General features: G+C 37.6%; 2 protein-coding genes and 1 non-coding gene across 3 annotated transcripts; 2 read left to right on the top strand and 1 right to left on the bottom strand.

Moving 5' to 3' along the window:
* Window positions 1-4623: 4623 nt before the first annotated feature.
* fhl3a (four and a half LIM domains 3a) lies at window positions 4624-93113 on the bottom strand. The gene is made up of 6 exons (XM_039739984.1): window positions 93037-93113; window positions 21315-21482; window positions 12423-12597; window positions 11946-12115; window positions 11636-11822; window positions 4624-5464 (listed from the first exon to the last, which is right to left on the bottom strand). The coding sequence occupies exons 2-6, from the start codon at window positions 21468-21470 to the stop codon at window positions 5313-5315; spliced, it is 840 nt and encodes a 279-aa protein (XP_039595918.1). The 5' UTR covers window positions 21471-21482; window positions 93037-93113; the 3' UTR covers window positions 4624-5312.
* Window positions 93114-111169: 18056 nt separating this feature from the next.
* utp11 (UTP11 small subunit processome component) lies at window positions 111170-122367 on the top strand. Its single transcript, XM_039740193.1, has 8 exons — window positions 111170-111352; window positions 111448-111509; window positions 116070-116172; window positions 118287-118400; window positions 118583-118676; window positions 118777-118907; window positions 120045-120155; window positions 121967-122367. Exons 1-8 carry the CDS (start codon window positions 111293-111295, stop codon window positions 122048-122050), a joined length of 759 nt encoding a protein of 252 aa, XP_039596127.1. The 5' UTR covers window positions 111170-111292; the 3' UTR covers window positions 122051-122367.
* Window positions 121557-121669, top strand: LOC120518235. The gene has a single exon (XR_005631202.1). It is a non-coding gene; the product is annotated as a U5 spliceosomal RNA (small nuclear RNA).
* Window positions 122368-144179: the final 21812 nt, after the last annotated feature.

A 144179-nucleotide genomic window follows, 5' to 3' on the forward strand; every position in this document is an offset into this window, starting at 1 on the left:
TTCATGGTAGCACCATCGATTAATGCTTTCTTTCATTCACTTTACTTCAACGATTAGGCGGGCATCATCATTTTAACACCTGATCAGGTACTGCTCAAAACTGGATTTTTTTGTGCTTGGTTTACAATATTTTCCTGTGTATTGTGTATGTTTATTTGGTGAGGAAAAAGGGAGTGAAATTTAAGTATATATAAATATTTGGTTATTTTTTTTATTTATTAATTCACTTTTTTTGGGACACTTTTTATATTCACCTTTATATTTTTTGATGTTCTACCTTAGAACTACTGATTTGGGGAAATGAGATTGGGAAAGTTGTTGCAAATGGAGTGTTGACCTAATCCAAAATTTTTCCAGGCCCCAAGCCTCAAAGTGTAGCAGCCAAACAAAGCATTTTGAACCAGCCGTTACAATTTATTCAGTAAACAGGAGTCTCCCTCATCAGCTTTGGAAACAGAGCAGGTACCCCTCTAAGCAGTCATCAAAACCATTTAGGGTTTTATGTTTGATCTTAAACAGCTAAGGAGTTCAGTCCCCAAGGCAAACACTGGCACTGAGGCAGTAGCTTCATTTTGAGAGTGACCTCCAAACATCTCATCCTTTCACTGTAATTACTATTTATATTGTCTGTCTCTTCAGAGGGATGCAGGATCCACAGTTGATGGGATGCCATTCATCCTGTGCCAGTTTAGAGTTGCCTATTTTCATATCCATCCCATTTTGGGTTGATGAAGAAAAATGACTGAAATAGCTAAAAAAGCAGACTTTTAAGATCCTCACAACTCATTTTTACAGCCACTCTAGTGCACTCGGCCACACTCAAGACAATTAAGAGAAGCCAATTAATTTGACAAATGCAAGCTTTAAGATGTGAGAAGAAAACCAGACCAAAAAAAAACTCACATGAAAATGGGGAGAATTGTGTTGATCACAAACAACTGTGGAAGAGAACAAAAACTGAAGACATCCCAGAAAACATCTGCTTGGCTTGAAACAAAAGCAGCAGCTGGAATCAAAACTGATGAAGGTTTTGTTACCATAATGCCTTGTAAAAGTACACAAAGACTTGGAATGGTTTCAGATTTTCTGAATTAAAAATGTATTCTCATATTTTTGTATAGTTTTAGTTAAAACAAACAATCCCAGAATGATTTTTTACAAGCAAAATGGACTTGTACTTCAGGGAAAAATAAATTAAATGAAGAATGGCGCCTGTGTAAGTATTACGACACCATCGATACTCGGCAATCATTTCTGGACTAAAATTACAGCTTTTTGTGTTAGCATATGCACACGGTTTAGAGACGAATGTCAACAAACGTCTTGGTAGATTGCTCCATCCCTCTCAACCTGGTTATTTCCTTTAGGCTGTGTCACAGATTCTCGAAAATTGTGAGGTCAATATTAGATTGTAAACTTTGAAACAATCTTTTTTATTTACTCTTTCCTTTAATTAAAGATTGGAGAAACATTGCTGTTTTGACTGAGTTTTCAATGGATTAACAAACTGAATATGATTGGACCATTTTGGAAATGATGGTGAAAAGTGTTTCTGGGTCACATGGAACATGAAGAATGAATCCACCTGTTCAGATCGGTTTTGGTGATTATATGGCAGTGTACAGCCATTAAAACTCTGCTGATCTTGATTGAACAGTCAGTTCACTAAATTTGACAGCATATTGAATGCCATGTCTGCTGATCATTACTCAAAGGAATCTAAATGTCCCTTCAAAACAATTTCTCACATACAATTTACAGAAAAATATAGTATGCACATATTTGTTTGAAACAATTTTTCCGACCATCTCTGATTAGGCATAATTTTACATTTATCTTGAAGAGCAGTTTTGCTGTCAATAGCACTGCTGTTTTGCTTTTAGGAAAACAAGATTGAAATGAAAGAGAAAAAGAAGTGTTAATAGTTTACATGCAAACTCACTAACCTCTTAAGTACTTTAAAATGAATTTTATCTGGTCATGGCGAATTTAGATATTTTGACCTATTTAATCTACAGTATGCCACACTTCTCACTCTACAATTTTCAAATCACCACGTACAATCTTGGTTCCTCCTGCTACTGCTGGGAGGTTAATGACATTTCACACACGTAAACTTAAGAAAAGTGCAATTTCTGAGCATTTTCTGTTTCACTATAAGTATAATTTAGTATATCCTTACAGTTCCTATTGCACTTCAACTCCACCCTGACTGTTCTTTTCCTAATAAAATTTTGAACACGCAGGAGGGATAATATAAATAAAAAGTTGTATAAAATAATACTAGTGAGTAGGAGTGACAGATGCATTCAACGTGGAGGTGGGATTACATCGGGGTTCGGCTCTGAGCTCATTCGTATTTGCAATGGTGATGGACAGGTTGACAGACGAGATTAGACAGGAGTCCCCGTGGACTATGATGTTTGCTAATGACATTGTGATGTGTAGCGATAGTAGGGAGCAGGATGAGGAGACCATGGAGAGGTGGAGATATGCTCTAGAGAGGAGAGGAATGAAGGTCAGTAGGAACAAGACAGAATACAGAATGTGTGTAAATGAGAGGGAGGTCAGTGGAATGGCGAGGATGCAATGGAGTAGAGTTGGTGAAAGTGGATGAGTTTAAATACTTGGGATCAACAGTACAGAGTAATGGGGACTGTGGAAGAGAAGTGAAAAAGAGAGTGCAGACAGGGTGGAATGGGTGGAGAAGAGTGTCAGGAGTGATTTGTGAAAGACCGATATCAGTAAGAGTGAAAGGGAAGGTCTACAGGACGGTAGTGAGACCAGCTATGTTATATGATGTTGAAGACGATGGCAGTGACTAAAAGCAGGAGACAGAGCTGGAGGTGGCAGAGTTAAAGATGTTAAGATTTGTATTGGGTGTGACGAGGATGGAGAGTATCAGAAATGAGTACGTTAGAGGGTCAGCTCAAGTTGGACGGTTGGGAGACAAAGTCAGAGAGGCGAGATTGTGTTGGTTTGGACATGTGCAGAGAAGAGATGCTGAGTATATTGGGAGAAGGATGCTAAGGATAGAGCTGCCAGGGAAGAGGAAGAGAGGAAGACATAAGAGAAGGTTTATAGATGTGGTGAGAGAGGACATGCAGGTGATGGATGTAACAGAACAAGATGCAGAGGACAGAAAGATATGGAAGAAGATGATCTGCTGTGGTGACCCCTAACAGGAGCAGCTGAAAGAGGAAGAAGTGGTATAAAATAAATTATTGCATAATGAATTTCAACAATGGTATAAATGTTTAGGTTCAGGAACAACAAAAATCAACAAGAAAACTTTTACATGAAGAGGAAATCAACCTTAATTTGAAAAAACAAACTATGGATCAATTTACACAGTTTCTTGAATTTATAAGCTGTTGAAAACTTTGACAGTTATTATTGTATATGGAGTAAAATAGGAGATGTGACGGAGGAAAACATAAGCCAAAAATAAAAAATATAAAACAGCCACCACCATAACATATAGCATTTCACTTTTAATTTATCCAAAGGCTTTGGAAACTTCTTTCTTAAATCACATTACTACAATACACATCATTTTTTTTTACAATTTAACATGTCTTCATGCTTACAAAATTACAGTTTCAAAACTGTTAAGCATTATAAGGCATTCCATAGAACACTCTGACTTGCCTGCATCAAAGCTTTTTTTAAACTGTTTTTTCTTTAAGATTCTGAAATAATATGAATTTATAAAGGTATCTAACGATCACACACACACATACAAACGCACACACTCACACACTTACATAATTCCTCAATCGAAAACAAATCCAACATGCATAGCTCTCTTTATCGCATCAATAAAACAATGTTATTTTTTGGGGCTAGCCCAGTGTTTAAGGTCACAAGAAGACAGAAAGTAAAATACTACAACTAATAATAATCAGAGACAATACAAAATTATGAAAATACAAAAGAATGCATTGTAAGGATGATCTTAATATAATCATAGTATGGCTTATTGTATGTCACAGAAAATACTAGTATTTAGATAAGAAAAATACAATACAATGGTAGAGTCATTTTTTTGGTTGTTACATAAAAAAAGAGAAAAATGACTGTATAAATTTGTATTATTACAAACTGGCATTTAGTGTTTGGTCTAAAGCTGAATTTCAGTTTTAAAAAAAAAACAAAAAAGAAAAAAAAACCTAACCAAAAAACAGTTAAATATTATTAAAGTGGGTGAAAGATGAAACGCATCTTGTTAAATGCAACAATAAAAAATGTCTAAGACACACAATTCTACATTTATTATGGCTCACTGTGAGAACCATTGACTGTGTTGTGAGTTTTATTCACTATGGCATATTTTAATGAAAACCCTACATAGTCATCCGTCTCTACTGCTTAGTGAAATTCAGAAATTTACATAAATGACACAAATGCATTTTTAAAGAATAAATAAGTCAAATTTAGAAAAGATCTCTAAATTTTTATGTGTAAGCTTGCATAAAAGAAGCAAAAAAATGTTACTAGAACACATAAATGCCCCTCCTTCCCTGCAGAGGGTTTGTGGAAATGGAGAAACAAAAACATTTTAAGGTTATTGCTAACTGCCTATATATATATATATATATATATATATATATATATATATATATATATATATATATATATACACACACACACAAATAAAATTATAAGAATGACTTAAGTTTGATTGGACACAGTTCTATTATTTGGATAAGAACATGGGTGAGTACAATACATAGAATAAAGGTGTGCATAATGTAATATAAATACACACATATGGTTACAATAAATGATTGTCTTAAATGAATATCTTGAAATGCACCTTCAGTAGTTTACTTTGCATTGCTAAAGGCCGTTTTATTTATTTATTTTGCAGTGTATTTATAAATATTAGATAGTGCTTTGTTCAAACTGAAGACCATTAAATCTGCATTAACATTTAGTTTCTCTGTGATTAATCAAAAACAAACAAACTCAATGAATAAATGTGAAGATAAAAAGTAAACCCTTGGTATAAAAGCAGAATAGTTTTGAGAATAATTGAATAATATGATACAGACTTATGTAACAGAGTACGTAATCCAACTGAAATAATCAATGTACATAATCAATGGCAAAAACCACATAACTATCAAACAAAAAAAATCAAAATTTAAAATGTTTGGTAACAAGCAAACTGAACATTATCACAGCATTTGAACATCATGGAGGTCCACTTATGACCCCGGGACTCAACACACAATGAGACATGCTTCTGTGTCTCATAGGGAGTCAACTGAGATACTGTTTGGTCTTTACAAAATGGTGTCAGCAGCTTATAGATCACTGTTGCAGTCACGACAAAGAATCTCATCTCTCTCTGGGAAAAAGCCTTTTCCAACTAGTGAGGCTGAGCAACGGGTGCAGATGAAACAGGCCTGGTGCCACTGGCGGTCTTCAAAAGAAATATACTTCCCTCCTCCAAAACCTGCACAAACAAAAGACACTATGAGAAAAAAAATCCCAAATGATAGAAAATATAACAGTTTATGAATTTTTAATATTTTCTTTCAAGAGATAATTTCCTGCAACCTACCATCCCACCACTTCTTCTCTAGGAGACTATTTTGCATCTTAGATTAAATTATAGTAAGTGGAAACTTTTTCGTCTTCTTGAACTGCTACCTGCCATTCACCAAAACCTTTTTTTGACCAACAGTAGCCACCACCCAACTCTCTCATTGTTAGATTCTCTTTATATGCTCATCCCCCTTGTTCCACATTGCCTTCTGCCATCACCGAGTGTGTTTACATGAGCTGTAATAACCTGGTTATTCATAGAAACCCAGTTTCAAAAATTCCATGTACAGTATGTCCTTATACCCGTTAGAGAAACTGGGATATTGATCACTGAGAAACTGGGATTTTTCTGCAAATAACTCAAAATGACACCTTTTATTGGCTAACTAAAAAGATAACAATATACATGCTTTGTAATCTTTTTATTTAGCCAATAAAAGGTGTCATTTTGCTTGACTTCTCACTGAATTCAGAATTCTTTAAATTTATGTTAATGAGCTGAACATCAAGTTCTAAGTTCAGGAACAAAATCTCTGGTGCAGTCTTGGGACTAACACATTAAAAGTACTGCCATAGCCATAGTGGTATCCTTCAATAAGGGCGCGTAAATAAAGGCGAGCTTCAAAAAGGGTGACCTCAATTGGGCGCAGCGAATAAAGGCAAACGCAACAAAATTTATTAGATAAAGGCAATGATTGAACGTATAAAATTATCTACGAACGCCTTTATTCGCCGCGCTCAATTGAGGTCGCCCTTTTGAAGCTCGCCTTTTTGTGCACGCCCTTATTGAATAGAGCCCTGCATAGTCTGATTACTTTTTACAGTAACAAGTAACCTAATGCAATACTTATTTTACAGAAGTAAAAACACTTGTACTGTTATTATCCCAGCAGCACTGGGTATAAGTCAAGAAGCAAATGTACCGAGATGTCATTCCTTTGCAGGGCTCAATTGTACATCCAAGCAGAAAAGACTGTGCTACATGCAAAACAGTAACAGAAACATTAATAAAGTTGTGTTTAATAAATTAGTAAGTATATGTTTAGGTTTCTTCCAGCTATTTGGTATGGACAATTTGAAACTTTGTGAGTTTGTGGCACAGTTGCCTGTGTTCATACTGTGAATCCTGGGGGCTTGGGCTGAGGCTGGAAAAAGAGGATAGATGTTTTTCATTTTGCAGATCATGAAGGACTAAATACATTTATAAAACATGAGAAAATTGTTTTTGACGGTGTTTCTGGTCAGTTTCATGAAGGTTCATATGTGGACTTAATAACAAATACTAAAGAAGATAAAGAAAATCGGGAGTGGTCTCCCCTAGACTTTCTTGTATACTCAGATATGGGGATGGATATTTGAAGAGTAAACTGCAAGACAATGCTTATATTTTTATATTATATACAGTGATCCCTCGCTATATCACACTTCGACTTTCGCGGCTTCACTCTTTCGTGATTTTTTCTCATACACACTTATGTCACTACGCATGCGCTTTCTGAGAACTTTTATCTAAGCCCCACGATGGCTCCTAAATGTGCTGCTTTTTCTAAGCCTTCTGACAATAAAACTAAGAGCCGGAGGAAGATGCTTACTATCCAGGAGAAGGTGAAACTCTTGGAGATGATCAAAGATGGCAATACCCTACAAAAGCCTCCTCGCGCATATGAAAATGACAGCGCCAGCAACTGCCTATCAAGATGTTCTTCAGCCGCGCACCCAGACACCCACTGCCTACTCCTAGTACTCCTTCAGCGGAAGAAGACAACGACACACCTGCTTTAGATACTGCACCACCTGAAGACTCTCCTACTGAGGTCGTGCCTTCATAGGTTAGTGGTTGTGTGTAAGAACTGTGTGTGTGTGTGTAATTAAATATACAGTACAATAATCTACTATATAAAAGCGGTCGGGATTGTCCTTCCGTCCCGTGAGTGCAAAGCGTAGCGGTATTCCGCTTATCACAGACTTACTACTTGTGGCTTGTGGTACGAAGCGACGAGATGTGAGCAGAGTTCTGGTGCTCCCATCATTCCCTTGCTTTTGTGCACGATTCGCTGGAAAAATAGACAAAATTATGTCTCTGGAAATAAATAATGATGATGGAGTACAAATGCCTCACCATGTAGTAAATATCAAGGGAGATGGTGCTTGCTTATTCTCATCTATAGCTTATTTAGTGCATGAAACTCCGTCTTTAGAGGTACAGATTCAGGCTGACACTGTACGACTTTGGACAGGAACTCGAGGGGATAAAAAAACATAACATCGGGAGATGTTATGAATGGGCACTTTGATATTCTCATTCCCTACACTTACATGCCTGATGTACACATGGAGCGCATACAAATTAAGGATAAAAGTCAGTTGCCTTAAAAGGTGGGTGAGCCTAGTAATAATATGATATTTGTAATGTCTAATATGTCTTATTTTCTCTTATTTTGTCTAATATATTGGGTAATACGAGTGTAATGGTGACTAAAGGGTGGTATTTCACGTCTAGAGGGCTCTAATAATGTTAAAAAAACGTATTTAGAAAGTCGTAAACAGGTTTTCTATATTCTAACTGCAAAAATATTCGATTTATAAATAAAGAATCCGACTTCGCGAAAATTCATTTATCATGGTAGAGTCTGGAACGGATTAATCGCAATAAACGAGGGTTCACTGTACATTAAAAAACCATTAACAACATATCAAATCAAATTAATAAAATATTGAACAATTATTATAAAAGTAAAGTTGAATAAATCTCTGCTGCATGAATAAAATGTAAAGTGCCACTTCTGGTTAACGGAAATAATGTTTTGTACCTAATACTTGTATGCAAAATTTGGCTGATCTAAGTGAAAGCGTACTGAAGTTAACGTGTTTACACACAAACACACGCAACCACACACACACACACCCACATATAATTCCAAAAACAGTATTTTCAAACTCAGGGAGGTCTAAAATGTTGAGATTCATCAAAATCTCGAAATGAAATTTTTGGAGGATTCCAATACTTTCCCTATACCTTGTATACGTGAAAGTCAGGGAGGTCTAAAACATTGAGATTCATCAAAATCTTGACATCGAATCTTTGGACGATTACAATACCTTCCCTATACTTTGTATATGAGAAAGTAAAAGTAACTAAACATAAGTAATGAGAATCGAACTAAAGTTACTCAATAGATGCAGGCTCCATGTTTGTTTTCAGACTGACGGTGAATGTTGATGATCTTTTTTATCTTATTTTTTTGACAATGGAGCATTTTTTCAAGGGAGAATTCCATAATTGGACTTCTGCATGTAAATGGAGATTTATAAAAAACAAGGTTTTTGCTTTAACTGGGTTACTCATCTTATCCTGGTTTTGTGTGTGCCTGTAAATGCACTCAGTAAGTGTGATGTTTAATTAGATTACTTATTGTTGCTATGTCACTTTACCTCCTGGAATTTCAGCGTAACTTCCAACAATCCAACAATACAGTCTACTAGAATGTCACACTGTAAACTGCTACAAGAACAAAACATCTATTGGACGTTTCTATACATATTTTACATTAGCAGTTTGCTTATTTGATAGAAATTATCTTCTTTGTTCATCTTAGAATAATGTTCTTTATGATACTGAAGTAAGTGGAACATTGCTATGAAAGCCCTTTGTATGGCTATGTCATGTTTTGATGGCTAGTAGAATTGAAGGAGATGATGCTGAAATGAAAAGCTAGACTTCAAGGTAAAGGCAGGAAACACTATAGAGATGGCTGGAGGCAAAGGGTTAGAAGGTCTAGAAGAGGTGTATGGCTGGGCTGTAGAGGTGTTGAGAGAAACTCAATCTCATGCATGTTTATCAGATATGGGTGAATACAAGTTGCACTGGTGTGAAGGGTAGTCTGCAGGTGGTGACTGTAACCTTTGTAGGAAGTGTATGAGAGGAGTGCAGAATACTGATGTAGTAAGTAAATTTAGATATTCACAATAAAGTTATTTTGGAGAAAATAGGGAAGTTCTTCTACATACTGTAAGTGACATGTAACAGGCAGGGTAAGAGGTACATAGAATGTTGGATGGTTCCCAGACTTTCTTCTGACTTGTAAAGAAGTCTCTCTGCCACTGAAAAATGTATGAAAGCTGTGTGAAGTAGTATGCTATATGGGAGTGAGAAATGACTGATGAAGGTTGAACATGGAACAAAGCTAGACAGAACAGAGATGAGAATGATCAGAAGGATGTGTGAAGTGTCATGGAATGACAGGAAGACAAATGCTGAGTTAAGATAAATACTTAGCGTAGAGGCGACAGGCATCAAGGATGAGGTCCAGAGGGAGGCCAAAGACAACGTGGTTTGAAATGGTGTCAGATTATATGAAAAAAATCGATTGAGTCTCACCCCCTACAACCATGTAGAGTTGAGCAGCAGCCAGACAACCTGTTTAATTTTACAAAATGGACATTAAATTGATGATGACTGCTATTTTAGGTTTACAGTGACTTGTGAGCGAACTCCGAGCTTGGTTCAGAACAGATTAGATTTTTTCCCGTATGAAACAATTACAGCAGTCTTTTCAGTATTCCAACTCGTCTTCTAAAAACATTTCTAGGATTCTGGGTACAAGATGACATTATTACTCATGTTCAATCTTTTGTTCACCTCCGATCCACCTGACCTTACTCCCCTTCCATTTAGTTTCTTTTAAGCAAAATATATCAACTTTCTTTCTCTCCATCATATCAGCTAACACTCTCCCCTTACTAGTCATATTGCCAACATTAAAAATTCCTACCCTCAGTTCCACTCTCTTTACCTTTCTCCTCTCCTCCTGCCTCCGGACATGTCTCCCCCTTCTTCTTCTCCTTCTTTGGCCAACAGTAGCCCAGTTTCTGCCAGCACCCTGATGGCGAACAGTACTAGTGGCGGTTGTTGTTAGCCGGGACTCGACCGATCCGGTATGGAAATGTGTATTGTTATCCGGATATTGATTTGACAAAATTTTACACCGGATGTCCTTAATGACATAACCCTCCCCATTTATTTGGGCTTAGGACCGGCACGAAGAAACACTGGTTTTTGAATCCCCTGTGGCTGAGTTTCTGTAGACTATTAACATGAAGCCTTTAATTTTATTACTGAGAGTCATGTACTGTGGTGAAAAGGAATTTCATGGATTTTCAGCTGTCCAACAAGCTTTAATTTAGAATTATATACTTCAAAAAGTGTGCCCTCCAATGATTCCAATCTTGTGATGGACACTATAAAGATATTTACTGGCTCCCAAAGATCTTGAATTGGATTAATTAGTTTGGAGTATGAATGAATTGACAGGCAGAAAAATGTTAATTTGCCATGATAAACAAGTCACGTGGCAGCATGAAACAGTATCTCATGTTATTGCTTTATTAAAAAATATGGATACTGTTCATAATATTTTGTCATTGTCTATACTGCCTTTCTGAGTATATCCATCCATCCATTTCCTAACTCGCTGAATCCGAATACAGGGTCACGGGGGTCTGCTGGAGCCAATCCCAGCCAACACAGGGCACAAGGCAGGAACCAATCCTGGGCAGGGTGCCAACCCACCGCAGGACACACACAAACACACCCACAAACCAAGCACACACTAGGGCCAATTTAGAATCGCCAATCCACCTAACCGGCATGTCTTTGGATTGTGGAAGGAAACCGGAGCGCCCGGAGGAAACCCACACAGACACGGGGAGAACATGCAAACTCCATGCAGGGAGGACCCGGGAAGCGAACCCGGGTCTCCTAACTGCGAGGCAGCAGCGCTACCACTGCTTTCTGAGTATACATATATCCAAATAAATTGTTCTTTTTAAGTTACTTTTTATTTCACAATGTTAAGGCATTCTGAGTTCCTCTTAAGCTAATTAAAAACAAAATCAAAACCTGGTTAAACCACTGGAAAAACTACAATATTTTTGTAGCTCATGGGAATTTTGTTTTGTTCATAATTATGACTTTTAAATTATTTATAAACTAATTAAGTTGGTCAAACTACAAACTGCATAAACAAAGTCAATATTTGCTTTCTTTTATGCTTTAAGAGTCCATGAACACTGGGCATACCTGTGATGGGTTTGCTGCAGGCATCGCACTTCTTTGCATACAAGTTACCAAAACACTTGAGGCAGTAGGGGTTCTCATCACGAGAAGTGAAATGCTGCCCAGCAAGCTGCGCTTTACAGCCGGTGCAGACAAAACATTCCTTGTGCCATGGCTCATCCCGATAAGTCACTCCACCCTTAGCAAGCACCTGCATTTGGAAGAAGGACATTAGATTTAAAATGATCAAATTGTTGTCATTGAGGGAGCCCAAGATCACAAAGCAACCTGAAATCACCACCCCAGCCTCTTCAGGAAATTAGCCAAACCTCACCTGTTTACAGCGTGTGCAGCGCGGTGCAAACTTGCTTTCATAGCATGGCACACAATAATAATCATCTTTGTCAGGAATGAAGGCCTTTGATCCTATTGGTTGTTTGCAGCTGTTACAAATGAAACATGTTTCATGCCAGGTGCTACCTCCATATTCCAGCTTCCGTGTACCTGGAAGAAAATCAAGGATTAAGACTTTTGCTCTTTGTCCAAACAGTTTTCAACATTAATTACTTTTTAAAAATTAAGTCAAGGACTACAGGTAAATCTAGGTCTACACAGAACAACAGACAATTGGAGCACTTTTTAAAATATTTTTAATAAACTAAACAACTAGGCAAAAATAACCTACATGAAATGTCAAATTGCAGGAAACCAAGAGATACAAAGGATTAACTCAGGAAAACAGCTGGAGAATAATTAACCCTTACGATCACAATAATTAAACCAGTGGGATAAAAGACTTTACTCTGTATACCTGGCATGACTATTTCATCACAGGCAACACATTTTGAAGAGAACTCATTGCAGTAACAGTCATTGCAGAGCAGTTCCTCCTCCTGGCTAGTAAATGGTTCATCTGCCAGAGAGCGATCACAACGGAAGCATCGGAAGCAATGCTCATGGTAGTGACGATCTTCATAGAACAGCTCCTGTTACAAATAAAAGACCAAAAAGATGGTTTAAGTCGATGTTATCATCTACACACAATTTTAACTCTGTGGATATCTTATGAAAGTGTAACCAATACTTCACCCACAAAAATTTGATGATCAGAATTTCATTGTCCCGAAATGGGACACAACTTACTAATCGAGTAAGTGCAATAGAGGATGATTATGATTAGTAGTAGTAGTAGATATTAACTCAAAGAGCCATCCCCTTTGGAGTTTCATGCATGTTGCAAAAATTTATAAGCAATTGAAGAGCAGAAGGAAAGGGCCCTCCCTTGCAATTTTGACTAATTTAAAACAGGATATTTCCTTTAATTCCAGGAAGCAATGCATAAAACTGGGACTCTGTCGGAAGAAAATGGGATGTCTGGTCACCCAACCCAAAAATGTATTTTTCTTATATGTTACTTAGCCCATGTTGTTTTAAGTGATGGCCAAGAAAAACATTTAAACAGAGATAACAAAAACTTATGATAGAACAGTCGTCCATGGAGACCAAAACTGGAGAGCAGCAAACAGTATCAAAAACATTCATTAAAAAAAAAAATATATATATATCATATTATTCATGTCTCATAATAAATATGTCAGTTATCTACCAAAATAATTGCATACCCACAAAAGATCTTTAATTCAAAAGCTCAATTCCATGTAAACACATTTCCTCAAGTATTTAACAATATTTTAGCAAAACATACTTGTGTTTTGCACATTGTGAGCACAGGACTGGATAAATCAAATGTGGATTATGTAACATGAGAATTTTATTTTTCTTTATGGATGTTTTTTGATATCGTTTCCTGTTGTTCACTGTTCGTTGCCATATTCTATCATAATTTTTTTATCTTTGTTCTTCATGAAAATATTACATTATAATTTATTTTGGCCATCACTATGAAACATATGGGAAAGTAACATATAAAAAAAATCTCAAGGGGGTGGGGGAATTCCTTTAATTAGAGTTGTCAGTGGTTGTCATTTGAACTAACATATTAAACAAAGAGTTGTATTCTTTGATAAGCTATCTTTACACTCTAAAAACCACTTGCCCTGTGTCATTCTGGCTAGTATCATACTAAATAACACATCCCATAGGATGGCAGAGTGTTTTTGGGGTTGCCAACACTATTGTTTAATGATTGACCAGAGAGGCCTCTGCTCTATCTGACTAAGTTACAAGCCTCAGATGCCATCTGTTAGGCCAACAATTTGTAAGCAGTTGTAAGGCAAGACACTCCTGAAATGTGCAATTCTGAGTATTGCAGCACTTCAATAATGTGCTCTATCAATAGTATGATATACAGCTTTACTTTTCATCTTTGTATATATTCAATCCTTCCTTCCCCTTTACCCAAAATAATGATATTAGGAAGAAACAATCAAAAAGAAAAAGCATAAAATCTGGGCTTGATCAGAGAACTTAAAAAATAAGAGCTATATCCAAGAAAGGTTGTCACATTTTGTTGAATAGCTGGAAAGATCCCCTGAGTAAACTTTTCCCCCCATTTTTGAATACCACAACAGGTCAGATCATCATTCTTCAATAATTATTCTAATGTTCTGGCCTTTGTCACATTGTTTGCTCGCTGACTAATCTCACTGAAATGGAAGAACCACTTAGTCACTGTGAAGTCGAGTGGCTCCAAAAAAAACAGTTTACAGCTGTCTGTGCTGCTTAAGCTATACAAACTTGAGAAAAGCCTGCTGCTTTTTATGCCCTGTGTCTAGCTATGGAGCTTTTCCAGTCTTACACATTTTAATAAATACAAAACAGCATCTCTAAATATAAAACCATTAGGTTAAAACTTTTAAAACAACACATACATTTCTCTGTTTTTCCTCATTTTTGCTTTTGTGATCTGCTGACATATTCATGTTAGAGAGTTGTTCCTACATATTGTTATGTAGAATCAATGCCTTTGCTAGATTCATTTTGTGGAGTCTTGTGCAATGGAGTTTTGTGCCTGGATGGCTGTAGGTAGCAATGAAGTTCAATCAATACTGAACATACATGCATTCAAAAGACTTTACATCCATATACAAAACCTACTTATTCATTTCTACTTTTTATTTTTATGCTTGTGTTTCAATTTATTAAGTCTTGTGTGTTTTTCACTATTGTGCTGTATCAGTCTGTGAGAAATGCCAAGAACTCTCTTTGTTTCAAGTGATTTCCAGCCAAATTCCTAATTACACAATGATAAGTTTCTCCTACCAAAACTTTATTATCTTAAAAGTTATCAAAAGCATGACCACACCCTGGCACTTGAAAACCTCATCACTGCTGGACCTTGAACATGCTGGAGCAGTACCAATGTTGACTAGGTTAACTCTGGGACATTGAAATAGTGGCCCTCCATAACCTTTCACCCTCCCAGCATCAAAGCACTTGGAGAAGATGACAGCAGGAACACAAAAAAGGAGAGAGACAGAGAGTGTCCATGCCACTACTGTACAAGTACATTCAATCTGGTGCATTCCAATGGTGTTTTCCTGGCAGATCCTAACATGGATTATAGGACTGATTGTTCACTGCAAGCTAATTGTAGTTATTTTAGTACCATTATGACTTTGAGATACTGTGATACTCATATTGTGATACTATAATCAGAACTACCTTTCCATGGTGTATTCCCCAACATTGAACTTAGTCCATTTCTTGGATTTCCCAATACTGAACCCAATCCATTTACGTAGCCAACTGCTCCCTGCCGAACACAGTTACTCTGAAAAGTTCCATTAAATATAAACACAAATGAGGTTCTGTTAAATATTTTATATCATGTTTTAAGTGAGTAAAGATGGATTTTTGGCTTCATATATTAGTTAGACACTAATAACATAGTCATTTCTCACAGCTTAAAGCCACTTCATTCAAGCTCTCAAGGCCAAATGACCAAAGTGGTTCAAACGATGGTTGCACTGTCCTTTCTTCAGGTGGAGTTAATGATAAGAACCATCCTAGATTTCACACAGTTTAGAAATAACTGGACTTTGTAATACAAAAAAAAAAAAAGAATACATAAATAAATGCTCATCTAATTTTATTTTGCATTCATTCTTCATGTTGAAAGGGCATAATAGTAATGGGTCAAGTTGGTGATTTTTTTAATCCATATAAATGGTATCTGGCCCTTCCAAAGGGATTTCTAGATGCTGGCAGATATATAGCAGTCCCTCCACCATGTTCTAGTTCGCAGATCAGTGGACTGTACTCAGTACACTTCAAATGAGAGGAGCCCAGAAGGTAATTCTCATGAGGTATCCAAACTATTTGAACTAGAACACATTAAGCCATCAGACCTCTAATCCAAAGTCATTCTTGGTTGTCTAGTTCCTTAACTGGTCATTTCAGTAAGCTCAGTCACCATGTGATGACACCTTTCTTTAGCTGCTATTCAAAGCAGAAGAACATGGGAGTGGATTGGGACATAGTTTGCATGGTAAACTGAAAGATTTTCTAGAGCCTTCTAGGTCTCATTTCGCAATCACTATCCAGTTAATCCACTGCCCTCAATTACAGTTGCTTTGACATAAATGTCTCCAGTTAGGGCAGCGGCTCCCTCTTCATTTGCAAACAATAATCTTCAACTCAGACTTGAAGACTGAGGTTCTTATCCTTCACTTAACATTTGCCTATAAACTAGTCCAGAGCACCATGGAGATTACAATCAGATAAAACCAAAAGGATACCAGGATCCCCAAAACAAGGAGATGCAACATTTGCGTTTCCACAGTCAAACTAAAATTCTTCTGGTTTCAGCTGCACCATAATAACCACTTCACTTAAATCATGAACAGAACAGGAGATGAGATGCACCCTTAACTGAGTCTTACACATGAAAGCAGTCAGCTATGTTGCTCTGCAAGCATAAGGATCAAATGACACTCATCTGTGGCTCTAAAACTCCATACACCTGCATTATCCTCCCCCAGATATCACAATGTCTGATAAAGCAAGACTGACATTCTATAAGCTACCAGTTATCTGTATTAGGACAAAAAGCTGCTTCATTGTTCTACAGCATGCCAGATCCAGGGTAGGCGAGTCACTGTTCCTTGGGAAGTAATCAGGATCCAGAGCCAATTTTTTGTTTAAGTGCAAGTAAAACTACATTAAAATGATACTTATTAATCTCTCACACAAGTACAAAAATCAGCCTTTCACTACAGAAAGGGCTTTTCAACCAGAAAAGGTCTTTTTCCAATTGTCAGTCCATCTAAATCTGTCCATAAATACTTGTTATGGCTGACCACCACCCCTCTGCTTTTTAGGGTGGTTTGGGCTATTTTAATCACTAAGTCTTCAAACTCTTAAGAGCAAACACCTCCTCCAGAATGGGTCCTAGAGATGTTTAGTTATCTTTGCTTCACGTGAGGTTAGCCTAATTTTAACAAGTAATATCACTGGGTTGAAATTTTGAATTTTTGTCTAGCCAGTTTGCCAGGGGTAATTTTCAAAGAATACAAAGCATAGTTGTAAAAATCCCCGCATGCAAATCCCTTCACCATGCCAAAAATAATGGGAAACTAAATTATAACTGTTTTATTTTACTGTTCCATTGTCTATAATTCACACATTACTCTGCATAAACCAATGCCTACTTGAGTCTTAATATTATTGTGTACTTTTAACTTCTAGGCCAAAGTGCTTTATGACATAATGGATTTATTTTGTGATCAACATTAGAAGTTTTCCACTACTCAGTTCCTTTAGAAGAACTTTATTCCAGTTACACCATGTAAAATAAATAAATAAAAAATAAATAAATAAATATGAGAGCCAGGTGATGGGAAAAGTTGGGTTACGAGGTCACCCATGGGCAGATGGACAATGTTTAGTGGCACCGAGTGTACTGTCTCTAAGGAGTAATATAGATGGCACTGTACTGTCTAGATTGTAGTGCTTTATATATAAAGGAGGACCAGGCTGGAATATTATAAATACCACTGTTAGGGATGTCACCTATATGATTCTACGTAACTACTGCTTCATTAGGAGTAAGCATTTAAGATTCACCTTCCATTCAGAGACTGCACCCCTTGATTATAAGAAAGCCATTTTCCAAAGTAATTGTAAGGTAAACAGTTTGTTCCTTCAGGATCATGTGAAAACTCTGGATGGACTGCCTAAAATACCCAACAATAGGTAAAAGACGACAGTGTCCAAAAAGTAATAGGAACACATATCTGATAGCAGCATTCCTTTTCTGAATGGTATTATGGGCTTAGTTAATATATTTATTGACTCTCAAGTGATTTCCACTCTTTGGTTTTAATGTAATACCATACATACTCAGGCAGGTAATACAGTATGAGTAATAGAATTTCCATTTTCTGGTTAATTAGAGCAGAAACTTGTAATGCTCTGTTATTTAGCCAATTGTGCAAACACTGGATATAAATTTTGAGTTTTTGCAGGTGGGCTACAACTGTTGCCAGCTTTTTAAAACAACAAATGGTGATATTACTATTCTGAAAGGTATAACACATGATGAATACTACTTACAACTGTTTGGTGGGCCAATGAATGGATGCAGGGAGTGCACACAAATCTAAGTGTGGGGAATGTCACAATCCTGCATCTACTATAAATGACACCAGGCTGCAGTGATGGTACGTGCTTTTGTTTTTTGTTTGGTCTATTCAATTGTTTCTGTTGGTTGTCCTTTTACAGAATTGTGAACTGTCCATTGTGTAAAAGCAAACACCCACTGAAATTTGAATAGGGAAAGACACATGATTGACAGTTGGGACTTTCTGTTTCCAGTAAAAAGATTTTCAGATATAAATACATATATATATACGTATGCATATATCTTATATATAAACATCTACGTGTGGAAGTGTGTGTGTCTATTCAACCTGGAATTGAGAAGTGGAGTCGGGGGAAGTGCTTCACCTCTGAGAATAAGCAAGTGAGGCCGGCACATCGGCAAAACGAATCCTCCTAGGAGAGAGATGCTCAGAGTAGTTCCTTTTAATTACCTGACATCTCTACATTTCAATTTTTTCTGATGATTTCAATAGTTTCTAGGACCAGGCTTACACAGCTAGTGCACGCGGCTGGGGCTGGAGACGCCCAGAAGGACCGGAAGAGGGGCTATGCCTCCTCCAGACCACAAGAGGGCAGCCGCCCTGGATGGTATGGGGACCACGGGAACATAACTTGGAAGCTCAACCCTATAGGGGCCCGTGGTCACCGCCAGGGGGCGCCCGGATGCCTGTAGAGCCCTGGCCCTCAGAACTTCTGCCACACACGGAAGTGCTAGGGGGAAGAAAACCAGGGACACCCGGAGTACTTCCGGGTGCACAGCCGGTACTTCCGCCACACCAGGGAGTGCCGGCAGTCATTTATTGGGACGCACCTGGAGCCCGTCCGGGTGATTATAAAAGGGGCCGCCTCCCTCCATTCGATGGCTGGAGTTGGGAGGAAGAGAGACAGAGCTTGAGAGGAGGGGAGAGGAGAGGAGGCGGAACTGAGAAAGAGAGGCATTGGAAGGGCCTGGACTTTGGGGAAGTACTGGGGTTGTTTGTGCACACACATATACACACCACACACACACACATTATATATATAATATAAAATATGTATATGAGAGATTGGGGGCTTTAGACCTTAGATGTCTTTCTTAAAATCTTGATCTCTTTCTACAAACCCCTTCACCTTGATTTTACTTGCTAAGACAGTTTTTGATGAGTGATTTCCAGAATCCACCTCATCATAGTTCTAGACAATCACATTTTCTTTGGCTTCTACCTGGAAAATGCTTAACATTTCACATCTGCTGGGACTTAGAATGGTGAGATTGTTTTGTTTCTTTCTAGTCCATTTACTTTGGGATAGTGCCATCATTTCAGCCAGTCTTTTTGAATTCATTTTACTTCAAGGAATTAGGCTGGTTTCATCATTTTACACCATCTTCTGTTATAATTCCAGACCAGACTTTGTGTGTGTTTGGCTTAAGGAATTTTTTTTTGTATGTAATGTACATGATATTTATTTGGGAATATTTAAAATTTTAATTGTATTTAGTGTTTATTAGTTCAGAAAAAAAGGGAAAGAAATTTTCTGGTGTATATAAATATTAGGTTGTTTGTCTTATTTATTAATATTATTTGTCACTTTCTATTATCTCTGTTTAAATGTATTCATCTTTCTTTACAATATATTCACCATTCACTTTTATATTTTATGATTTTATGTCTTTGCCTCATCGGCTAGGGAAATGAGAGGAGGAAACTTGTAGTGAGAGGAATACAGTGTTGACTTGGCCTAGTCTGACTCTTTTTTAGGTCTTTGGCTTAGAAGCGAAGCAGCCAGCCAAGATGTTTCGAGACAGTCGTTACAAGTTGACCAAGCATCAGAGGTCTAAAAGCAGGCAAGTTTAACTATAAACAGGGGTAATGTTAAGGAGAAAGGTGGCATAGAAAACTGTGGTCGCTTGCTTTAGGCTAGCACAGCTTCCTACCACAGCAAGCCAAGGGACATTCTTCACTGAAGGCATGAGACGAGTCAGGTAGTTGGAGATTAGGGTGCAATACTACTGCTTAAAGTAGGTCCATGCCATTAGTCTCATTCTCTTTGACAGCTACTTTATGTTTTCTCCAGTCATAAGGAAGATCTTCACATCAATATCTATGCATAAATATTCTGTCTCCAGAAACAATGTTAAATCAGACATTGCAATATTAAACTGTAAAATAAATATTAAGCTACTCAAATATCCATTTTAACACAGAGGACTCCCACTTCATCTAATACACCAGTGCTACATATGCTCTCCTATACATTTTGTATACAATGCAACCTGTTTATACCACAGGAATACTTAATACTTGGTAATATATATCTTTGATCACTACTGGCACTTTCATATGCCTACTAGATTAGCTCAGTTCCTTTACTTCCTGCCACTGTGATAAGCGCATAATTTAAAAGTTCCCTTTGACATCTATCTACCTTTACTTAATTGTCTTCAGTTCACTATAGATTTGGAGGAAGACTGTCTCCTGCCTTCCATATCATTTTATACCTCAATCTACAGTATACTGAAACTTCACTTTTCCTGAAGAGTATGCAAGGCAAGATGTGTTAGGCAGACAAACTAACCAGGCGTCACCAGCTCTACCAGGGCTCAACTGGCAAGATGGCATTTCTTACTAGGCACAGACAAAATCAGTCAGGGTCAGGTTTTGCAATGTTGTTATTTGTACCAAGGGTAGCAAAAAAATCCAGTTAGAACTGGAACGTAAAGAATTTTAGCCAGGGGATTGTTTTGCAATAAAATGGAATTAGTGTGAAAGACAAAATAAATAGTTTATGAATAAGACTACAGAGACAGAATCACACAGAACACTGTCTTGTCTCCCGGAGTCCTCTGCTAGCAGACTTGAGGATCAGGAAGTACAAATTTAGCACAAACTGAAAACAACAGTAGCAGTTGTTGAACAACCAAGAGATAAAGAGATACTTTATTTATTCCAAGTGCTACACATAATATATTCAATGTGAAATAGTAAATATAACCATAATCTAATTCAAATTGATATATAAAATGGCAGTCTTTAGACTACCCTGTCAATTAATTTTAGCCAGCTTTTACAAGCAAATAACAGCAACACTGGATAAAGATGCTGAATGGAAAGCAAGACACCATGCTCTGACTTGGTGCTGAAAACTGGTTTCTGCTCACCCTGGCATCGTGTCCAATCAACTCTTTGCACTCTTCACAAGTGTTTGCAAATAGTGTGTCGTAGCATGGGATGCAGTAAGGGTTGTCCTCTGCTTGAATGTACTTCCTGCCATATAAGGACTCCTTGCAGTTGTCACAATCAAATCGTTCACTCATTTTGTTAAAAACCTGTGAGGAAAAAACAGATAAATATTAACTGCTGCTCCTTTAGATGCACAGTGATCTTTATTTGAGATGATAAATACATGAAATGCTCACCCATTTTTTAGCAAACATTGGACTTTTTTGAAGCACAACTTGGGACCAAAGTTTAACTCTATATAATAGATGGTGGATACTTTACCAAAGATAGTTTACAAGATGAGGATATAGTACAACTGTTAACAGGTATTCTGTACAACTGGAAGTACAATCAGGTAGAGGGACTTGATTGTGATCAGACAGAGAGGTTCTTAAATGGGAATTGAAACAGCAGACCCCATGGTTTTTCAGCTTTATAAATCATTTTGTAATAAAACAATATTGCAGACATAAAATATTTTCATTGTGAACTTTGATCTATTCAGTGATGTCTAAGTACTGATGCAGGCACTGACCCCACCAAATCTCAATGAATTTTTACTTTACATAGCTTTTTGCACTATCACAAGGCACACTACATTGCTATACCAGATTTAACAACTGAACAGCACAGCTATTAGAAATAAAAACAGAAATAGAAGTGTATCTGGAAATGGAAAGAAGGATCAAAAACAAGCTTGTGATCTAACCCAGCATCTTTGATAATTATTTTATTATAGCGTGCAAAATTATACCTAAAGAAAGACTAAACTGTTCTACAAAGATAAAAAAACACAGAGAAATTCAAATTAGTCTCACCAACACAGTGTAGCATAAATGCAAATAAGACTAAGTTGGAATTTTTTTTTTCCGAAAACATGTGCCAATGTAGATAATGACAGTAATTTCTTCTATGTTAGAGTAACATTGCTTCACATTAGCAGATGTGTCTCTCATCTTTGGTGTGTGTTTAGAATTAAGATCTGTTATTATCTTCTGGTGTAGGTGGAGGAAGAAGCATTTTCTATACAATTTAGCTAAACAGTCTCAGAAGTGTATTTCTCTGGATATTTGCAGTATTCAAAAATCAAATTAAATTTAATGTCTGCTGCATGCACTAGCTTGCATTACATAGCAGGGCCAAGGAAAGCAGAAAACTGCAGGAATGTTGATGCCATGATGTGTTCACTAAGGCTGTCAAGTAAGTTTTAATGGGCAAGGATTCTGTTACGAAATGGGAAGAGAAACCCAACTGAGCATCAAGTAAATGATTCACTTTTTTTTTTTATTGTGTATGTTAACTGACTGGCTTTGATGTATGAAAAGTATGTTATAACTGCCTAACCATGTCTGTGATAGTCTCAGTAGATGTTCAAAATTTTGTTTTGCTGAATAAAACATTTACATTTCCTTGAGCACATCTTTTAACCTTATCTGAGGCCAAGATCACAATCTAAACACACCAGTGAAGACAGCGAGAAGTAAAAAGTAACACTAAACTGCACTGCACACCACACAGAGAACTCTGGGACCCACTGACATGAAGCAGCAGAAGGAAAGTGCATCTGTAACTAACATGACAGACAGATGGGACTTTATATAAAATTGCATTTTTAATAATAGAACTGGCTTTGTAAAATCCTGGGTAAGACATAGGGTTTTTGTCCTGCGTATGACGTTAAACTGCATCTGGCCCCGCAAGCTCTGGCCCGCCCAACTTACAGGGAAATCTTGGGGATTGGTTGCAGGATTGTCACTTCAGCCACCATAAAAACTTAATGCAGCTCCAAAATGACTTACAGGACTACTTTCTGCTCTGCACAGGAGCAGCTCTGCAGCCTGCTCACATTACAAAGGGGAAGGTTGAAAGCCCTTGGGAGCCTCATCCCAGGAAGAGTCAAAACCGTTGAAGAGCCAATGGGGTCAGGACTGTGGGAGATCAGAACTGGTGTGGTGCTGAGGCATTGCCCGGCGCACGGTAAAAATTGGGTCCCAATTTGAGGTGGCCCATTCGGCTAAGTGAGTGGAACATCTCGTCTCTCTGGCAGCTCTGCAGTTTATTTTGTAAACTAGTGGCAGCACTCTCTGGGGTTTGGAGACCTGGGATAAACCAGATCTCTGTAGGTGGGTACACCTTTCATTAGTCTGGTCGCTCCGATTGCTGTCACACTCAGGAAGTAGCTGTTGCTGTGGCGGATTGGCTCTTTCTGATGGCATCTGATGTTGCTCCTTTCAAGAAGTGTATTATGAGACTCAGATTAAGGCACTCTCTAGGTATCTTGTCTGTTGTCTCAGTGTATGTATGCTCTGACCACGGTGAGTGATGTCTTGGTGAGGAAGACATTTTATTTTCAACTTTGCTCAGTGGTTGATGGGTGCCAGTGAGGCGACACTCCTTTGGTCATGGATGACTTCAGTGCAAACATCGGCACTGACAGGGCTGGCTACGAGAATTGTGTCAGCCCCCATGGATCTGGTGACTGTGGTGAAAATGGCTCCATGTTCCTTAACTTTGCAAACGGGACTGTGGATCATTGGATCCTGGTTCCAGTGCTCCCGAGTCGCATCGGTGGTACTCCAGTAATGCTGGTGCGGTAAAGGAAATTGATCACATCCTTGTGGGCAGATGCTGGAGGCTCCTAGAGAACAAGAGGGCCTGCCCATTTTGTATTTGCCCAGAGACTTCTTGTTACTCTGAAGATCCAGCATAGGTCCAGTAGGCTAACAACTACTAGGAGAATGAGGCTGGACCTGACCAAGCCCAAATATCAAGCAGTTTCTATTAAGTTTGCAAGCAATTTGTGTGAGGAACTTGCAGACTTGGGTGCAACTGCTGATCCTAATGTGATGTGGCAGACCTTCCATGACAAGACCCTGAAGGTTACTGAGAGTTGTGTTGGTGTTGGCAGTGTTCCCAGAAGAAGGTGTTTCATCTTGCTGGGCACCCTGGATATCATTGAGAGGAGTCACAGTGCACAGCTTGATGGCAACATCCGGGCTGTACTGGGAACTGAGAAGGACGGCTGCAAAGGCTCCGAGGATAGATAAGAAGGCATTTGTTATGAGCAAATGACACTCCATCTATGGTCTAGAGATTACAGAGGAAAGGCATTACACACATCCAAATCTGTTCCTCAGAGAATCGCAGTGTGGGTGGGTGATGGAACGGTCCTTACTGATGACGCTGCAGTTGTGACCTGCCCTGGCTGGTTACTTTGAGCAGCTGTTTAAAGCTGATCCTCCGGCTAGGATGTTGGACATCTCTGGGTCCATGATTCTTAAGGCTGATCCTCCAATTAGCTGTGAACCACCCAATCTCACTGAGAATGAACAGGTGGTTGAACCAGCTGAGGGTTGGGAAGGCTGCAGGGATCTGTGGTAACCGGGGTGAACATCTCCAGGTTGGTGGCAAGGCAGTCCTCCTTGCATTGCAAGCAATCTTTGCTTCCATTTGGGATATTGGCATCATCCCTACTGACTGGAAAACAGGACGTTTCGTCCCTATCTGGAAAGGGAAGGGTGGTCGCCTGGATTGTAGCAACTACAGAGGGATAAAACTGCTGTTGATGCCGGGTAAGATCCTTGCCAGGGTCATCATCATAGAATCTGTGATCACTTGCTCACATACAAGTGATTGGAACGATCTGGTTTTATGCCTAAGAAGTCTACAATCGACTGCATCCTAGCTCTGTGGGTTCTCATGGAGTGCAAACACGAATATCGTCAGAGTTTCTTTGTAGCTTTTGTTGATTTTCATAAACCATTCGACTCAGTTGATCAATTTGCCCTGTGGGACATTCTGAGACTTTGTGCCCCCCCCCACCCAAATTTGCTGGATATCATGGCCAGCCTGTACACTGGTACTGTGAGTGCTGTGCAGAGTGGAGACAGAACCTCTGTATTTATTCCATTTGATTCTGGGGTGTGTTCTTGCTCCTGCTTTGTTCAATGCTTGCATAGAGTGGGTGTTTGTCAAGGTTATGGGATCTAGTGGCTGTGGGGCATTTGTTGGTGAAAAAAGATTCACTGATCTTGACTTTGCTGATGATGCTGTGATCTTTGCTGAGTCAATGGAGACTCTGATTGGGGCTCTTGAGAGACTGAGCAAGCAGTCTGAGTATCTAGGCTCATGAGTATCCAGGATAAAAAGCAACATCTAGGCCTTTAATGACCTCTTGAGCACACTCATGGGCAGTGTGTCTGTCTGGGTAGAGAATGTCGACCTTGTCGGAAGGTTTACATTCACAATTTATCTCGGCAGCGACATTCATGTCTCTGGTGACTCTTCCAATGAAGTCAGTAGACGGACTGGGAGAGCATGGGTGGTCATGAGGTTGCTGGAAAGGGGTGTGGCCTTTCTGATATCTGTTCAGAAGGATGAAAGTCCAAATCTTTAGAGTGCTTCCTGTTTTGCTATATGGTTGCGAGACATGGACGCTATTCAGTGACCTGAGACAAAGACTGAACTATTTCAGTACTGTGTCTCTTCGGAGAATCCTTGGGTACCACTGGCTTGACTTTGTGTTAAATGAGCAGTTGTTCATGGAATTCCAAATGAGGCATATTACCTGCATTGTGTTGGAACATCAGTTACGGCACTACAACCATATGGCACCATTCCCCAAGGGTGATCTGGCTCACAAGATCCTCATTGTTGAGGACCCAAGCTGCTGGACTAGGCAAAGGGGACACCCATGTAACACCTTTCTGCAGCAGATAGATGGTCATTTTTGGGGGTTGGACTGGAAAGCGTGTCTACCTGGGGGTTTGCCAATCAAGATCCCGAGCTGTTTCATGATAGGGCAGATTCAGCAACGCACTTTACCAGTCAGTGAATGCTCCCCAACCTGAGCTGACCTGACTTTTCTAAAATCCAAAATCACATTTATTCCTTCCTTCTCCCGACACTATACCTGTAGAGGCTTAAGGTTCTTAAGGTGATCCTGGCAAAAAGTTTAATGTTGGAGAAATATGAACAGATTTCAAGATAGAAAGAGCAATATACCGCTACAATATCAATCACGTATATTGCATATCCATTTATCTGCCTTCTAAACGTACTTAATCCAACTTAAATTGGAGATAAGAGCCTTATAATAAAATATGACTGATCAATAATTTCTGAATGCAGTACTTGACAACATATAAATATCTGGTATCTTTTCTCTAATTAAGATTGTTTCAGTGTTTTCTTTTGGCATCTCACACTGCCAAAAAATAAACTGCAGTAACTTGAATCAGCAATTGACACTTTAAACATCTGAACTCTTGTGTTCAATAGCCCAGGTCACTCTGGATACATGGGGACAATAATAACAATAAGATTTATTTATTTAGTGTCTTTCTTTACCTAATGAAGTGGTACAGAAACATTCACAGTTTACACAAAAGTAAATAAAAGGTATATTTCAAGAGAACAGTGGAAATATAAAATTACTTTGATTGAAGACTCTATATTGTTTTTGATGTGGGCAATGCACTTGCAATTTCATAATCCTTAAATGAAAGCACTGCAGTATTTAATTGCAAGCTTTATGGATTTACGGCAGCGCTGGGTAATATTTTATAGGGAGCAAATGTAGGCTGCTAAAAGCTGTTAAAACCTGCTCCGATTTCTCTGATGGTCTTACTGGGCTCTTGTGGCTAAGTGTCACCAGATTTTGATTTGACAGTCCCACATCATCCATGCTACCTGATGAATCATGGACAAACCTTAAACTAGAAGGATCAGCTATTAAGTGGGATATTGGTAATGTTCAGTGCATTCAATCATTTATCCAACGTCTGTAAGACATATCAAAAGTTACACAGCTAATGTTTGACAGGGACACAATCCTTCAATGATATTTATGCTTGTCATGCATTTCTTGTCAATGCACTTTTCTATACAATTTAGAACCATGGACATTGAAATGGATAAAGTGAATAATTTACAGAAAATTCCTAGTTTGTCTGTATACTTTCCCTGTAAAACACATACAGTAGTTTGGAGTTTGTCCAAGTACACCACTTTTCTTGAGCATGAATGTGTACTGTAACCCGTTCCTGTTTTTTGCACTGTCCTGCCTGGGTAGGCTTCAGCCAACTGCAGCCTTGTCTTCAAATAAACTGGCTGGAAAGACTTACTGTATGTTAACAATCTAAGACCAATATAAAGTGTTTGGGCTACAGACAAAAGAGCTTGTAGCTGCCAATAAGCCCATAGTAAACTGATACAGTCAGCCCTCTGTATCCGCAGATTCAGCATCTGTGGATTCAACTAACCGTGATCAAAAATATTTAGAGAAAAAAAAAACCCAGAAAGTTCCTAAAAGCAGAACTCGAATTTGCTAAATTTTTTGCCTGAATCCAAACAAATTGAATGATGTTTAGACATAACTGCTGTAGTCTCTCTCCGGAACAAGCTGTCTGAAGCATTGTTTGCCTCGCATCTCGATCATTTGGTAAATGTGTTGAGAGCAGAGAGAGAATGAATATTTTCTCTAGTTATAATTATATTTTACATATGTACTTGTATATTAAACATTCTGTGTTTTATTCTAGGATTACTCTTTCAGATCATTAAATGACAAGAAATCTGTGTTGAAAGAAAGAAAATGTCATCATGTTGTCCCTGATGTGTATAATGTAGTTAGACTACATATGGTGGTTACGTCTATACTGAACATATAGAGAGTTTTATTTTTTCCTTGTCATTATTCCCTGAACAATACAGTATAAAAACTATTTACATGGCATTTGAATTGTATTAGGTATTATAAGTAATCTAGAGATGATTTAAAGTATAAGGGACTTCAGTATCTGCTGATTTTGGTATTCACAGTGGGTTTTGGAACCAATTTCCTGTGTATGTTGAGGGAGAACTATATTACCAATTCAGCAGAAGGATGTGTGGCAGTGGTGGGGAGTATACACATTTGGTGGGAGCACTGTTCTTCCATGATGCATCACCCTCCTTCAAGGTTATTTTTGCCGAAAGCTAATTCATTCCTAGCCTTTGGTTGTTGAACAAAATATTTCTGTACAGTATATATAGGAATTATAGTACAGCAAACAGAGACAGACTGACAAAAAAGAGAATACACTAGAACTTATTTTTTAAGACGGGTAATGAAAACACTAAAAATCTGAATGGGTCAAGGAGTAGCAGTCAAGCCAAGTCGTTTCATTTATGAACATCAGAGGACCTCTTCATTGTCAAATCTTTAATCCATTAGTAGAGTGGGAGTACCTGATCTGTGTTCCATGGCTGTTTTCTTAGTGTAAGACCGCCATCTTCCTTTTACTAGAACACACACCAATAGAAACAGGCCATTTACAAAAAACAAACCCTAATCACAATAAGGGGCCTGTGACTGAACACCCAAATAAAATACGACATAACACAACAGTTAGTCTTTACTTGACCTAATAAATTCTTTATTTTAATTATCACTAGGAAATATAGTGCATCGGTTTTACGTAAATCATAAAATATACAACACACTATAATAATGTATTAATCAAAACGGTCACTCAGAGAGCTAGCAGGCAGAAGAGAGTTGCTAGATGGCTTTGCAAAAATCATAGTTAAATTTATATTTGTACTTTCATAAATGTCTCATTATTATAAATATTGTAAAACTGTTAAAATCTCAAAGAGGAGTTGCTGGGAGCTACAAGATCAACTGAATAAACTAACAAAACTACTGATTCAGGCATTCCAGATAAAATTGCAAAGATAAGCTTGAGCGGATATGGATTTGACAGCCAACCCCGGTCACTGCGTGTGGAGTGGGCCCTTTTCCCCCCAGATATTCATAAGATTCTCTGTATGCACTCCAGTTTCCTTCCACAGCCAAAAGGTATGCATGTTAGATTTATTTATTGGTCTCTCTAAACTGGCTCATGCTGAGTGAGTGTGGGTGGGAATGAGCATGACCTGTGGTGGACTGGCTTCCTGCCCAGGGGTCGCTATGACCCTGAAATTAAAAATGTGGACACACAAAACTGAGAGATATCCTGGAAAAAGATGCACTTGTTTTGGTTGTTACCATTTCTTTAGCAGACAACTGTATCCACGCCACCCATTCATCCTTCTATTTTCAAATTTACTTTTCAATTTAGGGTCATAGTTAGCCACAGTCCACCCTGGCAACATTAGGCAAAGCTCTGGATGGAGACTGTAAATGCATTTGTCCAGGGTTTCTAAAATTTTGCAGCTTTATCTTCATTGGAAAATTTAGGCAATGTGTGTGTCATATAAGTAAATAATTCCACAGATCAAGTTTCTTAATTTGAAAAGTTAAAACAAAAAAAGCAAGGTTCTTGTCTATGATGTTTCTCTTCAAGGCTTACATATCTTGATAAGTTTCTTTAAGTTTCTGTTCATTGCCATATACATACATTATAACATGGTCAGAAAACTGTGCCGTTGTATCATTTTGTTTGCACACAAATCTAATACTTCATTGCATCTACCCAACTAACAAAATGACTCAGTAATGTTGTTACATTACAAATACAGGTGAGCATTAAGGATGTTCCATTACATGTTAGCTATAAATAAAAGAATCCTCCATTATCTATGTAGCAATGTGCAACTTTTATTCAATTCAAATTCAATAAGCACTGATGTAAATTTACTATTATTAACATTCACTTTCTAAGACTGACTCTTACAGAGACTGTTATACAAAGCAAATAAAACAAAAGAAAGTTTTGAAAGGAAGATCAAAGTTAAAACAATATAAAAGGAAAAATTCAAATACTGAAAAGAACCTTAGCATTGCTTTTGATACCAAAACTAGATGAAAATCAGCAGATATAACAGATAGTTAATTAAATTGGTAAAACTCCAGGAGGTGAGCATAAGGACAAAATGCTTTTTGAAGACACGTGTCTAAAATTTGGTTTTTTAAAGTTTTTAATCTGAGGACACAAACAAGAAAATTGATACCATACTGGGACTCAAGAAGAAGGTTATTACCATAATGCCAGCAGAGCTGTAACTAGAGAAATAACAATGGCCATGTAATAAGAAAAATAATAATAACAAAATGTTTTTATTTCGAGCACATGAATAGTTCAAAAAAAAAAAAAAAGAGGAAAGTAAATGAATATTTAATGAAACAATAATTATCATTCTAAACAGGTAATAGATTTCTGAAGTATATCGCTGACAGTGTAAATGTTTAGTGTAAACTTCAGTAAAAAAAACTGAGGGAAAGAAATTCTTGGGATGCAGATCTGATAATTTTTGAAAGGACAGTATGAATGGTAGCTTAACGTAGTCACTAAGTAGTGGCACCAGATAAAGAATAATAGTCAAAAAATAATTCATCAATGCAGTCTATTTACCTTGTCTTAAATAGCACATTTTTTCAAATAACATTTTTCAGAAGAACACCACCATTTCTAAATGAGTTCACAAATAATTCAGGTATCCTGGTTTTTATTGACCAATTCAATAAACGGAGTAGCTAAATTATTCCTAAAAAAATGGATGCAGTATCTGTATTTTATACAGGGGTTAGGAAAAATCTTGATGAATAATTCTGTGAATTGTCCCCTTATAAAAGTTTAATGCTGCGTAACGATATCGTACTGAATGTCTACACCTTGTCTTAACGTTTTGATATTTTCTTGTGTTCCTATGGTTATCAAAGGCCCATAGCAGCACTTGAAACTATGCAGAGGAGAGCAACCAAATGCATCCCAGGACTTAAGCACATGTCCTTATCTGACAGACTCAGAGAATTAAACCTGTTTAGTCTGAAATGGAGAAGACTATGTGGGGATCAAATTCAGGTATTTAAAATCCTCAAAGACATCGATAAAGTAGATCCAGCAACATTCTTTCATCTTAAGGATGAATCACATATGCAAGGGCATCAGTGAAATTTAAGGGGAAGTGCATTTAAAATTGAAGCCAGGAAGCACTTCTTTATGCAAAGGGATTCTGGAACAAACTACAGAGACCATGTAGTTGAAACGGAAACCTTGACAAGCCTTAAGAATTGTTTAGCTATCAGCTAAACAGGCTTGATGGACTGAGTGGTCTCCTCTCATTTGTCAAATTTCTTATGTTCTTTGTCTGATGATATTGTATTCTTGCTTACCGAGGCACATTAAACTTAATGCAGAATCTTCTTTGCACCTCTGTTATAGCTTTAGATTAATTGTATGTGCCAATGGTGACTACATGATCAACTACCAATGGTCGCTGATATTGCTTTTAGCACGCAACATTCATACCCTGATCTTATTCAATCGCCTTTCGTAATACTTTGAAAATTGTCACATTCTTGTACCGCATTTCAAATTAGTTGGGGTGGTTCCCTCACCTTACAAGCTCATCTGTCATTTGCTTCTCTCTCCTCTTTCTTATTCATATCTTTTGCTTATCAGTCATCTCAGTTTGATTGTTTCACGGGTTGTGACAGGGTAGGAGGAGGTGTCAAGGGGAGTGTTTTTTATATTTTCATGCCATAGAAACAAAACATCTACGTGAGGAGTTAAAGGTGTTGTTTTGCATGCTAAATAGGTGATGGCATATAATTAATGTTTGGATTAACTTGGCTAACTTTACTTCCCAGCCAAGTGACAACCCATCACAAACATGTCTATGACCCAATCTGGGTCGCAACTTATACTTTAAGAAGCACTGGTCTAGAAAAAGGTACCAGAAGTTAAGTAAATTGGGATTAGTTTGATTGGCCACAGCAAAGGAGTAAGAATAGAGAAATAGTGGGCCTTTTTACACTTCTACCAAGTTAAAATTCAGCTGACTGGACCAGAAGGAAATAAAATCATAATTTTTCATACAATTCATTTTATTCAAATACAGTTTTTATCTCGCATTTTATATTTATGCAGGAGAATACCTGCAGCTGACTTCAAAAAGCATGCCATAATTTATTTGAAACTCAATACACTAGTTCAGAAAATTCATATACACAGCTGACCCGGTGCCACGTGAGATCCCTAATTGCATCTTATTTTACAGCTCTGCTATGCCAATGAATTCTGAAACTCTCCTTCCTCCTCAACCTCTACTTAGAAAACATCTGTCAACAGCAATAAGAGAACCAGCTTTTTAGTGGGCTTATTGTTAACACCACTTTTATCAACAATTGTCAAGTTACCGAAAGTTTAAAAAATGAGAATTGCTCTCATTTATGATGAATGACCGTGTTATCAGTCACTATGACCTGTAACTGGAACTTGGTTAAAAGAGAAAATAAAACCAGTATTCCATATTATGTGTAAAAGCTGGAGACTTGTTGCAAGTAATGCAAGGTAAAAGTTACTAAAACTCCCTTGTATCCTCTGCTTTTCTGATAGAGAACATTATAAAGGCAATTTATTCATGAATATTACAATATGTTGTTCAGACATTTAGGCAAGACTTTCAATATATCCTGTACATGTGGAATTACTACTACTACTACTACATGAAGAGGATTCCATTAATTCATTGTAAGAAATTTCTTTTTCAAGTCTAGGGTCAACATTGGAGTAATAACAGAAAAATAATTGTTTTTGAATGATTACAACTTCAACCGGCCATATGAATTTGATGTAATCACAACTTTGTCTGGACTATCAAAAAGTATTTTAATAACAGAAATGAACATTAAATTTTCTATCCCACTTAAAGAAGTATAAAAACCACAGCCTCTAAGTATGGCTTTTAAGTATTCCTAATGAAGAATAATCAGTAAATAAAATAATAAATATATAAAATTAAATATTTTAAATTAATTTAACTTTAATTTAAAAAAATAAAATATTTATAGATCTAAATAGACACTGCAGACACTGAAGTGCTCCTGTGAGAAGGTGTCACCAGCAGTGTTTCCACAGTCATTTTTCTTACTGCTTCCGTGTGACAAACAGTACAGAGCTACCGACACTCACACCTGTACATTCGGTGACAGTTTCTATCCACTGGTTGCCAGTTTCTATTCATTCAGGTTGCTGAACAATCAACCATAAGAGAAAATATTGCAACATGAAAATATTTGCAAATATATATTCTACTATATTATTGCATATACATTAATGAGCCAAAACATTATTACAACTCCTGTATGAAGCAAGTGACATTGACTACCTTATAACAATGGCTCATGTCAAGGACAGGAATATATTAGATGGTAAGCTGACATTAGGTACTCTTAGTCAATGTGTTGAATTTTATCTTCATTATGCATTCTAAAATAACAGACATATGTAAATACAAATATACATCAGAAAAATATTTAAGTAGCAGGGGGTTCTCTACTCTACGCCCCCAAGACACACACAGCTTATGTCAGCCTTTGCAGTTTCTGTACTGTAATTCACATTTCAGTACAGTAACCCTGCAAACAAGCACCCCAGAATACGATGATAGTGCGACAAAGTTTAGAGGCAGAATACCCATATTACAAGTAATCATTACTCAAGTTAAATGCAAAACTTCCATTAAGACCTTTCCACAAATACATCAAAAGTTATGTGATTATATTCTTTTTATATTGAACCGATGCATGTGAAGTGTACTGAGATACAGTGTACTGAAATAATCTGGAATTGGTACAGTATAACTTTATAACTGCTATGGTCATAAGTCTGGCAAAGTACAATTAATAAGACCATTAAGCACAAGAACAGTTACAATTTGCCTAATGTAAAGCAACATCCATCAAAGGCAATAATCTGAAGACTATGTCAGTATTAGAAAGTATAACACTACTTGTGGAGTCAGTTAGGAAATGTTTCCTCACACAAGTCAATGTCTAGCAGGCTTATGCAAGTGAGGCATCCATGTGCCAAGGACTTCCCTCCTTGGCACAGGGATGCAAATACTTGAGGGGTTACGTAAAAGGATAAGACACATTCTTCCAAACATTTATAACTCAACAAGTTCAGTAAACATCCATATTTTAATAAATGCACATAAAACACTCTAGAAAATATGGACTCTGTTGCCTTTCCAGTGGTCCTTAAACGAAAACTACCCAGAGGTACTAAATAGAAGAAAAAAGAGAATAAATCAAATTCATCCTAGCACTGGGGGACTAACACTAGACAAGTAAGACTGGAATATAAATGCTCATAATCTGGAGCATATGTCTCTGAAGTTAGTACAAATCTGGATCAGTCTGATGCGGTAGCACTTGATCAGTCTCAGATGGCAATATAATCTGCCTTCAAATGCTCTTGGGATATTTTGGGAAATAACAGTTTCCTAGTGGAAAGATTCACAAGTGATGATGTTGCTGTTTGTGGCCTATATGAGATCCAACCTCCTATTATGAAATTGCACATTAACAGCCTTTCAAATGGCATATGGCAGGAGAACGAGTCTATTTTGATACTCGGTTTTGCTGTGATGTGATGTCATCCTAACCTAACACTTCATTTTGTTATACTGATTAAAAAAATAAAATAGTAGAATCTGCTCTTTCAACACTTATTTTGTATATGAAATGACGTCATAAACATATAATGCATTTCTCTTTTTTTTTTTAATTATACCATACGAAGAAATGATTGGAAATATTGAATTGCTTTTTATACGAATTGAATAATAAATTACTGCAATCTAAACTCTCCTTCAAAACTGTAAGGAAACATTAAGTGAAAAAACAAAAAAGGTAATAAACATGGCAACACTGTAGACACCCACAGCATATACTGTAACCATAGCATTAATGTTCAATCATATCATGTTCTAGCATGCTTCCCCAATTCTCCATGCTTGTCCTACCATTTATGCATTCACGGAACCTGCTTGATCCAATTTATTGCAGCAGTTTAGAGACCAGTTCCATTCTGAATGACCAAAAATATTGTAAATGTCTTGTGCATGTGAAGTTGAGAATTGGGTTACAATGTAAATGCCACTTTATTGGTTTAGAAGAATTTATTATGGGGGAGTTTGATATTAATCTAATAAAATACATGCAAAAGAAAACAATCTAAACACACTCCCATGTTGTTCATAAACATACAAATAAAAATTTGGGAAAAATACATACAGTATATAATTTCAACCCATTGAGAGCATGGTAACTGACAATTACTTGCTGATAGTCACACCAGATAGATGCTATTATCTGTAATGCTTTAATATACCATTTTAGCAATTTATTTCCTAATTAGTCACACTGTTCAGAATCCAAACATGTGTCAGACTTTTACAACAAAGTGAAAGTGGACAATAATCCATCAAGGAACATTGTGGAGATGAATCAGTGTATCAAACAGTACTCTCACCATACAAAGATCCAAATTAATTCTGCAATTTTAACTAATTAGTCACTCTTCCCTAGAACTGAGAAAGAATGCAATGAAGGAGGAGGGCAGGATGCTTTGGGGTTACACTTGGAACATACAGCTTTTTTTACATAAGCAAGTCTTTACTAGCTATTTCTGTCATAAAGTGACAGCATAATGATGCGTTTCCTGCATGGCTGGATTATGGGGGGGACAGTTTCTCAAATTAATTCGGCAGAAATAAAAACAACATATATTTAAGAGGCAGAATCTGCAAAACACATTCCTCTTTTTGTGTCGCCCATCTCCTATGAGGAAGAAAGCTGTATTTATTTAAGCCTTTCGTGGTGCTGTCTATTTACTTTACAGCTGTCAAAGAGGGTTACATGTCACTGTGGGACTATCAGAAGAGGCTGGCTACAATCCAGATGTTTCCTCTGGCTTCAGTGGTCGCCTAAATGACTTAACCTACCTTTAGCTTAGACTTAAAAAAAAGTGGAACATAACAATCAAGTGATCATTTCCTCAGTGGGCAAAATGCAATGACCAATTGTATAACCAATTACAGATTGGACAACATAGGTCTACTCTAATGACTGCTTCGACTGAGTTTCAGAGTATTCGGTGTATGCAGGTTAGTCTTGCATGTTTTCAATCAGTCTGTTAGTCAGTCATTTTCCAACCCGCTATGTCAGTGTGATTTTATATGCGATAGTGTGCTGGAATGGCATTGGTGTAGGTGATGCCAAAAGACTAATAAAGTAGATTAGAAAGTCTGGTTCATTATCTGGAGTCAACCTGGACAAGTCACTGGAGTTAGTAGTAGAACAGAGGTCAATCAGGAAGCTGCTAACTATCCTGGACAAGGACTATCCCCTCTGCAGGAGGCTTTGGCTAAACAGAGTCACCTTCAGTAACATACTGAGACAACTTCAAGAAGCACCATACCATATTAGGTCATTTCTACCTTCATATCCTCGGCAGAGTTGGCATTACTACCTGTGTGCTTAATGGGACCGAGCTAGTCTCGCGGACATCTTAAAAGACAATGTTGTAATCTGCAGTATAGTGTACTAATGACTGACATTTGGCACTGTGAAATTCTAATTGATAAATATGTTCAATTCTACTTAGTAAATACCTACACTTTGTTAATTTATTGACTACTATATGTGTATTTGTACCTTGTTAGTACACTTAAGATTGTTACAATTCTTTTTATATGTGTATATATGTGACATTTTGTCCGAAACTGTAACCCAGCAATTTCCTTTGGGAATAATAATGTTTCTGTCTATCAGCTGTCACACATGTGCGATTGGGACACCAGACCAGGGGGTGGTGAGCTACACTAACTCTCTCTCTGATTCCTCTGCAGACCATATACGGGAAATCCTGCTAGGTTCCGGCGCCATCGATGTCACTTCTAGTACTGGCGCCATTGAAGACATCAGTTCCAGTCCCGAAGACATCACTTCCTTCTGGTGCTATTGATGATGTCACGTCTGGTCCTGATGACAACACTTTCAGTTCCCGTCCCGATGACATCACTTCCTGTACTAAATTTTAAACCTCCCCATCTTGCCTCCATATAATCAGTTCTGTTCTGGACTCTAACCTGTGAACATCTCACAACAATTTACCCTTTTTTCAGCTCGGGCATATTATACGGGTGGCTGCCCCAAACCTTTTTGATATCTCTTGGTCGTTTTTGTGACACAGTCTATCTGTACAGTATGTAGAGCCTAGGCACACGGTCTGTGTGAATAGGACAAAGTTTGTATTTTAAGAGTAGCTTATGTGGATCAGCAACAAATCACTTTAGAGGTACAGAAATTTATATAATCTAGTGGTGCTCCTCTGTCTACAGCACAGACACAAACTACAAATAACATACATACTTTAATTAAGTCATTTCTTAACTTGCTTAGTCCTGGACAGAGTCACGGGAGGTGCTGGTGCCATTTTGTACAGGGCGCAAAGCAGGAACAAACCCTGGACAGGGTGCCAGTCTACTGCAGTTTGAACACACACACACCAAACCAAAAGGCCAATATGGGATTGGTAATTCACCTAACCTGCATGTATTTGGACTGTGGGAGGAAACTGGAGCACCTGGAGGAAACCCACATAGACTTGGGGAGAACATGCAAGGAAGACCCAGGATGCAAACCCCGGTGAAACAAACCATGCACTACTGTGCCTCTCTACTTTAATTAAGAGAGATCAATTTTTTAGCATAAGCAAAAAGGCCTGCTCAAGATCAAATGAGTCTTTAATTTAACTTTCAGCACCAGTCCACGGTATTCAAATATGCTGATTAACCATTTACAGTTTTTTCACTGCTTGTTCTTTACACAAGTGTTAATGCATCTTTTAAGTTATGTTGTTTTATAAAAGTGAGCTTTATGTGGCAAACAAGAAATTCCCCATCATGAGATTCCTTTTTTACCCTTTGTAGTATGCAAAACATGCCTCTTAGCTAAATGAGGTAAAGAAGATCTTTACAAGCCTACGTGACTATTCAGACATTAACACAATGAGTACTGACATTATCATCCTCTTTGTAATAGGCTCAACGTGAGCCTTATTTCACTCTATAAAGACCACAAACTCGTGAAACCAGAATCACTGTACCAATATAACACACTGTCACTTCCAGAATCAAGATAGGGTCCTCACCTTTCCTTGGCCCACTCAAGTTCAGCACAAGAAATGAGCTTCCAAGCCAGTCTGTCTAGAGGAAAACATCTCAACTCTAAGCTATGAGTTAGGGTTTTTGATTGCAAGTGTTGACAGTACTCGTATACTTTATAACACCCTGGACTCAAATTAAGGAATGCCAGCTTTGTCACACTCCACTTTCAGCTGCTGCCTTCTTGAATAACCTTTTGGACTCAGTGCTCAATTCCATTCTGAAGACTTTCATCTTCTCTATTCCATTCTTTCTAAGACCAAGATTCTTCTAGAAGCAAAATTTTCAACCAAATTACCTCAGATTACTGCTTCATCCCAAAAGATTTTGATTAGGCTAGCTGTTGCTTTGCTCTGGAGATGGGCAATTTGAACATTACATCAACACTAATGATACCTATTAGATACTTCTCACCCATTACCTTGCCCGACCCATACTGCAGCAAATCCACATAGGCTGAAAAGGTAGGCAATTTCTATAGTAGTGAACTTTCAGATAATGAACTGCTGGAAACATCTGTGATTTTACTGTTTTTTAATGGTTGGTTCATACGAGGAAGAAATGATGAAAAAATGCTAAAAAAAACAATCATTCCAAGGAAAATGTATAAAAATGTTATATTTGTCAATATTGTAATCCTATCCTTCTTTGCTCATGGATCAAAATTAATAATGGAGAGTCTTACGTCCACGTTGACAGTCTAGCCTCTTCGTCCAGGATTGGTTTTGCAGCTTGAGGTCAAAGCTGTTGGGATACGCTCTTAAACACCTGACACCCTGAAGTGGATCATCAATTTACAAAGTTTATGGATGAATGGATTATCTTGTGCACACGGCCCAATACTGTTAATCTGCAAAACCCTAAACTGCTGTGAGATTATCATATAATTTAGAAAATTTAGAATAACCCTACATCAATGTGACAGATAGCGATGCCTTCTCAAACCAGCTGGATCCCAGTTTGATTCCCAGCTGAATTCCTTCTGTGCTCATGAGAATTTCGTCTTCCAGTTGAATGACATGACTAATTGATCGACTAGTGGCAACAATAAACTGACCTGGAGTAAGTTTGGTTTTTATGAGGTAAACTCCATTCCCAAACTTTTCTCCGAAATGCAGAGGAAAGTGGTTGGGAAGGAAAAAGCACTGGAACTTTGGGCTAGCTTTTGGGTCGAGGCTGTCAGTGCTTGAATATGCTCAGGCACTACACACCTATGTATTGCTGCAGGCTTAAAATTAAAAAGTGGGTGTGATATAGCAGGCCAGTTTAATTTACGTGGTAGGCACAGTCTGTGTCAAATTTGCATGTTCTACAAGACTCTCTGCAGGCCCTCTATGGGTATTCCAGCTTCTCCCCATACCTTAATCACATGCCTCTTTGTTTAAATGGCAACTCTAGATTGGCCCCATATGAATGATTGTGTGCCTTGTGATGGAGTGCCACTTCATTTAAGGCTGATACAATGGGTGAATAGACTGGCTTCAGCTCCCTTCTACTGGAAAATGCCGTTTCAGAAAAAAAATATTATTACTACTATTATTATAAACTATATAATATATATATATATATATATATATATATATATATATAAAGCGCTATATAGCGCCTGACCCGGCACAGACCAAGCAGAGGCACGTGTACAAAAACACACAGGCTTTATTTTTTCTTCAGCTGTGTGACACGTCTTCCCCGTGCCACACAGCCCAAACACAGTCCCAAAGTACAAAACAAAGCACAAAAACAAAGCACAATTCTCCACCACTCCTCCCAGGCAAGCTTCGTCTCCTTCCTCCCAACTCTGGCTCCCCGAGTGGTGGTGGCTGGGCCCTTTTATAGCCCACCGGGCGTTCCAGGTGATTAACCACCTGGTCCCGATTGCACCTCCGGGTGGGGCTGAAAGCTCATCCAGCCGGGCTGTGGGGAGCAGGCAGCTCCCCTAGCGGCCACGCCGGGCCCCAACCAAGCTTTGGAGGACTCCATCTCTGAGTCACCATCGGCCAGGGAGGCTGCCACCAAGCGTCCTGGGAGAGGTATTGGACTGCCCATGGCAGCTCCCACAGGAACATAAGTAGCAGGGGCATCCCTGCCGGGCATGGGACCCGGCTGTCCTTCACAATATATATATATATATATATATATATATATATATATATATATATATATATATATATATATATATATTTATATAGGTGCTAGGTTTCTAATTTCTATATGAAATGCTTCATGATAGTAAATGAAGTTAAACATGCCATAAATAATGTAATATAAAATTTTCTAATTCACATCATCAAATTGAGGGCCAGAGCCTAAGCATTGTGTTCAGCTTTAGACAGCTTGCCAGTACAACACAGACTTTGGTTCAATTCATATATTAGCTGCTACTTCTGGCCATGTATCAGCAGTGACAGACATTGCCTCATATTTTACTACACTTACTGACTCCAATACATGTGCAGCAGGATATTATAGATAAAGTATGGCAGCTAGTAGGTTTTCAAAACTGTTATCTACTAATACTTATTTTTTCTTCAGGTACGCTTGTAACATTTGTTTTCTACTTCTCCATTGCCAAAGATTATGACTTTGCTGTTACCGTATGTTTAACTAGATGAGTGTGTTTATGTATGTCAATTTAATATGGTTATGTACTTTGACGGTTTGTGCTGTTTATTGGAAAGCCCTATGAAATCTGAAAGAAACAGACATGATCAGTCATTAAGGCATCTGTTTCTTCTTGTTTCTCACATATTTAACACGTTGCGCAGGCAAACTTTACTGCCACATTAGTGAGCTCACATTGCATGCTGGGTGCCTCTGGAAAGAAAGACTTCATGGTACCTGAGGTCTTGCATAGTGGCACACCCTGTTGGCAAAAACTATGGAATTTGGGCTCACATTTTTTAATCACTTCATGCTGTTCTGACTTCCACTGCTTTACAGCTGGCAAGATAAGCAAGAAGATACATTTTATAAAATATATGAAGAATATCAAGAACATGACGCCACACAAAAAAAAACCCCCCTTTATTACTTTGAATAGTTCAGCTGGCTGGGGCTAACTCTTTATAAAACACATTAAATTGAAAATTCTAACAGAAAAAGTTCAAATACGTTTGGGGAAAAAAAAAATATTCCAGCTCCATTTGGGAAAAGGTGGGAGGAGGGAGTTGTGCCATCCGGTTGATTGCTATGCTGTTCTTACTTTGATCTGGAAACACTCTAAATATTAACACAAAAACTTATCAAGTTCCCTTCGCATTTGAGCATGCAGATTAAGAGCTGAAAAATACAGAACTTTAATAGTGGAATTGAGAATTACATCATGAACAAAAGTATAAAGGAAAAAAATACTGTTCAGGAGGATAAGAAGCAAACTGACAGATGAGGATCTCCTTACAACTGAGATGTACATGTTTAAAGTAATAATTACACAGAAATGCAGGAAGTCTGCCATGCTTTCCTGATAAGCACCTTTCCCAGTCTAAAGGTCTCTTAGTGAAGCAACCAAAGAAGGTCTTGTCATCTTTATATTTTTAGTCTCTGCCTCTTTAAAGCCAGAAAAACTCCTGGTATCTGGTTTTACTACAAATGTGATCTGCCGTTTGTCAAGCAATTTGTAGGAAATTTGACAAAGCTAATTAGGAAGGCTCATCTGTGTGATGTGTATTGCTTTTACTATTTGATTGGCCCACTTTCCAGTATTAATTTCAGCTAAGGCAAGTATTGTTACCCTCATGACCCTGAGGATTATTTACATTCAAGAAATTCATAGATGGATGGATTTCTTTAAAAAAAAAAAAAAGAATGGAGAATTAGAGTGGCTTTAGTTTGGAGCAACATGGTAGCACTGTGGCTAGTAATGCTGCTTCATAATTTAAAGCATCTGGGTTTGATTCCTAGCCTGGTCACTCTTTGTGGAGAAACTCCAGTTTTCCTCCCACATTCCAAAGATGAATTCGGTAAATTACTGGCAACTCTGAACCCTGCGTGTGGGTGTGTGCCCTGTGATAGACTGGCGCCCTACTTACGACTATTTTGTGCCTTGTGCCTAGTGTTGCCAGGATACACTCCATCTCTGTATTATCCAGTAATGGAAAAAGTGGATTAGGAAAATGAATGGATTATCTAGTTGGAAAAGACGAAGAAAAAAAAAAAACAGTGGTATTTAACAATGCATGCAGGGAGACTTGACCATTGGCCTGGCACCTCATCCAGGAGTTCTTCCAGCTTGCTCCTGATGATTGTTGGGACAGGCTCCAGCTACCCTTGACTCTGATCTGGATAAGCAAGTTTAGAAAATCGATGGATGGATGAACTATACTGTTTTGTACTTTTGGTTTGTAAGGCGTCCTGCGGTGGGTTGGCACCCTGCCCAGGATTGGTTCCTGCCTTGTGCCCTGTGTTGGCTGGCATTGGCTCCAGCAGACCCCCGTGACCCTGTATTCGGATTCAGCGGGTTAGAAAATGGATGGATGGATGGTTTGTAAGGCCCGTAAATTATTATTAGTTTATCATATTTTCTACAAAGTAGATTTTTTTTGTCCCACCACCTCCCTAAATTACACACAAATGCAGTCAACATCTTAAATGCAAGAAAAACAAGACCTGCTTGTTTTGCTGACAATTTATCTTTCAGCTGACACAAGAGTCGGCAGATAAAAGGGACAAAGTTCATGGTGGAGCTCAGCCTTTCAAAAAAACTGACAAGTTAAAATCAACTAAAGCAAATCTGTAACATTCATATTCTAAAAATGTTATTTAGCAGATAATATAATGATATACATGAACAAATATAAACTTTTTAAATAAAATCAAGCATACATGTCTTTAAGAAACTAGAGGAAAAGAATGTAAAAGACAACCAAATTCTGAAAAATAAAAACATTTAAAAATGCAGCGATTTCACTGCATTCACAGTTCAGTTTAACAAGAGACACACTGGTATGCCCAACTGGAGGAGAAAAAAAAAATAAAATCGCTTGCTTTCCTACAGGCCACCATTGCAATTTCACATCTGCTTTTCATTTCGGGGGAAAACTATGTACTCAGCATTTGTAGGTCAGAGAAGGTTTACACTGTAGTTCTGTCACATAGAAAGCAGCACGAGATGGGTTTGGACTCTCATATTGCCAAGAACCTCTAAACAACAGGGGAGGATCCAGTATAGGCTTCTATATGCTGCCAGTGTTTTAAGTAATTAGGAGCTTTCATCCCTAGAGTTCCAACCCAGGCTGACTCTTGCAGTGTCACCAGTTACAAAGCTTCTTGCAAAAAATGGCAGAATTATTCTCTCATCAAGTTACCTCAGAAATGACAATCCTACTCTCAGAAATTGCAGAGATGGAAAATAGAAAAAAGAAAAAGTCAAAATGGGAATCACAAATGTGGATGTACCTCAAGAAAACTGTGCCATTGTAATCAGAATGAATCAGAAAACATTTGGCTGAAAGAATTTAAGTCTTCTTCCTTTTCATTCGGCTGCTACCATTAGGGGGCGCCACAGCAGATAATCTTGTTCTAGTGCTGGGCGGTATACCGGTTCATACCAAAAACGTTTTTTATTTTTGTTATGATATGATAGCCTAAACAACATTCGGAACGTGGCACAGCAGGAAACTGTTTAAGGGGGGGACCTTTTTCACTGTTGCATCGCTAAACGCGCATGCAATGGAGTACATGTGTTAGCGGAGGTAGTAAGTGGTGAAAATAGACAGAGAACATTCCGAAACTGAAGCTGTAGCAGATGATAAAGTTGAACATGATGATACAGAAGAACTTTTGCAGAGAAAAAGGAGCTGTGTCTGTTGCCTGGAGATACCTTGGTTTTAAAAGGTCGGATGTGGACCATTATGTTCAAATGTCAGAATACTGTTTCTATACTACGGGATAATACTGCAAGCCAAGTTGTACTTGTTTTATTTTTTTCAATTCTGTGTGATTTACCTGGGTACTGTGTAATAGTGTGACGACCTGTTGAATTTATTTTCAACATTTCCACTTTATTCTCGCCATTTATGTCGAGATTAAAGTCGACATGTTGACTTTATTCTCATAATTTGTCATTAACGTAGAACATCGTAAACCAAACTTCATCTTAAAATTAATATTTAATTTACTACATTTTTTCAAACCCCATCATAAGTTAATGTAGCACATTAAATGCTTTGTGTTAAGTGTTCCTCGACCCAGTTGTTAATCGCTACACGCTTCTTAAACTGACTTCCTCTGCCGCAGGCAGCGATCACCACACAGAATACATTAATTTCATGATATTCCTGCTCCCTGAACATTTAGAATTCTAAGATACTTGATATCATTTTCATGATGAAATACATTAAAGCATATATTAATCATGTGGGGGCACGGTGGCATGCAGGTTGCACTGCTGCCTCGCAGCAAAGGGGTCCCGGGTGTTCATGCCTTGAATTTGTATGTTTTTCTGGTGGGTTTACTTGGCATGCTTCAGTTTCCTTTTAACGTCATGTAGGATGTGGGGTTTTGTTATGCTATATTGACCCTGCTAGTGTATGTGTTGCTCGTATTCAACCTGGGATGTGTTGGCGTTCAAGATTTGCTCCTGCCTCGCACACAATGCTTGCTGGGATGGATGCAACCCTGAATAGATGGCACAATTAAACATGTATAACAAAGATTTTTTTTTTTTAAAGTTCTGAACACTCCATGGTCTAAATTTATAACTAGTTTTAATTTCACAAAGATGTTTATCGTGTGGTGATTGGTTATGTTGAGAAAGAAAAAGGAAGGATAGGAACTGGAGGTTTGGTATGTCAGACAGACAGCACGCGTGCAATAAAGAAAGCCCGCTCAGAAGAACATCCATTAAATTCTGTGTTCGTGTCTCCGACCACCAGATCACGAACCCAGCATTTACACAATAAGTTAAGCCTGTGCGATACCCATTCATACATCCAGTGTTTTGGAGCCTCGTCACACCTGCCATAAAAGTCTCTACACTGAACGTACACCTGGGGACCCCTTACTGCGAGGGAGCAGCACTACCGCAACACTACTGTGCATGTTTAATGCATTTCAATCATGAAAATGATAGCAAGTATTTATCTTAGCATTCTAAATGTTCAGAGAGCAGGAATATCATGAAGTGAATGTATTCTGTGCGGCGATCCCTGCCTGCGCCTCCTCTTAGTGCGGAGGAAGTCAGTTTAAGAAGCGTGTAGCGATTAACAACTGGGTTGGGGAACACTTAACTCAAAGCATTTAATGTGCTACATTAATTTGATGACGGGGTTTGATAAAATCTAGTAAATTAAACATTGATTTTAGGATGAAATTTAGTTTACGACATTCTACTTTTAATGACAAAATAAACTGTGAGAATAAAGTGGAAATGCCGACTTTATTCTCAACATAGTTGTTTTTTTTTTCTTCAGTGTCCGTATTTTTGTTTTCTTCACCGTGGCCCTAATAAGTTTCTGTAGGGCTATACCACAAATAGCAGTATAAATGCAAGTTGCAGTTTTATTATTTATGTATATAGCTTAGCTTGAAGCAAGGTCCATATTAATGCAGTTTGCCTTAATGATGGTTCAGTTGGTAAAGATGTCATCACCAAGTTGCACTTGTTTTATTTTATTTTTATTTGGTGAATACTGTGTAATGCACCTGGCCGTGAAGTCTTGAAGTAATAGTATTATTACTGGAAGCTGCACTATTATTTATTTTATTGTTATTACTTATTGGTTTAAATATTATTTAGTTTAATGATGGTAAAGTTGTTTAAAAAGTCACTTTAACGTGTCAGTGGACAGAGATTGTTAGCATTAACAGAAAGTGTAGTTGGTTTACAAAAAATATTTACTATTTATTCCTTTTCTAAGACATGTTCAGTGCAATACAACTTTTGACAAGCACCTCTGGATATTTTACTAAGTCTAAATGCCTCTTTGGATGAAAATATGTTGTCAACATTTTAGTTTAAGTTGCTAGCAAGATTTGTTCAATAAAAAGGCTCTAAATTTTGACTGCATCTGTCATGCAATGTGATTCCTTCGCTTCATTAGTGCCACCCCCTTGAAAACTATCACTTTATGGGGCCATGCAAACCTGTATTAATACTTGTGTGCACAATAAAATGTTTTTTAATGACAGTGGAATAGGTTATTCTTAACCAGTCTACTGCAGTAATTGCAGTGGAAAATGTGGTTAACATCCACTCATTCATGGGTAAAAAAATACAGCTGAATACCGTGAAACCGGTATAATTTTGAAAAATACCGTGATATAGAATTTTAGTCATACCGCCCAGCACTATCTTGTTCCATATCTTCCTGTCCCTCTACATCTTGTTCTGTTACACCCATCACCTGCATGTCCTCTCTCACCATATCCATAAACCTCCTCTTTGACCTTCCTCTTTTTCTCTTTACTGGCAGCTCTATCCTTAACATCCTTTTCCCAATATACCCCGAATCTCTCCTCTGCACATGAACAAACCAACGCAATCTCGCCTCTTTGACTCCAAACCGTCCAATCTAAGCCGACCCTCTAATGTCCTCATTTCTAATCCTGTCCATCCTCGCCACACCCAATGTAAATCTTAGCATCTTTAACTCTGCCACCTCCAGCTCTGTCTACTGCTTTTTGGTCAGTGCCACCGTCTCCAACCCATAAAACAAAGCTGGTCTCAGCTACCGTCCTGTAGACCTTCCCTTTCGCTCTTGCTGATACCCGTCTGTCACAAATTACTCCTGACACTCTTCTCCACCTATTCCACCCTGCCTGCACTCTCTTCTTCACTCCCTGTTATTCTGTACTGTTAATCTCAAATATTTAAACATTCTCAAATCTGCTGAATCCAATTTAGGTTCACAATGGTGTCAGTGGCATCAGGGAAAAGGCAGGTACCAATCCTGGAGAAGGTGCCCATCACTTGCTTGCACAACTTACGCACACACCCATTTTTAATTCATTTGTGACCAATATAGACGCTATCTAACTTCTTAACTTTCACTGGTGTCCCTGGATATATTTATTCATTATTTCACCAGAGGAGTTCTACTGGATTGCTCTTTAACATTGTGAAGGCCTGGAGAAGGTGCACGAATCACCTTCTCTGTTCATGACTACAAAGGTTTCAGATCATAGAAATGACTTTTAATAAAATTACTTGTCCAAGAACTAACAGCATAAACAGCACTGATTAAGTTCAACTTTACCAGTACCTCTTAATCCTCACAGGGTTGGGGACCTAATCCCACACAAATGAATGCAAGGCAGGGCTCAAGTCTCTACAGGACACCAATCCATCAGTAGTAACAGCCATGCTTAATGTTATGACACATTATGCAACTTTTTCAGTTATGTTCACTCACAGTTTTCATTTTCATAATCTTGTGACTCAGTGACTCAGAGGCGGTCCATGGTGCGCTCCTGTAAAGCTAGTCGCCTAATGTGACAAACCTATCAACTCGGTCCAACTAGTCCACGACTTACTATGACATTTAACTTTGTCTTTAGTTGTAGGGAAGGGCTTTGTGTGTATGACAGCTGACAACCAATGAATGCTCACCTGGAAGGACAATGCAAATAATGCAGCGACGAGGAATAAGAAGCAAAAATATTTTGGACTTCACAAACAGAAGAGAAGCTTGTCTGTCTGACACCTCATGTTTTAAGTACCACAATGGAATGGAAAAAAGATAAAAGGGATGAGATTGCAGCTGAACTTGCTATAGATGTTAACACTTCTTACAATGCCAGCTCTGTCCGGCAGAGTGCTATTGGCTGTCAGATAAAGAGAAAAGCAATGATATGCTAAATGGTTGGCACGCAATCACTAAATGGGACATTCCCAGCAATTTTCAGCCATGTAAACAGATGTGGTCCTGTGACAAAGCTCAGCAACAGCGGACGGTAAATCTTACATACCCCATGACTAGAAGCTTTGTAACATAACATCAGATTTACTTGCAGCAGATCAATTAACTTGCATATCTTTAGGATTGGGGAAGAAAGAAAAGTCCCTGAGGCCTGAACAGAATGTGCAAGTTCCACACAGGTTGAGACCCAGCTGAGATTTGAATTCATTGTCCTGTTGCTGCAAGACAGGAGCACGAGCAAGTCAAATGATTGCATCAAAGTAAACTACAGTAGAATAATGAGAGCCAGATGACAGTTCAATAAAATATATAACATGAACAAATCAAAGGATTACAGAAATGTAATAAATTGTCAAGTGTAAAGAATCACAAACAATGAAACATATCAGTGTTTCTCAGGCCTCTTATGAAAAAGAGCATCTAAGTCAACTGTTTAACCATCATGTGATGGAGACAGCTGTGCGGATTGGCTGCCCAACCCATGAGTCTTGTGGTTTTGGAGTGAGTCCAGAGCAAGCCATGGCTCCAAGGCCTGTACAGTTTGCATGCTGTTAATATGAGCCCTGCTGACAAAATGACTTGGGGCTTTGGCACATTTGAGGAGAGATGTGCCAAATTCTTGGCATCAAAATCAGAAAAAGGAATTCTATAAATTTTTAAATAGAAGCAAGCCTCCGGTACTTTCAGGATTTAGTTAGTTTTAAATCATGCTCAGGTGGAAACATGTTAAAAATACGCACCAAATTAATCCAGACGGCGTTTTATAAACACCACCAGCATGATCACCTTCAATAAAAAGTTCATGAACATAGCTAAAGTAAACAATATGATGTTAAAATAGGAAACATTTCTTATAAAGCTTGTGCAAAAATCAGATAGTTATGACTAGGCAGTTTATGATGAAATTAACATCTACTGTATAATATCATTTGTAAAAATCAATATTTTAAGACATATAACTGGACAAAATTCATTACTTTATATTGACAGATGATAACTCTATTTCTGATAATCTGCTTTGTTGAAATTTGGATGGAGAGGAGCCTGAACCTATCCTGAAAGTATCAGATGCAAGGCAGGAGCCAGTCTTAGATTGGCAGTTGACTCATAATAGTCCCCATGAATAATGTAGGGTCACCAATTAACCTAACACAGTACCTGTCTTTGGGACATGGGAGTAATGAGATACGAGGAAAGTGTGCAAATTCCACATAAACGATGACATGGCTAGAGCTCAATCTCAGGACTCCGAAATCACTGCACCACCATGCCTTCCAATATTGTATTACTTTAGGCAAAGCCGTCAGAGCCCAATTTGTTTGCTGGGCATTTTGCAAATGCTTATTTAAAAAAAATAAGAAAAGAGTGTGGTGCAGTGACTATAGCAGTAGACTTTTAAATTTCAGCCTCAGCCTTACTTTGTGTGCTGCCAAGCAACCCACTTTTTCAGGGTGTGATTAAAAATTGCAAAAACATGTATGGAAACATTTGGGTAAAGGTGTTGGCCAAAAACACACGATGGTAAGAAAAGCAAGTATAATGAGTAAATATCTTTCTTTATGCTGCCAAGGTATACTCTTCCTATATATGTTGCCTGTTTTAATCCTTCAATCTAGAAAATGGTAATATAATTTAACAATGATTTTGCCTTGTAATGCTACACTATTACAGGAAAGGTCTGAATACACAAAATAATACAATGCTAAGAGGTTAACTTTCCTTACAGGATACCATTAAAGCACAAATAATTAATATAACTCTTAAATGATGCTTCACAGTTTGAATATGGAGATAGAAACAAAATGCTGTAGGAGCAAGGATAGTGCAGCATGATCGTCAAGTTATTTTTTAGGACGAGGACCTGATTGAACTGCACAGATCCAGTTGCCATGTCACCTTACAGCTGAAAAACAAATGAGAAGCAAATGGAATCGGTTACACATGCCAGATTTCAACATACATGGCCAAAACATGATATTACCTCCTGGGCTCTGATCAACTGATTGTTACAGAGACCCCAGTGAGAAGATCCAAAAAGACAGAGCAGAGAGGAGAACTACCAACCGTATTTGTTCACAGGAAATAGGAAGTGTTTTATTAAATAGTATGTTTGCACTGCTTCTGTTAAAATAAGTAATCTTATATATTATATAAGTAATCTATATAATATTTATATAGCATTTAGGAAACGTCCTTCACATGGAACTTTAGTGGATAAGTTCTTTTTTATGATGTAACTATTTGCTTTCTAATCTAATCATTTATTGAACTTTTTTAACACAGTTTTAAAAGTTGTGGTGGCAGACTCAGCCAGAAGGCAGGGAGAACATGGCACCCATAAACACACACACACACATTCACTGAACAAATTTTGTCACAAATCAGCCTAACAGACAGGTCTTTGGTAGTACATGTAGACATGGGGAGAGCAGGTGAGTTCCACATAGACAGTGGCCAGTCTGGGATTGATAAAAGCTTTCAATAAATAAGAAATGGCATACTAGTTATACACTAGAATCAAGTTACTCTTACAGTTGATTAAAATGAACGAATATAATGGGTGTTTATTTTACTGCAATTAACAACAACATTTATTTATATAGTACATTTTCATACAAACAGTAGCTCAAAGTGCTTTACATAATAAAGAATAGAAAAATAAAAGACACAATAAGAAAACAAAATAAATCAACATTAATTAACATCAAATAAGAGTAAGGTCCAATGGCCAGGGGGGACAGAAACAACAAAAAAAAACTCCAGACGGCTGGAGAAAAGAGGAGACCACTGATGGTGCTGTGAAATCGTAACAGATTATAAATTTACTAGCCAACCTGCGGCGTAGTATACGCCGCATAATTATTTATTGATGGGTGAACACTTCCTGAAAGACACAGTTATCCAAATGGGGAAGGTTTGAGGATATGACTGTGAGTGAATATAAAGATGGAACTCTGGAGAGAGCAACATACAATTGTCCGTGACTGAAAACTGGTTTTGGCAGATACAGGCATATCTTTTTGAAAGTTTGGCCCTGTGCCTTATTAATTGTCATTGCAAAGGCCAATCTAACAGGAAATTGTCTGCGTGTAAAAGTAAAAGGCAAATTTAAATCTGATGGAGTCAGAGAAATCCGGGGAATAAGGACAGTTTGTGAGGTAGCAGCTGCGATAGTTTTACACTCCTGTACTTTGAGGTGAATGCTGGTAACACAAAGTCTAGTGCCATTACTGAGACGTTTTGCATGATGACTGAACCAATTTTAATTTTGAGTTTATGCGGAGGCATGCCAGTTGGAGTAAGACTGGTAAGAAATTCTTTGGGGAATGAAAGTTGATCTGCAGGATCGTCTGTGATGATGGAGTCAACGCTGGTAGAGCGAGGGTGGACGCGGGAGGAGGGTTAGAGTTGGCGGGCGGGGCTCTGTCGTGCTTTCCCCATGACGCGGGAAGAGGGTTAGAGTGGGTGGACGGGGCTCTGTTGTGTGTACCCCATGGTCGGGCGACTTGGTCGATTATATATATATAGAAAAGCCGCCGGAACTGAAAAGAACAATGAAAAGTCAACGTGGCTCAGAGGTGCATGTGGACTGTAGCAGAGACGAAAGTGACTGAGGCCGTGTTTGGTGAGGTGTTGCGTGCGGGCACATGAGCAGGCAGGCAGGGTGGGCGGGAGGAGGGTTAGAGTTGGCCTCAAGAGTGAGGGTGGCGTGGGAGGAGGGTTAGAGTTGGCGGGCGGGGCTCTGTCATGCGTATACTTTGACGTGGGAGGAGGGTTAGAGTTGGCGGGCGTGGCTCTGTCATGTGTACCCCATTGTTAGGGGATTTAGTCAATTATATATATATAGATTTGTTATATAAAAAACAATTTATAAACTCTCTTAATCAAGCTAATATTACTCTTGTGGAGTAGGAGGCACAACTACATAGCAACTAGCAATGCTGCCACATACCTCCAGGATGGCAGGAGCACCAACTCACTGAGTGCGTAGTTCGTTCTTAGGCTCCTTATTGTCATGTGTACAGAGTACAATTCATTTGTGCTCACCAACTCTCTGGCACCATGTTGTTAGTTCTCCTCAAAAGCTTTATCCTGAGAATTTGATTTCATCATATCACAAAGACATATATGTTAAACCATGATAAGCAAGGTGGCCAGAATAAGCGTGTGCGTGCGTGCGTTTGTGAAGTATTCTGTCCTGCAGTTGACTGGCATCCCCCTCCAGGCCTGTCTCCTGCTATGGGTACAAATGTGCTAGGTTAAGTCATACATCTTGCAGTTAAATAAAATAAATTTCAAATGTGAAGCATACAAAATATACTTCAAATGCTTCAAAAAGTATTTTGTTAGCAGTTTAATCAACTCCTCAAACTCTGCACAATATGCCAACACTCTACAGGTGTCATTGTTCATTATTGCATTTTCCTTACAATTGAATACAATATTTTTGTTTTTTCCTGCTTTGCACATTTGTCTGCTGATTGCCTGATAAAAACAGGACCTTGCTAACAGGGAAGAGGAAGTCCATTGCAAAATGCTGCTTAGAATGTCTGTTTTACTATTATGCAACTATCCAGAGCACAAAGCTTCCTGAATTAAGTGTACACCAGTTTTAAGCATACGGGACACATTGTTTCATATGAAGCACAAGTGACAGTTTCCTAAAAAGACTTTACAGTATATCATCGTAATCTTTTTTAACATTTAGGTCTTACTTCAGTTGGACGATGGTTCCATCAGGGCCAAATAAATACTGCCAAATTCTAAAGTAATTCAAAATAAAATACAAAAAAAGTCCTGTATGGATCAAAAACGTAAAGGAGCAGCACAAATACTTACATGATCTTTTAATGTTACTCATTAGGGTTACTGATACATATTTGAATAAATTTAACTAATTTGAATAATCACTGCTTTTAAATAGTCAGATTCGTACCCTAAGACTTTACTGACACTACTATACTTTTAATTCAAGTGATCTACATACATACTATCATTTGCACATTGTTTATAAAATGATCTCCGCCCATACTAAAATGATCAAAAACGCACATGGCGTGGACGTTCTCCCACACTGGGCATGCAGGCATCAGCAGAAACATGAAGAAGGGTCATCCTTGAGGGGATGATTATGGCATCGGCCTGGAATTTATCTCAAAACTGTAGTGATCGGTAATTTTTTTGCCTTTGCAAATGTATGCAGCATTCACACTGTACAAAAAACACAATGTAGACACATACACGTAAGCCACACAACAAATGCAATAGAAGGCAACTCCATTATGTCCGCTGTGTTGAAATATGGTTTTCTTTTGTGAAAGTTGACAATTCAGGGAATGTGCAGGATCCAGTCAGGGAAGGGCCACATAACACTGCGTTTTTTAAAAAAAAACTTCATTTTCATCCTTTATCGCTGCAATGCTGAGCTGGTGCATTCAGAAATATATGGCTGTGGAAAGCATTTTTAAAAGTCTCAATTTTTGGGGGTTTAAAACTTCAAAGGGTGGTGTGGACATAGGACAAAATGAAGACTAATGTCTGCGTTTTTAAATGAAAGCGCAGTAGTGTGGATTTAACCTGAGGTCCCTAAATCATCAGCATATTACTGAAGTATATGGTAACAGCACATGTTAGCTAGTAAAAGAAAAGTCATGGCAGCAGCAATCACTTGCCAAACGTAGTTGGGGGGCTTTGCTCCAGATGAGGTTATAACCTGTACTGGAGTGAAACCATGAAAGGATTGCTTAAACAGTAAGCTGTTTTCAGTGCTTCTCCACTATTGCCATGAGTTCCATCCATGCAGTACAGCTAAGCTTGGCAGATGCATGGTTACTGACTTCAACTCTTTTCTACTTCTAATTTCAAACTTCAAGCACAATCTGGCTAATCGGTTAATGAATGGTGACAAACTTGAAGCAGGCAAGTAAGCTGAATGTACTGAAAATTATTTTCTATTTGGAACTTTGTAAAATCTGGAGAGGAAAAGCATGCACAATGTTGGTCCTGAGCTCACTAAGCGGCAGGAAATTTCAGTTAGATCGCTTTCCTCTTGAGATCTCTTTGTGTAAGCTACAGAAGGTGATCATATCGGATGTGTGCCACGTGACAGTGTTAAATTTATTATACATCTTTCTTCTTAGGAAGAGGAAATGAGCAGTATTTTTTTTCTGGGTGACAAACAAACTGCCAAGGTTGTCACATATGCAATAAATCTTTTCTGTAAAAAGTTGGATAGAAGGTACAGTTCCTAGCACTTCTACCTCCTAGCTTTTGGCCAGTAGGTTATACATTCAGTCTAGTCACTGCATGCACAGATTTTCACATTTTCCTTGCCTCATTTTTTCTTCCATATTCAAGGATAGGTAGGTTACATTATCTACCGACTCCAAATTGGTCAAGTATAAAGCCAGTGTGATTGTTTTGACAAACAACAATTGTTTCCAGGAAAAGCACCAGTCCTCCCACAATCTGTCTGACTTAATCTACATAGTGGGATGCTGGACAATGGCACCCAGGGCCACTTCAAGGGGCACAAGGAGGGCCCATGCTCCCCTACTCCCTTTAACACATGCATAAAAATATAAATATATATGGTCCCTGTTTAAACATCTTAATAAAGTGATACCAAAACTGTTTTTGCTCAAGCGAAAATCAAAATTATTGGGAGAGCAGATGCAGTATTCAAAGCTGGAAGCACAGCCATCCCACATCAACTATGTCATAGATCATCAGTTGTATGCTAAAGTTATTGTGGAATGCAGCACTACTAAACTAGCTTGGAAAGAAAAAGTTTGCCGTTGGATAAATGGCAAGCACATGCACAGACAGGCTCAAATTAGTACTGTGGGTACAACAAAAGAAAAAAGAAGCAGACACATTGAGGATGTGCATGTGGTACATAAAGATTCTTCTTGAAAAGGTTTGCAGTAAAGGGCACAGGTGGTGATCTAGATGGCAGTGAGACACATGAAGGCACCAATAGAGAAGCTAGTCAGGTGGCTATTTCAAGAGATGCCTAAAGTCCATGTAGCCTTTATTTGCATAATCTTGGCAAGTCGAAAGCAGCCAACAGTACTCTCCAAGAAGCCAATTGTGTAATGTGCCATGCCCCATGACTCACCTTCAGCTAGTCTATAACTCGCTTTTAGAAAATCAAAACTGTCTGATTTTGTTCTTAGTCATAGGGGTGGGCTTATGTGCATGACAGCGGATAACAAATATATGCATCATATTTATGGATAAGCATTCAACGCAGCAACGATCAATATGGAACACGTGGGAGTTTTGGACCTCACAAACAGAAGTGAAACTCATCTGTCTGATGTCTCATGTTTTACATACCATGGCAGAATGGAAAAAAACAAAAATAAGAAAGGGAGACAGAACTCGCCATACCTTTTAACCCTACATACAACATGGACTCCTTCAGGTAGCATACTATTGGCTGTCAGACAAAGGGGCATCCAGCAATCTCTAAATGTGACATGGCCAGCTAACATGGTCTGGCAATGGGATCAGAAACTGCGGTTGAAAAATTGGACATATCCCACAACTAGAAGTCACGCAATGTGATACCGGCTTAAGCTACAAAACACCCCCCAGCAGTTAGCAAAAGTGTATGTAGAAAGGTGTGCAGGCCCTGCCATAATGTTACCAACTAACTAAAGTTTAAAATGTACAAATTTGACATGCAAGATTTGGGATCTGTTGTGAAAGGCAAAGCGGGAAAGCTTCTGAAGGTTAAATCAGAAGCTCACTTGTTTTGCTCTGCACACAGCGCTAACATTAGATGCCTGTGCATATTCCTTCTCCTTCATTATTAAACAGGGTAGTCTGCATGTAGGCCCTCCAACCTGCAGGGAAAAACATGGGGGTTGGTGGCAGAATTGGTACTCCAGCCACCATAAAAAAACCTCACACTGTTCCGAATCCATCTGAACTAGTGTGGTGGTGAGGTATCACCCATTGCATGGCTGCAATCGGGTCCTAATCTGGATCCTGAGTTGGTTTGTGGTGGGTGCGGCAAGGCACTGCATCAGTGCGTGCTCCTAACCTCTCCTCTCACCCTCCTCAATAGGGCTCGACCATTCTTATGCCCTCTGGCTTGTTTTACATTACAATATAATCTCATCAGTATTGTGCAGTGCATATCCACAAAGTTCATAACACAACACAGCATAGCAGATAGCAATTTCTACCATAATTGATAAAAGCACAACATATTTACTAAAGCTAACAATGTTAATATTGGGAAATCAGTAGGATTCCTTCTTTTAACAAACTGTTCATGAAAGTCTTCAGTTATTCTACATGGTGCAACACCAACCTTAACACAATACACAAATATGAAGATGAAAACAATATGAAAGTAGAACATTTTGTGCCAGTTCTGCTTTAATAATAATATATGCTAAAGACAGAGACTGTAGTGCTAACAAGTCTCTACACCACAAAATCCCAGGTACCCTTCCAGCTTAGTGAAAAATGAGGCCTTTTGGAAGTTGAAGAGGATTAAGAAGCATGACAGCACTGAGAAAATTAATGGGACTGAGTAATGTTAGCAGACAAAAATAAAGGTGGTGGGCTGAGGGTGTTCAGGCTGTGGGTAAAGCTTCCTTGGAATATCATGATTAAAGAGGAGCTAAAATAGTAACTGATCATTTTGGGCACGTTAACAAGAGAAAGAGAAACATGGCTAAGTAAAACAGATGACACAACTTCACAACACTTAAGGTAGTAATTATTTGCTAATTACTTGTGGTAGGGACGACACAGTGTCCTCTTAGATCAAGCACCCTGGGTTTAAATCCTGTCCCAGATAATTACCCATTTAAATTCTGTACATTTCTCATGTGCCAGTGTGGGTTTTGCTCTGGGTATCTCACTTTTCCTTACACATCCCCGAAAGCTATATGGGTTATGTTATGTGGCAGATCTAAGCTGGCCCTTGTCCTGGATGTGTCCATAATGTAGGGTGCCCTGTCTGGGGCTTTTTTCTGCCTAGTGCTAAAGACATAGGCTCTGGTCTCTTGCAACACTGAACTTGATGAAGCAGGTTTGAAAATGTGCTAGTTAATATTTACTCCATCGCCATCTCTTTCTGTGTAGTTGTTTGTGATTAAACTTGATTAGTTGTGTTACATTGAACAACTTATTTATCCTAAATGAAGAGCCTATCATATATGGTACGTTACATATAAGATATACGCACGCTACACGGTAGGTGTTTACACGTAAGAATTTTCAAATAAAGCATTTAAGTTGTACTTGAAAAAGACAAAGTTGTGATAAGTAAAATGTTAATATACAACAGAAAACTAAAATACTTATTTAAATGATATAAATGGTCAGTATTGCCGTGTACACAGTGCAGTGAAATTCTTGCTTTTATTAACATGTAAGACATTGCCACTCTCCACATATCTGGCTAGCATTTCCAACCTTTACGTTTGCAGCTTCTTTTGTTAATAGTACATATCATATATTCTGTGGCATCAAACACCTTTAAGCTGGTGTCACATCCGAGATCGGGATTTTGACAGTCAAACTGATGACTGCAGTTGCCGATCTCATTGCCTGAGAGTGTCAGGTGACAAGAAAGAGTAGGGAATGTCAAATTAAGCAGCTATATCACAACATTCTCTACAGTTGAGTTTCAAATTTCCAAAGTATCACTAGCTTGCCAATATTTCTGATAGCCAATAATGGACAGAGACAGAGCTTGTGAGAAATATTCATAGGTAGGGCAGGTATAGCCACAGTTCCTGTCCTTTTTCTTTTATTTCTTTTCCATCATTCTATTATGATAAAATATGCAACATCAGACATTAGACATTAGATGTTCTGGACCACACAAAGTGTGCCATTTAACGGACAGCCATTTGCGTGGCTGACCGATGATGATCAGACAGTGGAGCCTCTCTTCGGTTTGTCAGGTGCAAAACACCCATTTCGTCATTTCTTATAGTTGCATTATACATATTGTACATTTGACTGAGAGGTCACTGGCTGTCAGCTCTCGCATACACACAACCTTCCCCATAATTTAACACAAAGTCAGACCTGTTTGATTCTGCCAGGGCAAGCTACAGACTGGTAGAAATGACTGCGCTGGGTATGTCACACGACATGATTTGCGGTCGCAAGAGTGGACTGTGAGTGCCTCTGACTCACTAAGATTATATACATGAAGTCTATGACTGAAAATCCATAAAAAGTCATGTAATGTGATTACAGATATTAACCAGGCAGATCATTAAATCCACTAACAAAACATCCATCTAACCATCCCCAAAACTGCTTAATTCAGTTTAGTGGACTTGAGGTTTTCAGCACGAGTCTGTCCCAGCATTACCGAGAAAAAGGCAGAAACCAACCCACAAGGGGGTGCCAGTCCTTCACAAGGCACACAGATACACACACCCACAATATTTACTCATGTGGGCCTGTTTTAAGTTGGAGCTATAAACATGAAACAGTTTGGGGTTATTTTATGCAAATTGCTCATTAGAAGTGGACCATCAAGAAAGAGCTTAAAATCAACTAAAAATACTGTATGTTTACCTTAGGGTAATCTTAAATATTTGCACACTTAAATGTAGAAAACCATATTTAAAGGACTAGGTTTGCATCACTACATCACTTCACTTTGGGTGGCACAGCACTTGTTTAGTATTGCTGTGTCCACACCAAAGACCTGGATTCAATTCCTGGCACAGACACAGATGTGTGAAGCTTGCTCATGTGGGTTTTCTTGTGGTAGTACAGCTTCCTCGCACATCTCAAGCTCTTGCACAGTATGCTGATTGGCAATTCCAAATGGGCTTGGTGTGAGTGAGTATGGGCACATGCCTGAGCATTGTAGCACATCTATAGCTAGTGCTTGATGTTGCCACTATAAACACCAGCTCACAATGACCCTGTATAAGAAGAATGTTGAGAAAACTGAGGTGTTAAACTAATAGCACATTGTGCACCGCCAGAGGCCAACAGTCTGAATAAGTGCTAACATATTTCAAATGATATTTTGAAAAATATAACTGGAAGATCATTTCCTTAAAAATCCAAAGGTTATGGAAACCAAACCTAAATAAACATGAATTATACAGTATATCACCTAATTAACAGAAATATTGAACCATATATTAGTACTGTATCAAAGCATAAGCTTTGCTCATCTAAAATTCACAATTTTCTGCAAATATCACAATATCCATACAGAAAGGAAAAAAAACACCTAGCAGCTGTAATATTTCAGAAACAGCTGGAATTCTTTAACAGAAAACCCTGGAGTCACCTTTGTATGTGCTACTCACCAATTCTGGAAGAATTCCATTGTAGCAAACCACAGTTCCTAAGATTTACAATTTATTCTTTTTACTATTTTCAAAGAAAAACAAAAAAGCTATCTCTTGACTAAAGTAAATGTTAACATTTAATTTATTTAATATTAAATACTCTCACATTTATATTTAAAAAAAAATGTACTGAAAAACCTATGATTACATGAACCTTTATGCCAGCCGTCACATCACTGCATGCTCAGCCTCTCGTCGTCTCCTATGCACTCACAGTGAACTTGTCTTTGAAAAGAAGGCCATTTTTGAGTACGGAGGATTTGGGCTTCTTATCAGTGATGGACTTAAAAGAATGAAACTGGCAATCAGAGGATCGGGAAGACATGGTCAAAAATGTCAGCTGTCAACTTATATGAAAAAGACAGGGAGCAGGTGAAGACACAGGCAGTTATGCAGTCAAAGTTAAACCATCTAAACAGAAATTTAAGTGTTAGGCATTACCAATGAATAAAGTGAAGTATAACAAAAACACACACAAGACTTGCTTAAAGTATATAAGGGGCACTTTTAATTCTTCCTCCGAACCCAGTATAACGCCAGGCACACCAAAATACTACAAAAAAATGGGGTTTATTCCAAAAATACAGCACACAAGGAAAGAATAAACAGAGGAAGAAATCAAAAGTGCAGACCACAGATACAACTAACATATCTTGAATCTTTGTCTCGGGAGTAAATGCTAAACACATTTACAGTGCCCACTTCGGTACACAAAACACTTCCTTTTTTTACCTCCTGTGCCTTTGCGATTGTGAACTATGGCCTCCCCATCTCTCTCCTACAAGTTGCGTGCTTGTCAATAACTATCTTTCTAACACCACTGTCATGAGCCTTATGGCTGGAAGGGCTTTTTAAACCATAGCCCATTAGCAAACCGGAAGTTACTTGTGCTCCTATAGGAATTACTTCCTAGTCACTTATCAGAGTACGAAGTAGGGATACCAGGTTACACCTAGGCACTCCTGGTGTCCCTGCAACCCCAGATCCAATTTATAGCCTTGAGCACAGTCAGCCTGAACTCAGAAATTTTTTTTTTTTTTATTTATTAATTTTATTATAATCAATACATAGTAATCAAGTTTTACAAAAAAAAGAATTATGCTAAGAACAGATCGATCCCCACCCTTGAGAGAGAGAGCAAGCCAAATGGTGTAAAATTTAAGGCTTGTAAAAAATACCTAAATCAACAAATTCTCTGTGCTTTATAAACTCATTTCAAAATATTACTGATTAGATCCTGCCATGTTTTGAAAAAAGTCTGCACAGATCCTCTAACTGAGTATTTGATTTTTCCAATTTTAAATAATATAACACATCAGTTTCCCACTGACTTAAAGAGGAGAGTTTGGGTTCTTCCAGTTTATCAGAATAAGTCTGCGTGCCAACAGTGTAGTGAATGCAATCACAATTTGTTTGTCTTTCTCCACTTTAAGACCCTCTGGAAGAACCCCAAACACAGCTGTTAATGGGTTAGGAGGGATTGTGAGTCCAAGACTGTCTGAGAGGTAATTAAAATTTTTGTCCAGAATAATGTTAATTTGGTGCAGGCCCAGAACATGTGACCCAGTGAGGCTGGGGCTTGGTTGCAACGTTCGCAGGTTGGATCATGCCCTGGAAACATTTTGGAGAGTTTTAGTCGAGACAGATGTGCTCGATATATAATTTTGAGTTGTATAATTGTATGCTTTGCGCATATGGAGCTTGAGTGAATTCTCTGCATTGCTACTTTCCACTCCTTTTCTGATATATTAATTGAGAGGTCATTTTCCCAGTGTCCTCTTGGATCTTTGAAAGGAAGGGATTGTAAAAGGATTTTATATATTGTAGAGATGGAGTCTAACTCCTTGAAATTGAGCAATAATTTTTCCAGCGTGGATGAGGGTGCAAGATGAGGAAAATCTGGAAGGTTCTGTTTAACAAAGTTCCTGATTTGAAGATAGTGAAAGAAATTTGTAGCTGGAATGTTAAATTTGGAATGTAATTGTTCATAGGATGCAAAGGCGTTGTCTATATAAAGATCTCTAAGCAAGTTAATTCCAAATTTTTCCAGATATTAAAACTGCATATGTTTGTGAGGGTTGAAAGAGGTGGTTCTTTTGCAGGGTGCCACAGAAAGAAGCTTCTCCGTCTTAAAATGCTTTCTACATTGGTTCCAGATTCTAAGTGAGTGGAGCACAATTGGGTTATTAGTGTATTGCCGATAGCGTGTGTTTATTGGAGCACAGAGCAAGGAATACAAAGAAGTACTGCAGGATTTTACTTCTATTGCGGTCCATGCCTGTGTATGTTCTTCTATTTGTGTCCAGGTTCTTATCGACTGTATATTTGCCCAGTAATAAAACTGGAAGTTAGGTAGAGCCATGCCACCTTCTGCCTTTTGTCTTTGTAGGGTCGCTCTTTTGATGCGTGGATGTTTAGAATTCCAAATAAATGAGGTTATTGTTGAATCTAATTGCTTAAAGAACGATTTATTAATGTATATTGGTATGTTTTGAAATAAAAAGGAGCTTAGGAAGAATATTCATCTTAACAGTGTTAATTCTTCCAGCTAGTGTGAGATGAAGGGTTGACCATCTATGCAAGTCTTGTTTAATTTTTTCCATGCAGGCGACGAAATTTTGTTGATAAAGAGCTTTATGTTTACTTGTGATGTTACCCGAGGTATTTAAACTGTTCTGCAATGATAAAAGGAAGGGTGTCTAATCTAATATTATATGCTTGCGAATTCACGGAAAGAGTACACTTTTATTCAGATTAATTCTGAGACCAGAGAGCTTTTGAAATTCTGTGAGTGCTGCTAAGACTGCAGGCACAGAATTTTCTGGGTCCGATATATACAGTACCATGTCATCTGCATATAATGAGATTTTCTGTTCCAGTCCTTCTCTGCTAATCCCCTTTATCTGATCAGTATTTCGACAATGTATTGCCAGTGGTTCAATGGCAATTGCAAACAGCAGTGGTGACAAAGGGCATCCTTGTCTTGTGCCACGTTCTAGTTTAAAGTAGTCTGAGCAAATGTTATTGATGCAAACTGAAGCTTCTGGGTTAGTATACAGTAATTTAATCCATGCACAAATGTTGGGCCAAACCCAAACTTCTCCAAAATAGTAAAAGGTATTTCCATTCAATCATGTCGAATGCTTTTCTGCATCCAATGATAATAATATTTCTGGGGTGTTTGATTTAGTTGGTGAGTATATTACATTAAACAGGCGTCGAAGATTTGAAGATAAGTGTCGGCCCCTAATAAATCCAGTTTGGTCTTGTGATATTACGAGGGAGCACTTTCTCCATCCTTCTAGCTATGATTTTAGAGAGTATTTTAACGTCGTTATTCAGAAGTGAAATTGGTCTGTATGATGCACATTGTAATAAGTCCTTATTTTGTTTTGGAAAGACAGTGATTAGTGCTTGGCGAAAGGTTTGTGGAAGAGATTGGTTATCTCTGGCTTCTGTAAATGTTGCTAATAGGAGGGAGCTAGCTGAGGAGAATTTCTTGTAAAACTCTGCAGGGTAGCCGTCAGGGCCTGCTGCTTTTCCACCTTGGAGTGACTTTATAGCATCCAGTAATTCTGATAATGACAGAGGTTTATCGAGTTCCTCCACACTAAAAGCGTCAATTTGTGGTATCTGTAATTTATCCAGAAATGCATTAGATTGTATATTGTCTTCTTTAAACTCAGTAGTATATAGGGATTTATAGTAGTCTCTAAAAGTGTACATTATATTTTTGTGTTCGATGATTTTATCTCCGTTCGTGTTAGTAATTACGAGATTGCGTTATACATCTTGCTTGTGAATTTGTTGCTAAAAGCTTATTAGCTTTCTCTCCATGTTCATAATAATGATGTCTGGATTTGTAAATTAGTTGTTCGGTTTCTTTAGTTGTCAAGAGGTTTAATTCTGAATGTAGAGCCTGCCTCCTCTTATGTAGAGTCTCGCTTGGTAGTCTGGCATGTTCTTCATCTATTTTAGTAATTTACTTTTTATCTCTGCTACTTTCTTCGCTTCGGATTTATTTCTGTGGGAAAGATATGAGATAATCTGTCCTCTTAAGAAGGCCTTAAGAGTTTCCCAGAGTATTCCTGCAGAGATCTCAGGGGATGTATTTGTCTCTAGAAAGAATTCAATTTGTTTGGATATAAATTCAGTACAATTCTCGTCAGCTAATAGAAGCGGATTGAGCGCCATCTGCGGGTGAGTGTATGGGGCTTAGTAATTTCAGCTCCAAGATCATCGGGCATGGTCTGAAATAACAATAGCATCGTATTTACAAGATTTAATCTTAGGCAAGAAGTTATTATCTATAAAGAAGTAATCAATCCTTGAGTAGCAATGATGTACTGGTGAGTAGAAAGAATATGTTCTTGAATTTGGGTTTAAAAACCTCCAGGGATCTGATAAGTTGTGATCAGTTATAAACTTTGTAATTATCTTTGCGGTGTTAGTTGTTCCCCCTGTGGAGGAAGTCTTATCTAAAAGTGGATTTAGAACACAATTAAAGTCCCCAGCCATTATAAGTTTATGAGTGTTCAGATTGGGAATGGATGCAAATAAATTTTGTATAAATTCCTTATCATCAACATTAGGTGCATAAACATTTATCAAAATCATTTTACAGTTAGATAAGTCTCCCATGACCATCACATATCTCCCTTCAGGATCCAATACTACATCTGATGCTACAAATGGTACTGTTCTATGTATGAGAATTCCCACCCCTCTAGTTTTCTTTGTAAAACTAGAATGGAACATTTGGCCAGTCCAGTCTTTTGCAGCGGAACTGATCCTTACTTAGTAAGTGGGTTTCCTGTAAAAATACTATTTTAGCATTTAGACCTGTTAGGTGAGAAAGTACTTTCTTTCTCTTTAATTCGTGATTCAGGCCTTTAACATTCCAGCTTACGAGTTAACTGTCCCATCATGGAGACACTGATTCTGAGTTTTTGATGTCATTTATAGTCTTAACTGGAAGTGAAATAGTTTAGGTCTTAATTTCCTATTCCCCAAGAGTTGTTGCCATGCAGCTTATTATTACGTTGATAGTTATAATTATAAAGATTGAGATGATAGATTAGATATAGATCAAGCCTGCTCTCTCTCTTCCCCTTAACCCCCCCACCCCCCTTTAGTCCCAGTCCCCACCCAGAGACAGAGCTCCAAAGCACATCAAGCCCCCATGCAGTCCCAGTCCTCTGACATACCCAGAGACAGAGCACGTCCAAAGCACATCAAGCCCCCATGCAGTGGCGCTTTAAGGTTAAAAGATAGAGATATCTGTTACCAATATAGTCTTTAAAAGAGGAAAAAGAAAAAAAGAAAAAATTTTGCACTTAATATATATATATATATATATATATATATATATATATATATATATATATATATATATATATATATATATATATATATATATACAATCTTCAGCAATTTTAGTGCATTAAGATGATATCCCCAGATAATAAACCCAGGTGATGGTGTTAAAGATGTGTCCAAAACAAGCATAACAAGTCTTAATGCAGTAATAGCAATAACAGTAAACCAAGGGTATGATATTGAACAGTCTCATTTAGGGTACACATGAAATAATTAGAAAAGAAAAAAGAGGAGGAAAACGTAATTAAGCACAATAAAACATAAACATTTAGCGCCCTAGTAATACTAAGTAATAATAAGTAATAAGTAAGTAATAATAATAAGTAAGTAATAATAAGAATATGAGAATATATGCTGATAAAAAAACCCGTATTTTAAAACAAATAGATCAGACAGTAGATTATTAATCCTAGCTTTATCATTTACCGCCATGACTCACAATTATGTATCAGAATAGTCCCGGGATCAGCTTTCTTAATTCATTTTCTGCCTCCTCCTTGCTAGCGAAAACATAGAAATGACCCTGCCATTCCACTTTCAGTTTTGCCGGATACAGGAGGCCGTATTTGACATTGGCTTGCCGTAGCCACTGTTTAATATTATAGAAGGCTGCGCGTTTAATAGCTGTTGCTCAGAAAATTGAACAAAATTTAAAAAACCAAAAACATCCAGAACGTCATTGTAGCTCTTTAGCCATCTGCCTTTGAGGAACAGCACAACCCCACGTGCATACATTTAGGGTGACTTTGTGCCCCTCAGCATCTAGGAAAACATGGTTTCTCATTTGCAATGGTGTGCCAGATGCCTACAGTAATGACCCTGGCAGTATATCTATCAACACACCAACAGATAAGGAGTGGTACTGGGCGTTTTCCAGGGTATAACATGACGGTAATTAAAGTGATGTAATCAAGTGGGCTACAATGATTAGATTAATTTAAAAAGCTAATGCGTTATTTAAACCATTGTTTGGCTGTGCAATTGCCTTCATATTTTGTTTTCTAGTGTTTAGTTCAGATTAAAAGCTGCTGTCTTAAAACATTGATCGAGGTGTATCTACTACACCAATGTTATGTTTCTCTATTTGCCGTTCTAGCCAAAAGAATGCAGGGCCACAGCAGAGTGTATTATACAGACCTCATGCTGAAACAAATGAAATTTGAGAATTTAAATGGAAAACGGCACATAACGTAATAAGGATTGAAGTCCTGGCCTAAACTGTGGCCAGCCTGGAGGATGTCTGGGCTGAGTTTACTGCTTTTAGTGGAACTCCTCTAGATTGCAAGGTCTGATCATTGGCTCACTGCCCGAGGACATCACTAAAATATCCAACCAGAACTAGCACCAGGCAGTTTGTGAGTGCACAAATGGCAGGAGTTTCATTAAGGTAACTTTATTACCGAAATTTAACTTAGAATTCCTTGTTTGCTCAAAAAAAAAAAAAAAAAAAAAAGACACAGCTAAGGACATCGGTTTGCTTACTCTACTGTAACGGAGTATGGCTTTTCCCCTACAAATATTTGATCAGGGATTACTCAAGGACCAAACCAAAAAAAATAAAAATGCTGTTATAGATACCATACTATTCTTAAACCCATATAATCCAAGACAAAACGCCACTCCACAATTATAGTAGAAAAAATGAATATTGGTATGGCGGGAACATGGCAACTCTCACAAACAATGACTGGTTGCAGGACTGCAACCCAGCACAACGAATCCCAATACTGCCCCACTAATCCAATTTCATTCTCTGAAACCACTTTTCCTGGTGATGGTCGCTGTGGCAGCAGGTCAAGCAGGTCAGTCCAGGCTTGACTGTTCACAGCTAAAGATTCCAGCTCTTCCTCGGAAATTCCTAGGCATTTCCAAGTGTGCAGACAGATCTAATCTCTTCACTTCTACATGATCTCTGCCCAGTAGGACAGGCCTTGAGGGTATCCTTACAACATGCCTAAACAACCTCAACTGGTTCCTCTTGATCCAGAGGTGCAATGAGTTTACTCATCAGCTCTTCTCAGAAGCTTCTCACCCTATCACAGAATGTCAGTCCAGCCACACTCCAAAGAAACCTAATTTCTACTGCTTGTGCTTGCGATCTCATACTTTAAGTCATTGCCAACAGTTCATAACCATAAGTGAGGATAGAAATGAAGATCTACCAGCAAATCAAGAGTTTTGTCTTTAGACTCATTTCCCACTACACCACCATGGATCAGTACAGTGCCCAAACAACAGTTGCTGTCACTCCAATTGTCAACCTCATATTCCCTTTTTCTATCACCCAAATTATATGGCCTCCTCCTCCATTCTATCCTACTTATCAAAAATAAATATTTACACCCATACTTTTATGGCATGTGCTCAATTAAATTTTGAGGGCTTCTCCTTTCAGAAAGCTAAATAATGGAACATTAACAAATTTACAAATTCTACCCTGCAAAAAAGTTTACTGCTAAGGAGAAATTGTTCTTCAGGTGACAAGTAACTAAAGTCTGATTAACAAGTTCCAAGTACTGTACAGGCATAACCTTAAAATTTACTTGCCATGTTATTCCCGAGAGGGATCTTTAAAAAAAAAAAAAAAAAAAAGAATGATGAGGGACACAAAAGTGTGAGGAAACTTTTTACATGGGTTTAATGACACGGTATCGCTGAAAATGAATATACTTCTAACATTCGGAAAAGAGAAACTACAGTACATATGCTGCCCTGCAAGTGTACAACCTCTATTACTCTGTTTCGAATTTTCTACCCCATGACTTGCAATGGTACGAGGCGACACTAGTTTTACAACAAACCCTGCAAAGAAAGCATTCAACCAAAAATCTGCAGAGACAGGAAACTGGTTGCGCAAATTGCCGAGGGGCCTGCATGAGGTAAGTGTTCAAAGAACACCAAGATTATTGGCCGTCTTCAATAAGTTTCCACTGCAGATATTTTAATTTAACAGCCTAAAACCTAATAAGGTTACTTTCACATTCCTTTCTGAGATGTCACACCCCAAACTACATTCAGAGGCACGCAGCAGTACAAAGTATCTTAATTGACGTCTTTTAGACGTCTCTACTGACAACTCAAATGTGGACGTTCCTCACTCTGATGTAAGCTGTGGATCATTTCAACTCTGATTGGCTTACATTTAAAAGGAGGACTAAATGATAAATTTGTGGGATGAATGTATTTTAAATATTATCCAATATAAAAAATGCATAGAGCAAGCTGAAATTTCAATGAGGAAAATCCTTTGGTTGGAAATTAATGGGATCCATCTGCAAAGGAGATCCCTATCCGTCCTGCACGTTCAGGTGCTATTAATTAAGCTCAAGAGGAAACCCTAAATTGTTTCTAATGTCAAGCACAGATTTTACCTTCCATGTTTAGGCACATGCTGAAGCTCATTAAGGTAATCCATTGTATTAGTTTCACATGAATCCAGCTTTAAAAAGAACAGGCTGCTTTCAGATGGAAAAAGAAGCCACAAAACAAAATATTGTTATTTTATTGACATTAATATCTATATATCTATCTATCTATCTATATATATATATTTATCTCTCTCTCTCTCTCTCTCTCTCTCTCTCTCTCTCTCTCTCTCTCTCTCTCTCTCTCTATCTCTCTCTCTCTCTCTCTCTATATCTATCTCTCTCTAGATATATATATATATAGATTATATATATATATATATATAGATTATATATATATATATATATATATATATCTATCTATATATATATATATATATATAGATATATATATATATATATATATATATATATATATATATATATATATATATATATATATATATATATATATATATACACATCTATATCTCTATATCTCTCTCTATATATATATATATATATACACACACACACACACACTGTGAGTGGAAAAAAAACACACCCAAATGTTTTTCATCACATCTTCAACAATAGTCGGCCGATTTTGATAAAATTTGGAACATTGTATAAACTTGTGTCAAAGCCTGGTCAAAGCAGTATAAGATCTTACTTATTTATAAATTTGGTTGCCATGGATACATGCGAATGCAGACAATAAAGTTTGTAGACAAGTTTGACCCTTGCTAAATTTGCAGATAAAAATGGGTTTCAGTACAGAAGACCGAATTTTTATTAAGAATTTGGTTCTGCTAAAGGGTTACAGCAGTCGTCCACTGATAAAAGAGTTCCCACAGAAATTTGGAACAAAAACGGCCTTGATGTGCTGCTACGAAAGAGTCGGTCGACCGGCACTGTGGACCGGCAACCAGGCAGTGGTCGACCACGCTCGGTGCGTACACTTGAAAACAATGAAGCTGTTAACGAAGAAGATGCACCACAGACTCACAGAACAACTCGACAGATAGCTGCACGGGACACTGTTGAGCTGCTACGTCGTGAAACTCCAGGTTTAATTGGACCAGACCTTTGGCCAGCAAACTCACCAGACCTCAATCCCGTCGACTATCGAATCTGGGGTTTGATGCAAGACCGCGTCTACCAGACTCCAATACGAGACATCGAGGACCTGAAGCAGCGCCTCATCTCTGTCTGGGCTGAACTGAAACTGAGTGTTGTTGACAAGGCAATTGATCAGTGGAGACCAAGGCTGAGGGCTTGTGTTCGTGCCAAGGGAAAGCACTTCGAACAACTTCTTTAATAAATCATAAAACACTTATTAAAATTACTGTTCCACATCTTGTTGATAACTTTGAATGAAAAGGTAATCTCATTTTATTTATGTCAAAACACGAAGACTTAAGTTCAATAAGCTAGTGCAGCGATGTTGTTTGTTTGACGTGAGTAATTAATACAACTGTTGTTGGAAAACATATTACATACACTTTGTATCAAACATTAAGTAAACCAGTCGACTATTGTTGAAGATGTGATGAAAAACATTTTGGTGTGTTTTTTTTTCCCACTCACAGTGTATATATATATACAGTGTATATTTATATATGTACACTAGCAAAATACCCGCGCTTCGCAGCAGAGAAGTTGTGTGTTAAAGAAGTTATGAAAAAGAAAAGGATACATATTAAACATAATGTAACATGATTGTCAATGTAATTGTTTTGTGACTGTTATGAGTGTTGCTGTCATCAAGGATTTGATTATCATTATTTCTTTCAATCAGGTTCATATTTGGAGGATGTGAAGTTACATACCGTGTTTGTCAACCGTTGTAAAGATAACGGGTTTCATTCATCGAAGTGTTCACTACCCAAATCGGTACTCGTAAATCTAAGATGTTTAACAGGTATTCCTGGTATTAAGTTGTGGATTTGCTTGCGAATATTTAGAGGCTGCGTGTCTATGAACTTAATTTAAACTTAAGCTTGCTTTCCTATTGATATGTCTACAAAGGCTTGTTCAGCTTCAGAGGGTTGTCCCTTTCTTACTGCATCAATAAACCACTCGTCTTCCTCTTTATCAGAGACATCACACACTGCATGCACGGGTTTACCTTTCCCAGTCCTGCAAACTTTAGCGAAGTGGTTCGATTTACCACATTTTTACACTGTCTTCCTTTAGCTGGACATTGACTTTTTCCACCATGTGCTTTGTTTCCGCAGTAGCTGCACTTATGAATATGCTTGTATTTGTCACTCGCTTCATATTCTTTTGCTGCCTTCTCAATTGTGTAACGCGTTTTTTGTTCAGCGCTCTTTGGAGCTCTTGCTTGTTGTCTGCGTACTGCGTTCACAGTCAGTTCACGTGAGCGGCTCGGAGTACATGCATCGAAGGTTCTCAGTTGTGCTATCTTGTGTGATCTTGCGACGTCCACGGCTTTATTTAATGTTAGCTCAGACCCGGCACTTAAAAGTTTCTCTCGCACTTTTGCTGAGTTTGTGCCAAACACTATTCTATCCCTGACCATCTCATCTTCGTTTGCATAAGCACAGTCATTCACCAGCAATTTTAACTCCGTTACAAAGCGATCAAAAGTCTCATTTATACCCTGTGTCTTCTCATTTAACTTGTATCTTGCGAGGCAGCCAACTACGTGGGAGGCATGGGGATGGGGGAGGACGTAACGCCGCCTCACACGATGACCGAGCTGCAGGCTATGGCTGTATATATGTAAGTAAGTAGGATTCAGTTATGACCGTTACGCGTAGAATGTCAAAATGAAACCTGCTTAACTTTTGTAAGTAAGCTGTAAGGAATGAGCCTGCCAAATTTCAGCCTTCTACCTACATGGGAAATTGGAGAATTAGTGATGAGTGAGTCAGTGAGGGCTTTGCCTTTTATTAGAATAGATTCTATGACCAAAAAAAAAAGACAAAAAAATAAAAAAAATCACAGGAAATGTTGCATCATGTGGTGTGGCCTCATGCAGTCACTGTGAGTTCGACTCTTTTGGGAATTATTGGATAGCATTATAAAATAATTACTGCACCTGCACCTGCACATAGAATGCATGATTAACACTATAAAATTCAGATATACTGAAACTATTCCTGCTTCAAATTTGTATATTTTCCCAGCTATGGATATTAAGCAGGAACTAAGACTAGATGAGATGCCAGTAAATTGATGGACACTTCTCCCCCACATTCATTCATACTGGATTCATTTGGAGTTACAAATCAATGTAACCTACACCCCTTTATGTTGTGTGAGTAAAGCAGACAAACTGGAAATGTAGTGGTTAAAGTTTCCATCTAATCACATGCTTGAGACATTTGAATTTAATGAGGATCACACATGAAAAGATAACCGCTATCCACACGGACAGTGCCTTAGCGGGGAAATCAACTTGGGTCACTACAACTGTGAAATAGAAGGCCTGAATATTGTGCCACCTACTTACAAGCTACGCATTTAGTTATATTATGAATGCGCTTTAAGTTTTCCTTTACATGGTACGAGTGAACCATAAACTGTCCAAGCACTGTATGGGATGCCAGCTTGCCACAAAGAGACACACTAGTCCAAATCAGAACCACAAGCTAGATTAAAACTTGTGTTATTAAGGAATACTCATGGAAGCTCAGGAAAAATGTGTAAACTGTATGCTGGCAATAATTAGGTTAGGACTGGAACTTAATTTCCTTGCATTTTTAGGCAGTAATACCACCCTGCTCTACCAACCCCCAACCCTTTAATTGAAAAAGTATGTTGCATGTGTGGATTCTGAGAGTTTAAACTAGAGGAACTTTAAAAAAAAAAAAAAAATCTAACATGGGTATGGGAATAATGCCCAAACTACACAGAAAAAAGCATGCGAATCAGTGCTACCCGCTTACAAACCAGACATTCAAATTAACGGACGTTTACGCAAGTGACAATAACCTGCACTTTGCAAGTCTGACTCGTTTTAAAATTGTGTGGATTTGGATGACTCATGAGAAGCTTAGTTGTAACAGGTGTTATGGCTAGTCTCTTCCCAGACAGGCAGGCAGGGCAGGACCCATTTAACAGCCTACAAATCTTCAAACGATCAGGCAACGTCATAATTACCTGTCAGTCACCAACAGGAAAAAGAGCAAATCAAGCACAAAGATAACGTCAGAAAACTGTGGTGTGTGTGTGTGAAGATCTCTATGTACAACTGCAATAGGTACTCCAAAATTTTAATATTAAGTTTACACTTTTATCAGCTATCTAGTGACATGAGGGGAGCAAAGACAAATACCTTCCTTAAAATAAATCAACCTATGATATCATGCCTTGATCCTACTAAGCAGTAGATTACTGTAAATCTCCAAAAATAAATGCATGGAAAATGTGTGCACTTCCTTCTTGCACAAATCAATAAGATATTATCTGCATAAAAATAGAAAAGATAGTCAAAACGACAATAAACCTGAACTTGAAGTGCATAATAAAAACAGATAAAAATCAGACAATTATCTGCAAACCTGGAAGCCACTGGTCAAACAGAGTTAAAAAGAATTTTTAGTTGAGCTGCAGATTTTATTCTCATCAGAAATTCATTTGCAAAGCAGCTGGCTAAGTAAGGGCTAAAACAAAAAAACTTTTCACAGTATAAAAGACTGAATATAATAATTTTAGAAATTATTTTATAAAATATGTTTCCCATTTATCTTTTGAAGAGAATCATGATAATATGCTTTTAGTGAAGCGTACTGTAGCACATTTTCTTTTTTGTCTTTGTGTTTTTTAATAACTTACATCTAATTGGGAATAAATTCCACTGTGTATGCAGCATGCATGGCTTTCATGCTCATAAAGATGCCATACGAGTTCAGGCTCTTTGTAGAGAAAACAAAGCCAACAGCAAGCCCCAACTGCAGAGGTGCTCTCTGCTTGTCGACGACGCCTGGCATTTTATAAAGATCACTCAGATTCTGCGTAGACTATAAACCTCAGACCGTTTCCATTTTCTCAGTAACAAAGCATTTTTAAAATATGAGGTAATGCCCTGTTTGTCACTAGCTCCATCTTCTACTCCGCCAAAACTGAGCCTTTGAACTGAGAAAGGTTCTGGAGCCATGACAGGCAGATGTGGGCCATTTGCAGAAGGCTGTTTGAAGTCTTCCAAGCTCTATTTAGTATTTAGACAATAGGTGCAAATTTTAAAATGCAAACTTATCTATAATTCAAAAAAAAAAATGACAAGGGTCTTTTTTTTCTGTTTAAACAAAAATGTGAATCATATTCTTTACCCAAAATTGAGGACTTTAGTTGCTCTTCTTTGTGCGCATTATCTCCTTCTTAGTTGCTCTTCTTTGTGCGCATTATCTCCTTCTCACACAACAAATGATACACAAACTACTAGGCAGAGATCCGTCTGCTTGGTGGAAAATATGAAAATCTATTCCAGAGCTTTAATAAAATAAAGACATAAAGCCCATAAACCTCTCTTCATCATCTGAGGGCCTGCTTTTTCCAATTACAAAGTCAAAGACGGACTCGAACCGAGCCAGGATGAAATGTAAAAGGCCACAAAACTCCTTTTCATTCATTCACTCTGGGTACGTACGTTGTACACTTCAGCACTATAGAAGCTGCAACCTGTCCTGGCAACCTTCACAGCAAAACTGCCAGTGTTAACATTAACTCTTACATTGTTAAGATAACAGATAAGTGTCTATATGGAAACAGTGTTTGCATTAAGGGCTTGACTTGTTAATTTAACATTGGTCATTCTTTTGTGCAGGCTCAATGTATGCACCTACTCAGAAAGACGTACCAGCCTGTTTGAAGGTTCACTCGTGCACGCAAGCATCCTCACAACTAAAAGAATAATTTCAAGTGACCATTTAATCAAATATGCCTACCTTTGATATGTGAAATGAAGAACAGTATACCCCAAGACATGTGGGTAATGTGCAAACATCACAAACATGTTTCCAGACTAGGATGTGACCCCAGGATTGTGGACCTGTGAGGCAGCTTTTCGACTTTACAGTGCTAGCATTTTTAGAATGTTCCCCACATGTTTGCGTGAGCTTTCTCATACACATCAATTAGAGCTGCAGCTTACCTTTAACTGATTACTCCAGCTTGGCTTGTTGTGACTGAATAATGGCGAGTATAAGTGTGCCCCATTGGAACCAATGCAGCTCATAAGAATATGTCTCTTTAAGGTCAGAGTCAGAAATGCACTATATGCATAGAAGTTTAAAGTTTGCATGAAAATGGTCCTACATGCCATGCACAAACTTTAAAGCCCCATTTGGGATTGATCAATATATGCACTGGGCATAAATAAATACATTTCCACTTGAATAAATCTTCACTAAATGAAATGTTAGTTTTTACACATATCTGTAGGAAATAAAATATGATCTGACAAAAGAGAGCAGCATGGTGGGGCAGTGGTGACCCTGTTGGTTTGCAACAAGGGCACCAGGATTTAAGTCTCAGGTGCTGCCTCCTGTGTGGAGTTTGCATGTTCTCTTGTGTCCACAAAGGCTTCCTTTGGATGCTATGTAGGTTAGATGGACTGGTGATGCTAAAGTGACCTCTGTGTGTGTGTGTTCATTCGTGTGCAAGGGACTGGCAACACATCTAGGGAATGTTCCTGTCCTGCTATGATAAGCTCAAGTGTCCCCACAACCCAGCTCTAGATAAGCATATCTGGAACATGGATGGATGATGAAAGACGGATATTCTTTGATAAATTAAAATACTCACTTAAAAAAAAAAAAAAAGGGATGAGACAACCTACCACTCTTTTGTTCTTGAGATTTTAGCATCTTTATGTTTTTTTCTTTTAAGATAAAAAAAGGAAACCTAAATGAAGTGCAACTGTAAACACCAGAAATACTTACTGACTTGTTCCTAGAATTGGAGGTGCAAACAAAAATCAAGAGAGAGTTCCTAAACAGGATGGTAGCACTTCCCTGTTATAGGAAAATGTGTGGTCTAATAATGCTCATAAGACTGTATAATCAGAATCAGGAAAACTGTATTAATCCCAAAGGAAATTACTTAATAATAATAATTTAATATAATAGTATAATATAGAGTATAATTCATGAAGTATGTTTTACTTCTCTTTTGATGTTGTTACAATGATATGTTGATAGAAATACAGTAATTAGGCAATTACAATGTTTACTGTATTATACACATGACAAATTAAATGAGCAACAGCCATTTTGAGGCTTTCATCTAATCAACAATGGACAAAAAACTAGTGCAGTGTTAGCTTATATTTAATAGTATTTAATTTCAGTATGGCTATCATAACATTTTGACAGATTTCACATCAGATGTGCATGATACTGCCACGTTCACAAAAAATGGCGGAATTAATCAATAGGCTTCTACTATGGACACAAATCTATGTGTGTTTTTGAATAATCTGCTGGGCAGTTTTAAGAAGTGAAGCAAATCTCATGCAGTCATCATTCCATTTTTAAAATATCTCTAAATCATCATACAATAAAAAAAAGAAAAACATTTATCTGCACTTATCACAATTCATGTCCACCTGTCAGATGACTTGAAATGTCCAAGTTAAGCAGCACTTGTAAACCTGAATGTGCCAACCTGAGCTTCCCAAGCAAAGCTATGAGTGAGGTAGCCTTCCTCACCTCTTATCTTTTCAGCAGCTTGCAAACCACATTGTAAACCTAGGCAGGCCGTAGACTAAACTTATTGCTAAAAAGACCAGCTGCCCATTCTGCATTCTAGGACTCCCTGCTTACCGTCACATTATATACACAAAACATGTGCCACTTTTGACTACATGAGGCACTATTTTAAAATTCGATCTCCTTCGTTTTACTTTGCTCATGTCTGATAACCAAAGCATGTTGCACCAGAATTAAATAGGATAAGCCAATTTAGTGCAAAAAAGACAGCTTACTGTTTAAATCAGGAGAGTATTTTCTCCAATTCCAAAACACTATCATACTATACTATGGTAAGAACAATCACTGTGATAGAAAGGGGCACAGTTAAACAGTCCTAAATGCACCTAGAAAACATGAGAAGACAATTTTATTAAAAATATATAATACTACTACTACTAAATAATGTGTACAATGAATTTGTTATGAAGGATATAACAAAAGGAATACATACAGTACAGAAAGTGCCTCTTGGCATTTTTCAAAACACTTTAACAAAAATATGATTATTTCTCTCCTTCCTAACTTCTCAAACTTCCTCTTCCACAAATAAATGTCACCCTCTTCCTTCTTGCCAGGCAAGTTATTACCTCAACTACTCTCACGACTCAAACCTTTTCAAACTGAAGAGGTCAAGATCCTTAAAAGGCATGTAATGTGTCTTGAACTCCCACCACAGATTATCTGGTCAACTCAATAAGCCAAGCCCTTTTTTACATTTGGATGACACCACCCACTACCCTAGTTTGCCCCCACCCCCATCTCTCTCTCTCTCTCTTTCACACACACACACACACACACAACTCGAACAGATAGCTTTAGTTAAGGTGATATACAGATCATTATTTGTCCTTAGGGAGAAATTTCAATAATATTTACACAGCTAAACAAAACCTCTGCTGCAGCATACCCTCCCAAGCATACACACCCCTACCCCAAACTGTACAGCAATATGTACGCAATTAAGACAGTAGTCAATTAAGATGGATGTAATATGAATACTAAAACATGTACCAAAGAAAATTTGAACTGTCCCAAGTGAAATTTGTGAATCTAGAAAAAAGAGGAGAAAATCCAAATAATGGACATGAATTCTATGACTTTGCTTTCTTTAGCCTAGCCAGGATTGTTTTAATTCTGCTAACAAAAATGATGAAAGATGTGAATGCCAATTAGAATTTCTAGCTGAACTACTGTTGTTGTCAACTTGCCTCCATTCCAAGTATAAAAAGCTGGTTTAAAAGCTTATTTCTTGGACTGAATTAGAAACAAATGAAGTTCACTTAGTAATTGGGTTGAATAAATGGTTCTTAGAAAGAAAAGTAATCATAAAGATAAAGCCCAGCCTCTGAAAAGTTTTGGAGGGGCAATAAATGGCAAGCACTTTTATTCTGAACAGCGAGTGCAGAAATGTATTATTATTGCTTGAAGGAAAATTGCAGTTATTATCAAAGTTTCCTAAATTGCAGTACTCACATTTCACAATTGCTGATTAAAAAAAGTTATTTTATTGTGTGCCATAAATTTCTTCAATTTAATACACTTTCAAGTGAATCATTTAAACACTTGGATTTTCTATTTGAATACATCTGAAATATACTCCAATGCACACCACACAGTTTTGTTGTAGAACAGAATTTTCTATTTAAGCAAGCACTTAAATGCAGACGATACATACAATTAGGAAATGAAAGTCTATTTGATGAAGGCTTTAGTTAACAAGAAAAAAAAGAAAGGAATCTGAAATACTGTATATACATTCCCAGAAACTGTATTTGTGGGTTTGATTTGGACCACAGGAGGAGGAGGGAGTGTGAATGGAAAAGCATTAGTCTAGAAATAACAACACATTCCTCGTGTAATGCTACATTCTCATTCTATGAAAGCATTGGCCAGTTACTTGCTATCACGAAAAATGCAAGCACAGCACAGACTTTCCAGGAAACTCAAAAACATTTTTCAATGCTCAATGGTCTCATAAAAGGATAGAAAGTTTAAATAAACACAGGGCTAGGAACAAAACACTTCTTTTTTGCAATGCATCAAACACTGCTGAATACAGTAAAGACTGATTTATTATGACAGACTTACAAGACTTGGACAGAAAACATTAAATTAAAATATCAAAAAATAAAAAGCTTTTGAGTGATAAGTGTCTGCCTGAATTTTTCAGTTTGGATTGTGAATACAGCAAGGGAGCATACAGTTTAGGAAGCATCATACACCGTACAAAAATATCCATCTATCCTTTTTCAAACTACTTAATCCATTTTAGGGTTTTGGGGAACTGGAACTTACCCAGACAATATCCGGCACAATAAAGGAACCACTCCATAGTGTAAACTCTAATTCATCATAGCCATGAACAGAAAAATTTTGTCTTTCTAGGATGGGAGAGCGATATACCATCATACTTCAGCAGAGGTCATCCACCTGAAGCTGAGCATGTTCAGGCCTGGCCAGTACTTGGATGGGAAACCATCTAGGAAAGCTTGGGTTGCTGCTAGAAGAGGTGTTGCTGAAGCCAGCAGGGGGTGCTTATCTCTGGTCTGAATGTGGATCCCAATATCCCAGTGCAGTGATGGGGACACTGTGCTGTAGAAATGGTGCCTTCCTTCAGATGAGACATAAAATCGACGTACTGATTCTCTGTGGTCATAGAAAATCTCTGAGTAACCATCATAAAAAGGAAGGGTATAGCCCAATGTCCAAGCTAGGCTGTCCTCCATTACCTAGGAATTCTGGCCCTTTATTTATTCCACGTCTCTAAGTGACTGTCTCTCAACCCTTCAATAACTAACATGTGGTGAAGGTACTGGCACAGAATGGCTGCTGTTGCATCATCCAGGTGGATGTTGCATGTTGGTGGTGGTTGAAATGGTTCCGCACTCACTAGGAAAAGCACTCTGAGTAGTGAGAAAATTGCTATACAAATGTAAAGAATTATTAGTTATTATTATTAGACGATGGGAGAATGTGCAAGCTCTACACAGATAATAACCAAGCTGATTTTCAAAGCCAGGACTCATACACTCTAAGGCAGAAGTATTAACCATTGTTTCACTGTGCTATGACATACACAATTCTGCTCTCCCACACACAAATCGAAGATGAAAAAATACACAGCTGGCAAAATTTTAAAACAGCAATCCACATTAATAAAAGTGTAAGCATCTCTGTGTCTGTTTGCTCTGTCTCTGCCATTCCAATAGATGGTGTATCACAAACATTTTAGCAATAAAATGCATTGCATTTGTCATTCCAACAGATGGTGCAGCACAAACATTAACAAGGCTTTTATATCAAATGGCATATAACAAAGGAAGCCAGAGAACCTTTAAAATATACAAAGAAATAGTCATCTAAAGAAACTACTAGTCAGTTCAGGAGGGAGGACACTGGCAAAAAAGGCCCAATGCTGAACTCCATGAGCTGTATGAGGATACCCGAATAATTGTGGATGTAAGAGATGCACAATTATACTGTTATGGCCATCTAGAGGGGATGAATGATAATAGAGGGGTGTGGAGATTTTCATTAAAAGCCAGAAGAAAAGCATCCTGAAGAAAGTCCCTGCAACATATGGATATGTGATGTTATAGAAGTCCTTAGAAAGCTGTGAATGAGAATATGGTGGACTAATGCAAATGGCATATAACAGAGATACATGCATTGCATGGTGCACTGCAGACTTTAACGCTAAGGTCAATGTTGAATACTTAGAATTCAACTCATCTTAGGTGGGTAGCAGAGCTAGTTAAATAAATAAGGTAAAGGCAATCACAGAATTATTTGGTAAACTATCATTGCAGCCGTCACTGTTGCAAATTAATATTTCTGCCTCCTGATTTCCTTACTAGCTCAAGGGCAAAGTCAATTCTGTTTTTGTGGCATCTATAAAATTAGGCACATAAATAAACCAAAAGCATGATTTTATAAGACATTCTATTGCATTTGTACACCAATTACAGTATTTTATACAAAGAAATAGTCATTTTTATGTTTACATTTATTAAAAATAATGCTTATACTTTTTGATATGCGATTTAACATGTTGACTGGCATAGTAAAAATATGTTCATTTGTTCCAATGTAAAATCAGGGTGTTATTTTAAAATACTAACTAAAAGGTATTTTTGTTATTGAACAAAACTCACAACGAAGAATAATTTTCTTTAAAATAAATTTATTTGAGTTACCTTGAAATTGGCACATGGAACAGAAATTTGTGCACACCACCTGCAAGATGACTCAAATTTGCATGTGCCAGTTAAGAGTTGTGTGGTATACCAGTGCTGAAAAAGTTTTTAAAAAGGTAGGGCAACTGCATTTCAGCATTATCAGTACTGGAAGTAAATGGTAGTTTTCATAGACCTCGCTGTTGTATTGACTACTAGTGTGGCAAGGAATCGAGGTTGTGAGCATACAACTGGATAACTTATATGCAGACTATATGACACAACTAACTTGGGATTTTTTTTACTGATGTTTTAATGTTTACTTTTGGTCAGTTTTGGCTTCCATTGAAGTCAGTTGTATGATAAACTCTGTGTTCTCTATTCTCCTTGAAATCATCAAGATAAAAAAAATTTTGGCCATCATAACAAACAAAAGGGGTAAGATTAAACTATTCTTGTTTGGATGAAGCGTTCATTTAGTAATTGTTTACACCACATTTAGCTGCAGTAACTGAAACAAATGCTTCCTATAATATACTGTCATTCTTTCACATCACTGCAGAGTTACTGTACTCTTTCTTGCAGAGCTGCTTTGATTCATAAAAACAGTGTGAACTGCTTATTTCAACTCCTGCCACAGCATCTCTGTTGGGTTTAGGTCTGCACTTTGACTAGGCCACTCAAAAATCTAATTTCGATTTGTTTTAGTCATTCTGATATGGATTTTTTATAGCTGTTGAATCATTGGAATACTACATGACCCAACCATGCTTCAGCATCAACTTATTGTTGGACAACCAATACCCTTAAGAATTTTCTAATACAGGACAGAATTCATCATTCCTTCAGTTATGGCAAGTTCACAACACTTACCACTATGAGGAACTGTTGGCATGATAGTTTTACTGTGGAAGGCTGTGTCTGCTTAAAGTCAGGAATAATGGGACCTGCATCAGCAAAAAAGTTCCCTTTTTGTGTCATCATAGGACATTCTCCAAAAATACTTGGGGATTTTCCATTGTTTCCTAGATAATTAGGGGTGTTCTTCTTGTACAATGCAGCCCACTTTGGCCATAATCATTTAAGTAGTGGAGCCAGTTCTTAGGAGGTTGTTTTAACAACATTTTTTAAGATGTTCTGCGTTATTTTACACACCACCAGTGAACAGATTCAAGACCTTTCCAGGTGTTTTCCATTTGGAGATTATGACTCTTCATGGCCATTTAGTGGAGTCTTCAAAATTGGCTTTGTAGTCACTTTCATATGAATAGGCAACTTTTTTCCCCTGATCTCTTGAAGTATTTCCATTGATCATAACAAGATGTGCTTGTTGAATCTTTGACCATAGTGTTTTGACTCTGATGGCAAGAGTAAAAATAAAAGAGGTTTACATAAATAAATAATGACTATAATCAAGCCTGGCTATGTTAAATCAGCTTATTTGAATTATTTCTTTAATTGGGAAATTTAACATGGGGGCAGTTACTTGTTCACACGGTATTGGTTGGTGACAGAGAACCTTAAAAAAAGTAAAAGAAAAAGTGAAAACATCCCTTATTACAGAACCCTCCAGAAAGCTGTGAATGAGAATATGATGACCTGATGTAAGATCAAGATGAGCTGACGAGATTGGTGCTCTGCTACAACACCATGAGGATGGATGGATCAGATTTAAGTTAAATGTATCCTACTCAACCACTGTTCGACTTTGGTTTAAGCAACAGTTTCACCTATAGCCTCCTCAAGGTGCAATTGTAATTTTCCCCTTATGCTTTAAAACTATTTCATTGCTAATGAAAAGCACAGTATTTGGAAGAAACAATTTTGGATCTCTTACTGCTCAACATACATACATTATCTACTGTATGCTCACAGTTCCATGGACCTGGGATCATTTCTAAGTCAGGTCATTGCCTAAATGGCATTTGATTGTCCTCCTAGTATAACCCTGGATGCTTAGCAGGTCTCTGGTTATCTCTCAGAGCATGCAAGACAAATTGGGAACTCTGTATTAGATTTGAATTGCAATTCCTGTTGTCAGTAAAGACATTGGCTCTCAGGAAAAGAAGAAATTTCAGGGAATAAATGAATTACATGCTTAAAAAGTGTACATTCGAAACCACATACAAGTTGTGAAAGGAAGCCTAGTCAATCTCTTTATTCTTAACCCGATGAGAAGACTCTGTAGAAATGACTGAATAAGTTACCTACTTTATTAGTTTAACAGTTATAACGTTTCAAGTAGTTCTTGCCTGGTTCGCCATTATTATCAACTAATTTAAAGTAAAAACAAGCAGGAAACATAGTATCAAAATTAATTCAGCTAGAACTTATGAAAATAGGTGTGTGCTTAACATACAAATTAACATAAAAGCAAAGTTAAACCTTTTCTACTTTGAAGATAAAAAAAACACTGTTAAAAAACACAAACAAAAAATCACTAAGAAAAGAATCCCAGCAACAACAGGAAAGCCCAACCTTTGAACAAAACACAAAAGCATGAGTATCTTTAATATCCATTATAAATATTTTCATTTACCTTCAGAACAAACATAGGAAAGCATTTTTTTGTCCCTTCCCCCATCAACAACCTCTTCAGGTCACACATCTGCTATTTTGACCTCTTCTTTCATGACTTCTTTATAATAAGCAAAAGCAAAAGGAACAGTTGTACTTTCTTCAAATCATGAAAAAGACAAAACTTCCTCACTGTGATAAAAGACTCATAACAGGCAGGCCAAAGTCTCAAGTGCTTAATGCTTCTCACACATTTTGTTTTAAAGTGCACTTTCCAATTGCACTCTCAGAGCACAAATAAACCTAAAAACAACTAAAGCCTATGTCACATTAGATGTCTGTTTCAATGCTTTTCTGCTGTAGCCTTCATTTGCTTATCTTTAGACAGTCAGAGGCAGTAGCCAACATGCTCCTGTGAAGTTACTTACCTATTGTGACATACCTAACAACCGGCGACTAGCTAGGATAAAATTAGACAGGTTTGATTTTCTTGGAGGGGATGTGCTGTGTACGTAGGTTAGCAGGAGAGCTATAATGCATATAATATAGTTATAAGGAATAGAAATAAGTTTAAAAAAAAAAAAAAGGGCTAAGACTGTAGGTCAGCTTGCCACAGCCATTAACCCTTTGCACACTGGTGGTCCAGTGCTGGCTCTCACAGGTAGCATAGGGGCTTTAGACTTCACAAACAGACGAGGCTCGTATGTCTGATGTCTTGGGATTTAAGTGCCATGATAAAATGGAAAAAAGAAAAGGGCAGAGATTGCTGCAGCTACCCTCTCATACAGCGCAGCGCCAGCTCTTTCAGGGAGCATGTTATTGGCTATCAGGAAAAGGAGTGAGAACAGCTGTACTGGAAAGACTTAACCTGGACGGGAAAGTAGTCATGCCTAGAAATTTTCAGTTGTGCAATCTGACCTGCTGCAGTGGCAAAATCATTGACGCCCCGTTCCATTAAAAGTCGAGTAATGTGACATCGGCTTAAGCCATGCATTGTAAATTGATACATAAAAATGCAAATACAGTACATATATCAAAACAAATTAATCCAAGCCCATTTTTGGACAAATTAGGCTCACAAGGCAGACAGAGAAAAGGTGGATTTACATACCTGTAAAGAAGTTTCTTTCAGCTTGGGTACACCTCACATCACTTCCACCCTCTCCGACTTGATCATAATTTAGGATATGACCATGTGTATGCCAGCCTTTTGCTTGCAGTATATTCTTGGATCCTTCTTTATGTGCGTATCTGCTTCTCTCAATGTCTGTTTCAGGTAATCAACTTAAAGTCTCAAATGATAGAGGAGACTGATGTAAAACTCAAGCTGAAAGAAATGTCTTTATACGTTTTTACTCAGGATGAGTAAATTCACCTTTCTTACAAGCTGAGCAGTTCTGACCAACTGTCAGCTATATAAAATTTAGCATCAAGCTTTGGTATAATTCAATGTTTATTTTCTACACAATCCAGAAATCTCTAACCACTATAGTTTGAATTTGGCACAAAATGTATTTACAATGGTTAAGAAAGTAATAGTTTACCATTCTAAGGAATGGTATTGATATAAAAATAAGTTCAAACTGGTAAGAGAAAACCAGGGTTTATTCATTGGTAGATATACAGTAAATATTTGTGCTTGCTTAATTAAAATGAGACTCCTCATGACTCCAGATTCCAAAATGACTCTGTGATCAGACAGGATTTGTTAGTGTCTTGTTTCACATGGTGCCAAGACAGGCACTTGCTCCTTGTGACCCTGAACTGAGCAAAAGGGTTAGAAAATAGATTATATTCTGCACATAGTAGGCCCCGACATACAAAATGATAAATGAAAAATGTATATGTATAAAAAAAGAAGACGCCTTACAAATGATAAGAGACCATTCAGATTTTCAAGCTAGTTTGGTTGGTGTCTGGTTCCAATATGCAGGGGTCCAACAAGTGGTCCTGAAGTTGGTGTGCAAAAATTTTTTTTTGCCCCATAGAGATATACTTCAGTCAGCGGTGAACTAACAGCTACAGAGTGCTGTAGTTTATTTAATACATAGCAAACTGATTCAACTTAAAGACAGACCCCTGTAATTTCCCCCACCGCAACCACGGGCATCACACTAGTTATAGGCCCAGACCATTATGGGACCCCATGCAATGCACCCTCATTTTGTGCCCTTTTAATACAACACCTAGCTATTTCATATCTTAAAAAGATTTACAGTCCAACTATGTGGTTTGTATCCTAGTGTTTCATAACTTACATTTTTCTATTGATGTCCTCGAATATGTGATGGACAATTTAACAAAGAATTCTGATTAATTAATTTTATCGATTATTTTAGAACTTTGAAGGCCTGGATTAGGTCCATTCTAGACTTTTCTTTCTATAGACCAAACAAGTTTACTTCACTTAACTTGTCAGATCAGCACATACCCTTCACTAACGGGGTACACACTTTGGTTGCTTCTTCTGCTTGGTCTCTTCTGCAGATCAGTGATCAGATCAGATCACTCCACGTGCAGTCACCCTAGCATATTTAAGTATAAATATCTTATCAATAATATTCAACAGTTTTAACCGCACTTATTTAGTGGTTTAATTGCTTCTGTACAATTCCTTGAGAAAGAAAATCATGAGTCATTCAATAACTAAATTATTTTTATTCATAACAAAATGATGTTAGTAATAAATAACATTCCTTGCAATCAAGTTGAACTTACAAAACAAATGACATCATAGTCAAACTGACAAAAAAAGATGAAAAGAAAAAAAAAAAGTTAAAAAAAAAAAGCAGGATCAAAAAGAGATAAAACATATCAAAACAGAATTCAAAAATGGAGATAAAAAGACAAGATCCAACAGCACGGGCAAAATATTTTAGAAAGAAAAAAAAAGGGGAATGTCCTTTTCCCTTGCTATAAACACTTATTCTAAAATTTTAACAGTTAAATCTTGCCATATTTTATCAAAGTTTTAAACAGATCCTCAAAGCAAGCTGTCAGTCATTTTCTAACCCATTAAATCCAGACCACAGTCGCGGGGGGTGCCAGAGCCTATCTCAGCTAGCGTAGGATGCAAGGCAGAAAAAAAACCCTAGACAGAGCCATTTTAGCATTGTCAATCCACCTAACCTGCATGCCTTTGGACAGTGGGAGTAAACAGGAGCACCAGGGGGAACCCCAAGAAGACATGGGGAGAACATGCAAACTACAGGCTGGGAGGCCTGGGACGCGAACCTTGGTCTCCTTACTGCAAGTTAGCAGTGCTGCCACTGCACCACCATGTCTCCCAGTTTGGAGAATGGATGAGTCAAATCATTTGGTCAAAGTCATCTTTAGTAAGTCTGTCAATCATGGAAAGTGATGATGATGTAAAAGTAGCTATTTTATTATACAGTACCAGGAGACAGCAAGGCAGATAAATTATTATTAGTTGTTACACACAATTCGCAAGACTTTTCTGACAGCCACTTTTATAACATCCAAAAAGAACAGTAAAGTGGGCAGCATTAACCTAATTACTGTGACACAACTATGACTGCATGTTGTGAACCCTAGTAAATAAGCGCAGGCACAGACTGAACACCAAGGACTTCAATCAAATAGCTTTAGCTCAAAGTACAGTGAAACTACTGTATCTGCACATGTAATGGTACAGCATAAACCTGTCCTGGTCTAGTCATCACATGAAGAATGTTTCCGGTTTACAAGGAACTTCATAATTTAAAAAGACAGACAATTACGTCCAGACCTGACATCGAATTGTCAAAAGCTTGTTTAAGAGATAAAGAAACCTTGGTGACAGGTAGTGCCTATGAGTCAGCCATTATCTTGGAAAATACTGTGATTCATTTTGAAGGCCTTAAACCACAGGCTAGTCAGTTGCAAAGAACAGCTGCTGTCTTTCTTTAGTGTCATGAAGCACTGAAAAGTGCTCTTCAAGCATAACCAGCAGTACAGATGTCAAGAAGAAATTAAAAGATGAAAGAATTAAAAAAAAAAAAAACAATCAAGATGTTAGATTTTTTTTCAGCAGTGTCAGACAGATGTCCCTCATTTCAACAGCATTGTGTGGATTGTCAGTCATTGTGTGTCAACATGACGCTTTCTATAAAATCATTAGTAAGCCCCTGAGGCTGCTGTAAATGGCCGCATTGTCTGATAAGTGACAGGCAAATAAGATTTACAAGCAGCAGCCACCCTAAAGCCTCTGGCTACTATTGTAATGCTAACCTTCCCTGCCTTGACCTTACAAACTCTAGTTTATACCCAAGCTGTGCCGAACTAAAAAGAAAGAAAATAATGCCAATCCTAGCAGCTGAGTACCTTACCTCCAGGGGGTTAATCTATCTTCACTCCAGTGGTGCCAGACTTATTTAGGAGGGTGGTTAGTTTTAATGTGCTGTATTAATCGAGACAGTCCAGAAGGTACATTTCCAAATGGCCATAATCCAGACAACTCAATGGGGATTTGGTTACAAAACTTTAAAATCAGTCTTATGCATGAGGGATTAAACAATCCACATCAGGAGTGCAAGACATATGGCCAGAAGCCAGATAAGGCCTACTAACTTTTTCTGGCAACAATTCAATACTTGCGATGGCCTTTTTTAGGAACGTTTGTTTTAACTTTTGTTAAACAGGCTATATAACACTAGCATAAAAAAGGAATCAGAATATAAAAGAGTAAAGAGACAAACTGCCCACTTGATGAAAAACATACACGTTTATTAAAACCATCAGAATTTTAAAAAAGACCATACAGAGATGCAGTCCAAAGATTTTTAAAAAGTGCGACAATATTACAAATTATTCAAGTTTTACCAAAATATTTTTTAAAAGTATCATTGCTTTCATCCACCCAATCGTCCATCTGTTAATCAACCTGCTTATCAAGTGCAGGGTCACAATGGATGACTTGATTACCAAATCAGAAAGAGTGAATGGCATCATGTTGTGTAAGTAAATGTTTTACAGCCAATCAGAATAGGAACCTGAACAATTTTAACCAAACAAGAAGCAACATGGACTTAATTGTTTCTTACGGTTTGTAAAGAGCTTTATGCTTTCTTTTGTTAATTTATGACATGCCCACTTAAGAATGAGAAAGAAAAATTAGTACAATTATTATGCATAAATGTTACATGAAGTTTCTTTCAAGGCATATTGTATTTTTTATAGCTATAGAAAGTCATGCACCTGCACTTGGAGAAAACCTCGGGACTAGAGAGGGTGCTGTCACCAATAACCTCTTTTTCACCTGTAGCTCAGAACGGCAAACCATAGAGGACCTCTGACCACGCCCTCATTTTATACTGAAAGCCCCACCCCCTCTGGGACTCTTCTTATACATTCACGCAAAGGCCAGTGATGGATGTTTACTTAGGTGGTCGAATCAGAAGCAAGAGAAAGCTCTGCGAGTCTGAGCTTGATAGAGAGCAAAGGATATGGTGATCATTTCTGTTACTGTTTTGCCTTATTCTATTCATTTTAATTAATGGGGTTTCTGGACGGGCACCTCAACCATTGAATCAGGCTACGCAACCAAAATGTTGTCTCTTGTATCCTTTCCTTTTCAGCATGAAAATAACCTTTACATTTTTATCTCATTATTTATATATAAATGATAATACACACACACGCGCGCGCACAACCACACATACTGTACATATATTCATACATACATATTTATTATACATACAAACATTGTGTGTAATATATACTGTAACAAACTGTAACATTGTTACTTAACATCTGCTTTACAGACTAATCATTACTGCGCAAGTATAATTTATAAAATATTACTAAGAGTCTCTTACTGTGTTACTCACTTACTGCCTTAAGTCATGACTTACCTAAACACTTTAAGGTCAGAGATGCCACAAGGAAATACAGAGAAGAAACAGCTGTGGGGGATTTTAGTAGAATAGAAATCCAATGAATATAGACTGTTGAGAGTTAAAAATAATTGTAATATTCCAGGAATTGATAAGAAAAAAATTACTATTTACACATATACTGTACACATACATTCTCTCAGAGAGACAGATAGAACTTTATTTGTCTCCAGGGGGAAATTTGGCCTTTTACAGAAGCTCTTAAAATAAATTAATAAATAGACAGATAAGTAAATAAATAAATAATGCACACACATTTTGGTCTGAACACACACTGGAATGAAAGAACAAAAAAACAACAGAAGATGAATAATTACAAGCAACTTTTCCTAAACTCATTATTAGAAAGTACTTTAGAGTCAAAAAATCAAAGTTACGAGAATATACAAGTTTGACATTGGCTGAAAAACAAGGCAAAGAAATTTCTTTGTCTGCTATAAATGAATTTAGCTTTTGGGAAGCTGGAGCCAACCCCAGCAAGTTTTGGATGCAATGCAGGAGTGAAAACAAACACAAACTATGGTCAATTTAGCAACCCCTGTCCTCTTAACTAGAATATCATTTGACCAGAGCACCTGGAAGTCACCTATGCAGTTATGGAGAGAACATGCAAAACCTATGCAGGGAGCATCTGGGAGGTGAACTGCAGTCTAACTGCGAAGCTGCAGCACTAACACTGCACCACCATGCAGTCCATACTCGATACCCATACAAGATAAAGCTCACAGGTACTTGAGAAAACACAGAAAAATGCATGGTGCTTGGCTTAAAAATGTGTTAGCCCCAATTCAAGATACTCTTATTCTTGTTAAGGCAACTTCACCTGCATTGGTATTTACTCGCTTACCAAATAGTCTGCTTTAGCTCTTGATAAGCGTGACAAGCATTTTCATACTTACAGGTACTTACTATAATACTACATAATGTAAAAATGGTCTTAAAAAGAAAGACAGTTATGAAAAGGTTTCCAGTTTTCAGGTCCAAAATCATAGCTCTAATGAATAACAGTAACAATATGTGTTTAAATAAAGATCCTGTGGACCACACAGACACTACCCAGGCTATGTCTGCTGGGGGCCTGCCTCTGGGTGCTCTCTTCTTTTCCTTCCATGTCTCTAAGGTATGCACTTAAGGTTAATGGTTGACCCTAAATGTTCCCTGCGTGAGTGAATGTGAGGATTGGTGTGGATGTTTGTGCTCTGCAATGAAATAGCAATCTGTCCAGGGCAGGTTCTTGTCTTGCAGTCCACACAACCCTTAACTGAATTAAAAGTGTTAAACAATAGATGGATTATTAATATGGCTTAGCATTGCTGCTATACAGATAATTGCGCTCTTTCCACAAGTGTCCATGTCATGAGTGCTAAGTACAAAACGTATGGTAATTTGCTCCCAATCAGCCAACTATGAAACCAAGAATTGTGTACCACAAGTGTACCAATCAAGCCTAATGCATACATTAATTTTCTGAACCAACTTTTCCCTTTTTTTAGTATTACTGCTGTGTCACAAATCCAACATCATAGGTTTGCATCCCATGCCTGGATGTTGTCTATATGGAATTTTACGTGTTTTCCCTGCATCTGTGTGGGTTTTTCTCCAGGCATTCTAGTTTTACTCCCAATTCTCCAAAGATGCACAGGTTAGTTTGACTGAATAAGCATGTGCACAAGTGTCTCCCATGACGTACTGATGTCACATTCATCACTGTTTTACACCTTGTGCCCTTAACTGCCAGGATAGACTGTGGCCTCTTGTGAACCTGAACTGGAATAAGTAAATTTTAGAATGTTATGTCACTCATTTTCCATAAATGATCAAAAGGTGCTAGTGCCTGTAATCACAGCTTCAACGAAAAGATAAGAAGTACAGTATGTCTGGATAGGTACAACATTGTCCTACCAGAATAAATTACAACTGACAATGGAGCTAACATGAATATACTGCTATGTGTGCAGAAATTAACCTGCAATTGCTCCAGGGGCGCTGTACAATGGCTGACCCTGCGCCCTGACCCCAAGGGGTATGCGAAAACTAACAAATTCCTAATACAAGAAATTGTATAAGGCGAAATAAAGAACAAAAAAAAAAAAAGCAAACTCCATATTACATTTACATTTCACAATTTTATCCAGAGAGACTTACAAAAATGGTCAACATAATCAAGTAAACATCATTCTGGGGGGCTGTTTGGGAACAAGAGCTATGTGATAAGATTACAAAATTGATCACCACAAGTGAAGAGCTCAGAACAAAAGCAAGGTACAATATCTGGGTTACAAAAACACAACAGTTGATGTCAGACAGACATTCATGAACAAATGAGTCTTCCTCACATGCATCTTACATACATTGAGGGATTCAGAATTCTGAATGGAAGTTGGTAGCACATTCAACTAGCTAGGAGCTATACATGAAGAGTCTGGACTGAGATTTGATATCACGCAGAGGTAGCATCACTAGATGTCATTCATCAGCCACCCTGAGTGGTCAAGAAGAAGCATAGGGCCCCACAGGTGTCTTTTATATATATATATATATATATATATATATATATATATATATATATATATATATATATATATATTTAATGACCCATTGACTGTTCTGCAAAGAGGCTGAACACCAGATGTGCTGCTGCATTTTGAATCACCTGCAGTAGCTCGGTAATAAAAGCCGGTACTCCTGTCAGCAGAGAGTGGTAGTGCCTAGAATCAAACCTATTTTTCTTAGGACCTATGAGGAACCACCACTAATCACCATGGCAGTGCATAGTGATCAATTATCACACACTCACAATGCTTTATATTACACAACACTCTCATGTGAAAATACATTTTGTAAATTTTAGCATAGTAAGAAAACAGCAACAAACATCTCAAATATTAACACTACTGAAATATATCCCTGGGTCAGAGGCATTGTAGAACCAAAGCATTCCATATTTGAGTATGAATCTACAATCTGTTCAGAGCACCAGCTTTGGCGTGACAAAGTAAATGTAACCCCAGATAAAGCCAATATTATCCAGATATTGGGTATACTTCCTGCGTTGGTTTCTTGCTGAAGGACATGTATGGCTCAAGTGTCTCAGGCTTACAGGGTTAAAGTTTAACTGGGATTCCACAAAAAAAAGACATAATATTCTGCTTTCAGAAAAGGAAAAAAAATCACTACCCATATCTAGTGGTGACAGAAATAACCTTTTTCTTTCAGCCCTTCATCCTGGTCTCCATTTAATTAAACACTGCAAACCTCCCATCTTACACATGAGTCCATTTAAGCAGACAGACATACCAAGACTTAACAGCGACTGAAAGTTTGGAACAGCAAGCAACAGACCAAAATTGGGGGTAAAGCTTAAACAGTAGTGGGAGGTTGTGGAGAGACCGCCGAGCTTGAAGCCACGGGTTAACAGGATGTGATCTTGTATCTAGCTCACTTGTGTCTGTATGTGCAAATCTGTCAGCTCTGCATGCTACCATTGTGATTTACTGTATATACTATGTTGGGGCTACATTCATAATGAAAACTGACTGCAATCGTGGACAGCTTCATCTAGCTGATGATACCATCTCTACATATGAAAATAAAGTAACAATAACATAAACAGCATCTTATTTCTTAATTATGCACTCGATTCAAATTGACACAGACGTTATCTAATCATTAACAGCGTGAGAGCGCCACCTAATGATTGTCTGGCAAGGACAAAATAAAAGAACCAACTGATGTGAAATAATTCGATTTTCACGTTGCAAGTTTCCGGATCAATTTGCCAAAAACGTCAAAACGAACACTACGCGAAACCAATTTGAAACCCATATGAATTCTGAATTTGTTACGAATTCATGGGATGGGCTTTGCGATCAATCTGCTCTATGAAGCTTCAGTTTGGACGGTCTCCCCAGCTTCAGCGTGCTAAAAACGAGAAAACAAAATCAGGTTCGCAGATTTTTGCTGTTGATCACTCTGAATTCCAGGGAATCGCTTAACGTACCTGCCAGCCTGAAAGAGTTATAGCTGTTTTCTGGTATAACCCACATGCAGATCAATGCATGGTATAATGATTATTGCTGATCCTACTAAGTAATCAAAACAGTCGCTAAACCCCAAACTTTACTCTGTTATCCAAGGTGTCCAAGTTATTGTCTTAGCAACTTCTTTAAACTGTACATTCGTAGCACTGACAACTACTACACTGTTCTGGCCACTGAATGGAAAACAAATGCAACTTTTGGAAATAGGCACTAATTTTATGTTTGGCTCCTGGTGTTCTGCAGTGCCTTGATGAGAATACTTTTAAAACTAATCGGGTTGCAAAACATGAATAAAATACGATTACACTTAAAAAAAACACCTGATCATTTCAACAATTTGAATCTTCCTGCAAAAATCTACTGTCAGCGTCATCAAAGTCAAATTTAGCCCAGCCCCAAAGCCCAGCAAATAATAATAATAATAATGTGTACCCACCCGGCTCGCACGTCCTTGTTAACGTACACAACTACTCCTCGTACCTCGTTGAAGAAAATGAGCTCGGAGTAAAGCCGTCCCAAAGAATAGCTCTCTAGTCCATGACTCATCAAACCCCGCCCCGATAGCCCTCAGCACTAGTACAAAACACGCCCCGAATTGCAAAATCCGACCTCTCGGGGAGAGGTGTATCGGTGGGCGGGGTTACATTCGACCGCGCCTTCGTCTATAGCAACAGTCACCTGGGAAATGCAAAGCTTGTCGAGGAAGTGAAACATTCCTCTTTAATTCTAACTGCTTACATACAGAAAGCACATGCATGGAGTGAGGTATTGGCCGAATTCCCAAAGAAACAAAGAGCGTAATCGTTTTATTTATTCTCTGGTTGGTAATTTTAAGTTGTTCGAAAACTACTGAGTATGTCCTGTGATGGACTGGCTCTGTGTACAGAGTTGGCTCCTGGCTTGCATTCGATGCCCCATACTTTAAATTAAGCAGATTTAAAGGAGGACAGCTGGATGGATGAATTAAAATGGATTTAAAACTTTTAACCAGTCATTGTTGCTTAGCAAATGTTTCTTGTTTATCGCGGTGATATTTAAATTAACTACTGTTTACCTCTCTGCCCGTGAAACTTTAACAGCCAAACAGTCAGACTGGCTTTATATTTGTAGTTATATTGCAAGCTAGGTTTCTATTTCTGTTGATTCACACTTTTAATTCACAGGGTGAACAGAACGCTCAAGAACAGAGGTCATTTAGTTTATACTTTGCTTTTATGTTAGTTTAATAATATTAAAAAAATATTGGTTATATAAGGTTAAGGTGTGGGCTGATTCTTTAGCTTATTTATTTTGGGTCAGATCATTTCTTTTTAAAATGTTTTAAAAGAAGCATATTTCTAAATAGTAAACACTGGTGTGAATAATAAAGCAAACTTAATTTGCACCTGCCATTTACAACACGAACTTGCTTGATTAAATTTGGTACATAATGAGACATTCACACTGTCAGGCCACATCAGGGGAATTATAGCTGCTGCCTTAGGGAAGTTTATGCTTTGTCTCTTTTTCTCCTTAGGTTTTCTCAAAGGGTCTGGTTTCTCTCACAGTTCAGATCATTTGAGGTTTAGATTTACTGCCCGTGTATGAGTGTTTAGGGTGCCCAGGAAGGGACAAGTAATCTGCCTGATCCTGCTAGAAAAACCCCACCCATTGACCCTAGTATTGGACTAAGAGATTAATCCAGGGTCTGTTCATAAATGTTCTGCCTTTAGCAACTGATACTCAATCAAAGACACATTATAGCCACTGACTGACAGATTGGTTGTAACAAAAACTAGTAGCCCTTTGATTGTAACAGTAACAGTGGTCTAGGAGTGCCATGGCTAGTGCTAGTTTTTAATGCACTTTCATTTATTTTCTTAGCAGACATTTTTATACAAATCAACTTACAAAAAGACATCAGTCTAGTCCAACTACTGTTACAGGACATTTTACAAAATTGTTCACCTCATGTGGAAAACTCGGAATGAAATACCTTTCAATTCCTAGGTTATTTACCAATTATTATTTACCTGTGTTGTTTCTTGTCCTAGTGTGTGTATATAAACACAGGGAACTCCAGTTTCTGTATTACATCTTGCCTGAAGAAGTGGCCTGAGTTGCCTCGAAAGCTTGCATATTGTAATCTTTTTAGTTAGCCAATAAAAGGTGTCATTTTGCTTGGCTTTTCTCTAAATTCCTAGGTTACAAAATCTAACAGCTAGTATCAGTTAGACAGAAATTCACCAAACAAGAGAGACTTCACACATGTCTTAAACACATTGAGGGAGTCAGAATTTCGAATGGAGGTTGGCAGCTTAGTTCACCATCCAGGAGCTACATATGAAAAGAGTTTGGATTGAGGTTTGATGCCACACTTAGGAGGCATCATAAGATGCCATTCATCAACAGACATGAGTGATTAAGAGGGAGCTTAGGAACTCACAAGTGTTTACATATTTAAAGGTCCTGATCTACTGACTACACTGTAGTCGAGTATCAAGGATTTGAACTTAATATGTGCCACTATAAGGAGACAACATAGAGATCTGAAAAGAGGATTGGCATGTGTCAACCTTGGCTAGTTGAACACCGTATTTGCCACTGCATTTTGGATCATCTGCAGTGGCTTGCAGACACATGCCAGTTCTCCTGCCAGCAGAGGGTTTCAGTAGTCTAGACGTGACAAGATCAGAGGCTGGACTACAATATTTGCTGCATATGCCATCAGATACAATCTGATCCTGTGGATATTGTACAAAGTGAATCTGCAAGACTGAGAGACTACTACAACACGGTCAGTGAAGGACAGCTGGTCATCGATCACTACTCCAAGACTTCATACAGACTAAACAAGCTGGGATAACAAGATGGTCTGTTCTTGCTAGGTTGAGGTTACAATATCACTGAGAAATGCACAGAGCCTAGCTTATACCATGTGGTGCTTTGGAGGGAATGACAGGCACAGCTGTGTATCATTGGCATAGCACTGATAAGACAAACCATGGGACAAAATGAAAGGGCCTAGTAAGGAGATATATATAGATGTGTATAGAGGAGAGGAGAGGATTCAGTGCCAATCCTTGGGGCACCCCCATGCTTGCCTGCTGCACCTATGACATCTTTGTTATTAAAATAAGTGGCAAATTCCTGACTTTTACTAGCTTTCTTGTTTTGATGCTCAGTTGGAAAGCTGTATAATTCAAGTCTTCCTATTTTACCAAATTAAATAAATGTTAACTCTAGTGGACCTTGTACAGACGTGTAGTGGGTCTCTCTGACCTGCTTGCTACTAACTCAGTTTTGCTTCAACTTTTTTAAAATAAAAGACAAATTGAACAACACATTCATAGCTTTTTATTTTGATTTATAAAGCTTCTTTTGATGCAACCTGCTGTTAAGGTTTTGGACTTCAGACCCTGAGGTTGTGGATTCAAATCCGACTACTGACATTGTGTGACCATGAGCAAGTCCCTCACCTGCCTGTGCTCCTACTGGAGAATAAAAAAAAAACAAATGTAACTAATTGTATCTGTCAAATATTGTAAGTCATTTTGGATATATGGCATCAGCCAAATAATAGTAAGTATAAAATAAAGGCAGACTGAGTTACACCTATACTAAAAGAACTGGTGGCCTCAAACCCCAAACAGGCATTTATGTATCATTGATTTGAAAATAAAATCAAATTAAAGCAGGTTTCTGTAGTTTGGGTTAACTTTTTTTTTTTTTTTACATTTTAAAAGGTTTTAGGCAAGGGCGGATTTAGGGGGGATGCTGGGAGGGACTAATATTCCGCCCCCAATCCATCACATACAAATGTCAGAATCACTGAGGTTTATAAACAGTATATGGATATCACTGCATGAAACTCCAAGGGGGAAAATCTCTCTTACCTGCACTTCAACGTTTCTGTCTTTCCCACCAGTCAAAAAGAGTTAAAACTGGCCCTCGTTTTAGGACAGAATTATTACTTAGCAGGCCAATTTGCATATTCCTACACACAATTTTCATTTAACCACTCCCATTTTTAGTCAGATTTTGTGAGTCATATAAATACTCTGAGTATCCTCCCCCAGAAGCAAAAAGGCCATGAGAAACATGGGGGGCTGACAGTTACAAGTTGCCATACACTATTAATCATAATATTAAAACTGTCTTTTCAGCCATCTGGCCATTTTACAACCTGTTTATTCATCTCAGGGTTGTGGAAGCTAAAACATATTACCGGCAACATTGGGCAAAAGGTGGGACTCTGCCCTGGATGAGACACCAGTCATTCGGTTTACATCATCTTTCATTACCTTCCCAGAATGGGGTGCCAATCAGTTTTATTTTTAATTTTACACAGAACAGTAAAGAAAAGTGCAATTCACAATGACATAATTAAATACAAAATCAAGAAGGAATGTGATTACATGATAAATTACAAAGAGATAAATGAGGAAGAATCTGCATAAGTGAAGATAAGATGAGAGAACAGTAGAATGAGGATCAGAGCAGAAGATTCAAATTAGCATATAATTACAAGTGGAGCTGATTAAAATGCAAAAGAGAGAAAAAGTGACAGGGCGGGTTTTGAGGGGGGGAGGGGGTCATGAGCTACAGTACTTCTCACTTCAAGACCCTTGTTAAGATAATGCTGTGCTGTCCCCACCCAGTCCATCTTGTTGCAGTTGAGACCTGTAGTTTTCAAGCTTATTGTGTAAAGTTTCAAAGGCCTATCTGAACATCAGTGTTTCTGGTAACCCTAGCTGTTGGTTGGCCACTTTTAAGGTAATTTAGAGAACAATAAATAAAACAGTTAAAGTAAGCTGGGAAGAGAAAGCACTTTGTACTCTAAAAGCTTCTGTATTTGAAGCTGAGGACATATTAAAAAAAAAAAAAAATAACATTCTTGAGTGCAGCTAATTGCCAGGTTTAATCTTTGATTATGAGGTCTTTTGTGATGTACATTTCCAGTGCAATGGTGACATATCTTGGTGTATAGAGAGTAGGGTTTAAGTTTAGTTAAATTACAATTATAAAAAGATTATAAATATATAAGTGCAAATATTGGGGGGGTGTATGAAAGGGCGACACATTGGTTAGTCTTGCTGTCTTACAGTTTCAGAGTCATTGTTTCAAATCCCACCCTGGCCATTAACAGTGTGGAGTGTGCACATTCTCCAGCTGTCTATGTGTAATTTTTCCCCAGACACTTCTTTTCCCTCCCATATCATAAACACCTGCATGTTAATTTAATGGCAACTCTAAACTTGTCTAATAAGAGTAGATATAGTGGATATGATAGATACATTGCCTTCAAAAAATTAGATAGATAGATACTTTATTAATCCCAAGGGGAAATTCACATAATCCAGCAGCAGTATACTGATACAAAGAAACAATATTAAATTAAATAGTAATAAAAATGAAAAAAATTAAAATAAAATTAATGTTAGCATTTACTCCCCGGTGGAATTGAAGAGTCGCATAGTGTGGGAGAGGAACGATCTCCTCAGTCTGTCAGTGGAGCAGGACAGTGACAAAAGTCTGTCACTGAAGCTATTCCTCTGTCTGGAGATGACACTGTTCAGTGGATGCAGTGGATTCTTCATGATTGACAGGAGTTTGCTTAGTGCCCGTCGCTCTTCCACAGATGTTAAACTGTCCAACTTTAATCCTACAATAGAGCCTGCCTTCTTAACAAGTTTGTCCAGGCGTGAGGCGTTTTTCATCTTTATGCTGCCACCCCAGCACACCACCATGTAGAAGAAGGCACTCGCCACAACCGTCTGGTAGAACATCTGCAGCATCTTACTGCAGATGTTGAAGGATGCCAACCTTCTCAGAAAGTATAGTCTGCTCTGACCTTTCTTACACAGAGCATCAGTATTGGCAGTCCAGTCCAATTTGTCATCCATCTGCACTCCCAGATATTTAAAGGTCTGCACCCAGACTTATTATTATTCAGACTCCTTCACTTTTTCACATTTTGTTATTCTGCAGCCTCAAGCAAAAATAATTTAAATTTATTTTTTCCCTCAATGAGGAATACTCAATAACTCAGAATGACAAAGTGAAAAAAGGATTTTAGAAATATTTGCAATTGAAGACACTGTAGATAGATAGATAGATAGATAGATAGATAGATAGATAGATAGATAGATAGATAGATAAAATGTATTTGCCCCAAGGAGAATTTTATTTACAGAAACTCAATTAATAAATGACAACAACCTCCATCAAAACCAGAATTTCTTAAAAAAAGAAATCCTCCGAGATGGCTTAAGGAAAAAAAAGCAGTCACAGTTACAGTGAGGCTTCACAAAAGTATATTGCCATTGGTATGAAGGAACTCCAGTAGTGTTTCTTGACACACGTCTGGTGAATAAATTCATTGGTGTAAGTGAATGTTGGTGTGTCATACAGAGCATTCATTATTTATAATGGCCAGCAGTTTTGTCTTAACTCTCTTATTTGCTACTACATTCTGCAGGTCAAGAATGTGTCCCATAACTAAGGCTGCCTTCTTAAATAGTTTGTTGATTGAGTGAGTTCTGTTTAAATGATGTTATAGGCTCACCACACCACAGCATAGAAAATCACTCTGGCCATCAAAGAGTTATAGAACATGTAAAGGATATTACAACCCACATTAAAGAATGTCATTCTCCTAAGAAAAAGAGTCTGTGCTGCCCTTTCTTACATAGCTGTTACTGTATATGACTTTTTATAGAACATTCATCACACCATCAAAATTTGCATCAGAAACAGTTTTTCTAATATTAATTAAATACACAAAACAGGTTCCATCTTTTGCCTGGGATTTGTCAAACTACTTCATTAAACCAGGCTTAATATGAAGGAGCTGTGGTCGCACTTTATCTGGATCCACCATGCTGGGTCTTATGATGTTTTTGGCATCAAGCTGTAGTTTTTTTCTAGCTGGTCATTCATTCTGAATCAAGTGTCAATTCTTGGGTCTGCTATCTCAAGTACAAGTAAAACTTGAGAATTTTGTATGCTCTGACTGCTGACCATGTAAGGTACACAGAACTTTCAGGACACATCATATGAGCGAATGATGCTCAATGCTGTTAATAACTTTAAAAAATGCTTAAATTCAAACAAATTATGATTTAGATAAAATTCTGATATTTAGTTAAATATAGTGCAAAAACAATTAAACTATAACTGACAGGTAAGACATTGACTTGTAAAAAAAAAAAAGTGTTACATGATTGGCCAAAAGTGGTTTATTTTTTTAATTCAGTGCCCAAAAATGTATAGAAATTACATAAATAATCAAAATATATTTTTTTCAATGTATAAAAGCTGTTATATGAGTCAGTATACAAAGTCAGACATACACAAATATTCATATAAACCAGATGCCAAAAATATGAAGGCAATAAACACCTCAGCATGTTCACTGAATCATTTTGAACACAATACGCCTAATACAACACATTTCAGACTTAAATTTAGTAAGCTGCAAGAAGCTTGAAATGTATTCATACTTTTATGTAATTTATGCTCTTAAAATACACACTTTAATTAAAGAGTAGAAGAGCAGTACAGTGTTTTATAATACTGTATATTGCAGATTCACTGCTTAAGTATAGTTTTTCATATTTTTAAAATACATCTTCGATACAGCTTAATGCATGTTCTCTTATTCCACCCAAAGATTAGTAAAACAAAATGTAACAGGAAAAGAACATATAAGTAGGTAAGTAGTCAAAATTAATAAAAACAATTTATTTACAGCTGTTGAATGAAATCAATGATTAGCTTAAGGGTTAGTTTAATGTCTCCTGATGGTAGATAGTATTGCAAACTGTGTTTTTGGATTCTTCTGGTAATGAAGACAGAAGTTTCAAGGCAAGCTATGGTGTACTTACTTATCATGTGCCAGTGAGTGGAGAAGACATGCAGCCTTATTAGCACATGCCAGTAAAAACTGAACTGTACTTTATGCTTGTAACAGCAATGACGCTATAAACCCTGTAAACCTATAAAGGTTTACACTATAGAGAATTTCTTGGTTGTTCCCTATGAGGTGAATGTATTATTTTATTTAAAAAAAAACTGTAACACATTTAATTTTCACTGTCATTTAGTAAGCATGTTATAATTTTATCATTTAAGCAAATGAGATAACTAGCACATAGTGCAGTGATGGTGTTCACAGGGCACTGGTGTTCCATTCAACATTACTCTGAACACAGCTTTTAGAATGTAAGGATCTATAGTACTCCTTAGGCTCTATTGTAACCAAGATGTTGCTTGATAACATGGAAAAATTATAATCCAGAAGAGTAAAAGGCCAGAACATATAGCCAAGGGATGCAATCTCTCATTAGTATAGTTAAATCCAATGTAGATTTTTGACTGTCGAAGTTAAGAGAACATACATTTATGACACCAGTTATCTTGTGTCTGGCACAAATTGAAAAACAGTGTATTCTGTCTAAGGCTGACTTCATTTTCTTATCTGAGAATCATTCTATCCTATTTTGAGATTATCTAAGGGTGTTATGTTATAGAAGCCCTAGTATAGTTTTGAAATACAGTACTTCCTTTATCAGCAGAGCTGCTTTATAATACAGTAAAAGTGTAGGAACTGAGTTATGCTGCTTGTGTGTGTAATTTGAAAATAGTGAAGGAAACATTTATAACAGATTACATTTACATCAAACTTTTTCCTAAAATAAAAAATCAATTATTGGTGTAAAAGTATTTGATGGTCTTCGTAACATACATATTGTTTATACTAAATACAGGATATTTCAGAAGGGAGGAAATAAATATAAACGTGACAATGAGCATAACACGTGTGACATAAGGTATATACCGATATGCAATTTTCTGATTTCTAAACCATTAGATTTTTATAGATATGAGGTAAGAAAACAGAGCATATGAAAAGAAGCAATTGTTATGATCTGAGTGTTTTCAATATGGCAAAAGATGTAAGGCTTTTAAAAGATCTATAAACTTGGCTACCGTCACTAGCCTGAATAGAATAGGCCTCATTCCATGCAGCCTGACCCCAAATTCCACAGGCTGGCTTCAGCCAACATAGGCCAAACACAATAGGCCACCTCCATCAAACACAATAGGACAATTAACAAGAAACAGTGGCTGCATAATTCAACAAGAACAGCAGACAGAGATTGTCTTCAGAATGCAACAAATATGATTTACTTTTCAGTTTGTTTCCTATTTCAGATAATTATTATGATGTCAGCTATGTACATATCTATTTATTTGATAACAGATACTTTTGAACAGGTGTAAGAGTTTGGGTTGGATGTTCATTTTGATCAATACACTATATATTCTCACTATAGCATTTAGTTGTTTAGCTGAGAGAGAGAATCTGCTCTTGCAGTGGTTCCTGGTACTGTACGCCATTCATTTAATCTTTTAACATCCCCAAAGAGTAATGCTACCACCACCATGTTTTACTGCAGACAGGTGATGTGGTGTAGTAGATAAGTAACTGGACTTTAAACCAGAAGGTTGTTAGACGTACAGGCAAACCACTTAGGCTGTTTATAATTAATCTGCAAAATACATATACTGTATTTAAAGTACAGTATATCTAAACATCTATACTGCGTACACCTTCATTTGTAGATACACAAAGATCTACAAATAGGGGTGGCGATTTCCATGGAAAGATACTGCATCAAATAAAGTTTACTTGTAAAAATAGTTTTTTGGGTCAAAGGAAGTTTTAACTTTACTATTTGAATTTTGACAAAAAAGCTCTTTTCCTGAAACATTTCTCTCTTTTGCTGTCTGGAAAACGTCAGGCAGGCCTTACTTTGAGTCTTTTTGACTACTGGTTTCTCTTAATGGATACCCTCACTTCCAGGCCAATATTACACAGAGCTCTTGGTGGAGTCAGCTAATGGACTTTCAAGCTCTGAATTCAGAAATTCTTTAAAGGTGAATGTTAGTCTCTCAGTGCCTTCTCTCACAGTCTCTATGTTTTGGATGAGGAGTATTAGCAAACATTATTTTATAATTGGTCTGTGATGAGTATGATGTGGCTTCTTTATCTTGATTACACTGGTCTGCATCAATAGCCTCCAGTGCAAAAAAAAAAATAGTTTTATAGATTTAGTTGTGTTGATTCCATTTCCGAAATTGGAATGTCTCTTCTACAAACCTACTTCTCTGATATATATCAGATTCAGTGAAAGGCTCTGTTTTGGAAAAAAATGACATTTTTAAAATATCAATTACATTTGTTTCATGCTCAGAAAATTAATCGAAGTCTTCCCCTCATTCTTAACAAATACATCTAAATGTAAATGTAGTTTAAATGTGATTATGTGTTACAAACATGCAGATTTTGATTCCTGAAATGTTGATTTCATGGGCAAGTTTTGTTTTCTAGGTATTATTGAAAATCTAAAAACAATAGTTAAAAATTTTTTTAAAACTTAATGCAATTTAGTACACTGCAGAAGATTTAAGTGGCCCACTATACATTCATTCATGGGAATCAAATATTTAAGTGTAGAAGAAACAAACTGATCAAACATGACAATATCAGTATGTTATCTAGATTACACACTGTCCGATACAAGTATTCAAACCCTTCAATATTTTCTTAGGTCATATTGCTTCATTTAGAATTGTGCCATATGTGACATTGATGTTCTGAAGGTGTGTTCTTTTAAGAATGACAGACTATCTCCTGCTGACTCATGGTAGAAAGAAAATAAACTACTTCAGCAAATAGTGTTATATTTCCCTATTACAATATAATACAAATTTCCATACCGGATCGGTCGAGCCCCGTGTTAACAACGGCCGCCACCAGTACTGTTAGTCAACAGGGTGCTGGCGGAAATTAAGCTACTGTTGGCCGAAGAAGAAGAGGGGGGAGACGTGTGAGGAGGAAGGTAAAGAGAATGGAACTGAGGGTAGGAACTTTGAATGCTGGCAGTATGACTGGTAAGGGGAGAGAGTTAGCAAATATAATGGAGAGAAGGAAGGTTGATATATTGTGCGTGCAAGAGGCTAAATGAAAGGGAACTAAGGCCAGGTGGATTGGAGGTGGATTCAAATTGTTCTATCATGGTGTGGATGGGAGGAGAAATCGGGTAGGGGTTATTCTGAAGGACCAATATGTCAAGAGTGTTTGGAGGTGAAAAGAGTGTCAGAAAGTGATGATTATGAAACTTGAAATTGGAGGTGTGATGAGGAATATTGTTAGTGCTTATGCCCCACAAGTTTGGTGTGCAATGGATGAGAAAGATGATTTTTGGAGTGAGTTGGATGAAGAGAACAGTGTAACCAACGGACAGAAAGTGGTGATTGGAGCGGATTTCAATGGACATATTGGTGAAGGGAACAGAGGAGATGAGGAGGTGATGGGTAGGTAGGGTGTCAAGGAGAGGAATGAAAAGGTCAGAGGATAGTGGTTTTGCCAAAAGGATGGACATGGCTGTAGTGAATACGTATCTTAAGAAGAGGGAGGAACATAGGGTTACGTACAAGAGTGGAGGAAGATGCACACAGGTAGATTACATCCTATTCAGAAGAGTCAATCTGAAGGAGATTGAAGACTGCAAAGTGGTGGCAGGGAAAAGTGTAGTGAAGCAGCATAGGATGGTTGTCTGTAGGATGATGTTGGAGATCAAGAAGAGGAAGAGAGTGAGGGCAGAGCCAAGGATCAAATGATGGAAGTTGAAAAAGGAAGACTGCAAGGCTGAGTTTAGGGAGAAGGTGAGACAGGCACTGAGTGGCAGTGAAGAGTTACCAGACAGCTGGGCAACTACAGCAGATGTGGTAAGGGTGACAGCAAGAAGGGTGCTTGTCATAACATCTAGACAGAGGAAGAAGGAAAAGGAAACCTGGTGGTGGAATGGGGAAGTACAGGAGAGTATACAGAGGAAGAGGATGGCAAAGAAGAAGTGGGATAGTCAGAGAGATGCAGAAAGTAGACAAAAGTTCAAGGAGATTAAGGCGCAAGGTGAAGAGAGAGGTGGCGAAGGCTAAAGAAAAGGCGTATGATGAGTTGTTTGAGAGGTTGGACACTAAGGAGGGAGAAAAAGACCTGTACTGATTGGCTAGATAGAGGGGCCGAGCTAAGAAAGATGTGCAGCAGGTTAGGGTAATAAAGGATAAAGATGGAAACATACTCACAAGCGAGGACAGTGTGTTGAGCCGATGGAAAGAGTACGTTGAGAGGCTTATGAATATGAGGTGTGAGAATGTTATATTATTTACTGTATTTCCTAGCAGACATTCCTATTAAACAATAACTAGTATTTTCTATTGAATTACAACTAATACAATAGATAGATTTTTATAATAAAATAATTATATCATAGGTTAAAAACGTCTGTCATCATAGCTGATAAAATCAGTAAGTGAATTACATGTTATACATACAGTACTCCTGAATACATTCATAAGTAAGTATACACCCACTTATAAATACATTTTTTTCACCCACTTTATTTAATTCTTGATTACAAAGTGGCAAAGTTAATCCCAGCATCATCAAGCACTACACAGAATCCTAACCCTGTTTGCCAGTTCATCATAGGGCACAATCACATTAACTAACACACATATTTATATGTGGGCGATTGAGAACTGCCCATCAACATAACCTACACATCTTTGTAATTTGGCAGGTCACTGCGGGTCCCTGGGAAAACTCAAGCACACAAAAGGAGCACATGCAAACTGCACCTAAACATCACACTCAGAATCAAACCCTTGTCCATTGAATAGAGAAACATCAGAACTGTCTAATATTCAACACAGTTTAGGTTCACCTCTTGAGCAAAAAAGAGGTTGCAAAATGGTATAAATAAATGGTAAACTGCCAGCTGGAATTGTGAGGCATGGGATGAACAGCTTACTAGGAAAATGTAAAAGTGACTTGTAAAATTGCATTTGAAATCGAGAGAGAAGTAAAAAGGATATGAAAACTGGAATCACAGCACATAATGAACTCTCATGCACAAGATAAACTGGTGTCTAGCTTTTTGCATATATATTTAGATTTACTACTATTACTACTCTCCTTCTGTTGAATATACAGTAAATATGTTCTATTTATAAAAAGTCAGGTGTCTCCACCATCATGTAGCTATAAATGACACAAAGTGTTATTTTAAGTTTGGAATGTATTGTGCTTGGACCTCACTGTTGCAGTCTGACTTACTTTTCCAGACAGCTTTATAGGACCTTGTTTGCTGTCTCTCTATTTGATTTTACTTATTTAATTTCAAGTTTATTTAATAAGAAATGAGTTATAGCTTATTTTTTAAACTCACAACACTGCACTTTACATGCTCGCAGTTTTAACAATAAACAGTTTAGAGACATGATGATGAATTGTAACGTACACCAAAAAAGTACAGCGTGTAACTAGTTCAGAAGGTCAATGCGCCATCTAGTGACTAAATTGGCTAACAGCAGTCATGTTTTTTTTCTCAACTCAATTTTTCATTTTAGAGGCCACCTAAACTTTAGGTTAAAATTTTTCGATATCAAAATAATAGCTGCATTAGCTGAAAGTAATGAAGAATCTGATTGGTAGGTATTTATGAATTTACTTACCCTTGACATCTAGTACTGCTGGGGTGGCCTAGGGGTGTAGTGATTCGTACTTCTGTCTCACACCTCCAGGCATCTGGATTCAGATCTCTGCCCAGGTCTGCAGAGATTCAACATTTTCCATGTTTCTCTGTGCTTTAACACAAGTTTTAGTTTAATTATGGATTTTTAATTCATGATTATGAGTGTGTGTGCAAGTATGAGCCTTGAAGAACTGTTACACTTTCTATGGTTGGTCACTGCTTGCATTTAATTCTCCCAGGAAAGGATCCAAGTTATTAGTTAACTTGTCTATTTATTTTCAGTATTTAAATGTGCACTAACAATTTGGAGGAGATTACATTAAACAGATTGTAGTTATTTCTGCACATTTGACTCCTTTAACTCTTAGTGTTCAAATGTTCAATAAAAATACTTATTACTACTGCTAGGTTAAATAAAAATATTTTTTAATAGTAAAGGAAGAAAAACACTCATGCTGGATTAAACACTTATATGATCATTCAAATTAAAAACGCTAACTAAAGTGCTTCACAATTGGGTACTTATTTATGTGCAAACGTTTGAATTTTCAGTTGAAACAAGGTGATGCCACCCATATTTTTCTTATATTTAATCAATCAGCACTATCCACAATATGATTAGCTTATAATTAGAAAGATGAATACTCATTCATTATTGGATACAGTTTACATTGTTATTTTGTATTTTTAAATACAAACATTGCATTTATATCATTTATAATGGCTCTCAGTATGAAGTTGAAGGTTAGGGCCTTATTTTAATATGATGAGTCAAAAACTTGAAAAAATTTAAAGGGGACACATGTGGAGGTTGTGTGGTGTTGTTATACGTTGACTGACCAACTTTAAACAATCATCACACACTGGAGAAATAATAAAAATATGAAATAGTCTAACACTATATGTAATACAAATAATTAAAAGTTTGCTATATATTACAACTCATAACTACCTCATAATATTATGGGCTTGAGTAATGTCTACCAGGAAGAAACAGTGAAACTTACTAATTACATTTAGTCACTCAAAAACATTGTCTTTGGTTCTTTATTATTAAATCCTCAGCAAGAAAAAAAGCAATAATTGATTTGTGGTGCATCAGTCTGTTTTATTGTGATTTGGCTTTGTCATATAATCTGCCTTTAACGTTCTCTCGATATTTTATTTATTGTGTGTGCATACATCACTTAACAGAAAGTGTGTAATGCTGAGTGTTGCTGGGCCCTGTGAACTTAGTATTGCCATACAGGTGGCCTGGCTCTTTCAAAAATCTAAGGTTTCAACAAAAACAAAAAACACATTACAGTGTAGTCAATTCAGTTCAGATTTATTGTTATGTGTACAAAGTACTATGAAAATCTTATGTGCACCCTTCACAAACATGTACCATGCTACCATCCAGAATTAATTTTTCTCTGTATGTTGTGGAAAATAACAACACAGAATGTGATAAGTGAAAAGTATGAGCTGTTTAAAAAAATCATATGATTTGAGTGTGCATCTGCTGTTAAACTACTATGTCTGTATGGGATTCAGTAAATGTGCCAGCATTGCCTATAAAATTAATATGATTTCAGTACAAATGGCACAAGAATATAATATAACTTGAGTAAGCAAATGACAGCACATGTTGTAATTCATGACTGATGCGTACTCATGGCACACTAACAGGTCTGCCCATATCAGACACTCTGCACACTTTTGTACAGAGCATCATTTGTTACAAGCCATGGCAGAACGTAACCACTGAAGATACAGAACTGCACAGACAAAAACAGGATAACATGCAACTTGAAGCTATGGACATTTGGCCAATTGGGGTGCACCAGTGAAAGATTTTAAAGCTAAACCCACGACGGCCACTGCAAGTAGACAAGCGAACAGGAAACATTCTTATCTCAAATAATAAAAAAAAAAAATAGTACCAAGAATCGGTAATAAAATTAATTACTCCCAATTTACTTCTGTTATCGCTAACATGCCTGAAAAACACGGAAAGGCACATTTTTTCAAGTCAAAACTTTTGTTACTTCAAAATGGATGTATTCAGTAAGTTTTAAGGCTTTTGTTTTCATGTTGGACCCTGGTAGTTTTAACTTACATTTTTATTAAAAAGCTTCACTTTAGAACACAGTTTCTTTTGCCAAATGAATATATACCATGACAATGAAGACAAAACTTTGACTTGAAAAACACATTAGCAACTGTGCAATTTTGCTATCTGCCTTTATAAGGCTAAATACAATTCAATAGATAGATAGATAGATAGATAGATAGATAGATAGATAGATAGATAGATAGATAGATAGATAGATAGATAGATAGATAGATAGATAGATAGATAGATAGATAGATAGATAGATAGACTGAAAAGAATACTCTTTAATATAAGCAATAAATTAAAACAAAACACTCATAAAACAAATGTTTATACATTTTATTTATGTGATTGAAACAAAAAAAAATCAAATTCTGTACATGAGTTTTCACATCTTGAACCCAAGCGCATTCATCCCCATTTTAAAATGCAAGAACAAGCTAGGCACTTTTCAAAATTTATATAAAAAAAAAGCTTCACTTTGGAGCACAATTTTGTGTGGAAAATGAAACTTAATGGCAGGGGTAAGTATTTGAACCTTTTGGAAATAACTGCAGTCATGTTTAAATTTGTTTTACTTGTCTGATCTTCATCTACAATATAATAACGAACAAACACTATCTATTTGAACTGATAACACAACAAATTATTGTATTGCTCTTGTACTTACTGAAAAAATCATTCAGACATTCATAGGTGCAGTTTGGAAAAAAATATGTGAACCCCTAGGCTAATGACTACAAAAGCTAATTGGAGTCAGAAGTTAGCAAACCTGGAGTCCAATTAATGAAATAAGTTTGGAAGATGGGGTAGAGATACTTTGACATATTAATAAAGACTCAAGCATTTTGAGTTTTCTATTTACAAGAACTATCTGCTAATGTGAAGCATGTCTTGCAAAAATAGAGAACTAAGATGATCTACGATTAAGAATGGTTGATTAGCAAAGCCTAGAAAGAGCTGCAAAGTAATTTCAAACAGTTATATAGTCTTCAGTCTGCAGTTAGACAAACTGTATATTAATGAAGATGATTTAGTACTGTTGCTGCTCTCCAAGGAGTATGTGAAAAGTGCATTTTGTTGTACCTGTACAATGGTAATAGCTGAATCTTCTTCATAGAAGTGGGTGTTAAGACAAGATGCCTTGAAAGGCACAGTGCAGAATGCTGAATGAGGTAAAAGGGATCCTAGAATAATAGGTAAAGACCTAAAGGAATTATTGGAACAGTATGTGTGGCATCAAAAGGGCATTGCATACCAACCTGGAAACATCATCCCAACGGTGAAGTACAGTTGAGGAAGCATCGTGATTTAGTGTGGCTTTGCTGACTTGGGACCTGGACAGCGTGCCATCATTGATAGAAAAAATGAATTTCCAAGTTCACCAAGGTATCTCATAGGACAATGTCAGGGTGGCAGTCCACTATCTGAAGCTTAGTAGACACTGGGTGATGCAGCAGGACAATGACCGTCACCATCAAAGTAAATCTACTAAAGAATGGCTTCACAAAAAGAAAATCTGTGCTTTGGAAGGGCCCAGTCAGAGCCCAGACCTTAACCTAAAAGAGCTGCTGTAGAATGAGCACTAGAGAGCTGTTCATATCAGACATCCTAAGAATATGGCTGAGCTGAAGCACTTTGATTCAAAATCTGTCCTAAACTTTGTGCTGGTCTGCTCTGTAATACCAGAAGTGCTTGTTAGAAGTTATTGCTGCCAAATAAGTTTCAACCAGATATTAAATCCAAGGGTTCAATTACTTTTTCCACAGCACACTGTGAATGTTTGATGGATGTGTTCAATAAAGACACTAAAGTTTATAGTTGTTTGTGTGTTATTAGTGTAAACATATTGTTTGTTTATACAGTACTTGTGACTTAAACGAAGATCAGATCACGCTTTATGTCCAGTTAATGCAGAAAACCAGGTCATTCCAAAGGGTTGTTAGTTTTTCTTGCCACTGTTAATGATTGTGAATAACTTTAATGTGAAAAATACCAAATGTATCCTTTAAGTGTTAAACTTAGCAGGGATATTTACAGGTTTGTTTTGCCAAAATAATATAACTTAACGACTGTGAGGTTCAAAAAATGAAAGAATCAACAACATTTGCTTTCATAGGTAAATATCAGAGTCTCCTCTCTGTCTCATTCAAATTTTAAAAGGGTGATCTGAGAGAAGTTTAATACAGTATGGGTGACCAAAAACAGTTTGTGTGTTTTCAAGTATTCTGCTGGCATTTTGGAAAGGAACTTGTCTTACTTAATACTATACCTTTGTGGTGACCTCCTGTTTTAAACCTCTGCGAACATGAGGTATATTTTTTATTTAAATTACTTACATATGTACAGCTAAATGATACATTTTGGCCGCTGTCAGTCCCACGTCTGGCTCAGTTTGCCCGCAGTTGTATGAAAAAGCTCGACTTTCTACATGGTATTTTAGATGAACGTAGAAAGCGTATAAAGATTATTACAGCAGAAACCAGGAGTTCAAGGAATCGACACTTCCAAGACTGGTTTTGACATTCACTGACGCAGAACTGTATGCCCAACGGACGAGATTAAAATGCATGCTACTTATGTCGATTTTTTTTTCATTTGCATATATTCTTCATGTTCTTTTCTAAATGTTTACAATTCTCCTATAAACGAGAAAGACGACTCTTGTACGTTCGTTTGTTCGTTCAGCAGCTTATGATTACCTGAGCAACAATTTATTCCAAGCAGTTTCGCTTTTTTCAGTCTGAATAGTAACATGCATTTTAACAATCTGAATGTAAAAATAATGTTGCCGCTTGTGTCACATATAAAAGTGAAATGTCGTGCCATCATAAACTTTTTTTCGCTTAAAAAACTTTTGACGAATCGTAGTTTTCGGAATTGCGTGTCTATCACGCGCGGTTTGCGTTACGACAGCGACGCGAGTAGCGGCGATTGTGGATTTACTTGCATGCTGGAATTCAGTGGTTGATTTCTTTTGCCGTGAAGTGCAAAAAAAACGACAAAATATGTCTTCATTTAAAAAAGCCTTAAAATCCCATCAGAAAGAACACAGGGAAAGATCGCAGGTGAAGCAAAAAAATTATTTAGTCATTAATCGAAGTACAGTTTACTGTCAGATTTATTTTGATACTTTGTTCATAACCACTGTTTTGTTTTGCAGCTTAGTTTCAGAAAGCATCTGGGTTTATTAGAAAAGAAGAAGGACTACAAACTTAGAGCCAAGTAAGTATTTGTATTTTTAATGCATCTTGTCAGTTTTGTAAAGAAATGTACGGTGTGTATTAACTTCTAAATATAGATTTATCGAGATGACTATATTTAAGGCTTTTGTGGTGCTTTAAACAGTGTTTGTTCCTGTTAGTTTCGTTGGCGCAAACCTCTTACTTTTAGTGGGTATTTTTTTAGGCTGACCAGACAGTGGTCCCCATTTTTTCGAGGACACTACCGTAATTATGCTTCGCGTTCCGGACTTCATCAAAATGTTTTAGATTTCTTCTGCATTTTTATAAGGCTTACGATGATGGTACTCCATTAGTGAACCCTCCAGTCTTCAGTTGTTTTGGTGTCTGTACTACGTTTGTGACTCTGAAAAATCTGATCACCCTACATTTTTTTATGTAGTTAGAAAGTATATTTTGTGTGTAATGTATGGTACATTTAGACTGCCGTATTTAGGTAGACACTACTCAAAGCATTGTCCAGTCATTGTTCGTTTTCACTGAGAATCTTAATAGTAGTGTCAGTGCTCAGTTTACTAGTATACTGCCTGTGGATATATGCATACATATATACGCTCACTGGCCACTTTATTAGGTACAACTTTGTTAATGCAAACATCTAATCACATGACAGCAACTCAATGCATTTAAGTATGTAGACATGGTTAAAGTGACCCGCTGAAGTTCAAACTGAGCATCACAATGGGGAAGAAAGGTGATTTAAGTGACTTTGAATATGGCATGACTGTTGGTAATAGGATTTTACGCACAGTCATCTCTAGGGTTTACGGAGAATGGTCAGAAAAAGGGAAAATATCCAGTGAGTGGAAGTTCTTTGGGCGAAAACGCCTTGTTGATGTCACAGATCAGAGGAGAACGGCTAGACTGGTTCGAGCTGATTGAAAGGCAGCAGTAACTCAAATAACCACTCGTTACAACTAAGGTATGTAGAAGAGCACCTCTGAATGCAGAACATGTCAAACTTTGAAGCAGATGGGCTACAGCAGCAGGAGACTATGCTGGGTGCCACTCCTGTCAGCTAAAAACTGGCAACTAAGGCTACAATTTGCATGGGCTTACCAAAATTGGACAATAGAATATTGGAAAAACATTGCCTGTTGTGATGAGTCTCAATTTCTGCTGTGACATGTGGATGGTAGGGTTAGAATTTGGTATCAACAGCATGAAAGGATGGATCCATTCTGCCTTGTGTCAGTGGTTCAGGCTGCTGGTGGTGGTGTAATGGTGTGGGGGATATTTTCTTAAAATACTTTGGGCCCCTTAATACCAACTGAGCATCATGTAAATGCCACAGCCTAACTGCGTATTTTTGCTGACCTAGTCCATGCCTTTATGACCACAGTGTACCCATCTTCTGATGGCTACTTCCAGCAGGATAATACGCCATGTCACAAAGCGCCAATCATCTCAAACTGGTTTCTTGAACTTTGATAATGAGTTCACTGTACTCAAATGGCCTCCACAGTCACCAGATCTAAATCCAATAAGGTTTCTTCAGGATGTGGTGAAACGGGAGATTCGCATCATGGATGTGCAGCTGACAAATCTGCAGCAACTGCGTGATATTATCATGTCTTTAGGGACCAAAATCCCTGAGGAATGTTTCCAGCACCTTGTTGAATCTACGCCACAAAGAATTGTGCCAGTTCTGAAGGCAAAAAGAGGTTCAAGCCGGTAATTGTAAGGTCTACCTGATAAAGTGACAAGTGTGTGTGTGTATTTGTTTTTGTGTGTTTTTTATATTTTTTTTTAATAAAACTGAGTTCCTAATATTGGTACTTTTTTGCATATTTCACAAATGTGTGGCTTTTGAGACTATTACAGATGAAGTCAGAATCAGAGGACAGCACTGCTGTTCAGAGTCTAGGATTGAATTTTGAGGCAGGAGCTCCCAACTAAATACATTGCACCCTGTTCTATATACATGTGTGAACACAGTAAGTTAGGTTTGATCAAATTAAATATTTTTTTCTCAATGCTTTCTACTGTGAGTGTGACACTTTCAAATTTACTCATCAGTCTGCATGCAGATTCATTTACAGGGTTTGGCAGTAATGCTGCCAAGAGTTGGGAAGTTCTCTGCCATTAAAGTATATTGCAATGCATACGTTTGCAATTACATTTAAATGCTCCGAGAATGTCTATTTAGCAGGGGATGGCATTCATATTACAGCAAGGATGGATTTTGGATCCATCAGTCTTTATACTAAATAAGAAAAAAATGGATAAACAGAATAATAAAATAAAATTGTATTTGTTTTGTTGTGATTAAGATTATTATTCAAACAGATAATGCAGACAGAATATTTAAATGTATACGTTTTTGACCCCTGCAATGTGTGATGGTTGCCCACGTTTTCTATATTTTTAGTCAGCAGTGTACTTTTACCAAGATTAATATGGCTGAACAGTAACTTTTCCAGCACATTAGCAGTCTTGATGTTTATGAGTTTCTTTAGTCCACTTGTAATTTGGTTGTATTTACATTCGTATTGTTATTACCACCACTGTATTGCAGCATATTGCCACAGGAGTATGCAGAACATATAATGGACATTGCTTGTCCTGAACTGAATGCTGAACTGGGGGAATGTCTTGTGCTACTGGTCTTTTTAATATGCTTAATTAACATGTTTTGTGGCAGAACACCAGCATGGTTTGTTTTACATTTCCAGGAAATCTATGGAAGATTTCATGTGTTGTGACACAAGGATTGCTCTTCCATGAAAGACACGAAAATTTTTGATTTACTTGAATACTGTACATTTTAAGCTAAATACTTCATCATGAGACCTTTCACACTTCATCGGATCTGTTTATCTAAGAAACTGGCAGACTGATTTGGAAATCTAAATCAGAGTTAAAACGAAATAAACTGGTGATATTTTTAGATGATTGTCGTCAGCAGTGCTGATCCTTTTAACCATTTCCTTATTAGCTACGAGTCTTGCCTAAACCACACTGCATTTTAGAGGACTCTTAATAACGCCTCTTCAATTAATCATTACTCTTCTGCTCAGGTACCAAGTTCTGAGTTCCAATTAGATGTATAATTTTATGAGAGAGAATGAATGACAGTGCTTTACAATTAATTACTTTTATTTTTAAAAAATGTACTTTTTTTTTGTATTACTACTTGTGGGTAAATATTTTGGATGTTTCTCTACAGAAGAAACTCTTAAAGGTACAGATTTTGCATGTACCTATGTAGGTTTATTAAATGTTGCCTTTAAATCCTTAGATACTCTTATGGGTATGAGCCATAAATGTTTAAATGAATTTTTAAAAAGTGTGCATTGTGTAGAGTATGAAATTCTGTGTAGACCTTTTTAGTATTTGCTTGCTTACTACAGCAGTTTATTGGGTAGTTGTTGGTTATTTGCATTTTTGTGTGCAAAGCCTAAAATGATATCCTAAGCAACCTAATATGTGAATATTTTAGGTAAAGAACTAAAATAATTCCCATAAACTGTCTTTGCTTATGTGTTATCAAAGCTGTAAAACTGCAGAAAACATGCAGTCACTATTATTTGAGTGAACCAATCTTTTGGAAAAGGATATTTGTCTAAGTTGTAATTCTGAGTTTGTTAAGCATTGTATTTCTGACTCGGATCTTTACGAGACCACATGAATGCTTCATAACACTGTGTCTAGCATAAAAGTGCTCATGGACAAACCTGGTGTTCTCTCTTTATTTCCACTCCTCCTAAGAAACTCTGTTGCACTGTACTGTACATGTCATTGTGCAAGCTGCCAAACCAGACCTCAGTCCTATTTACAACTGCTTTTATTTTAGTAAGTATTTTTGAATAGCAAAGAGGACATTAACTTGAGCTGGAATGAAACAAAAGTAAAGCAGGTTGTTCCATACCTCCTGACTGTCACATTCATTTGGAATTTTCCATTCTTAAAGCCGTTGTATTTAAACAATGTCATGAACGCATAATCATTAATTTAAATAAATACATTTTAAAAGTGGAAAACAGTTTTCTTTTCTTTTCAATTGGAGCAAAATTAGGTTATAATTTAGATAGTCTTCTCTGTTAACCGAAGTTAACCAGTAATCTTGCAATTTAAAAGACAGTGCTTTAACCACATCTCACATTGCCCAGAGTAAAATGTCCCTCTCAAATTACATGAACTTAAATTCAAATTATAAGTTTCTAATTAAACATAACATTTAACGTTTATAGTATTGTAAACAGTTTATCAAAAATGTAATATCCTCGGCCATGTTAACAGTAATAATTAACGTGAAATTGTCACCACTTATACGTAAAAAGAGTCATTCTTTTTTTTTCTTATGGTATAAATTGTGTTTTCTGTTGAAGCTCTCTTTAATTGCAGTTAATAAAATATTATTTAACTGCATTTATGATATCTATATATATATATCAGAATATACTGTATTTTCTCAGTGTCCTTGGTTTGTCATGTGGTGTGTGCGGCAATGCGCTGTATCAGTGCGTGCTCCTAATCTCTCTTTCTCTCTCCCTCTCTCTCTTTTTTTGATATTGAATTAATAAAACTTTCTTTATTTCAGTGATTACCATAAAAAACAAAACACACTTCGAGCTCTGCGTAAGAAGGCTTTGGAAAAAAACCCTGATGAGTTTTATTTTAAAATGATAACATCAAAACTTAAGGTGAGAGCACATTACTAATTGACTCGATTAATTAAGATACACATACATTGATCTAGTAGAAATTTTCAAACTTGCCTTTACAGTATTTGTAAATTTGTCATATAGAATAAAGCAACGTGTATCTTACCAACAAATTGTACAAATACATGATTGTTTGGTTTAAAACTCTTAAATAGCATTATCTACACATTATGTGACTATTCATTCAGCAGTCAGTGGCACAAGAATGTGTAGTATACATCATAAAGTAACTGTTTAGTGTATATATCCTTTATTTAAAAAAAAAAAAAAAAAGCCCTACATTTAATTTCGTTCCATTCAATTTGCTGACCAGTACATGCTGTTTATTGGACTGAAAAAAAGTGGCTGAGGTTTTGTCTGTTTTGCAGCAGTATGTATATCTATATAATGTGGACTGAACTGATCTGCAGCAGAATCCTCCCTCCCAAAAATTTGTTGTAATTGATAGATTTAAATGTGTTGAATCCAGTTCTGAAATTGGAACATCTCTACCCTAAACCATTTCCACAGGGTATCAGATTTAGTGAAAAAATGATGTTTGGAAAAAATAGATTAAATAAAGTAACATTTTATGGCATAATTATTTTTCATGCTCAGAATATAATCCGAAGCATATTTTGACCTGGAAAATGTTAGTATTTCTTGTTCTTATCATTATTTTAGGCGGAAACAGCCCATAATTAAGTATTTGCTGCACGTTTTTTGCATTCAATCATTATTTTTTTCTCTTATTACTTCAGAATAGCCTGAAATTTATATTTAGTAGGTTAGATAGATGCATTTTTATTGTGCAGAAGAGAGAAAGGTGTTGTTTTAATGGTTTTTAGAGAAATAACGCAAGGTTAGGTTGATCCATTGTCTTGAGAAGATAACAGGTAAGCAAACAGTAAAAGAGTATACAGCCTTCCGTTATTGAGACAACATAAGTTACAGGTTTTGCAGTTTTTTGAGGGGGTTGAATTCAGTACTGTTAAATCTATAAAGAACACCCAAAATATTTGACAGGAGCAAAAAAAAAACTAAAATAAAATTGCAGTCCAGTGTTGATTTCTGTTTTTAGAAGTAAGTATTTACTCACATGGAATTCAAGTATTATGAAAAATAGTATTTTTAAACACACAACCCATTAAATATTTACCCAGTACACACATAATTGTGTTCGCATTTCCAGAATATTTTTATACTCCAGAAAATAAATGATTGCATCCCTAATAGAAATTAATCCTCTGCCATTCACATCTGTCACTTCTAGCCATCAAACAATGCATTGACAGTAACAAAAGTGGCCACTCAGCTTATAGACCATAGCAACACCACAAAAGTTGCACTAACTTCCAGTATGTTTACAGTCAGCTGTATTGCACTAAACATTGACTGCAGTAGCCTCTGAACCTCGTACACTTGCAGTTTCATTAAGCAGTAAGATTTATTTTTTGTGAAATGATTTTCGAGTTGAAATCTTGGTACTCTTTTGTGTTGGGGAAATCTGGAACTATGGAAAGAAACACCAGTGCAAAATACATGATTCAGGTTACATGATAAGGTTAAAATATGTAAAATTAATAAATCATAAGAGTCACATTGATGTAGGTAATCTATTTATATTTAAATGTAGTTTTAAATGTAATTTTCAGGAAAATTGACAATCTTTATTTCAGACAGTCATTTGACATTTTGCCCATGTGCCACCCACGATCCCACCTTTAAAAAAAAAAAAATATATATATATATATTTTATGGGGGTGGCACGGTGGCGCAGTGGGTAGCGCTGCTGCCTCGCAGTTAGAAGACCTGGGTTCGCTTCCTGGGTCCTCCCTGCGTAGAGTTTGCATGTTCTCCCCGTGTCTGTGTGGGTTTCCTTCGGGCACTCCGGTTTACTCCCACAGTCCAAAGACATGCAGGTTAGGTGCATTGGTGTTTCTAAATTGTCCTTAGTGTGTGCGTGCGTGCGTGCGCGCCCTGTGTTGGCTGGGATTGTCTCCAGCAAACCCCCCTGACCCTGCAGTTAGGATATAGTGGGTTGGATGATGGATGGATGGATATATTTTATGCATGAAACTGTAATTTTTAGTTATAAACAAAATTGATTTTAGGATGGAGTTCACGTTATCAAAAGACCAAATGAAGAGGTCACAGAAGAACAACTGAAGCTGATGGGAACCCAGGACATCAGATATGTTGAAATGAAAAGAGTTGCTGAAGCAAAGGTAAGCTTTAACTGACTTTAGAGACACCCAATTTTTTTTTTTTTTTATAACTATCTCATAAATTAATGTAGCACTGAATGCACTGTTTACTGTATGTACAGTATGTCTACATATATGGAAGTATATGTATGCATATATGCAAATACATTTAATTTTTAATATAAATGTGTTTTTTCTTGCAGAAAATAGAGAAATTAAAAGCTGAGCTTCATTTGCTTGATGCTGATGGGAAACAAAAAAACAAACACACATTCTTTTTAAATACAAAAAAAGAAGGTACTTTAAAGAGTTGTGCTTTTTCATTGCTGTTATTCTGAAACTCCCTGCTATTTAGTGCACTTTTTATATTAATAGGAAGTTTTCTTTTTTATTATAGTTGCCGAGTTTGACTTGGCAAAGCATTTAAACACTGCTCCAGAACTGCTAGACAGAGTGTATAATAGACCAACAATTGAAACCTTACAGAAGGAAACTATCAAAGGGGCCACTGATCCCAAGGTTGTGAAGGTATTAATTATTTTTAATATTAGTACTTTTTAAGTGTATCTCATATTCTACTTACTTTAAGGATTTATTTTGCCTGAATACAACAAAACAAGATTAAATACAAACCTTACATCTTTTTAATAATTTCAGGAAAATAGTGCTTACAACCAGTGAATATGTTTGCCTAACCTCAAAAATGTATTGGAGAAAAAGTATGACAGAATGGGTTAGAGTGTCAAAACCTGTTACACAAACATCTTAGGAATAGTTTAAAGAAAACATAATTATGCATATATACATGAAGCTTCATGATAATTTGTTCTCTGTAAACAGTTTTAAGTATTCTTGTAAGTGCTACATGCCAAACAATATTGCAATTCAAAACAAGAGAACAGGTGACCAGCTAACTTGATCCCAATTGCACCTCAGATCCTCCAGGATCTGATTTTGACACCCTTAGTATAAAAGATGGACCTTACAAATCTAATAACATACTTTTTGGACCTCTTGATACTTTTGAGTCTGCCAAACAGTTTCTAGTGCTTGTGCTGTATCTCACTCAGAAGGTGGTGTGTTTTTATTGTTCCCAGTTGCGTAGTCCGTTGTAATAAAAACACCAAACACTTCAGCAATAGAGTATATCAGTGGTGTAAATAACAGCATGTCTTTACAAAAGCTTATTTATGCCCCTCAAAATAATATGGCTGGTTTTTTGTAAAAATATTACTTAAATACATGCAGCTAGTAGCATCTCATGCATATACATTTTGTACAAGCGTAGTGAGAATTGATATAGTTCAGCTCCAGTTGTTGAGTTTTAATTCCAATCTGGTTACAATTTTTTAATTCTGCACCTCCTTCTCGTGATACAGGAATTGATTAGTGATTGTTTGTGCCTTTAGTTTGTCCCTGTATTGTGTAGTTTATATTTACCGTTGGCTCGAAATTCACTCATACTGGTTAAACTAGAACGATTTAATATCAAATGTTAAATGTGTGTCCTTATTCCTGGTTGCATGTGCAAGTATCTGAGGAAAAATTATATGCTTAGCACATATTAGTCAAAAAATCAGGCATAATTGCATAAGTTGACTGAAACCTTTTTCCGTAGTATATTTAAGTATGTTTTAATGAATCTTGTGTTTGCTATTCTTCTAGAAACTTGCCCGACAGAGGAAACACCAATATCGCATTCTTAAACAGCGGATTGAAAGAGAAAAGAAGATGTTTGTAATTGGACAAAAACTCCAAACCCGCAAGGATTTAATGGTGAGAAAGTTAGCTGAAGAGGAGGATTAACATGCACTTTAATGTTTGTACTTTGGATTATACAGTAGAGTCATGGTAAAATGCAACAATGGCTGGTTCTCCTTCCAGCTTTCAATAACATATGGTGCATTGTTTTAGTAGTAGCTCGATAAAATCTTAAATATGTTCAACAGAAAAAGATGGTGAGATTGCTCTAAACAATCCTCAGTCTTTGCAAGTGGATTGTTTAGACTTATCTGATTTTTTTTCAGTGCTCATATCTACTCTCCTGAAGATCTTTTACGAGTAAAACTGAACTATGTGCTGTTGTCTGTCTGCTGAACATCATAGGTCATTAAATGGGGTTCATCATCTTGGCAATCCTTTGAAATATATTTTCATTGTGTTTTAACTGACTTTGAACTTCAGACTACAAGTTTGCTGAGTCAATCACATACCTAACTCACTCTACTACTCCTACCAAGTTATTTAACTTATTGGTGTTACATTTGTGAGAAAAGTCTATGTAACCAGTATTGGGTATGTAGTCGTAAAGTGTCTTGCTAAGATGATTACAATTCCAGTAAGCTGCTTTCACCCCCAGCAATAACATCGTCAATTGATGGTATTTAAGGAGACGATAGATTGGCCTGAGAATATTGCACATCACATACAGGCTTCTCCTTCTTTGCAAAGTTAATCTATCCACCCATCCATCCTTCTTTACATTTTCCATCTCTGCTTTCTCCTAAGCAGCAGTGTGGGGAAGCAGGAGCATATCTCAGGAAGCACAGGTTACAAGTCTAATCCATTTCTGATAATTCCTTCATAAGGTGAATTTTCATTTTGCATACACCTAATTACAATTAATGTAAAGGAGAAAAAATGTAGACATTCATTGAACCCAAAAATAATCTGCATTTTGGCTTAAATAAAACCAAAATCCATGACAATTTCCAGTTAGTTTAGTAATAATATTAGTAATTAAACTCTTAAAGACATTTTCTCTTCATTAAGTACTATTTAATAAGGCAGTTTACCTGCACTTTATTACTTCAACTTACTTTCCCAAATTTGTCATGAGCTTTTTTTATGGTAATGAAGCTTAAGGTAGTATGAAAAAATATGTGAGCAACACATGTGACAAGGTGACTGAGCCATCGCCCAAAAATGCAGGATCGGCTGTGAAGATGACTTAAGACTGTGATTGTGCTCACCAACATCCGTCTCTGCTTCATCCTGCAGGGTGCAGTGAGGTGTACTCGAAGTGACTGTGAGGGTATTGGTTGTTGATGCTAGCCGTGCTTGTTTGAAAATTGCTAAGTTTCCATTTTAATAAACTTTCATTGTGATTCATAATATGAAAATGAGTATTAAATGGCTTTCTTCAATCTCTTAATTTGTTGGAAGCAAAAAAAAGAAACACTCTGGCTTCTCTTCAGCTCGTATAAATCTTTCGCCTTTTACTAAAGATTTCCGTGGAGAGGAGCATCAAAGAGTTTTACGAATTTTTTGATGCCTTATGAAAGCGGGAAAAAAAAAAATTGTTGGAAGACAGTATGGCCAAATTTTAACGGTTTGAGTTGTGATTATACCGTATATAATGGAAAACCTTGTCTGCAATAAAAAGTTTATTAAACTTTAATCTTTCCTTTTGTTAAGTTGTTTTAAATTTAAGACTATTTTTGTGGTATGAGAAAAATGACAAAAATTGCTTTTGTTTACTGTGCAATCAGGTAGCAATATTTTATAGAATTATTTTGAACGGACACGGTTACAGTTAAATATATGAAATAATTCTTGTTTTTGTGCAACTTTTTTTTTTTTGACAGGATAAGACAAAAAAATTGAAGGTGCAAAAGGAAACTGTTGATTCCCCTGCTGTTTATAAGTTTGTATCACAAAGAAAGCGCTGAGAAGACCTGTTTACAAGGAGACTGTTTATACCCACCTTTTGAAAATGTCATATCCCATCACTTGAATCATAAACCTACAGATTCCGCTTCATAAAAAGTGTGCAGTAAAAGTCGACTTCTTCATGTAATTAATCTTCAGTCTGTAAAATGGACACATTCCCTGGAGAAGACCTTTCAGTTCTCTTAAAGAGACACCTCAACATACTTTTTGAAGTATATAAAATGCTGTTTTTGATATGTTCATGTTACCACTTGTCTCTTCATCTTTGTACTGTAATATCTTCAATTAAAGTTCCTATTTAAGTGTCAGGTACTCAGTTCATGTGTATTCTGTGTGTATATTTGTGTGTGTGTGTAGGTAACAAAAATTGTACTAGAAGCAGCACCCGATATTGGTCAGGTAAGTAATTTTAAGGTATAGTCCATTTGTCTGCTATTCTAGCTTCAGCCTGTTCTGGGATTTCACTTGCTCTGAGCCACTAGGTGGCACTGTCGTTCAAACTGTAGTAAACTGGATAAAACAAAAAACACAAAGGTACTCCCAGGATCAAAACGGTGGGTAGGAGCAGAGGCCCCTGATCAAATGTGCAGATTTAGTCGAAGATTGGTCCAACGGTGTCGATTTGTATAATAGATATATAATAAGTATATGTATTCACATGCACACAGTCCTCTCTAAAATTATTAGCACCCCTGGTAAAGGTTAATAAAAAAACCTAATCTCACACTGAATTATTTTTTCTCAGAATACATTTACTTCAATTAAAGGTGGGATTCCTCTCATTTTTGTCAGTGTGAGATAAAGGAAGTTTGCCAAAAGGTGAATTTTTTTAATAACTTTTTTTTTTTTTACTCATTTTACTGCATATACACACACCACAGAGATTTAGAGCTTTATCCACTGCTCAGAAAAATTAAGAGAATACTTTAATCACACCTCAGATCATAATGAACAAAATATTCAAGACTTAATATTTATAATTACTGATATAATAGTAAGTAATTACTCAGTCATATATAATTACTGAATAATGCTGTATAATTTGGTGAGAACAAAATAATGTAACAATAGAAACTGAAATCACCAACCTGTTGAGGGCTGGATTCAACATCACACTGAAAATCAAAGTCAAAAATTGAAATCAAAGGTGGGTTCAACTCGTGAATTTCATCACAGCAACTCGTAACGTGACTCAGTAGTGTGTATGGCCCCACGTGCCTGTACTGTTGCACTGCTCCAGATGAGACGGGGGAAGGTGTCCTGGGGATCTCCTGCCAGACCTGGATCAGGGCATCAGTGAGCTCCTGGACTGTCTGACGCTACTTGCTGGTGTTGGATGCAGCAATACATAACGTCGCTGAGGTACTCAGCTGTATTCGGGTCTAGGAAGCATGCAGGCCAGTCAAAGACATCAACGCCTTTGTCATCCAGGAACTGCCTACACTGGAAAAAAAGTTAAAGGTTACTTCCATGCAAGAAGGTAACCTGATGAAGTCCATACAGCGAAAACATTGTGTTTTTTACCTTCTTTTGAGCATGAATATAACCTTTTAACTTTTTTTCCTTTGCAAATGCACACTGATGAAGCCCTTTACTAACTCTATTATACAGGGTGGTCCAGATCTAATTATGCAGATCCAGATCATCTGGATGACTTTCATTTATGCGGGGACGATTCCAGTTTGGTGCAAAGATGATTCTTCATGTTGTCAGTTCGCACACTTCTTGATGGTCCGGGATTTTTGGGGTGATTTTCTATGTAATAAAGTCAGTAAGTTGTAGTGTAATGAAAATTACATAATTAGATCTGGACCACCCTATATATTGTGTATGTATATGTGTATACAGAATATATATATATATAATCTCCATCCATCCATTTTCTAACCCGCTGAATCCGAACACAGGGTCACGGGGATCTGCTGAAGCCAATCCCAGCCAACACAGGGCACAAGGCAGGAACCAATCCTGGGTAGGGCGCCAACCCACCGCAGGACACACACACAAACACACCCACACACCAAGCACACACTAGGGCCAATTTAGAATCGCCAGTCCACCTAACCTGCAAGTCTTTGGATTGTGGGAGGAAACCGAAGCGCCCGGAAGAAACCCACGCAGACACGGGGAGAACATGCAAACTCCACGCAGGGAGGACCCGGGAAGCGAACCCGGGTCTCCTAACTGCAAGGCAGCAGCGCTACCACTGCGCCGCCGTGCCGCCTATATATATATACAGTATATATATATATATACATAAACCAATAACGGCACACTGCACGATAACGTGCAGTGAATACACTTGATTTGAGCATTCCTAGTTTTCATCCTCTTTCTCTGTCTCTGTTTAGCATTCGTTTCCTTAGAGGTTGATGTGCTTGCTGCTTCCTGAGCAGCTCTTCTTTTCTCCACTCTAGTGATCTGCTTCTTCTCTTCTTTCGTCGGCATCTTTTCACGTTAAAGCTGATTAAGTCAGTGTTTGTGTTGCAATAACTTAGTACGTTTTCTTTAATTTTTCACTTAAGCTGGAACTTACGTCTTCAATCTGCCTCAAGGATGACTTAAGATATGAAGAGGTAGGGGAAGTGACGGTGAAGGTGATAGGAATCAGAACGGCACCGGTACACATGTGCCTGCTGCCGAGAGTTGATTCTACAATAAAATACAAATAAAAACAGCAATAACCTTGTAGGTCAATCATCACCCTGAAAGTGGATAGCAGACGTCACGTAGTGTATGTGTACCAAATTTCAGGTCAATAGTTGAAACAGTTTTTGAGAGCTAAAGGTGATTTAAAATCCTGGACAGTCAAACAGACAGCCACGGTAGCATATTAAATATATATATTGTCACACACGTGCGACTAGGGGCGAGCTGAAGGGACCAAATGAAGGTAATTACCCGCCAGGCAAGGTGGTGGCGGGGTGCTCTAAACCTTTCTCTGTTATTTCTGCAGATCAAATACGGGAAAACCTACCTGACCTCACGTCACTTCCTGTCCCAGCACCCAGACTGACGTCACTTCTGGGTTACAAGACATAAAAGCCTCCATCTTGGCTCAAACTCAAACAGTTCAGTGTGGAACTCGAATACACAGCATTGCTGTAACCAAAATAATCCTTTGCAGCTAGGAACAATATACGGGTGGCTGCCCCAGCCTTTTGAAAGTGTTGAGACTCTTTCTTTTACTATATATATATATATATATATATATATATATATATATATATATATATATATATATATATATATATATATATATATATATATATATATATATACTGCTCAAAAGAATTGAAGGAACACTTTTAATCAGAGTATAGCATAAAGTCAATGAAACTTATGGGATATTAATCTGGTCAGTTAAGTAGCAGAGGGGGTTGTTAATCAGTTTCAGCTGCTGTGGTGTTAATGAAATTAACAACAGATGCACTAGAGGGGCAACAATGAGATGACCCCAAAACAGGAATGGTTTAACAGGTGGAGGCCACTGACATATTTCCCTCCTCATCTTTTCTGACTGTTTCTTCACTAGTTTTGCATTTGGCTACAGTCAGTGTCACTACTGGTAGCATGAGGCGATACCTGGACCCTACAGAGGTTGTACAGGTAGTCCAACTTCTCCAGGATGGCACATCAATACGTGTCATTGCCAGAAGGTTTGCTGTGTCTCCCTGCACAGTCTCAAGGGCATGGAGGAGATTCTAGGAGACAAGCAGTTACTCTAGGAGAGCTGGAGAGGGCCATAGAAGGTCCATAACCCATCAGCAGGACTGGTCTCTGCTCCTTTGGGCAAGGAGGAACAGGATGAGCACTGCCAGAGCCCTACAACATGACCTCCAGCAGGCCACTGGTGTGAATGTCTCTGACCAAACAACCAGAAAGACTTCATGAGGGTGACCCAAGGGCCCCATGTCCTCTAATGGGCCCTGAGCTCACTGCCCAGCAGCATGCAGCTCGATTGGCATTCGCCATAGAATACCAGAATTGGCAGATGCACCACTGGTGCCCTGTGCTTTTTACAGATGAGAGCAGGTTCACCCTGTGCACGTGACAGAAGTGAAAGGGTCTGGAGAAGCCATGGAGAACATTATGCTGCCTGTAACATCATTCAGCATGAACAGTTTGGTGGTGGGTTAATGATTGTCTAGGGAGGCATATCCATGGAGGGTCACACAGACCGCTACAGGCTTGACAAAGGCACCTTGGCTGCCATTAGGTATCAGGATGAAATCCTTGGACCCATTGTCAGACCCTATGCTGGTACAGTGGCTCCTGGTGCACGACAATTCCTGGCCTCATGTGGTGAGAGTATGCAGGCAGTTCCTGGAGGATGAAGGAATTGATACCATTGACTGGCCACCACACTTTCCTGACCTAAATCCAATAGAACACCTCTGGGACATTATGTTTTGGTCCATCCAATGCCACCAGGTTGCACCTCAGACTGTCCAGGAGCTCAGTGATGCCCTGGTCCAGATCTGGGAGGAGATCCCCCACAACACCATCTGTCATCTCATTAGAAGCATGCACCGATGTTGTCAGGCATGTATACAAGAACACAGGGGCCATACAAAGTGCTGCGTACAATTTTGAGTTGCTGCAATTAAATTTTGGCAAAATGGACTAGCCTGCCACATAATTTTTTCACTCTGATTTTTGGGGCGTCTTTGAATTCAGGGCTCTGTAGGTTGATTATTTTCATTTCCATCAAACGATGTGGCATCCTTTCGTTCCTAACACATTACCCAGTCTATATCAGTATAGATATCCAGGAGGATTTCTTTTTCCCATTGAGATCCGATGTGTTTTCAAAATGTTCTTTTAATTTTTTTGAGCAGTTTATAAATATATATATATATATATATATATATATATATCCATCCATCCATTTTCCAACCCGCTGAATCCGAACACAGGGTCACGGGGGTCCGCTGGAGCCAATCCCAGCCAACGCAGGGCACAAGGCAGGAGCCAATCCTGGGCAGGGTGCCAACCCACCACAGGACACACACAAACACACCCACACACCAAGCACACACTAGGGCCAATTTAGTATATATATATATATATATATATATATATATATATATATATATATATATATATATATATACATGTATATATATATATATATATATATATATATATATATATATATATATATACACACACACACACTCATTTATAGATTACACAATATATAAAATGCAGACACAATACAAATGTGCATAAATATAAATTGGTGCAAGTGTACATTATGAATATGTGTATGTGTGTTTATCGATTTTTAGCTTGCATTACCAAGAAACTTGTGCAATATGCTATTATTATCAGGAAAGCCTGACCCATCACAGGGGCTAAACCTGGACACTCTGGAAGATGATGTGGGCAAAACTAGATGCCATCATAAGAAATCTCTTCCAGGAGCTGCTGTCTTGGAGCACTTTTAGCCAGCGGTTCATTCGTCCACAGTGTGCTAAGAAGTGCCTCTGGGGGTCTTTCCTGCCCACTTCTATCAGGCAATTCAGTGCTTCCTCCTGATGCCCCAAACTAAATGCTGATACTCTAAGTTTATTTTGCATTTTCTGCACAATATGCATTTTTATATTGCTTGATTAATTGTATTATCTGTCCTGTGAGTCTGTATCCTTGATTTTTATGTTTCTGCTGCTGTATGAATCAAAATTTTCCCTTGGGATTAATAAAATTTGTCTACAATTCATGTCTTTATGAATGCACTTTTTAGTCTGTTTCCTTTTCATAAGTATAGCATCTGCAATATGTGATTTTACCACGTAGCTTTTCATAGTCTTCCACATCTGCTTAAAGAAAACACATTTATACTTCCACTCAACTGCTGTATTTTTAAAATTGTGTTAGCTTTGCTGTGTAGTTCAAATTATAGAGAACTGATGAAGTTCAAATTGTAATAATGGAAATATGTACTTTACTGTATAAAATATGGTGGTATTCCCTGTTTGTTAGTTAAATGAGTCCATATTTGTTTCTTGTTTTGCATCGCCAGGAGTTATTGGTTAGGAGGTTAACGATTGCTAGTTAGATTTCTTGCTTACATGCAGTGGCGATTTTTGATATGGGCCATTGCCCAGGGTGGCATCGTGGTGAGGGCGGCATCATGGACATCGGCAAAAATTTATTTTTTTTTTTGCGCGCGCGCTCATGCTGCCCAACGTTATGCCAGCGCATTTTTGGGATTGCATGGGCACCGATCGGTTTTCTATTGCCCATTTGCGGGAAGTAAGGGCGCCCTCCATTTGCGAGGTGCGGTTGCAGCTTGCCGCACAGGTAGGAGAGGGGCGGGGCGAGGCGGGGCGGCTGGAGATTCTCTGGCTGGCTGGCTGGCTAAGCAAGATCTAACTAATAACCAGCTCGCAAAATAAAAAAAAAAATACAAACAAACAAACACAAAAGCACCAGATATTATGATATAGACTTATAATTTGCACCGATGTGTTTTCTAAATTCTATCACACCCATATATGTTAATAAAATGATTTGTGTTAGTAAGAGTTTTTTTGTATGGATATATATGTTTGCGTGCTAACTTACTAATGCAAATGACTCGCGTACTGACCTGTTCTCTTCAGTGTGGGCCTCTGGGAGTTTCAAATTAATGCCAGCAGATGGCAGCAAAGTGATGTGCCAGCTGAAAACAGCCTAACATTTTTAGAAAAAGCATTTTGTACCAAAGTTTTAGCTGAATACTTTTGTGTTGTTTGCAGAACTACAGACCACACTTAAGAATCTTAGAAAAAAAATGAGGGGCTTATGCTACAAGTATAAAAACCACATCTGGCACACTGATCTGATATTAAATCGTGGTACAGTGTGTTTTCTAAAAATTAATATTAAACGCATCACACAGTACATACGATTTAAAGGTTCAATACCTCATGAAAGCTCAAAGCACAGTTATTTACAGTACTTATCTATTCCATTGTTTTATTTTTTAACAATAACTTAAAATATGACTTGTATATTGCTTTGGGAATTTCTAATAAATTATAAAAGGATAATGTACCACAAATTTAAAAGGTATTATATATTATTCCTTGTTAAATGCTATATTATCTATTGACCAATTTACTATAATTATGCTTTTGTAAAGGAAAGTTTATTTTGTAAATTAGGATTTTTGCAGGATCGGAATTTAATTAAATAACTAACTTTCACAAACAGTATGTAGATTTTTATTGCTTGTTTAAACAAATGAAAACACTTGAGACGAAGATGAACGCAAAATTAAAATAGACCTATTTATTGAGGCAATGAAGCATCCTGATATACTTAAAATCCTGCATAGAAAAGCTGGGCAGGGTCAGTTACTGTACTTATTGTATTGGCTACCATGGCATGAAGAAGGGACTTCTCAAGGTGATTTTAGGGCCCCACCGTAGAATCCCCTCATCTTGCTGAGTGAGAGTGAAAGTCATGAGCAGCCAGGAACAACTTGGTGAAAATGCAAACTCTTTTACTGGTGTCGTCTGTGCACTAATTGCTTTCCTTCCATCTTGAAGAAAGTAATTTCTACAAAGTTTGACTCCAAATGTCAGCCAGGAGGCAGAAGAACTTCAAGAACTTTCTGACACTAGGATTCTATGTGTGGTTTGGGATGCACAAATGTTTCTTTCGGAGGTAAATTGGTGCAAAGAGCACCAGTAGTGGTCTACTGACTTGTATAAATAGATGAGACACCATATGCATTATCCTCAGCAAGTGGGTGAAAACAAACGTGGAACTCGGCAAAAGTCGTCTGCAGGTTTGAATGCTCGTTTCTTGAAGAGAAGCATTTTGGTGGCTCTGCTAGGACATGGGATGCATTTTGTTTTTCTGATTGGATTTAGTTTTGCTGATTGATTGATGAATGAACAACATAACAGACTTTCTTAAAGGTAATCATTTTTTATCTTTATGGTAGTGTGAACTTTCAGAATGACAGAGCCTATAGTGATCATTCAATGGCTGGAATAGCATGACAACAATGTAGACCACATAACACAGCATTTCCAGTCAATGGAGCTAATACTGCATTAGGAGACTATGAGACGGAGGGGAAATAAGTTTTCCAGTGAGAAATATGATGTGGCAAATGTAAGTGGGACGGAAATACAAAACAACGTAAATTAGTTGAGTTATGATTTTGATGTTGACCTCTAATCTTATTCATAAAATAAATTAAAAGCCAGTCAGACATAAATTGCATTTTGTGGTCACATTACAGTATATATGCACAGTGTATTTAGTTTCAGAAAAATTAGAGCTAATACTTAATTATTTTTAGTACTAACGAAGTAGCAAAACAAATGTGACACTGCATTTCTCCAGAAATGTATGCCAGAAACCGACAATTTAAGAGAAAGGCCAACATAAATGGTTCCAACAGCATCCTGGGATACCACAGAAAAAAAAGAATAGGTCAATAAGTCCTACAATTATTCTAAATTATATTGAAAGAACGTAACAGCCTCATTTCATAAGAAATTGTATTATTTGGTGTTTTGATAATGTTTGAAAACAATTTCATACTTCCCTTATCAGAATGTTCCAGAAGTGCTCAGTAGGGTTAATATGACATTCACCTTCATCCACCTATCCATGTTCAAAACCCACTTTATTCTAAAGGGCATGGTGCACTGGCAGTAAGGTGGTAAGGTGGTAAGGACACCAGGGTTCACATCCCAGGTTTACCCTGCATGGATTTTGCAAGTTCTTCACTTGTCTGCATGGGTTTCTTTTCTGGGTACTCCAGTTTCCTCACAGTCTAAAGTCATGCAGGTTTGGTGGACTGGCGATAATAAATTGGCCCTAGCTGGACGTGCACCAAATTAACATCATTCTGGAAAAAAATCTTTAAATGCCTATCACTATCCCTCCTAATCTACTAACAGCTATGTCTGGTGGACTCCCAGATGGGCTTAAAGTGGAGAAGGACAAACAAACTGTGACTGCCTTCACTACACTATTGGCACGTACACTTATCTTGCTCAACTGGAAGAATCCTAACTCTCCTATTCGAAGTCAGTGGGTAACTGATGTTATATACTATTTGAAATTGAAAAAAATCTAATTCTCACATTTAGAGGATCTGTTCAAAACGTTTTTAAACCTGGCATTTTAGAATAAGCATTTGTACTGGGGGGAAAAGTATTCTCTTCCGTTTTTACTACTTTTAAAGTTTTACTCTGGGGTGGGGGCTGAATTTAGTTTCGTTAAGCATGACTTGACTCTGTGGAATGTTGCATGCTTTTAATAAAATCAATAAAAAATAAATAAATACAGTTGACCTAGTGTGTGGTTGTGGTTTATGCGTTTGTGTGTTCACACTGTGATGGACTTGTGCCCAGTCCAGGGTTTGTTCCTATCTTAGAGGGACGTGTGATCAGGGGAGGCAGGCATGAAAAGTAAAAAAAAAAACTAATAATAATAACATAAAATAAATGTGTCCACTGGTCTGTGCTATAAATTTGTTTTCTGTATGATTCCAATAACTTTGATCATTTTTTACTCAAAATTACCGAATTGGCGCATTTCATATTCAAATACTGGGGAGAAACATAAGCTGTGGCAGCTACAAGACGAGCCTCACCTCACCTCAGACTATGCTGTCCCTCACACACTGGGATGATGCCTGCAGTTGGCGCTTGCCTGTTGCTGTTTCTCTGTATGTCGCCAATATAATGTTTGTAGACACGTTTATTCCACAGTCTGGCTACTATCTTTAATGTATGTGTGTGACATTTTTAGTCTTATTGATCTGACATAAAACTGCAGTGAAAAGCCTCGAGGCAGACAGTACCGTGTCGCACTGAAGGGGGTGCATGTGAGCCCACCAGGTGCTTGTTGCTGCTGTTCTTCTATGTAGAGGCTCTAGGCACCAATAAGTTAGCGATATCAGAAAGTCATGTGCAATACAGCGGTCCATTTATTTTAATTTTTTGTTCCAAAAAATCTGCCAAAATGGAAGATTAAGGTTTTTAAAACTAAAGGAAAATAAGGAAGACTGATACAACAAAGTGATGGAGATTTTCATGGAGAAGGATAGGCGCATGGACTTCATTTACAAATAAAGGTAAGACCATAAACAGTTTTCAGTTTTATAAAAAATGGGATCAGACTAAGAAAAATACGATCCAATATTTAAAAACTAAATTTTGACCATCCATCCATTTTCTAACCCGCTGAATCCGAATACAGGGTCACGGGGTCAACACAGGGCAGGAACCAATCCTGAGCAGGGTGCCAACCCACCGCAGGACACACACACAAACACACCAAGCACACACTAGGGCCAATTTAGAATCGCCAATCCACCTAACTTGCATGTCTTTGGATAGTGGGAGGAAACCCACACAGACAACATGCAAACTCCACGCAGGGAGGACCCGGGAAGCGAACCCAGGTCTCCTAACTGCGAGGCAGCAGTGCTACCACTGCGCCACCATGCCGCCCTAAGTTTTGACCCTAAATAAAATATTCTTTTGTTTTTCTTGCTATCCTTTTGTTGAACAGTCTGTATTAAAATTGATTAAAGCATCAGAATTAAAAGCTTTTAAAAACAGCTAAATATTTCAATTAAGGTCAGAATTGAAATCTGTCTTTTTTGTACACCACTCTATACTTTTGTTTGTATTGAATGAGTATGAATTATGGAATTGCAACAGCAAATTTAGAACACATGGAGGGTGCAGAGCAAATGTGCTCTCTCTGCTTGCTCTTTCTCGCTGTTACAAATGTAACGCTCTTTCTTAGCCAAATATGTGCCTTACCTATGTGTATGTAAAGAATGCTGATGAGATCTGAAACATAACCAGTAGTCAATGTGCATGCTGCCAACTGAATAGTGAACAAGCTACACTTTTGGGTTCATATATTTGTAAATCTGACTCTGAAAGAGTCAGTGCCTCACCAGCCATGAACCTCACCACATGTCGCTGCTACCTTGTGTCCTACGCTAGCTGGGATAGGCACCCCCTGTGGCCTTGTTCAGGACTAAGTGTGTTGGAGAATGAGTGCCTTTATTCGAAGCATGGTCATAAGGAGCCAATCCAAGCAAACATAGGATACAAGGCAAAAACATCCCCTGGACAGGGTGCCAGGGTGAACACACACACATGCCCCGGCCAAGTTATTACTACGAATGTTTTTAATGCATCATGTGTTGGAATGAAAAATGCAAAGTATTTTATTACTCACATTCATTAAATAATGCATTGTAATAGATAGTGCCTTGTAAATGTTAAAGCTGAGGTCTAATTTGATTATTTAGATTTGAACCAGTCTCAGACAGGTAGCACAGCTAGTGTCAATAATAAATTAGGTACAAGAATTGAATTAGAAGAAATCAAAAATATTATATAAGGGTCAACTTCACCTTTTGTTTTTGTTCATTAGTGTATTACGATGAATGTAAGATAGTAACTGATTAATGCAACATCACATCTGAAGGAAATCAACTTTCCTCTGATAGCACAGTTAACAAATATCAACCAAATATGTGCTACTTGTGGCAAAAAGGTGATATGTAACTGACCATTTTTGAGCCGCACATTTGCACTAAATAAAATTAAATACCAAAAAGGGGATTTTTTATGCAGGTTAGACATTGTTTGGCATGTCTCATCTGAGGCAGTGGCCTCATTGTCTACCACATTCTTGTAGATTGCTCACTAGAAGTGATAATATCAGCTCTCTCCTGCCGATATGTAAGGTCACACTCATTAATTTCAACTGCAGTTTTTATGGCTTGTTCAAACTGCTCTTCATATTATTACTTTGGTATATTTTTTGAAAATGTCATGTATAGTTTTCAGCAAGACAACATTGTTTGCTTTTACTTCGTTTTTAAATTTTCTTTGTGCTGCACCATTGGACTCTACTCTGTGGCATGGTAACACGTAAGAATCTCATAAAACTGACCTTTGAAACACCTGCTCTGATCAGGCCCCAACCACATCAACCAACCAGGACTCCTATTTTTATTTCTAAAGCTTTTTTATTAAGGTTTGTTTAGTTAGGTTTATAATGGTGTGTGCTGAATTAGCGGAGTGTCATTGAAAACGTGGACTTTTCCTGTTATTGGGCATTTTTTCCCTCTGTCATATAGGCCCCTTTGCAAGCAGGGCCACCAGGAATGCGCCCGAGTCTCTCTGATGGTAAATCCAACCATGGCTATGAGACTTTGACTTAAAATTAGTAAACTGAAGTATTTAGTTTCAGCTTTGAAATTAAATCCATGCTTTCTGTTTTAAAGAGTCAGATTTCCTGCACCGTGTTTCAAAGCACCCAGCCAGGTGATGATCCCTTTAAAACAATGATCTGTTTAAAAGGACAAGGCAAAATGATTTCATTCATTGTTCAAACTTGTTTTCATTGACTCTTTCTAAATCCAGTACATTTTACATTTCAGTGTTTAAAATGTCTTGATAATGACACTGGGACCGTGGCTTTATTAATGCAAGGTGCCTTCTGGGTAAATTTTAGCTGCTTAGTTTCAGCCAGCAGTCTGAAGATTACAACGGGGGTCTTTATGTGAAGGTGCTGCCTGTCAGAGAATTCTGCATGCTATAAAGCTATGATTGATCACTGAGGCAGCAACATCATAATATCACACAATCAATCTCCCGGTCCGGCAGTGTTGAGGGGGTTTTAAACGACTCAGCAGTGACACCCTGGTTGGCTGGGCTCAGACACTTGAGGCAGGGGAGGCTGGTGGTGGTGGGCTGATACAAGCATTTCAAGAAGAAATTAGAAGCTTATATGGCTCATAGCGATGAGCAAAATATAAAGAACATGCTGAATAAATTGTCTGCCAGTGTCTTTAAGGTGTTGAGGAGACATTAATCTGTCTTTTAAATTGATTGTTTGGTCTCCTGATAAAGACTTAAAAAAAGAAAATTTTACTGTGTAGTTGAAGTTCAGCAAAAACAATTGCCCAGAAACAACTTTTTTTATCATGATGCAGATTTGTTATTATATAAATTCAGTTTACCTTTGAATGTACAACTACAGTAAGTTTTAAAGTTGAAAGAGATTCAGAAAAGCTGTAGCCATGTTGGATTTCACTGGTTACTTCAGTTTCTCTCCCATATCACCAAGATGTGTGTGCCAGGTTCATTGACAACTCTATACTGGCTCACTGTATCAGTGAGTTGCCCCCCGATAGACTGGTAACCCACAGCCCCCTCCATCATCTCTCGTTTTTGCCTTGTAAGTAATGTACCCAGTATAGGCTCTGGCCACAGTGACCCTGACTTGAACATATGGGAAGAGAAGAAGAAAGCATATGCTATTTTTAATTAATTGTGTCAGTGAATTAAAGGAGTGGATGGATGGGATTTATTGTCTCTGAATACAAAAAAAAAAAAAAAACCAGAAATGTTAGTTATTGAATGGGATGTTGCTGGCTGGGACAACATTCTGTCACTCTTTACTCATTTGGAATCACCATTAGTTTAATCGAATCGGCATGTAATTTAGAACTTATCTTTGACACTTTCATACCATTTAAAACACACATTACAAAACTATCCATCTTAAAAATGTCGGAAGATTAAGACATTTTCTAAATATGGAAGATACTGAGAAATTAATTCATTCATTTAATTCTAGTAGAAGTGACTGCTGTAATGTGTTATTCACTGGCTGTTCAAATCATTCTGCAGCTTTCAGTTAATTAGAAATTATTGAACAAACCAGAAGGTAAAACCACATAACCCTACGTCTCAAGTCCTTACACTGGCTCCCGGTTAAGTTTAGGACAGATTCAAAATCCTTCTTTAAACGTATAAAGCCTTAAATGGCCAAGGCCCTGCTTATGTATCTGAGCTTATCATTACTTACAAAGCAAAGTGCACATTGAGATCTCAAGATGCTGGCCTTCTTTACACTTTCAAGGTGGGTGTCGACAACAATTGACATGTGAAGAATTGAAGGCTTACCACCAAGAAAAATCACCTACAATGTATTGCATAATTTTATACACTGGATGGCTGAAAAGACCATGAGATAAAGATGAATTGCCATTCATTTTCATTACAGCTTGGCATCAAATGCTGGCAGCCACTCTTGTCAAATGAAATCCTCTGCCAGGGATATGCTATGTATTGTGGATGAATCAGTTTCTGCACTGTCAGATGAGGATTTTGAGCTGTGAGAGGAAAGTGGCAATGAGAGTACTGCTGTTTTGTTAGTTTTATGTTTTTCACAATCTGGATAATAAAGACGAAGCTTCCAAAGAGTTAAGATTCCAAGGATTAATCAAATAACAGTGGGAGGTCCAGGTTTTAGTTACAGGGCCCTGAAGCTGTGTAATCATCTGCCTGCTTATATAAGAGATGCCCCTTCAGTCTCAGCTTTTAAATCCAGGCTGAAGATTCACTACTTTAGTGTAGCATACTCTGATTACAACTGCTGATTAGATGTGCATACTGCATCTCTCTTTGTTTGTCATTTGTACAGAAATATAAGTAACACAATATTTATAAGCTATTGCTAAACCTCTACTATTGTGTTTCTCTTATTGGTATCTGAATGTGCCACTTGGTGCCCTTGCTCTTCTACCAAGCAGTTCTCCAGTGTAAGAAAAAGTCACCTCAGATAAGGATGGAAAGATTCCCTCATTAAATTGGACGGCAAGCACAGACTCCACTATAGAAAACCCAGGAGGGGGTAGATGGACAGTTGTCCTAGGTATAAAGGGTGAATATTGTATGTTAGCAGCCATAAAACATGCACTTCAGAACAGATAACCCACCTGAAGCTAAGCGTATTTGGGGTCAGCCAGTATTTGGATAGAAGACCAAACAGGCAAAGCTTAGAAGAGGTGTTGGAGAAGCCAGCAGGGAGTGCTTACCCTGTGGTCTGAATGTAGATCCCAAAGCCCCAGTGCAGTGATGGGGACACTGTGCTGTAAAAATGACGCCATCCTTCACATGAGATGTAACATTAAGGTCCTGACTCTCTGTGGTCATAAAAGATTCCTGGGCATTATTTGTAAAGAGTAGGGTGTATCCTGGCAAAACTGCCCACCACAGCCTAGTCATTCTGGCCCTCTATTCATTCCCTGTCTCTAATTGGCTAACTACCTCTTGTTGCTTTATCACCTAACAGCTAAGGTGTAGTGAGCTTACTGCTGTAAAATGGCTGCCGTTGCATTATCCAGGTGGATGCTGCACATTGGTGGTGGTTGAAGTGGCTCCCCGCTCTCTATGTAAACCACACTTTGAGAGGTGAGGTGCTATATAAATGTAAAGAACTATTTTTTATAATTTTTATTATTCTCTCCATGTCTCAAAGATGTCAAGGTAAGGTTAACTTTGTTAAATGGTGGTGTAGTGGCCTGCATTACTGCTTTACAGATTCTGTATTCTGTATTCAGTTTCAGCACTTAGTTATTATTTGTGTGGCATTATCATGCTCTTCTCATGTCAGTGTGGGATTTTCTCCAGTTTTCTCCACTGGATTTGCACATGATGTTAACTGGTGATTCTACATTTTTTACTTGTGAGTGGGTGGATGTCTGCTCGAGTGAGTGGTGTGCTGTCCTGTCTCGTACCCAATCCTGCCAGCATGGCTGTCTGACTCCTAAGCCTAAGTTTCAACATTGATGGTTAACTGAATATTCTAGTTCCTTCTGACATCATGTAGTCATGCTGGTTAGATTTGGAGTGGTTTGAGTGAGTACACCCTGAGTTGGACTGGTATCCCACTTTTCTTGGTTTTTGATAAACCCGTTGTTGTCAGAATTGACTCTGACTGTTCCAGACTCTACGATTATTAATGTGAACTGCCATACACCTTTTTTTGTAAACTAGCTGAAATACCCGGTGTTGCCCTGGAGGAAAATAATGGTTTTTTTTTAACTGTTTGAGAAAAATATAATAAAAAAAACACAACTTTAAAAATAAATTAACAAACAATGAAGACTCGCTAATGTGCTTGTCTGGCGGCCTTATCATCCAGTTGACGCTCTGAACCGCTCAAGTCTGTTTAATTTCAAAAGCAACAGGAGCGCGCGGTGCTGCTCGAACATAAAGAATGATGACAGTCACCTCCCGTTCGCCCTCTGGTGGTTGTTCCGAGTGTCAACTGGATAATAACATGCATACAATACCGCAGGATCACCCCCACCCTACCCATAAGGGGGTGGATTAGGGTTGATTTCACACAAAAGTATTTTTAGTCAACCAATGACTACCAAGTTTCATGAAAATTGCTCCAGCCCTTCAGATGTGATGCTGGACTATACATACATACACACATTGACTTTTATACATATAGTCAATCTTTTAATAAAGCTGCTTTAATCTGCCCTGACCTTAGATTATGTACATTTTTTAAAACATTTCTGATAGATGTATGCACTTCAGTCATTGTGTTGAACAGAGAGAAACACATAGATAAGCATGGAGGTTTTTCACAAATCGGTAAATGTTGATGTAAAATTCAGCATTCATCATCAATGTCCATCTTTACTCATTTTCTTTCTGGACTGTTTTTCTGCGTTTGAGCTTGTGAAGGCTAACTCATCCCTGAAAACATAAATCTATTGTTCCCAGTTAATCCAAAGTGCAGTAGAAAGCCAGGTTCTGTCCTGACAGCCCTGCATTCAAGGTAGGAACCAGAATTGGATGGCATGCCAAGCTACCATAAGACACACTCACTCACTCACTCACTCACTCATTCAGACAGGCCACACTAAACCTAACATTTGTGTGTTTGCAAAGTCCCAGGAAAATGAGTTCCCAGAGATACAGGAACAGCATGCAAATACAAAGTAGATCAGGATTCGAATCCCATCTCGCTGACAGTCACACCATTCATTTTCTGAATCTGAAGACATTATTGCTAAAAAGTGGCCGCACTTGGAGTATGTTGTGTTGTTATTCCACGTTTTAATTTGCTTTATTATTTATGTGTGACTGATTTAATAAACATGACATATAAACCAGTTCCCAAGTATGATGGCTGCTTGCATATTAGAAATGATCTTTTTTGTTCACAGCAAGCAACAATATGCAATACATTTAAAACTATAGCAGAAACTTAAGCGTCATTACAATGCTTGCTGGCTTCATGCCTTCATGGGTCACAGGGCAGTGGGAAATATTCATTTTTGTTAACAACGACAAACAGTGGAGTCTCTGTTCCCTGAAGAAGCAGCCTTTTTCTAGAGATCAACGGGTGAAAGGGATCTAGATTTAAAGATATAATCCTGTGGCATACAGACTTTGCTTCTTCTTCCTGAACGCTTCATTCACAGTCTTGGGTGGTTTTGTCAGTTACAACACTGTGATGTTAATCGCATTGGCTGACAAGTAACGATTTTTTTCTTTTCACGGTTCAAATGCGGTAACCCCTTCTTTTTTTACTGGAATGTGTGGACAATTGAATTATTTTGACTTGATTGGGACATTTAAAAAATCTTCTTGTCAGTCCTGGTTGAATTGCACTCCATGTATGCCGTCAAATCTTTCATTTTTTTTTTTTAAGATAGCAAAAACTGAATTAGTTCATAAGGACATTTTTTATATTTTTTCTTTCAAGCTATGACCCTGAATTAGGTTAAGTGTTTATGCCGATGTGCTGTGCATATTGTTACTGTGCATACTGTTTATATATTTAAATATCCACCCTTGCTCTCAACCTGTCTAGTTCAATGTGGAGCCAGACCCCAACCCAATGGTACTGCAGGCAAAGAGAAAATCAGTCCACTACACTGCAGGTCAACTATCTTTACGCTGGAAGAATCTTGCCAATGTTATACAACAGCACAAAATGGACTCCTGGAACTATGAGGCAGCAATAACAACTGTGGTGCCCCCACAAAGACTGACAGGTATAAAATATTTGTTTTTAGTAGGTTTCCATATTCATTCACGCTGGTGACTAGTCACTGCTCTTAAACCTTTTTGGGCACAAACTGTAAAAAATACGAAACAGATCCTCTGGGAATAATCCTGTCCAGTCTGTTGTTCAACATACACCCACACTGATGCAATTTTAAAATGCAGATCAGCTCAAGTTGCTCATTTTTAGTACAGGTATGTGAGATGAGATCGCAGTACCTGGAGGAATACTTGTGCAGACACAGTAAGAAGGCAAAACTGCATACTAACTGTGAAAGGACCTGAACTCAAAATCAGTTCACTTCAGCTGACAGGTAAAACAGCACTGACCATTACGCCATCCCATACCCTTTGTATATAATTGATTTTCTTATGTAACATAATATTCTTAAACCCATATGATCCAATTTAGGATTACAGAGGAACAGATCCTATCCCAGTAGCATCAGAAGGTAACTTTGCACATTGCACCAATCTTACTCCACACAGTCACCAGGATGGGGCTGCATGTGTGAGGTAGCAGTGCAGTTGCTCAGCCACACCTTACATTTCTTGTAAAGCGTGTCTTTTGACTTAGTCAATGGGCACAAGTGTCCGTTTGTAAATAATATACAGTACAGGCCAAAAGTTTGGACACACCTCCTCATTCAATGTGTTTTCTTTATTTTCATGACCATTTACAGCACTCCATCGCTCTCCTTCTTGGTCAGATAGCCCTTACACAGCCTGGATGTGTGTTTGGGGTCATTGTCCTGTTGAAAAATAAATGATCGTCCAACTAACCTGACTTCTGCACAACACAACTGCTGGTCCCAACCCCATTGATAAAGCAAGAAATTCAACTAAATAACCCTGATAAGTGAAAACCATTTCAGGTGACTACCTGTTGAAGCTCATCGAGAGAATGCCAAGAGTGTGCAAAGCAGTAATCAGAGCAAAGGGTGGCTATTTTGAAGAAACTAGAATATAAAACATGTTTTCAGTTATTTCACTTTTTTTGTTAAGTACATAACTCCACATGTGTTCATTCATAGTTTTGATGCCTTCAGTGAGAATCTACCAATGTAAATGGTCATGAAAATAAAGAAAACACATTGAATGAGGAGGTGTGTCCAAACTTTTGGCTTGTACTGTACATATTTAAGCTACCATCGCCCAGTCTGTAATACTGACCATATACAAATGGGTTAGCTCTTTGCTCTTCATTTTTGCTTTTGCAGTGCATTTAAAAATATAAGTAAGCTAGCATCTAAGCTAAGTACATGGGTGTCAGTTGGCATTAGAGAGTTTTTTAGAACTTGGTTCATTACAGCTTGCACATACTCTTGGCGTGTCTTATTGAGTTCATCCTTTTCAATTGTTTATACTGTTTTTTTTCACCACACCAATAGGTATATAATGCAAGCAAAATGATTGGACCTCAGCAGTGAGTCACATTTACATAACTCTTAACAACAAAGTGCACCGTTAGAGTTCAAGCTGATATTATGACTCACCTAATTTGCCTAATTTTAACATATTTGTTTGCAGCCAAGAGATTAAACTGTTTTAGGTTAGACTGCTATTATCTCCTACTTTAAAAATAATGAGAAGTCTATCTTATCTATCTCAGTTTTATACAACGGTAAACCGAAATTTAACGGTCCATGTTAGCACACGTTTGCAAGTGGATCATACCTGCTACACTGTCACGCAAGTCCACCTTGTCTTTTCCATAGTCTACACACTCTCTTTATTTTGTCATAGTGTTTGTCAAAATGCTTCTGTAATGATTCATTTTCACATGACTGCTGAGTCTGTCATTGTAGAAGAGAGCCATATCAGAATAGATTCAGATGAATTGTTAACTTGTATTTTTGTGCTCGGACAGGGCCAAACTTCTCTCAGCATCATAGAAAATCTTATGAAATTACATGTAGAAAGATAGATTGGTGAAATTGGAATATTATAGGTAATGAAAAATTGGCCAAAGTTTCTTAGGCATTATTCTTTATGTGTTGATCCAAATAAACATGTTTCTTAAATGGTGTTAGATTTACGACATACTGTGAAAAAAGATCAGTGAAACAAAGGAACAACACTGAAAAATATTTTAATAAACTTGTATTTCTTGTTTTAATTTAAAGAGAATGCATAGGCTTTGATTGTTAACACTGCTATCACATTCTAAAATCCACTTAATCAGAGTTCTAGTGGGTCAGAGTCAAGTCCGGCATTCTTTGGTGCATGCCGAAACCAGAGTCATTGGCGGTCTTGGTTGTGCATATACCCTGTAACAAAGGTGCTATATAGGCGCTGACCCGACACAGACTGACACTAGAGGCACATATCAAAGTAAATAAACTTTTATTTTTCTTCACTTGTCGGGCATGTCTTCCTTGTGTCCCACAGGCACAACACAAAACCAAATCACACACTACTCTTCTCACCACCACTCCTCCCGGCAAGCGTTGTCCTCCTCCTCCCGACTCAGGCTCCAGGGGTGGTGGCTGCTGGGCCCTTTTATAGTTCACCTGAAGGTGCTTCAGGTGCTTGACCATCTGCCTCCGATTGCACCTCCGGGTGTGGCTGAACTATGGCCCAGACGGGCCCAGGATCCCCTGCAGCGCCTCCTGGTGGCCACCCCGGATCCCAACTGGGCTGTGGAGAACTCCATCTCCCATGGAGCAGTGCGGGTATCTGAGACACCACAGTCACCCAATGGGGGGCTGCCACCAAGTGGTCTGGGGAAGGTACTGTACAGCCCATGGTTGCTCCCCTGGCACATACACAGAAGGGGGCATCCGTCACAACCCGCAGTAGGCCAAATTAAACTTGCCAATTAACCTCGCATAGACATCTTTGAGGATAGGCTGAGGAAAGATGAAGAATCCAGAGGAAAAAAAACACATGCTGAAACAGTCAGAATATGCAAATTCCACACTGACAACAGCCAGATTTGTGATTTGACTAGAGGATACTGGGTCCATAAGACAATAGCACTGAACACTGTGCTATTAAGGCACTTACTGATTTACTCTTATATTTAAGATATAACTCATCCATACTCTACCCCAATTAATCCAGGGTGGGGTCAATAGGACTAGAGCATAGCTGTCATGAATGTTGTCCTTGAAGTGTTATGTTTATTATGACCTGTCTTTCATTGTTATTATTTTTGGCTTATTGTTAGTATTTGTAGCGCTATAGACTTTTCATTTATTTTTGGAACGCTGACATACTGTTAACAGCATTTCATGGTTGTCATCACATTGTTGGTGGTTGCCAAACTTGTTGCTACCAGACAACCCAACACTGACATTGCATGTTACTTCATCGCATCACGGTTATGTAAGTTCATAGTTTGACGTCTAAGTTTTTTGATTTCACAAATAAACTTCAAATCAATCTTTGTGAATATCAGTATAGTTAGGGAAAGGACTATTTAGGGATGGTTTAAGATTTTTTGGCATATTATTTATTTGATTCTCTTTCCTCATGATCTTTTTTGACTTCCTGACTTTGTCCCTTTCTTCGTTTTGAGACTTTTTTTGCACTACCTTTTCCTTGTTGATTCTTCTATCCTCTAGTCTTTTATTTCATTTCCTCCGTCATCAAACTAATAGCTTGTCAACACTGATTTGAAACCACTCTGGGCAAACCACTCTGCTTACAGCCTGTAACCTAAACTGCACATGTGTGGTATGAAAGCCATTAAACCTCTAGAAAAGCCTTGTGAAGGCAGTGGAACAATGTCCAAACTGCACTCACAGAGGGAATGGGTCTGGATTTAAACCCAGGCGGCTGGAGCTGTAGGGCAGCAGCACTAACCATTCCAGCACCTGAAGTACAGTATGACACATTTTGTTAACATACTGGTGGAGTTATCTAGTGCTTTCCTCATGATGAGTTCTGCACACTAGTACACACCAAGCAATATTATCCACCAAAAACATCAAAATTAGTAATGTGTGCTTTCTGCCAAATATTGTAGAATGAATGAATGAATTCTTAAATATTTACTTAATTAAAAGTTACATCACAGCTATAATAATAGATTATTTTCTATTAAATTCTTAAAAGGTTTAATGTTTATATAATGAGCATTCTCATTAAGTGTTTACTTAATCTGTTTGCCTTATTATTGCTCATAATTAAAAATAAAAGCTCCCAAAACATAAGCAATTTACCAAAGTCTGACTTGTTAAATGTCTTATATGGGTAGATTTGTTTATTAAAAATTTACGTAATTTATGAAATGTTGTATGAAATCTCTGGT

The sequence above is a fragment of the Polypterus senegalus genome, chromosome 17, assembly GCF_016835505.1.
Source record: "Polypterus senegalus isolate Bchr_013 chromosome 17, ASM1683550v1, whole genome shotgun sequence".
Taxonomy (NCBI): Eukaryota; Metazoa; Chordata; class Cladistia; order Polypteriformes; family Polypteridae; genus Polypterus; species Polypterus senegalus.

What these genes read in the sequence shown, in the direction of transcription:
- fhl3a (XM_039739984.1), bottom strand. Translation starts at nt 21,470, where the DNA reads ATGAGTGAACGATTTGATTGTGACAACTGCAAGGAGTCCTTATATGGC. An exon ending in TGATTGGACACGATGCCAGG is followed by an intron (nt 12,598 to 21,314) that starts GTGAGCAGAAAC and finishes TATTTGTAACAG; the next exon opens with GAGCTGTTCTATGAAGATCG. An exon ending in TGATGAAATAGTCATGCCAG is followed by an intron (nt 12,116 to 12,422) that starts GTATACAGAGTA and finishes ATTTTCTTCCAG; the next exon opens with GTACACGGAAGCTGGAATAT.
- utp11 (XM_039740193.1), top strand. Translation starts at nt 111,293, where the DNA reads ATGTCTTCATTTAAAAAAGCCTTAAAATCCCATCAGAAAGAACACAGG. An exon ending in GACTACAAACTTAGAGCCAA is followed by an intron (nt 111,510 to 116,069) that starts GTAAGTATTTGT and finishes TCTTTATTTCAG; the next exon opens with TGATTACCATAAAAAACAAA. An exon ending in CTGATCCCAAGGTTGTGAAG is followed by an intron (nt 118,908 to 120,044) that starts GTATTAATTATT and finishes CTATTCTTCTAG; the next exon opens with AAACTTGCCCGACAGAGGAA.